The following is a 125,240-nucleotide window of genomic DNA, read 5'->3' on the forward strand; positions in this document are numbered from 1 at the left end:
CTGGTCAAGTGCTGCAACAGCAGGAGAGGTCAGAGACTCAAGAAAGCCATGCGCATCTTTGGGGGCACCTTGTCCATTCTCTCGGGGCTCCTGTGCTTGGTGCCGGTGTCCTACACGGCTCACATCACCCTGTCCAGGTTCTGGGACGACACCCTGCCCGACATCATGCCCAGAGGGGAGTTTGGCGATGCCCTCTTCTGCGGCTGGGCGGCCAGCTTTCTGCACATTGTCGCCGGCATTCTTCTGGCCTCGTCTCATTTGTGCTACGAAGACGAGTTTGATGGCAAAACGTCCGCCTCCCCGGAGATGCAAGCCATGGACGACACGTCGAGAGGCCGCAGGGAGTACGTGTGACGGGTGCAAGTGGGCGCCTTACACTTTCTTGTCTACTTTTGTTTTTGCCAAATGCACACAATCCTCGTCAATCTGAACCTTCTGTCTGCATGTGAGATACACCTGGTGCCATGAGTGACCGAACGGACTGGCGTGTCCCCAGCCAAGCCTGCAGCATGGCACACCTCAAACGGGGTGACTGTCCCAGTGCTCCTCACTCCGGGGGGAGTATCGTGGCACCAGGTGCGTATGGGAATAGAGAGACATGAGGCCGAGTGCAGGAGGGAATTCAGTTCAGCACTTTCACCCTTTTGGGGGTCTTACTTATCCAAAGATTTGAACGTTGCTCACTTGAAGGACTGGGGGTGGGCTTACCTAAAACGACGGGGAATGTCAGAGGTTAAAAGCAGGCAGACGAGCAACATGACAGCCGGCCAGCCGCTCTCTCTGCGGCTCGGCGGTTTTCCCTAAATTGCACCTTGGCTCAGTGGGCACAATCACACTCTATCATTTTCCACTTTGGCTTTGGAAGCGTCTGCTGCTGAGAAAGTTTCTTCTGTTCAGCTTTACATTGTTGCCAGACTGTGGCTTGGAAAATTACACACACCAAAAAAAAAATAATAACTAAATAAGAAGCCAAATAAATAAAAAGTCAACTCGAGACTGCTGGAGCGCGCATGAAAAAGTTCACACTGACTGCCCTGTTGGTTCCGCAGCTAAGCTGCCTTTAATGAAGGTTTTAATGAAGGAGCCTTGCGAGACACATGTGGGGGCACCAGCTGTGCCGTCGACTATGTGAGTTCGCCCGGGCCAAGAAGCGAAAACATTTCCAAAAAACCGGCAGCTCCTTTCCCTCTCGGCTGTTCTCCTTGTGCTTCCCATCCACTTCGGCGGAGGCTCCGGCACTACAGACCACCGCCCCCCCACTCCAGGCTCAAAGGTTCTTCTTGTTGTTTCTCACAAAAGCCTCTTTATTTCACGATGTGCTAATCCTTCAATCTCATTACTTCCTGTGGGTGGTGTTGTCCCCGAGCTCAATGTCACGACATGAAAACCAGCAACCCGCACCACTGACATGGAGGCGCCAAGTGCCAACTCTCGGGACGGGCAGCACGGAGGAGCCAGAGGGCAGTGCCACCGTCGTGTCGCTGTCATCTCTTGGTCATTCTTATGCAATTGAAATAAAATCTTCACGTGGAATCCATCGAGCAGTTTGGTGCAGTGCCTCTCATGTCTCCTTCTTATTTGTGCCTTTCGTTGTGTGTATTGTGATTTCCATATCTGCTCCTCATATCTCGGCGTGCTCTTGTATGTAGCGCCTTTGGTTTGTGTTTAGCTAGCTAGTTAACAGTCCGTGCCAGTCAGCTCTGCCTTGACGTCTCCACCTGTCCCGTGGAGCTCACTGTGCGGTGTGTGTGCGTCCATTTGGTTAGCGCCTCTGATTATTTATTCTGAGCCTGCCTTTGATGTCTGCTGTTTTAGGCTTTTATAGCACAGCGTTGGACGGGGTGTACGGTACAGGCTGTATAGCGCCTTTCTATCCTGAAGCACTTCTCTTTATCAAGGTAAATGTTCATTGCCTGTTGATCTGTGGTAGTGTGTGGCACTGTGTGTGTGTGTGTGTGTGTGTGTGTGCCTCGTACCCCTTTATTTACCCTCACAGCACCACTTTCACTTTGTAATATAACACGGCGTGATGTCCTGCTGTAGGTTAACCGGTGTGGTCCTTTTAAAACGTCATGTATGCCATATAGGACCCTTCACACCCTGCAGCACCTGTCATGTGTACCTCTGATATATGACATGGTGTGACGTTCTCATCTGGCACTTTTAGAAGACGTAAGATGAGCTGGGCACAGTCTACCATTACATGAGCTGGGCACACACTGCTGTCCATACGTACGTATGCTGGGTGAATCTTATATACCTTAGAGTTCATTTTCTTATTGTATAGTGTCACACGGTGTAACACACTGCTATATTTAGGATGCTTTACTTTTGTTTTAGAGCGCCTTTATGAACCTTTGCAGCCCTCTTTACATTTTATAGCGCCTTTCAGGTTTATCTCTGGTGGTTTGTCAGTGTATGCAATAACATGGCGTGATGAGCAGGGCTGTCTGTGTGAGGTACCTCATAGCAGCTGTGTATCATACAGCACCTTTATAACACCTTTCTCTAATGTCGTCTTAGGTACGGCAGTATTTAAGACCCTTTACACAGGTGTATGTATGTATGTATATATATATATATATAGCGAGTGTATAGACTGATTTATATTGTCTTGTCCCTTTTTACAGCACCTTTATAACACCTTTCTCTAATGTCGTCTTAGGTACAGTATATGATACAGCAGTATAGCACACGTGTATCTTACAGCTCATCTACGAACCTTTACACAGGCGTATGTATGTATATATACAGTATATTTAGAGTGTATAGGCTGGGCGGCACGGTGGCGCAGTGGTAGCGCTGCTGCCTCGCAGTTAGGAGACCCGTCTGGGTTCGCTTCCCAGGTTCTCCCTGTGTGGAGTTTGCATGTTCTCCTGTGTCTGCGTGGGTTTCCTCCCACAGTCCAAAGGCATGCAGGTCAGGTGGATTGGCGATTCTAAATTGGCCTTGGTGTGTGTGTGGGTGTGTGTCCTGCAGTGGGTTGGCACCCTGCCCAGGATTGGTTCCTGCCTTGTGCCCTGTGTTGGCTCCAGCAGACCCCTGTGTTCGGATTCAACGGGTTGGTAAATGGATGGATGGAGTGTATAGGCTGCTTTATGTTGTCTTATCTTGTACCTTTTTATAGCTCCTTTTAAATCTGACACCCCACTGCATGTTGATCTGTGATGTAATCCGTGTTTAGTATAAAACAGGCGCATGTCGTAGGCCTGATAGTGACTTCATATGTCGTAGCAGCTGTATAACGAGGGCCCTCTCGATGTCACATCACATTCTGTATTAGATAGATAGATGTCACCACAGTCCGTATTCTGTCCTTCAGGTCATTGATATCACAAACCTTCCTGCTCTACACGCCCTCCTTCACCATACCCCATAACTAGAAATGACAGGGTGTCAGATCATGACAGTGGTCCGCCATGACCAATCCATCAGGTGTGGTCAGGATACAAATAATCCATTAGTGTTCACGAAATTTAGACTCACCCAGTATATGAGGGGGCGTCACACTGGCACAGTAAGGAGAGCAGGGTCCACGTCTCGGGTCCTCCCTACATGGAGTCTGCAAGTTCTCCCTGTGTTTGTGCCAGTTCCCCTCCCTCCACGACCCACCACACACACACAGTCCAAAGACATGCAGGTGACGTGAACTGGCAATGCTAAATTGGCCTGTTTGTGTGTGTTTGCCCTGTAATGGACTGGCGCCCTGCCCAGGGTTGGTTCCTGCCTTGTGCCCAATGCTAGCTGGGATAGGCCTCAGACCCCTGGGGACCCTATTCTGGACTAAGTGGGTATGAACATGACCTGACAGTCTGTGTGTAATGTCTAACAGTGTGACGCACGTGTAGTAGGTGTTACAGCACCTTCATATCTTGCTGCATATTTAAGAGCCCCTCTGTGGCACGCTGCACTCTTATATTATGTATAATACAAAAAAGTGTGACACCCATAATTACATACAATGCTCTGTGGCAGCTTTATGTCTGCTAACACCTTCATATACCTTTATAGCGACTTTTAAAACTTTTGGCACTTTTTATATTTCCCTGTGATGTTCGCTGATGTTCAGGTTTGTGGGGTGTGCTTCATAAGTCGTGTGCTCCGTGACACAGTGTGACACTCGTAATTAGTGTGCTTCGTGACACAGTGTGACACTCGTAATTAGTGTGCTTTGTGACACAGTGTGACACTCGTAATTAGTGTGCTCCGTGTGAGTCCGATGTGGGAGCGTACAGTGACTTGAGCGCTGTGCTGCGACGCCATGACAGAGAGGCTAACAAGGCCAGCTCCAGTACGCTGGCACAATCGGGTGACCCTCACTGAACTGACCTCCCGCTGTGTGCATCAGAGAATAAGAAACAAACAGGTGGCTGGGAAGGTCAGAGCCACTCGTCGTTGTTCTTGTATCATTCAGGGTCCTCTGCTACAACAAGTGAGCCATTACAGGTTCAACATGGCGACGCAGTGGTCGTGCTGCTGCCCCACAACAAGGAGTCTGCGGTTCAAGACCCCAAGTGTGGAGTCTGCATTTCCTCCTGGCGTCTCCCACCATCCAAAGACATGCAGGTCTGTCTGTCCAGGGTTGTGGTCTGTCCGACATTTACTCAGACGGGTCCCTCTGCTCTACGCGAGCTGACTTCAAAAATGGGTGGGCTTATAAAAATGGCTTTAGAAAGTGTTCAGACCCCGTCACGTTTTATACATTTGTTATGTTAAAAATCATTTAAAATGACCACAGATGAAACCCCAGAATGGCAAAGCAGGAACTTTTACAAACGTATTAAAAGTAAAAGACTGACGTGACGTTGACACAGACGTCCCTCTACGCAGTGCTTAGCTGTGGCCGTCACTTCTAGGGTTTGACACCACTAGCCTGACACACCTGCATTGGGGTTTATTTCAGCCAGTCTGCTCTGTCCAGCTGGATGGTGACCACCAGTGGTCCGCAGTACTCCAGTCCCTCCAAAGCTGAGTGTCCGGGCTCTGACCGGACCACTCAAGGACACACTCAGCCACTCCTGTGTTGTCTTTGCTTTGTGACCCTTTGGCCCAGGCTGAGGTCCAGAGTGCTCTGAGCAGGTCTCCATTAAGGACGTCTCCGGACAGTTCAGTTCCCACAGCATACTGCGGAGCCCACCATGCTTCACCACTGGACTGGTGTTGTACCGGTGACGAGTGGGGACAGCTTACCTCCAGGCGTGACGCTCGCCTCGGTTTCATCTGACCAGAGACTCCTATTTCTGATGCTCTCAGGGTCCTTTGCCTTTTTCCAAATGCCAAGTGGGTGCCTTCATTTAAGACAGACTCCCGCCTGGCCGCTCTGCCATAAAGCCCAGATATGCAGAGTGTTGCCCTTCTGGAAGTTTCTCCCATCAGCACAAGGGTTCTCTGGTGCTCAGCCACAGTGACCTTCGGGGTCCTGGTCACCTCTCTTACCTCGATTGCTCACTTTCACTGGGAGGCAGGCTTCTTCTGCGTAAGAATTATGGGGGCCACTGTGCTCGACATTTTTACTGGTCCTCCTCCCTCCCCAGATCCTGTCCTGTTCTTTCGACCTCCTGCCTTGGGTTTTTGTTCACCGGTGGTCCTTCTGTAGACTGGCCTGGGCCTTTCCAAGTCACGTTGTTTAGGCAACTGTATTGATCTCCGGCGGACACCAAACGAGGTGTAGGAACATCGATGGAGTGGGGGGCACGGGAGACACGTCTCGAGTGTCATAGTGAGGGTCTTGAATCCTGGTGTCAATGTGGGATTTCAGTTTAAAAATTCTAAACTCCTGTGTTCGCTTTGTCATTCTGGGGTGTCGAGCGTCGCTCAATGAGGGAAACTACGGACTTTGGTGGTTTTCAAATAAAACTGCAAGATAAGAAAATGGAGGAAAGGTGAAGGGTCAGAAAACGTTCTGGATCCGCTGTATATAAACACACACACATATATACTGTGGACCACCAGGGGGCGCCACAACACACACTGGCAGACACACTTTGTATTTCCTTCTCTTCCCCGTCCCCACACTCACAGCACAGCCAATACAGCACCAATAAGCAAACACAGTCCCTTCTTCTTCTTCTTCTTCTTCTCTTCCTCACCACTTCCTCCCAGTTCAGGTCATTGAATGGTGGTGACTGGCTCCTGTTATAGGACCCTGCAAACGTCCAGGCGCCCCCTAGTGGAGGCCATGGGCCCAAGCAGGGTTGAACTTCCTTGCTCATAAGCCAAGGGGGCTGCGTCTGTCGGTCCGGGGGAGAAACTGTCCTGAAAATACTCTCTCCCACTGGTCCTTCCATGGTCGGGGTGTTCTGGCCGGGTACGGGCCTCGGCCGTCCACCACAATATATATATATATATATATATATATATATATATATATTTACACCAATCAGCCACCACATTCAGACCACCTGCCTAATACTGTGTAGGATGTGCTGAGCCATCAAGGTGTGAACTCCACAAGACCCCTGAAGGTGTCCAGTGCTATCTGGCCCAGTAGATCCTTCAAGTAATTGCAAGGTGGGATCACCAAGGAGTGGACTTGTTTTTCCAGCACATCCCACAGATGCTCAATCAGATTGAGGTCTGAAGAATCTGAAGGCCAAGTCAACCCCCTGAACTCTTTGTCATTCCTGAACGTGGTCCTGCTGAAAGAGGGCACTGCCATTGGGGAATCCCATTGCCATGAAGGGGTGGATGTGGCCTGCAACACTCTTTAGGCAGGTGGTCCGTGTCAAAGTAACATCCCGAGGTTGACCAGCAGGACTTTGCCCAGAGCATCCCACTGTCTCTGCTGACTTGCCTTCTTCCCATAGCACATCCTGGTGTCATCTCGTCCCCTGGTAAGTGACACACAGGCATCCATGTGATCTAAAAGAAAACAGGGTTCATCAGACCAGGCCACCATCTTCCATTGCTCCACGGTCCAGTTCTGATACTCACACTTACAGCAGTGGCCAGCGGTCAGCGTGGGCCCCCTGACTGGTCTGCAGCTCTACAGCATGAAGTCTTTCAGCCATTGGTGCTCCAGTAGCTCTTCTGTGGGATCAGACCAGACGGCACCCATGACACTGTCGCCAATCCACTGGTTGTCCTTCTTTGAACCTCTTTTGGTAGATACTGATCAGTGCACAGCAGGAACACCTCACAAGACGTGACCCAGCCGTCACAGTGTGGCATTTGTCAAAGTCGCTCAGATCCTCATGTCTGCCCAACACATCACCTTCAAGAACGGACTCTTCACTTGCTGTTGCCTGACATCCCACCCATGATAGGCGCCATTGTGAGGAGATAATCCACGTTACTTACTTCACCTGGCAGTGGTTCTAATGTTGTGGCTGATCAGTGTATGTATACGCCATATATTCGCTCACCGGCCACTTTATTAGGTACACCTGTTCACCTGCTTGTTAACGCAAATTTCTAATCAGCCAATCACATGGCAGCATTTCACCAAGTAGACCTTGTCAAGATGACCTGCTGAAGTTCAAACCGAACATCAGAATGGGGAAGAAGAAAGAGGACTGAAGTGACTTTGAACCTGGCATAGTCGTTGGTGCCAGACGGGTAGCTCTGAGGGTTTCACAAACTGCTGGGATTTTTACACACAGCCATCTCTGGGGTTTACAGAGAAGGGCCTGAAAAAGGGAAAATATCAGGTGGGCAGTAAGGCCTTGTTGATGCCAGCGGTCAGAGGAGAATGGCCAGACTGGTCTGAGCTGACAGAAAGGTGACAGGAACTCAAATATGCACTCGTTACAGCTCTGAACACACAACACGTCCAACCTTGAATCAGGTGGGGGGCTACAGCAGCAGGAGACCACACCAGGTGACACTCCTGTCAGCTGAAGAACAGCCAACTGAGGTTACAATTCACACAGGCCCACCAAAACTGGACAAGAGAAGACTGGAAAAACATCACCTGGTCTGCCGAGTCTCGATTTCTGATGTGACATTCAGGTGGTCGGGTTGACAACATGAAAGCAGGGGTCCATCCTGCCTTGTATCAATTGTTCAGACCGGTGCTGGAAGTGGTGTGATGGTGTGGTTGATATTTTCTTGTCACACTTTGTGCCCTTTAGTACCAACTGAGCATCACTTAAATGCCACAGCCTACCTGAGTGTTGTTGCTGACCGTGTCTATCCCTTTATGACTGCCATCTTCTGATGGCTCCTTCCAGCCTGATAACTCCATGTCACAAGGCTCCAGTCATCTCAAACTGGTTTCCTGAACATGATGATGAGTTCACTGGTCTCCAGTGGCCTCCACAGTCAGCAGATCTCAATCCAGTAGGGCACCTCTGAGATGTGTTGGAATGGGAGACTTGCATCATGGATGTGCAGACAGCAAATCTGCAGCAACTGTGTGATGCTCTCATGATAATGTGGACCACCATCTCTGAGGAGTGTGTCCGGTGAATCTACACCATGATGAATTAACAGCAGTTCTGAAGACACTAGGGGGCCAACCAGGCACTAGCGCGGTGTACCTAATAAAGTGGCCGGTGAGTGTGTGCATACTGCACATACACATAATATATACTGTACATTAGGTCTACTGCCTAGTGTGTGTGTGTGTGTGTGTGTGTGTGTGTGTGTGTGTCACTGACATCGTGTGTTTTATAAACTGCGCACTTTTCAGTCCATAAACAGAGCAACGAAAGCAGCGGCGGGGCCGACGGCTGGCGCGGGTTTGACGTCAGACGTTACGTAATGGCCGCTGACATCACCGAGATGAGATGCGTCCACTTGTGTGACCACAAAGAACAGACCCACTTCACACACCACCGGCTGCGGTCACCACAGACACCAAGCCCCAAGTCTGTCCATCATCCATTTGACGGCGGTGACGGGGCCGTTATTAGCGACTTGCTGCACGGGCAGACGAGCATGGAAGGCACAGCGTGGTATTTTATATTGAGCATTCAACTTTTCATATCAGAATGGAGGAATGTGAAGCATCTGATGAAGAACAAGACGTGTCAGTGATCTACACATTAATCAGAATCAAACAAATGAAACTTTTTTCCCGTAACTTCTTGAACTTCACACACCTTTTTAAAAGTACAATTCGACAGACTCTGGGGCTGCTCTGATGTGATTAAATGACGTCATCAGGTGACTCGCTGACATCTAAAACACGAACTAAGAGGAGACATCTTAGGAATGAACAGGAACAGATACGTGAGACTGTCCAGGGAAATCAAACGTCTCATAGGGACAACTCTACTCCTGAACGGGCTGGTGTGCTAAAGTCTCCCGAGTTTAAAAAGACGACATCAGACTGTCCCGTTCATCCTGAAGCAACAGCCGACATTTCTAACGTCTAGCTCTTCAAGCGACTTCAGATGGACGGGACTAAAGTACCGGAGCTTTAAGAAAAGGGCGGCAACCCGGTGAGGAAAGAGCGGCGAACATGCGAACAGCACAGACGTGAAATAAAAGTGTACGTGTGTGTGTGTGTGTGTGTTCGGGGATGGAGAGGGCAATAAGAGCAAGGGACAGGGAAAGTCAGGGCAGCACCAGTCCAGGATGAAACACCCGACAGAACGAGGGCAAAAGAGACAAACGGGAAAGGCACTATATACTGTAAAAGGGGGCAAAGGGCAGTATGGAATAGACAGATATGCAAGGCACTAAATCATAGGTACCAGGATGTGAAAGGCACTATATAAAACATAGATGTGAAAGACAGAATGTCAAGAGATATTTATGAAAGGCAATATATAATGGAGAGGAATGGTGAGATGGACAGACAAGAATGGACTTTTATAACACATACGACACTGCGTACAAGATAGCTATAAAAGACACTCATTGGAGAAAGACTATCATTGATAGATATGAAAGACACTATACAATATATGTGAAAGGCAATATGCAAACAGACATAATGTGCTACATAACAGATAGACAAGAAAGGCACTATAAAATAAACAAATGTGAACGGCAGTATGTGATATATGACAGATAGGAAAGAAACTCCATAGCTACTGTAGATAGATGGGAAAGGCCTTATAAAATACTGGATAGTTACAAAAGGCACTATATGATAGATAGATAGATAGATAGATAGATAGATAGATAGATAGATAGATATGAAAGGCACTGTACAATTTATGAAATTTAAGAAAGACATTACATAATGCATATTTTATTTAATAAAACAGGTATAAAAGGCACTACGTAATAGATCAGAAAGATGACTATAAAACTGATAAATATGAAAGACGCTCTAATCGATGTGACAGGCACTATATATTAGATAGGTAGGTACGAAAGGCACTATATAATAGATGTTTAGATATATAGATTGGAAAGTTCCTAAGTAATGTATGGACGGTTGCAGAATGCACCATGTAATAGACACTAATGAGCGGCACAGCATATCAGGCAGACAGGGCGCTATATAATACACAGGTGCATTGCACAAGGCACTATACATTTTCTGTGAAGGTGACGCCATTGAAATGAAACAAGTCGTGACCGTCCTTCATGAGAGAATCAGAAAGTGCAGAGCGCAGATCTCCGAGACCTGAGCTCAGGACGCCCTCCGCGTTGATTTTGTCCCCAAACGCCTCATTTATGTCCCCACTGGAATCAGAAGCAGGAGGCCTTGCAGGGTTCTGTTCACATTTCAGTTACTGGTCTGTTCTACTGACTCGCTGATTCAGGGTCCCGGGTTCAAATCCCAGTCCAGTTACTGCTCTCAGTGTGTCTGCTTGTTCTCCTCTAAGGGTCTCCTCCTGGCGTTATTTGCAGCTCTAAGGTGGCCATGAGATTCCCCCAGAGGCTCTGAACTGGACTAACCCAGGTCCCCATTGACCAGGCCTGACATCCCAGTACGTTCATCTGAGCACCACTTGACGAGCCACACCATTAAAGCCCACTTAGCGGTTTCCTTCTCTCGCCCCTCACCATTAATAACGGCCATACTGAGGTCACGTGGGCTCATTAAGGACCCTCCAGTGCAGCTCGTGATTACAGATGCAGCAGAGAACAATTGGCTTCATCCTTCCTCCCAGGAAACGTCACTTGCCTCGGCTTTCCGGAATAAGTTTCCTTGCGCTGATTAGCATCTCTGTGTGATGAAAGGATTTTCAGGCAACAAAATTGCAGGTTGCCAGTCATCTCAGTTCTCGTTCCTTTAAAATGGAGGGTGGGCCTCCGTCGTGTTGGTGTCAATCAGTGACCGCGCTGCGTCCTTCCACCCGGGTCCCACACTCGATTTTATTTGTGGTTCAAGTCAAGAGAAGACCAAAGGTTCAACATTTAATGTCACTCTGAGAAGCCACCTGGGCAGCACTGGTAAAGGTGGCGTCACGTCTCTGATGTTATTTCAGTGTGACATTCTGGGCGTCACATTTATGCTTATTTTGTGTTTTTGTAAAGGTGTGTCACCTTTGGTTCAATAATAAAAAGCAATGACATGTGTTAGTAGAGGACACTTTTAATCAGCACGATGTCCTAAAGCAGGAGCACATCCATGATGTGACTGAGTCTGAAAGGTGCCAAGTCATTGACGGCTGTGATGCCAGCTGAACAAATCGCAGAACATGTTGCCCATGCGGGTTTGCTGATAGGATTTTGCTGTCATACCCATCAGGACAGGACAGACCTGATAGGCTGAGAGGTCCAGTGGATCATCACAAGATTGGCATGAACCCAATCCATGTTCTGCTCACATGTGGTGCCCTGGACAGATCAGTGGGCAATGAATGCCACATTGACTGGTTTTTGGCCAGCTCTCTTCTTCCTTGGAGGTCATTTCCATGAGTATTACAGATGTTCTGAGCTGGTGTCACGAAGTGGGGTGCTGTCACCTGCTGACATCGGGCAGTCATGTTGTACATTATGTGGGGCAGGTGCCATTTCGGAGAATGCCAAAGGCTGCCCATCCTTCCTCCTCCATGAGAGAATAAGCGGAGCAGTGCCCCCCCAGGGTTCATGACTCAACATGCTACCAGATGCTTATGAGCCCATGTTGCTTGAATTGCAGACCCTGGCATTTGACCCCATTCTGATGGCTCCCTTTGATGATTGTGTCTCGTTCTGTTGATGGCTTTCCATCGGTTCCATTTGTTCAGTGTGCTGGATATCATGGACTGATGTTTCAGGGGGTCTCTTGATTTTGTGCCTTTGACACACATGGGCATTGTACCCACCATAACTTTCATGCCCTCCTCATTTATGATGTTGTCATTTCTGCCCTCTGGTGTGCCATCACCCTCAGGTCACTGCCAGGGTTTGGATTCCAGTCTCCCACGCATGCAGCTGGGCACACGGGTGACAAGTGGCCTGCTTATTCTTTCTCAAATCCTGAAAGACGAGAAGGAAGAAGGCAGGTTTACTCTGGCAAACACACCCTCATGTATGGCACCTGTTCATAGTGAGTGCCATCTCCAGGTCCCTATTGTGCCACGGCTGATTTTCCTGCAATGTGAGAGAATTTGCAGAGGGTCACCAGTGTGAAGTCCAAGTCCTTAACCAGCAGGCCACACTGCCCACAATCACCAGCAGACACCAAGATGGGGATCTTGACTTCCCTCGCTTCACTTTACCCGGCCCCAGCCTGCCAACGACAACATGGGTGACTTCCTCCAACTGATCTGCCACCTGCTTTTTCCTTCCATGTTGCTATTTCAATGTTGTTGGAATGTCTGAAACTTTTCCGGCAAATTCCTCAAGTAAACAAGCAGCTGTAAAGTGAGTTGGTGGGCTTGTCAACACCAGTGGCGTGTGTGAAGCTCTGGGCCCCCTGATTGTTTTTTAAAGGGACACTCCACCCAAAGATGATATTGTCTGTAGGGACAGCTGGGAAACGTTTGGAGAGAAAGAAGTTTATGACATAAGAGAAGCAAATTGCGATAGGTGCAGTGTGATGGCAAGAACGTCCATGTCACCTGTGTCACATGGCCCAGATGTCCGTTGTCACTCAAGACATGTAGCCTGGCTGGTAAAATAAGTCACCTCTCTCTGCCGGCACTGCTTGTATGAAGATCTCCTGTTTGTTCAAACCACCAGCCATTTCCATGAGGTGGGCTTCCTTTTCCATGACGGCTTTCCAGTAGGCCCAGCATTAGGCTTTGTCTTCTCTTCTTCATCCAGTTAAATCAACTGCCACCACCAGCAGTCTTGATGATCTGAAGGGTCTTTTAGAGGGTCTTCAGTGTGCACCACATACCCAAGGGCCTCATGTGGACCACCAGTACCAAGTCCTGCACTAAAAGGGCCCAGCAGCGACCGCTCTTTACGAGACCACTGCAGATATACGGCGTATGGTGGCTGAGAACACAGAGGTTTTCTGGGTGAATCTTCCAAACTGGGCTCCGGCCGTTTTTATATTCTGCTGCACACCCTGAGGTTACTTACTGGACCAGTTCACTGGAAACCACAGCTGTGACTCAATTCCCTAAAGCTGTGAAGACCACTGGGATGAGACTCCCAGAAATGTGACACTGATGTGACAGACTCGACCCCGATGTCCAAAAGCAGTTACTGGCCTTTGGCTTGTGCTTCGAGAAAGAGTCAGCCTTCCTAAACAGCGTGTGAGTTGGCAGAACAGACCACTTATGGAGATCTGATGTGTACCCTTCCTTCGGGGGGCCGTTACTTCATCATCTCTAATGGTCTAGTCTCCGGAGTGGTTTATCTGAAGCAGGCAGCTGACAGTTATCCCGTTAGAACTTTAGAAATATTTGGAGGAGAGCAGGCCATTCGGCCCAACATAGTTCGCCATTCCTGTCCACTTAACTCTTCTCAGAGGAGATCAAGTGGAGTTCTGAGGTCCCTAAAGTCCTCCTGTCCACCACAATACTTGGTCACTTACTCCAGGTCTCTGTGTTTGTGTGAACTTCTCCCTTCACAAGTGTCCTGCGGTGTCCCCGTCTTTCCAATGAACTCATTTTAAACTCGCTGTCTCGATCCACTGGACTCACCCCCTTCATCATTTCAAACACTTCAGTCTCAATTTTCTTTCAGATGTCCAGCCTCCATAAGAGTTTATCTGAGGTGGGCAACGGTCATCTCTCTGATTAGGTGGGAGTAGTGCCAACTCTACAACAGACTTGTCTGGTCGGGTCCTCCCTGATGGTTTGATGATGGCCACACTCGCTCCAGTGTCCAATACTTACACCACCCCAGGTTTGGACCATCTGTCGATGTCCTTTGTCTCAGGGGTCATGAGAGAAGACCCCCTGCTTCTCCCTCCAACATGTGTGGGGTTACTGCATGTAGAGAGGTTAGAACTCGCACTCTTTGAGTTAGCAAGTCCTCCATGTAAGGAGAACCTGATTCTGGGTGGAGGCCTAGTGCTCCCCTAACAGTTTGTTGGGCTCCATGACACTGGTGCAGGTTAGCGACAGATTTCTCAACTCCTAGATTCTGCTATGAGCACCACCGGGGTCATTATCTGCAGGTTAAAGGAACATGGCTCCACCATAAAGCGGCCCCACACCCTCACAACTTCTGAAGACCAGTCCACGAGCTGAGGACCATTTAGAAAGAGGCACTGGAACCCTGGAAGAAGCAGCAGCTACAGCAGTCACAGAGAAAACCACAAGCAATGTTCTCCACCACCATGTTGTCCATACATGTTCGCCCCAGGGGGCTCCATTACTGAAGAATGGACCTGTTGAAGCTCATTTGCGACACAACATCTAGAGAGGCCTGTAGATTACTGGTAGAATAAAGTTTTGGTCAAATAAGACAAAAATCCAACTCTTCGACAATAATCTGACATGAAGGAGAAATGGCTGTGCATGTGACTCTGAAAATACTCTGAATACAGTGATGTTCACGGACGGACACATCACCATGTGGAGTGCTTCTCTTCTAATAGTACCAAGGGACGATGAATGGAGCCCGGAACTGAGACATTTTTGAGAGGAATCTGTACCATCTACCAGGGCAACAAGGATGAGACGCGGGGGGACCTTCCAGAGATCCTAAATAAACTGCAAAGGAGACACTCAAGTATTTCCAGAAGAAAATAAAGGAGTTGGAATGAGCCAGTCAGCCACCAGACTAAAATAAAAAAGTGAAGATGAAGATTCACCAGCAGCCCCCCTCAGTATCTGCAGCAATTATTACAAGAACAAGAAAGTACAAACACATAACCCCAGTCCTCAAGTCCTAGCACTGGCTCCCAGTTAAGTTTAGGGCCGATTTCAAAATCCTCCTTTCAACATATAAAGCATTAAATGGCTGAGGTCCGGCTTACTGGTCTGAACTTATCATGGCTTACAAACCTGAGCGCACATTAAGATCTCAAGATGCTGGTCTGCTTAGGATTCCAAGAATTAATAAAATAACAGCGGGAGGTCGAGCTTTTAGTTACAGGACCGCTAAACTGTGGAGTGGTCTTCCTGCTTCCATAAGAGTGTATTGTATTGTATTGTGTTGTATTGACCCCCTTTTTCTTTTTGACACCCACTGCACGCCCAACCTACCTGGAAAGGGGTCTCTCTTTGAACTGCCTTTCCTGAGGTTTCCTCCATTTTTTCCATACAAGGGAGTTTTTTCTTGTCTTCTTAAAGAGTCAAGGCTGGGGGGCTGTCAAGAGGCAGGGTAAATAAAGCCCGTTGTGGCACTTGTTGTGTGATTTTGGGTTACACAAAAATAAATTGTATTGTATTGTGTTGTATAAGAGATGCCCCTTTGGTCTCAGGCTGAAGACTCACGACTTCAGTTTAGGTCACCCCGACTAGAGCTGCTGATTAACTGTACAGACTGCATCTCTGTTGTCAGTCATTAGCACTAAAACAGAAGTAATATGACTGTTCGAATTTGTTACTCACCCTCACCTGTTCTGTTTCTCTTCTCAGTACTCAAATGTGCCACTTGGTGCCACGGCCCACCTGCCAAGTTGTTCTGCCAGACTAAGGTAAATTCATCCCTGATGGAGGATCGCAGGAATCATTGGGTACAGGGGTCCTTTCATCGGATTGGCTGGCCCAGCGCTGTCTCAGCTGTGGAATGGCCAGTAGGGGGAGGCAGCTTGATGGCCGAGGTCTCCAGGACTCTAAACAAATCCAAATCATATTATGGGATATCATCTACGTTAAATTCTTCTCTGTTCTTGTAATATTTCTCTTGTATTGAGGATGACTTGTGTTCTGTTCTGTGTATTGTGTTGTATTGACCCCCCTTCTTTATGGCACCCACTGCACGCCCATCCCACCTGGTAAGGGGGTCTCACTTTCAACTGCCTTTCTTCCATTTGGTTTCTTCCATTTTTTCCCTATAAGGGTTTTCTTTTTTTGTCTTCTTAGAGAGTCCCTCAGCAGCAGGACCCTTGACTCCTTATCCTCTGTCTCCGTTTGGCCCAATGTCACAAGGGAGACGCTGTAATCACAGACTGAGTGCCCCGCCGGCTCACAAAACCAAACCTTCTATTTTTACACGTAAATGAAGGAAAAGTGGCGGGTACTGAGCTGAGACCTGGTCACCACAAGAGACAATGGGCATTTGCCAAACCCACTGTTTAGACTGGATGTGCAGCGACTTCAGCATTCCTGTCTCAGTACTGTTCACCTTCTGGGCACTGGCACAGCAACAGAACTCGGTGTCACCCCAGTGTGACTCAAATGGGCACCTCAGCCTACGAGGTAAAGCGCCGGGTGGTTTTAACAAATGAGAAATGGAAGATGAGCCTCATCTCTTTATGATAACAAGCAATCAACAATACAAGAGCTGTGCAAAGCACCAGGGGCTAAAGGTCAGGTCAGGCCAGGTCGGGGGGTTTGGGAGGGCCTGCTCTAGTACAGCGCAATGTCACACCCACCACACGACAGAACAGCTCAGGACCCCAGTTAGCAATCCTCAGGTAGACACACAATCCAGTCCCACCCTCTATCTTGCACAGTCAGGTGTTACACTGGTGACCCCTTGGCCTGGTCCATCCATTTGTACCCCCAGCAATGAGGGTCCTGTGAGCCAGACCACCCTCGGGTAATCATGCCACTTGGCCATAGTGCCGTAACTGACACTCCCTCACAATGCAGGTAATGTGCCCTCATTTGGGACTTAAACCAGCGGGACCCAAGGACCCTCTGAAGAGACACACATGAAGGAGTCCAGTCTTCATCTCAGGGCACTGGATAGCGTCCATGTCACAGCCATATGGATTGGAACAAAAGGCACTATATACAGTGGAGTGGGTTCACCTGGTCACTCGATAATCCGCCCTTGTTAGTCTTAGCCCCTTGAAGCCTCACATTTCTGTCTTTCTGGGCACTTGTGTTTTCAGGGCATCTGACTCTAATTTATTGTGCCCATTTGTGATGCACAGATGCCCTTTTCAAATGCCCTTTACAATCAGTCATCACTGCCAGCCTCCATCTCCTCAAACTCCACATGTACCCACATTCTAGCAGAAGGAGTCTGGTGGAACAAGAGCATGTCACCCAAGAACCCTGGGGTTAGTTGTACCTATGAGGTGGTTTGCCCAAGTGCCCTCCACATACACACCCATTGAACTCCTCCACATTGTCTCCAACTCTAGGTGCCAATCACACTCATGAGTGGTCAGTGCAGCAGCGGGTGGCAGTGATGGGCATATGCTTTAAAAGTCCCCAATGTCTGCCTGACTAAATGGTAATTATGGCTGAACTCGCCATACCCGATAAGCCTTCATATGGCACCAGCCCAGTCAGGCAGCTCGCTATTGGCCATCACACAAAGGGGCAACTGTGCTGGAACGTCGTGAAATGTGGCATCACACATCGTCCAGCGACGACATCAGGAAGTGCAGTTGACAAGTCTCACCTACCCTAGAAGTCTCAGACAACGGGCAGCGGCAGGACACACCCAATAAAATGCCAGTGGGCTCCTGTGTGGCTTTTTCAACAGATTGTCACGTTACGTTTGCTTTCCTTTTAGTGATGACACGCACGTGATCTACGGGCATGAATAACAATGCCATACGCGTTTGTATTGCATTTTAAACTGGCACGAAAATCGCATACCGTACTGAAAACCAGTCCTCATTGGGCTGATGGGTCTTTAAATATGAAATAATGAAAAACAAAACGGGCATTGCAAGGCGCGTATTAACACGCTGGACTGCATATCACATTAGCACAAATGCTCTTAACTAGTAGGGTGTATAATGGATGGCAGACTCCTTCGGCCTTGCCAGCAGGGTACGTGGCACTGAGTACAGCCGGCTGGGCTTCCTTTACTCGGATTACTTTTGGGAGCAGAAGACGCGTTTGTTTGCTTGTTTGTTTGTTTGTTTGTTTTATTTTCGTGCTTGGCTTTCTTTTTACCTGCCGGTGTCGCTGCATGGTGGGGCTGGCGGTGGCTTCGTGCTGCTGTCGCCGGTTTGTCCCGTGGTCACTTTGTGGTTCCTCTGGCTGGTTTGGGGCGATCACGTGTAGGCGCCAGACGGCGACTCGAGTGCACGTGTGGAGTTGCGCTGGCGGGAGCGCGCTTGGGGATCGGTAGTGGAAGGAAAAGAAAGTCGTTTGTATTCTTTTAGGTTTTATTTTTTATTTTCGGTTTTCACTCCCTAAAAGTGTTGGCAGTTCGTTAGAACCATTAAACGATGGTGATGATGATTTTGAAGATTATTTTTTGCACCGTTTTATTACGGCTAGCGCAGTGTCAGACTTGGTGAATTCCTTCGTTTATTTAATTATTAACTGCGGGTTTTTAAGGACACCACGTCACCCTTTTTACTTGATCGTGCATTTACTGTTAATGTTTTTAATTATGTATTGTCACTAGCCCATTGTCACTACCATATGTCATTAAGTCATAAGGTCCGTCTGGTATGGGGAAAGGCGCTATAACTAAAAAAAAAAAAAGTGACGCAACCAGCAGTCTGGAGTCGAGATCAGGAATCAGTAAATGACAAGGCACACTTCCTGTAGTAGCCACTAGAGGGCATGAGTGAGGGCCGCCTGCCATCTCCTTTGTGTTTCAACATGGCATCTTAGATCTTAGTGCCTCAGCTTGATGCACTACATGGCATGGCAGGCAGTAGGAGTTGCCAACCAGAGTCACACTCTCAGAGTGCCCACTCAGTGCCATAGCAGACTTCTTCCATCTCATGGGTTTTGAACCCATTATTCAATTACAGAATTCCTTAGACGTTGATCCTAGCAGAACCTGCTGTTGTGGCAGGACCAAAGCCCCTGGAGAATGTCAGTCTGTCATGATGTCCCCACTGGAGGCTACTATGAATCAGAATTAATGCCACACACACACACACACAGAAACACGGGAAGGAAACTGGGACATGAGGAGAACATTTAGACTTCATATTGGACCCGGGACTCTGGCGCTATGAGGCAGCGGCTTTGAGTTTTCTCATTTTCAGCTTTTCCTCCTCACATTGAAGTAGCACTGCCACTGGCCTCACCCATTGCATAAGCAGTTTGACAAATAAAGAGGTGGCAGTGGAGGCTCATTACAATACAATACAATACAGTTTATTTTTCTATAGACCAAAATCACACAAGAAGTGCCGCAATGGGCTTTAACAGGCCCTGACTCTTGACAGCCCCCCAGCCTTGACTCTCTGAGAAGACAAGAAGAAATAAAAAAAAAAAAAACCCTTTTAGGGAAAAAATGGAAGAAACCTCCGGAAAGGCAGTTCAAAGAGAGACCCCCTTAACAGGTAGGCTGGGTGTGTAATGGGTATCAAAAAGAAGGGGGTCAATACAATACAATACAATACACAGAAGAAATCCTCAATACAGTATAAAAATAAAAATGTTAGAAGTACATAGCAGAATTTAACAGTAGATGATATCCCATAATATGATTTGGAGTCCTGGAGACCTCGGCCATCAAGCTGCCTCCCCCATTTAGCCATTCCACAGCTGAAATAGCACTAATCTGATGAAAAGACCCCTCTATCCCCCAATTCATGCGACCCTCCATCAGAGATGACTTTACTTTAGGCAGGCAGAACAACTTGGCAGGTGGGCAGTGGGCACCAAGTGGCACATTTGAGTACCGAGAAGAGAAACAGAACAGGTGAGGGTCAGTAACAAATTCTAACTCTCATGTTACTCATGTTTTAGTGCTAATGGCTAACTACAGAGACGCAGTCTGTACAGTAAATCAGCACAATCTAGTCGGGGTGTGCTAAACTGAAGTCGTGAGTCTTGAAAACTGAAACTGCAGGGGCATCTCTTATAGTGGCAGGCAGACCACTCCACAGTTTAGGGGGTCCTGTCACTAAAAGCTCAACCTCCCACTGTTATTTTATTAATCCTTGGAATCCTCAGCAGACCGGCATCTTGAGATCTTAACGTCCTTTCAGGTTTGTAAGTCATGATAAGTTCAGACAAGTAAGCCGGACCTCGGCCATTTAATGCTTTATATGTTGAAAGGAGGATTTTGAAATCGGTCCTAAACTTAACCGGGCGGTAGTGTAAAGATTTAAGAACTGGAGTGATGTGTTCGTATTTTCTAGTTCTTGTAATAATTCTTGCAGCCGCATTTTGGATTAACTGGAGGCTGAATAAAGAACAGTTTGAACATCCAGTGAACACCACATTAGATTAGAACATTAATTTCCTAACATTTTTGAGAAACCTGATTTGGACAACTTTGTAATGTGTGTGCTTTAAATGACCTGCTAGAATCAAAGAGAACTGCTAAACTGCGGGCTGATTCAGTAAAATTAATGGGGACTCCAGCTGAGTTAAATGATGACAGAATATTGTTGTGATCAGCGTCACTCCCTCCAATAATTAACATCTCTGTCTTATCTGTGTTTAAAGACAAGTCCTTCTCATCCATCCCATCATTAGTATAAGGGGCGTGGTATCAGCTTGTTCCCGAGTCCCACCACCCCTTACATGAAGAAGTCTTGAATGCACTTCCCGTAGTCACCACTAGGTGTAAACAAGTATGCAATTCACTAGATACCTGTGTAGGGTTTCAGTGCCCCTGTGGCATTTGAAGAGCTGGATGAGGTGCCCACGTCGCCAGGCCCTTTGTCATTGGCCATGACACTCACAAACGATTGTGGTTACTATGAGGAAATAAAGAGTCAGCATGGCAGCCAATCCTGAGCAGCAGTGGGCGACATGAGGGGGCTTTATGAGGATGTCGCCCCTCAGTAACAGTTTGTGTTAAATACCCTGAAATCAAAACATGGTTGGCAAATTGAAGGCAAGTGCAGATGTGTAATGTGGCACTCACTCTGACCTCACTTATAGGCGCTCTATACACCGCCAACATCATGGCTGCTCACTATGACAGAGCTCTCTCTCCCTCTCACCAGTGACCATGACATTAGGACAGCTGGACTCAATGACATACTCACCTGTGGGCACAAGCTGTAGGCAGTGAGACGTGGGTTCAGTTGGCCAACACCAGGAGCTACTGAAAAGCTCAGGCTGATAGGGGTCAGTTGAGGTATTCTGGGTGAGGGCCTCATGAAGGGTCTGCTGGCCCTCGCCCACTAGGAGAAGACCCCAGCAAGACGCAGGGCATTGTTATCTCATCCAAAACTTGGGAATTGCCAGGAGGAGCCGGAGAATCTGCCTTGCCCAGTCCACTCAGGTGACAGCACCAACCTTATCTGGGCATCCACTGCCATCTCTGGTGTCTCCTGATGATGTTGGGGGCATTCAAGCCCTGATGTTGTTTTCATGATAATATCTGCTTTGGTGTGGTCTGGTTGGTTTGGGTTCAATACCCAGATGGGACCCCCTTCTGCAGTATGTGGAGTGTCCACACTCGCCCTGTGCCCATGTAGGCCTCTGCTCAGCTGAGCAGCACATCGCCAGGTCCATTGGCACCTCTCAGTTGACCCAGTGAGTGTGGCCACCCCATCCAGGGCTGCTTGCTGCCTTGTGCCCACTGCTTCCAGATCCTCTTTTCCCATAATGTAGAAGAGAGAGAGGTGGATGGAGGGAGAGGAACAGCTGGTCAAATGATGCCCGTGTGGTCAGACCCTCACCCTGGTGCCATGTGGTTTCCTAGCATGAATACCCAATTTTTAATTTTTGGTATCTGATTGTGTTTTTACACCATAAGGCCCACCTAAGACCCCTGGGCGAACTGCCAGGAGCCATCTTAATAAGCACAATGGCCTTTCCTTCCTCTCTCTAATGGTTTTGTTGCTGCTGACAGCTCAATAAAACAAAAAAGTCAGAAAAAATAAGAGAAAAAAACGACCAATGCGTTACACAAAGCCTGCTGCCAAACATGGCATCTGCTGGTGTGGCACAGTGAAGAGCCGGCAAGGTGCCCACCAAGCACTACTGACAGCTGGTACTCAGGTGGGTCAACGCTGGGACCCATGGCCACGAAGCCTGCTAATGCCTTCTTGAGTTTTCTTGTGACCCCTCAGTTTTATCTTCTCTTGTCTCAGGGGTTTTAAACACTGAATTATTACTGAAATGTCCATTTGCAACAGCAGGGCCTGGAGAGTCCAGCCATATGTCTGTCCAGTTCAGCGGGTGCCCATATCTTGTCAGGGACTACATCTGGATGGGATGCCACTCTGTCACAGAACATAGCCAGCCTGACTGGGAGGAAACTGAAGTACCAGGGGAAAAAGTTGCACGCCAACACAAAATGCACATAAGCAGTAAGACATGAGGCAGCGGGGCTAACCACCATGCCACCATACCATCAGTAAGAACACCTGAGCTACAGATGGGCACTGTAAGTGGCCTGACAGAAGGTTCAAGAAATGCTGGGCACCAGGTGTGACAGGAGCTTGACATGAGCCACCTGTATGCCACAGACACCCAGCCAAAAACAAGAGCAGACATTTGGACAAAATCGACTGTCCTTTAGCCACAGGGTAATGGCTGGCATCAAAGTTAAACCTGTCACTGTGGGCATGGAGCTGGCACAGCACAAATAAGGAAAGCAAGAGGTGTCAAATGCACACATGCCAACTAAATGACCATTCTTGATTATTGCGCCAAGGGCCCCCAGGCTCATGTCCTTTGAAAAGTGTGGAGAATCAGTGCCACAAGCAGTGCCCAGGCTCACATTCCAGCTGACGGACCGAAATCCCAAGTATGCAGAAAACCACACATCATCATCATCATCATCCTCCTCATCAGAATCATTGTAATTACACATTGAAGATAATTAGACGAGAGGCTTAAACGATCAGGCCGATTACACGGTGTCAAGTTTGGAAAAGTACAGAATGTGCCAGGTTTGCACGTGTAAGCACTTCTCTGGCGAGCTGACGCCCTCGCCTTGGCACACCCGCGCCGAACGAGACGCTGCTCTGGCCGGAGGGCCGGGGAGAGGAGGGGCGGGGCGGAGCGGAGCAGAAAGGAGGGCGGGGCTGCGAGACAGGCGAGATGTGTCCGAGCCCGCGCGTGCGCGTGAGGGCTGACTACATTGTCAAGCCTTCTGTTAACTAGCGCGTTGATTTAAAATGCGGCGGCTGCCACGTATTTCTTGCCCAATTTTGGTGTCCCGAGTTATATCTATAAATCCTCTCTTGTCTTGTCTTTTACACAGGACTCGTTTCTCGTTTAATTGACAGCGCAGGATGCAAGTCGTTGGTTGGGAGCTCAGCGCAAGTCTTTCTGCGCATCAAGAACCACCAATCACATCAGTTCTGTTCCAAACAGGCACACGCAGACCAATCACATTGGCTGCATTTCAGGCGCGAAGCTGACGAGCTGGCAACTGCGCATGCTGACGTGAAGGCGCCTTGTTTTGAGACGACCGCTCGTTTGCGCTCCTTTGACGGAGACCTTCAGACAGAACTGAAATCTCAGAACAAAGACGGGTTTGGGTTTCTGAATAACAAACTGATATGACCAACTAGTGAAGGTAGACGTGAGTACAAGAAAGCATAAAGACGCCAAGAAGAGGAAATGAGTGTGCCAGGTAGGCCAGGACATGAGGCAGACACAAAACTAAATACGATCCGAGTGGGCAGTGCTGTTCTCGTATGTGCAAGCGGCATCGACATGGCTGTAAATGGCGTTGTGACACAGCAGCACCCCAAGCAAGCGCGCGGCGTGTTTTTAAAAACCTTAAAGCACTTTATTAGTGTGGTTTGATTCTTTAGATTTGTCCATTGTATGTGTTTGACCAGTGGAGACTCGTCTGTGTATACAGTGCCAGTCAATGCCCATGTGGATTCCTAGGCAAGGGGCACTGCTGACACCCAACAGCAAGCTGAAATAATTGTACAAAGAACAATAGCATATTAAATAATAATCTCTATTATAAAAAAAAAATCTTTGGAAGGGAAACTAGGGAGATCGGAAGACAATTTGAAGTCCCATGTGAGACACTTCATGTGCTCCCAGCTCTAAAAAAAAAAAAAACGACAAGCAAAACACGCAGTTTGCCAGCAGCAGATGATCCGCCAGCATCTCCTTAGTGTGCGTTCAGCTGCCCCCCCTTCACAACGCGAGCAGCGTTATACGTCCTGCGAGAAAGAGATGTAACCACTCTCGGGGCTGGAAATAAAGGACAAGTATTGTTTTTACAAAAGTTATAACGTAAAAGTGAAAATAATGCATATGTAACAATTCCCATGAAAATGACAATCTCTTTAAATTGTATATCCGGTAAACCAAACCTGGGGGTGGGCGAGCGAAGCCCCCTAGTCATTTATATTTAAATAGTGCCTCACAGTACCAGTAGCAGTGTACTGTACCAGTGCTGTGCAGAGTGGAGGCCGACCCTCTGCATTTGTCCCAGTTGATTCGGGGGTCTGTCAGCGGGGTGTTCTGCTCCTACTCTCTTCAGAGCTTGCATGGGCTGGGTGTCAGGCAGGGTTGTGGGGTCCATCTGTTGGTACAGAGAGGTTCACTGATCTCGACTCCGCTGACGATGCTGTGATCTTCAATGGAGGCTCTGAGTGAGGAGTCTGAGTGTCTACACTTGTGAGGGTCCTGATTATCACCAAGAGCCAGGCCTGTAATGACCTCCTGGGCGCATCAGCAGTGTGTCTGTCTGTGGAGAGAGTGACGACCTTGTCATCGAGAGGTTTACTGACCTCGGCAGTGACATTCATGTGTCTCTTCCTATGAAGTCAGTAGGCGGATTGGGAGGGCATGGGGGGGTCATGGGGTCTCTGGAGAGACGTGTGTGACGCTCACGATATCTGAGAGTCCTGGTGCTCCCTGTTTGTGAGATATGGACGCCATCCAGTGACCTGAGATGAAGCCTGGACTCCTTCATGTGTGTCTCTTCAGAGGGTCCTTGTGTACCGCTGGTGTGACTTTGTGTTGCTCACGGGGTCCCGGTTACGGCACTACAGCCATGTGGCACGATTACCCGAGGGTGATGTGGCTTGTAGGATCCTCATTGTTGAGGGCCTGAGTGACTGGACCAGGCCAAGGGGTCACCCACATAACACCTAACGGCAGCAGACAGGGGGTCATCTCTGGGGGGTGGGACTGAACCGCGTGTCTGCCTGCTGGGGGTTGCCAATCCGGCTCCTGAGCTGTTTCGTCGTGTGGTGGGTGCTGTACCAGTGCCTGCTCCTCATCCTCACCTGACCCGTTCACATAGACAGTGGGGGGACACCAGGATGATGCAACGGCAGCCATTTGTGCGCTGCTACACTCACCACACGTTAGCTATGAGGAGGAGCAGATCTGCTGGGACTGCTAACCTACCTGGTAAGGGGGTCTCACTCTGAACTGCCTTTCCGGAGGTTTCTTCCATTTTTTGGGGGGAGTTTTTCCTTTGTCTTCTTAGAGAGTCGAGGCTGGGGGGCCGTCAAGAGGCAGGGCCTGTTAAAGCCCATTGTGGCACTCCTTGTGTGATTTTGGGCTCTACAATAATAAATGATATTACGTAATTGTATCCCATCTGTGGCATACTGGTTAAGGTTTTGGAGACCCCAGATGTGCTACTGACATTGTGTGACCCTCAACAAGTCACTCCACTGGCTTGAAAGAGCAGCAGAGACGGGACCCGCTGTGTCTTGAATGTTGTAAGGCGGCCTTGGTTGAAGGCACATAATAAAATAACAATCGCCTCATCAGAGTGGTCTGTTGCATTGGCGCGCTGTCGGACAGCTTGGTCCCCTGCTCACCACGTTTTCTCATATTTCACTTGTGGTGCGTTCATTCAGCGCAGTGTGAACGCTCATCTGTCCCATCCTCACTGACTCCACACTTCTGCGCTGCTGGGGTGGAATAAACGCGCCAGCTCTCCTGGCTGTCACCCTCGCTGGTCGTGGCACTGCCCTGTGCAAACTGCATAAGAATTCTGTACACGTGACACTGAAGGACACGCCAAACCTCCACCGGACCCACTGGGCCAACCGGACTACATTCACGGTCAGTGAGTGGCTCTCCCCGTTTGGAATATTCCACCGCTGCGAAGAGCCGTCGGGTTATGAATGACAGCTGGAGCCTGGCATTGTCTCGTGGCTAATGGGCACTCCTCTCTTTTGAGTTCTTTAGGGCTAAACGGTTGTCATGGAAAGGAACCGTTGAAGAGCAGAATGCTCTGGGAATGGCATTAGGGGGCTGGAGTGACGCCACATCGATGGGCCCCCTGATTCATTAGCAGGGCTCAGGCTGGCCACACTGCTGCTGTTGCCATCAAGCCAGTGACCCAGGAGTAGGGAATGCCCGCTTACTCAATCAGGCCAAAGCAACGAGAGCACAAGTAATGTCCAGGGCTGATTCCTGCCCAGCTCCCTGTGTCGCTGGGTTTGGCTGTTGCTTATGTGGGCTTGAGAATGGATGTTGGCATTTTGAAGATTTTTCTTATTTCGGAATTCATCTAAAGGATGCCCACCTTGTGCCCGACAGGAAAGGGTGCCAAGACACTGTGTGTGTGTGTGTGTTGTAATTTAAATCCTGGGGTGGATGGGCACCCTCCGCTGGGTGGCTTCTTGTCTTGTGCCGGGTGGCTTCATATTGGCTGTGAGAGCAGCCGCACTCCATCACCCTCTTGCACCCGGCTCTTTGGGGTCTACTCACCCGTCTGTGCCCACTCCTCACTTGGCTTCCCAGTAAGTCCACCAGTCGTGGGGGTCTCTTTGTCTGGTGGGGTCTGTAGGGCCGGACAGGAGCTCAAAACACTGAGGGGTGTGATGCCTGTCGCCCTCTCCTGTGTGTACCCGTGTCTGGGCACCGTTGAGGTTCAGAGTCTTTTCTTGTCGTTGCTGTAACCATTTCATGAAGAGCTGCCCCTCAAAGAGACGCCTTGTTGAATAGACTTCTGTCGTCTGTCCTGCCTACCTGCCCATGTCTGCCAGTCCGTAGACGGTTTGACTCTTTTATTATGTGTGTGTGTACAGGATTACATTATGCAGCTAGTGCTTCGTGATTTGCTTCGTTTGTAATGATGTCCAACTCCGCGTCTGTGTGTAAATCCCAGTCTGTACGATTTGTGCGGCTCTTTAGTTTTTAACGTTTGCACTTTATTTGTGTTCAGGCAGCTCGTATTTTTTATTCATTGTTCTTAAACAACCCTCATCACCCTCTTTCTCTTTGCTATCGATTCGTGTCTTATGGCGCTGGGAGTCGGCAGTGCAGCGGTGTGGCCAGAAATGACAATATGGAGAGGGTTGTTGATTGTTTCACTTCTCTGTGACACACGTGACACGGGCCTGAAGGAGTGCAATCCCACGGCAGACCAGGGGGTGGCACTGACTCACGCTCGCTCTCTCGCTCTCTGCAGACCACTTACAGGAAATCCCGCCTGACCCCGATGACATCACTTCCAGTTCACCCATGAAGGCACCTCTGCTGCAGCCCCACTGATGACATCACTTCCTCTTGTCTCCTTTAACGCCACCATCTTTGTGCTACCAAGTCAGTTCTGTTGTGGACTCCCATCTCCACACATCTGTACGTTATTAATGTCCATTTTGGAGCCAGGAGCAATATACGGGCGGGGGGGATACGGGGGGATGCTCTCCCAAACCTTATTGTGGCTCTTTTTGTCTTTTTTATGACATACTCTGGTGGCTCTGAGGCTACAGTTTAAATCCCATAAAACCCCCAAAGTGGCTCGACTCCGTTGGGCCCTTAACCTGCAGTTGCTCCGTCCTGAGTGTGGCGTTAATCTGCCCCCACCGATTTGTAAGGAAAACTTGGGGGTTGGTGGCACTGTCTTCAACGGGTGGTTTGCCGTGTGGTGGGCACGTCAATGTGCCGTAATCGGCGCACACTCCTCCTCGTCCTCTTTAATATCTAGCACAGTGGTAACTGGTCAGCGTCATGTCTGTTACGCATGGGTGAGGGTATAACAGGCTATGAAGTGCTGCCGTGCCATCTGTGATTGGCAGACGTGTCAGCAGCTTCGTTTTCATTGGTAGGGTCTCCACATATCAGAGGGGTGAGCAGACTGCACATCCTCAGAGGGTGGAATGTAAAGAAAGTTCAGAGCGGACGAGCAGCGAACGACTAAACAAAAGGACGCCCCCACGCCGCTGGCACGTGCGTGAAGTAAATGAGCTCCTGTATAACGTTGTAGAGTTGGCTAAAATTCAAACTCTTCACTGCACGTCGTTGGCGCTATGTGGCCGTGTTTGTGCTGCCAGCCTTTGGCTTCTCCACCCCATTATCTTTGAACTTTTCAAAGCTTTACCAGCTTGGCCTGGCACACGTTGCGACTGCTGACAGAAGGGTCTGCCTGTTGGCCATTTGTGTGAAGTCGAGTGGCCAGCTCATCATTTGAGTTTCTTCAGAGCACACGGGCACTCAACACTCAGCCCACTGTGGCACTCTTTGTGTGATTCCGGGCTACACAAAAATAAATGGTATTGTAGGTCGTAATGTCTGAAATTCAAAACTGGCAATGCCTCTGCCCTTTGGGCACCAGACCTGTGCCAGCTTTGGTTTGTGAGCTGAGCGTGAAGGCTGGAGTGCCCGTGGGTGATGTCCACCTCTGAGGCCGTGGTATGGTTTACTGTTCAGGACCCCAAATACGATTACAGGTCACTTGGAGGTCTCCCTGTTTGGTTTTCATGCCCATCGTCATTCTGTAGTTTGGACTTGTGATTTATTTTTCTAACACCGACACTCTCTTGTTAGTCTGAGTGCCTCACTGAAGACATTACAGCGGGCACTTTTTTTGACGCTGAGTTTTGTCCTTTTTGAACGGTGGTCGCTGCCCACTCGCCATTCGGGTTTTGCCAGACCCTCGGTGTGTTGGCTCGGGGTGGGCAGAGTTGGTCCTGGAAGGCCGCCGTGGCTGCTCATGAGAATGAAGCATTCTAGATAGATAGATAGATAGATAGAGTGAAAGGCACTATATAATGATAGATAGATAGATAGAGTGAAAGGCACTATATAATGATAGATAGATAGATAGAGTGAAAGGCGCTATATATATAGATAGATAGATAGTGAAAGGCACTATATAATATAGATAGATAGATAGATAGAGATAGATAGATAGGAAAGGCTATATAATGATAGATAGATAGATAGATAGAGTGAAAGGCACTATATAATGATAGACAGATAGATAGAGTGAAAGGCACTATATAGATAGATAGATGAAAGGATAGATAGATAGATAGAGTGAAAGGCACTATATAATGAGTGAAAGATAGATAGATAGAGTGAAAGGCACTATATAATGATAGATAGATAGATAGAGTGAAAGGCACTATATAATGATAGATAGATAGATAGAGTGAAAGGCACTATATAATGATAGATAGATAGATAGAGTGAAAGGCACTATATAATATATAGATAGATAGGAGTGAAAGGCACTATATAATGATAGATAGATAGATAGAGTGAAAGGCGCTATATAATATATAGATAGATAGAGTGAAAGGCACTATATAATGATAGATAGATAGATAGATAGATAGAGTGAAAGGCGCTATATAATGATAGATAGATAGATAGAGTGAAAGGCACTATATAATATATAGATAGATAGAGTGAAAGGCACTATATAATGATAGACAGATAGATAGAGTGAAAGGCACTATATAATATATAGATAGATAGAGTGAAAGGCACTATATAATGATAGATAGATAGATAGAGTGAAAGGCACTATATAATGATAGATAGATAGATGGAGTGAAAGGCACTATATAATATATAGATAGATAGATAGAGTGAAAGGCACTATATAATGATAGATAGATAGATAGATAGATAGAGTGAATGGCACTATATAATGATAGATAGGTAGATAGATAGAGTGAATGGCACTATATAATGATAGATAGATAGATAGATAGAGTGAAAGGCACTATATAATGATAGACAGATAGATAGAGTGAAAGGCACTATATAATGATAGATAGATAGATAGAGTGAAAGGCGCTATATAATAGATAGATAGATAGATACTTTATTAATCCCAAGGCGAAATTCACATAATCCAGCAGCAGTATACTGATACAAAGAAACAATATTAAATTAAATAGTAATAAAAATGAAAAAAAATTAAAATAAAATTAATGTTCGCATTTACTCCCCCGGGTTGAATTGAAGAGTCACATAGTGTGGTGGAGGAACGATCTCCTCAGTCTGTCAATGGAGCAGGACGGTGACAAAAGTCTGTCACTGAAGCTACTCCTCTGCCTGGAGATGACACTGTTCAGTGGATTCTTCATGATTGACAGGAGTTTGCTTAGTGCCCGTCGCTCTGCCACGGATGTCAAACTGTCCAGCTTTACTCCTACAATAGAGCCTGCCTTCTTAACAAGTTTGTCCAGGCGTGAGGCGTCTTTCATCTTTATGCTGCCACCCCAGCACACCACCGTGTAGAAGAGGGCACTCGCCACAACCGTCTGGAAGAACATCTGCAGCATCTTACTGCAGATGTTGAAGGATGCCAACCTTCTCAAAACGTATAGTCTGCTCTGAGCTTTGTTACACAGATCATCAGTATTGGCAGTCCAGTCCAATTTGTCATCCAGCTGCACTCCCAGATATTTAAAGGTCTGCACCCTCTGCACAGTCACCTCTGATGACCACGGGGTCCATGAGGGGTCTGGGCCTCCTAAAATCCAACAAGAAAATCATTCTTGTTGCTCTGACGCCGTTTTCACGCCTCACTTTGGTGGTCTCGCTTGCAGCCTCAGGCAGCGACTTTCACTGTTTTAATGGCTGCTTATTAACGATAAGACACAAGTGACTGAGGAGCCAGCAGGCCTGCGTCTCGCTTGTTCACGTGAGCCCCTGATGTGTTTGTCTGGTTACTAAAATATTTGGAAGGAAGCTGAAGAGTAAAAAGTGAAGGGCTGAGAATTAGTCGACTGCTTCGGGAGGAGCTGCCATGGCCGGGCGAGAACACTGGCAGGCCGTGAAGTCCAACCAGACCTTCTGCTGCCCAGGATTGGCTTTACATGAAGCAGTTGGCTTGCAACAACAACAACAACAACATTTATTTGTGTCACACATTTTCATACGCAAAGTAACTCAAAGTGCTTTACATAATGAAGAATAGAAAAATAAAAGACAAGAAATTAAAATAAGACAACATTAGTTAACATAGAATAAGAGTAAGGTGGTCCGATGGCCAGGGTGGACAGAAAAAACAAAAAAAATCTTCAGGGGGTCCAGACCATGAGACCACCCAGTCCGCTCTCAAACAAACAAACACCTCGCAGCCACTGCGGCCCTCCAGGACCACCTCGCCCAGCCCTGGTTGAGCCCGTTTGGTATGAAGTGCCGGGCCTTTTCGTGAAACACACTGACAGATGAAAGCCCGTCTGATGCCAGGGTGTATGTCTCACGAGGAGCCTTCAGGGTGAAATGTCACCTTTTTAGCTGGTATCTTGCGCTCAGTCCTTGTTTGTGTCGGCTCTGCATGTTCTCTCCAGGTCCCACAGTTTGGCTCGCTGGCAGGTCCCAACCAGACCCTTGTGAATGTGTGCATTAGTGGGCTTCATGATGGACTGGCACCAAGTCCAGCCTTGGACCCTGAGCTGCCAGGACAGGCCTCAGCCTCATGCAACTCTGACTTGGAATAAATTGCACTGAAGATGTCATGTCCTGTTATGCCACTTAGTGTCACGGTGGTGACATTCTTAGCACTGTCAACGCAGACCCGGGTTTCAAATCCCCCCTCAGTCACTGCCGGTGTCGGGTGGGCATGTTCTCCCTCTGACCAGATGATTTTTTGGCGCTCCTGCCTCCTCCTACAAACCCACAACATGCCCCTCTAAACTGTGCCAGTAGGCGAGTGTCTGAGTGGGCCCTAAACCTAAAGGCACTAGAAATGGGCAGGGTGAGCACACTGAGCCAGTTCCGAGCTGCCCGTTGGCATGTGGGAGGAAGACCAGAATTCCAGGTGGAGAACATGCAGACTGAGAATGTAGGGAACAAAAGCGTAGCAGCGACCATCACAAAGAAAAGAAACACATAATGCCCTCCTGAGGGGTCCGCGTTTCCCAGAATTCGAACACTAAGTAATGTCAAGCAGGCCCAAGCCAGCCAAAGGTGGGCTCCTCCAGCTCTGGGATCGGACAGTAAGACCCTTCACTCCCACGGCCGGCGGCTCAGAGCGCGGGGGGAGACGGAGACACGGCCAAGAAATGCAGCGCAGCCCGAGTGCGGGGGGCCGAGGCCGTGTTGGGACTTTGTTTGTCTGTTTTGTGATTTATTGCCCTGTTTTTGTATCTGCACTCCTACAAGAAGAGGGCGAGGAAGATGAAGAGTGTGGGAGGTGTGGTGGCACCCGAGCCGCAGTGTCAGCAAAAATCTGCTGCTTACCCCCTTTGTGTGTTTGTAGGTTTGACACGATGAACGGCCTCAGACCTTCAAGTGAAACGGCGTCTTTGAGGGGCTTCGTGTATCCGGCACCCCTCGGCTGTGGCAGACTCGGCGCCCCCATGTTAGGCTCAGCGGCAGTGCGGTTATCACAGCTAAGCACGTGGTGTCGCCGGCCTCAGTCCTTCATGTCGGCCATTGTTCTTCCTCTCCGGACTTGTCCACTTGCTCGTGTCCTTCAGGTCACAGACAGGTGACTGGGGGTCCTCCATGCCCCATATGAAGATTCTGCTGATGTGCTCCATCCCTGGCTTCACCCATAATGGCAAGTCTTTCCCCGACGCCCTCACTCCTTCACGTCTGCCGCTCTTGCTGTCCCAGTTTTGTACTTTGACTTGCCGGTCTAAAGGTTTGGGGTCATCGAGACCCTTTAGGACAGCAGAGACTTTCTTCCTTCCTCTTTCCCATTTTTCTTATCACTTGACCTGACCTGAGGATGGAGTTGCCTGCTGTAGTTGTAGCATCCATTGTGACTTCTTGAGTGGGTCGTCATGGTGGTCTTGTGGTGCTCCATTCAGAGGGGATGGCGCTCATTGTGCTGCTCCCTCATCTCTTCCAGTGTTCCCTTTGATGGAGGCCTTGTGTTGTGGTGCTGGTGACGTCACTGTCATGGTGAGGGTTGGTATACGGGGAGCTGGCATCGCGGAATCACAGTATCAATGAAGCTCACGCAGCTGCCTGATCGAGTAACTAAGGGGGCAGTGACCTCCTCACCCGGGTGGTACAGCTGGTCAGTAACGCTCTTCTGTGTTCCCTGGGGCTCCTTTCCTGTCAGATCACCCTGAGAGCCGTTTGCCAGTCACCTCAGTCCTGGTATTAGTGCCCAGTAGCTTGTGGTGGTTCTGCTGATCTGAATTGGCATATTCTCGCTATTTCTCGCCTCTCTGACTATCGAGTAGCCTCAGTTAGTGACCTGGCTGGCCGTGGGGGGCACACGGTTTTAAACCCTAACCCTTAACCCTCAACCTGCTGTATTGAACGACGTTTACGGTCGGCCGAGTAAAGCGTCTTCAAGCACAGAAACGCTTGACAAGAAAAGCTACGTTTAGAGAAGAGACGTTTATTCCGATGTTTTTTGCCTTTTATTCTTCGTGTGTACAAACCCTTTTCTTGATTCTTGTGTGGACTGTTTGCTTGGAATGTTCACGAGAACGAAAGATTTCTTTTGGCGTACGTTTGACCCGTGCTTGATCCTGCCTTACTCGCCAGCAGCTACCATGACATTTGGCCTAAAGATCTGACGCCTTTCATTGTGACCAGTGTCAGGAAGGGGGCAAATACTTTGTCACAGCACTGTGGCATCATAGTTTGCATGTTTCTACAATACAAGGTCTGGCAGACAGGGTGACTGGCATGGTGTGCCACTGGGTAAGGACTGAGCCTGAGCTTGTGTGGCACCTTCACCCTAAGGCAGCGTTTCCCAAAGTGCTACGGACCACCAGCGTCAAAGCCAAATCCATGGAGGACCACCTGTGGCCAACAGCCACTAATTAGCTTAAATTCCATGTGTCACAAAATGTCATAAAAGGTTTGAGGCAGCCACCCGTGTAATCCTCCCTGGCTGGTGTTTAGATAGCACCAGTGGGCACAGAACAGAGGACAGAAAAGGAAATGAAGTCATCAAAGCCGGGAGCGAAAGGGTCCTCTTCCATAGGCTGACACCTGGACGTGACATCATCAAAAGGGGCTGGAACAGGAAGTGATGTTATCAAAAGCGCTTCTCTTATGAGTTCTGCACAAGAATTGACGTCATCCAGGGGGCTGGCACAGGAAGTGACGTCATTAGAGCCCGGAAGTGGCATCATTCAGTGGCCCAGGAATTGGAAGTGACGTCATTGTGACCCGGAGGTGACATCATCCAAGGGGGTGGGGCCGGAAGTGACATCATCTAAGGGGGCGGGACCCGAAGTGACATCATCAGGGCCATTATGTTTGGTCATTTGAGGCGGATGACGGCAGACATTCAGTGATAGACGCTGAGGCCAGAGGTTATGTTAACTGCCCAGCAGTCTTTTACTAAGAACTTTCTCTGTCACCACTTGTCCAAAGATATCTCTTAACCCCACTGCGGCGCCCCCTGCTGCCTGGGAATACTACCAACCATTATTACATTTATGTCAATACATAACAAGGACCAGTGAATTTCCTGTGAATGGTTTGCAGGAGAGTGAGAGAGAGAGAGAGAGAGAGAGTTGGCACACTCTGCCACCCTCTGCCACACTCTGCCACCCTCTGGTCTGGCATGGAATTCCTTTCATTTAGCTGCCTGCCATGCATGTGTGTGACACGTTGCAACTTTAATACTTTTTTTTAAATGTATTGTAATGACCCTAAGGTGCAAAGGAGACCCCAGTCTTGAGTGGGTCGACCTGACCAGGGCTGTGCCTCATTTGCTGCCCTGCCTTTAGACGGTGGGCCAAGAAAGGGCAAGACAAGCAGCACAAAGTGAAGTCCCTCACTCGTAAAGCTCCTCGGTATATTTCTGTGTTTTAAAAGCCACCAGTCTGAGCCCTCATTGGTCTTACCGCAGGTCTGTGCCCCTCACCTGAGATCTTCTCTCAGGTCAGGGTGGCACACACTGTCTCTGTTTGAACCTCTCTGTCCTGCCCACCTGGAGGGAGGGTCTGCATTACACAGCTTAACATTCAGACGTCACTGGGTTTATATTTTAAGTCCCAATGATCCATAAAAACGATGGTGTTACGGCCCACGGACTCGCCAAGTGAATGCATCAGAGCAGCAGGCGGCGTCAGGTGGCATTAAGGGATTGCTGTTGCCAGGGCCTGCTTGGCTCCTGAGGTGGATGTCAAGGTACTCACATAGTGAAGGACGAGTTGGGTGGAAATGTCGAAAGAGAGAAGGGCACAATCACTACCACCAGGAGTGGCGCAGAAGGGCAGGGCGTTACCACCTGCCAGAAGGTCTGGCTGGGCATTCTGTGGTGGGTGACTTCATGCCAATTCTTGTGGCAAGAAAGTCCTAAGAAGGCGACTGTGGGTCAACCCACAGAGGGCACGTTGAGATCCGCTGCTCTGAAGTGATCTCCTAAATACGACGTTTTGAGACATTGGAGGTTCAAAGGGCACACTGCGGGTGACACAGCCCTGTGATGTCATTCATAATGAACACCCATACAGATGCACCCTTTTAGTACCATGCAGGGGGTCGGTGGTGGGCATCGGACCAGCAGATCTCCCCTAAGCAGTGCACTTTTGAATGGTGGCAGGTGAGGAGACCAACTCGGGTTTCCATGGCTTCTGTGTGGCAGTCCAGTGGCGTAACAAGTAAGCTCTGCGTTGGACAAGTTCTTCTACTAGCTGGTAGTGCAGCCCTGCCTGGGGGTCTTCTACTGTGGTGCCCTCACTCTTCTGCCAAGCAGCAGGGAAAGACCCCTGAGGGAGGCTCCTGGTATGTGACAAGCAGCCCAGGCCACCGTGTTTAAGGAATTGTCACCCATGGACTTGCTGGTTTTGTCCTCAGGTGTCTGATGTGATGCTGCAGTCACAAGTTCTTCTCATCTGAGGATGAAGCTTCAGGGAGACAAAAAGAAAATCTCTGCCAGCCAAAGTCTGCCATGGTGTCCTTCTGGAATATTGAAATGGTGCTGTGGATATTCTGGTCCCCCTGGCCAGGTGAGTGTTTGCAGTGTCGGGGGGCCTGAATGTGTGAGTAAGAAGAAGGTCCCTCCACTTAGTGACTGTTTGGTGGCCACTATGTGTGTGAATTCAGGGCCCCCCACTCTTCCCACGTCTTGTTTTGGTGCAGCCTCTTTCATCAAGCAACACTCGAGATCAGGACTTGAGAAACTTTAGCAAACTGAAACGTCACCCTGACACGAGCGCTCAGGGTGAGATGTTGGGCGTCCAATTCACTTAACTAAAGGTGACATCTGGAGAAGGTCCGCAGGTGAGCCAGAGACCAAACACGAGGCTGAAGACCACCGTCATTCTTCACTTCTTCTTATCTGTCTGCCTCTTCAGACAGGAGCTCAGCCTTGATGTGCCAGGCTGCGGGAGTCCCTGGCAGTGGTCTACAAAGTGGTGGGTCGCATGTTGCCATCATGGCGGGTCACAGCCTTGTCACTGCAGCACTGCCCAGATCTCTCCTTTGGATTGTCATCTCACAAATGGGAACGTCCCCTCCCAGCTCTTTAATGTTCATTCGATTAACCAAGAGAAGCCCACCGGACTCTGACATTAATGACTGATTACCGAGGAGGACCAAAACGTCCCCCCAAAGTCTGTCAAGACCACTCAGTTTGCCTGAAGACGGCCCTGAGTTGCCACGTTGTCATCTGTTCAGTTCGCCAGTCAATCACTTTGTTTGGCTTCTCATTCTCGTCCATTATGGTGAAGCTGGCACAAGGCCGGACCACTACACTCAATTCAGCGGTGGGACCGTCAAAGTTTAGAAATGCCGCCCAAGATCAGGGAGGAGAGACGGGGCTGGAGGGAGAGGAACAGCTGGAACGAGCACTTGGGGTCTACATCTGGGTGGTCTGAGCGTTAGACAGCCAGGCAGATCAACGACAACACAAACGAGTCAAGTCGAGGAGCCTGCACTGGTACAGCACGTTGGCACACCCACTACACGGCGAAACAACTCGGGATCCCAGTTGGCAACCCCCCAAGCAGACATGCGGTCCAGTCTCACCCTCCAGAAATGACCCTCCATCTGCTGCAGCCTGGTGTTATGTGGGCGACCCCTTGGCCTGGTCCAGCCACTCGGGTCCCCAACGATGAGGATCTTACGAGCCGATCACCCTCGGGTAATGGCGCCACATGGCCGTAGTGCCGTAACTGACGCTCCCTCACAATGCAGGTCATGTGCCTCATTCGCGACTCCATTAGCAACACAAAGTCACACCAGTGGGACCCAAGGACCCCCGAAGAGACACACATGAATGAGTCCAGTCTCAGGAGTCTCAGGTCCCCGGATGGCGTCCATGTCTCGCAAACAGGAAGCACCAGGGCTCTAAAGACTTGGACCTTCGTCCTTTTGCTGAGATATCAGGAGCGCCACACACCCCTTTATGACCTCGTGACCCCCCCCATACACTCCCAATCCATCTACTGTCATCATAGGAAGAGTCACCAGAGTCATGAATGTCACCACCAAATCCACAGTCTGCTCTGTCAGGAGCCCCAAGATGAACGTCGGCCGAGGGGTCCTCAACGCTCTGGCTGTGGAGGTCAGGAGTGGGAGGACGCTGAATGCCATCAGGTCAGTAGCTGTGGGGCTCCAGTGGTAGTGGGGTCTTCAAATGCCAGGGTGGGCTGACACTTTCTGTAACTATCCACTTGGATAGCTCGGGTTGCTGCTAGAAGAGGTGTTGGTGAGGCCAGCAGGTGGCGCTTAGCCTGTGGTCCTTGGGTGGACCCCAATGCCCCACTTCATGTGGTGCCGCCCTTCAGATGAGACATAAAACTGCAGTCCAGACCCTCTGTGGTCATTAAAGATCCCTGGGCATCTTTCAAAAAGAATAGGGGCTTCCCTGATGTCCTGGCTAAGCTGCCCACCATGGCATTCTGGCTCCCTAATCATCCCCTGTTCCTTATTGGCTAACTGTCTCTCTCACCCCTACACCACTTTAATAACTAATGCATGGCGAGTGTACTGGCACAGTTATGGCTGGCATCGCATCATCCAGGTGGGTGCTGAGCACAGGTGGTGGTTGAAGTGGCGCCTGCCCCCTCGTCTACGTAAAGAACTTTGAGTAGTTATAAAAGTGCCATATACATGTAATTTATTATTATGATGATCATCATCATCATCATCATCATTATTATCATTATTCCAAGTCTAATTTTTTCCTGCTCCTTTTCTAGAACTTTCCACAAAATGAACTTGCTTGGCATTTGTGCCCCCTGGCAGAGCCCTAGAAATCCTTCCTCTGTCGTGGCGAAAGATTCATCATCAGAAGGCTTTTTACCTAAAAATAAAGGCTATTAGGACTCAAGACAGACAGACAGACAGACAGACAGACAGACAGACAGACAGACAGACAGACAGAGTTTGAAGGCTTTATTGCAATAAATCAGCCAGACGGACTCCACCCAATTCGGCCGAATGAGACTGAGCCCCGAACATTACAGCCATTGAAGTTTTTGTAACAATTTCTTATCATTCTGACCTCGTCCGATTAGCTCATTCTGCACCTGCTTTTACTGTCCATTGTTCCTCTTGGTGTCTGCTCGGCTTATTCTGATTGGTCCTCTTACCATCCGTGGTAACCCTTATCACCTCCTTAATTTCCCATCACTGGCCCCCTCCTGGTATTTTTATTTTTCTATGCTGTTCCCAGTTTCTCTAACTGGCCAAGGCTTCAATTCCATACAAGGGTTTCCTGTCATCGCTTGCTCTCTTAAACTTTTTACAATAGTGACCTGAAGCTAAGAAGTGTAGTATGTGCTTTCATTTGATCATTGCTTGGCATGCTTGATTTGTCTTCATTTCTACACATTTGAGTTAATTGCTAATATACTCTTCTAGTATTTCTGTTAATGTCTGAATTCACTAAGATGTTCTCGTCATGCGTTAGGTCAGCGTGACCCTGCTTACAGTAAAAGCCTTTTGTTGCCTTCCTGCTGATTTCAGAGTCGTCTTCTCTGTGTCTTCTCCTCCTAGCCTTGAATCGCAGGTGTCCTCAAACTCTTATCTTGTCCTCAACTGGTTTCTGTGCGTCAATTTCTGTTCTTTTCTTTTACTGTAAGCCTAAGAAATAATGCAATATACTGTAGCTAATGTTTAGTTAACTATTTGCTTAACATTCTAATTTATGCGTAATCTTAATATTTTAGAAGCTTTTAATTACTTTTTATGGCTCTATATGTTCATTTGCTATTAAAAATTTTCCTTCTACACCTCCTGCAATTTGTGCAGCACAAAAATGAAGGCAAAGGTAAGCAGTGCATAATAAAAAGGTCAAATATTCCAAATATCGTATCTAACTGATATTTATATGAGGGCAGTGCCCGCCTGCCATACACACAGCTCTCCTCACTGCTGCTGGCACTCCTTTGTTTGAGGGCATTGCCTTCATCTGAGGTAGTTGGAGCCCAGACAGGTTGACTCACCTGCACAGGGTCACACCGTGAGCTCACCCAGCCACCTCAAGGTGCCCACAATGTGTGCCAGCATCGAGCCGAGTCCCAGCGCCACTCAACAAGGATTCCATTTGTACAGAAACACAGGAGAGGTGAGTTTAGGGAACATGAAGCTGTCAAATGTTCTGGAAGGATCAAAACCCTCTGCCCTGTTGTGCCACACAAGCAGCCAGTCACAGTGTGCCCCTTTGCCAGCCCTCTGGCTTCTCTACTCCCTGAGCATGCAGGCCTTTCCCACTAAAGATGGCTTTTAAATGCCACTTCTGGGTACAGGGCTAATCTCCAGAAAGCCATGAGGTTGTACCAGGGGAGTGGGCACAGGTGTGGCAGCAGAGCCCTCTGTTCTCATACGTGTTGTTATGTGACCCAGGGCATGGCTGGCTGCTGTACCTTCTGTTGGTGCGTCGTCACTGTGACATGGACAAGTTGGCAGTGCTTTGTGCCACTGTGCCCCATGGCCTTTCTCTTCTCCTCTTGTAGTTGACGGAAGCACCTGTAGTGGCAAACTGCCTAATAAGTGCCACCTCAGGCAGGGTGGAAGATTCTGACACGTCAAAACATTTGTCACACTTGTCTTTATTACTTTAATACAAAAATGAACCAAAATAACAAACCTAATTGGCAGACTCCGATTTCACAAATGGCATGAACCTGAGCTGCTTGGTTACGTGCCCAACGCCCACAAAGCTGCTGCTGTGCCACCTCCTGCTCTGTCAATCCAAATACTATAACTTTGTATTCCAAATCTTTAAATTAGTCTCTCATTGAAGCTCTGAGTTTCTATTAAAACTGCGCACATTTCTTTAAGGGCACCACGGTGGCACGGTGGTACGGTGGTGGTGCTGCTGCCTCACAGTAAGGAGACCGGGGTTTGTGTCTCGGGTCCTCCCCGTGTCTGGCAGACATGCAGGTTAGGTGAACGCTGAATTGGCTTGTGTGTGTTTGCCCTGAAGTGGACTGGCACCCTGTCCAGGGTCTGTTGCTAACCTCCGTGCCCAAGGTCTGGTTTGAGCAGGTTAGGAAGTGGCATGACAGTTCTCTAGAGATACGCTACAAATACAATTGAGTTCTCAATGTCAGCAATTCCCAATGGCTTTCACACTGCCACCTCCTATGCCCGCAGTGGGTGGCAGAGCTGTAGGGCACACTCACTGGTCCATAGGAGGTGCCAGTCCACAGATGGACACAAATTCACACAGCAGACAAGAATGGGCCACCAGCATATGACTGACACATTCACACTCACACGCCTTTAGAGGGCACCAGTCTATTAAAGGGCACATTCTTGCCCACCCCAGCCCTGCAGGGTGTGCCCTCTCCTACATTTCCTCCTAAAAGGCCCATAGCAGGCAGGACACACACACACACACCCCATCATTTTAGGGTGGGATTCCCTCATACAATCTCACACCTGGCCTGTAGGTGGCACCAGTGTACGACCATCACAAAGCACGGGGGCCTTTACATCACAAGAAGACACTTAATGCCACTGTCACTTACGTACACCAGGCCTTTTACGGGGCACCAGCACATAACTAAATGCATACACACTTGCACGCTCACAGGAGGCCTTTAGGTGGCGCCAGGTCATTGTACCACATACAAAGCCCAGACAGGAGGGTTTAGTTGGTGCCAGTCCACAAAAGGACACAGTGATGCTCTGGTGCCCGCAGCCAGGGCCACCACTTATGATCCTGAGTATCTGGTAGTTCATGGATGGATGGAGGATGGCGAAGTGCCACAGCTGCACTCCTAGGCATCAGAGGGCTGGCTCCATGGAGAAGAAACGGAATGAAGTGGCGCGGGTGAAAGAGCACAGGGGTCTGGAGGGGCTTTGGTGGAGTCAGGAGGGGTGCCACACGGGAGATCGAGGGCACATTAGGGCTCTGCGGGTACCGAAGGAGGTGACAGCGTAGTGAGAGCCACTGAGGCCACATCTGGAGGCGCCTTGCCTCTGGTGGGCATCTTAGTGCCCAGAGGAGCTGCCAAGTCCGCCAGTGAGGATCTTTGGGAGGAACGACGGACTTATTTCTGTGTTTTAGACATCTGTTGCACTTTTTTTCCAGAGCCATTTCTATGGATTATTTAGTGAAGACCCTTTTTAAATGACACTTTTTGTGACAATAAAGATGCCCTTCGTACTTTGCCCCTGAATTTGTTGCTCTGCCCTCACTTGCCCTAATCCATCCTCGGCTCACAGCTGCCCCAGCCCTGCGGGCTCCACACCCTCTCCCACATTTCCTCTGAGCAGGTCCATAGGGGACAGGAAGCATTCACGCCCCCCCCACCCGTGGCGCTAGTGCAGGTCTCAAAGCGCAGGCTCCTCCCAGACGCCTCGCCATCCCACCACCTGTAGGGGGCGCCAGTGGACTGTAAAACAGACACAGTGGCACCCACGAGGACAGTCATTGGGTGGTGGTCTTCTCTTCAGGTGCACATATAGTAAGGTCAGGCCTGAGGAGTTTCTGTCATCTTTGCACCGTCATAAGTGGTGACACGAGGCCACCGCTCACTCGCCAGTCTGTCCTGTTCAAGGCCCTCCGAGGACACGTTTGTCAGAGCTTCACTTCTGTTGGTCTTCTCCTTGCCCAGGCGACCATCACAAATGTTCGTGAGACTGAAATGCAGGATTGTCCCTCTCGTAGGCCGACGTGGCCGAGCGTCTAGCGCTGCCAGCTGATGCCAGGCTCCTCGAGTAGAAGGTGCCACTGGAGCCGACGCTGACGCAGTCCAGGCTCTCCGTACTGTGGTAGGTGGGGAAGACCTTGACCTGCCTTGTGTGTGGCAGCCTGTAGGTGAGGAAGATGATGCCGCTGAACATGAGGAGGATGGAGGAGGTGAGGCCAACGCCGATGGCAGCGCCGGGCTCTTGTGACGCCGGGCTGGCGGGCATGTAGTAACTGGCAGGAAAGGCAATGCTTTGGTTGGTGGCCACAGAGTTGAGATTCCAGCCCACGGCAACCACAACGCAGACGCTGGCAAACATGTAGAGGGTCCCGCCAAGTGAGAAGGCGATGCGGATGAGCCTGGCGTTCGTCATTCCGAAGAAGATGCTGCGAAAGGCGCATATGGACGCCGCTTTGCCAGCAGCCCCAGACATGATGGCCGCAATCATAAGAGCCTGTGCCACATAAACCTCCACAGGGACAAAGCTGTCCAGAGCGCTGAAGCTTTGGCAGAACATGACGCGGTACTCCGATGACACCAGCTGGTGGCTGAAGAAGCACACTCGCCATATGCCCACCCAGGCCACGCCAGAGGTAATGACGCTGTTGTCGGGTACGTACCACACTCGCCACTCGATGAGCCCAGTCGTGATCGCTGACAAAATCCAGCCCACCGTGCCCAGCCAGAAGGCGGCGATCTGCAGGTTAGCAGTGTCTGCCAGGTACGCCATGGCCAACTCGTGCCAGCCGCCGTCCAAAAGGCATCGCGTTGTGCAGTCGGCTGCGAGTCCCTCAGCCTCTGTCACTTGTCATCTTGTTTTGTGTCTGCTGTAACCAGGAGACCTGGCACACAAAGGACGTGGAGTCCATTTTCACGCCAGGATCAGGTTCTTCAGCGCCACAGGAGGTCTGTAAAGAGACAAAGCAGGTGGCACGAGTCAGGAGAGTCGCCCGACCAGCTTAGCCGCATTGCACTGCACGGCATGACAGCGAGTCCTTCGTCAGCGAGCGCCTCCTGTCCCGTGGGTGTCACCGCGTGTTTGTTTTCTTAGAGATGTTTATGTGACACGAGCCAGCGAGTCCCCGAGCAGCCAGCCCCGTCATTAGGAGGCCATCAGGAAACCCCGAGGGCGCAGCCTTCCTCTCTCGGACCACCCGATGCTATTGGCGCCTTCACAAAGTCAACAAGTAAACGGAGGGGCTGCCAGCGCGCTACCCGTGGGACAAAGAGATGGTGGAGGCAGCCCACCTGCTCCTCGGCCCACTCACTCCACAGGCCAGGAGGGCATCTGCAGGGCGAGGTCACTGCGATGTGTCACTGGGGTCAAAAATGTCACTGTGACATGTCCCTGAGGGGGGCATCGGGGCCAGTGAAGTAACTCTGCCACGTCATGCTGGGTATCGGGGCGGTTTGGAGGGTGACAGGGGTCAGCTGAGGCTAGCAGAGTCTCTCCAGGGGTCACTGTGATGCGTGTCCCAGCCCACATCCTGCTGACTCACTGAGCCCCCCTGTTGCCCTCCTCTGTGCCAAGGCCTGCCCACGGGGCATTGTGCCTCCTTTTGGTAACATTTGGTTTTCATTTTTTTTATTCCAATTGGTTACGTGCCATTTTTTCATAACCATCTTCAAGAATCCACTCTGCTCTGCCCCCTCTGTACCCGCGTTCATGGGACTTGTAGGGTGGCACATGGCCAGCAGCACCTTCAGTGTCCGTGCTCTACTGTACTGTATGGACCCTCTGAGAGAAAAGGGGCGCAGTGTGGGGTACAAAGGAGACCTGGAGAAAGTAAAGGCAGGCCAGGGGTTGGCAGGGCGCTATACACAAGGGCAAAGTGCGCGATGGCCGCGGGTGGCGGTCAAGGAGTGGGCGGTGGAGACAGAAGGACCACCGGAAGGGAGTGACGAGGATGACAGGCTGGCCAAGAGCCGAGTGTGACGCTAAGTGTCAAGGCGCTATATAAGAGATGAGTGTGTGATGAAGTGCCAGATGGTGACAGGCGCTATATACAGTAAGGGTTAGGTGTGAGACACATGACAGGGCAGTATGCCACCTGAGTATACTTGTTGAGCGGTGCCAGGTGCCATATCATCGGGGAGGCTGATGCCAAGATGAACGCTGAGGTGAAACGAATGGAGGAGGGCAAGACAGCTGGAAATGAAAGGAACGACAAAAAAAGGAGAGACGGGCCGACGCAGCCGAGGCGCTATATAAGAACGGTGTGGGGTGTGCAGGAAAGTGCAAGGGGACCATCAGGAGGTTCATACAAACACACACAGAGGGTCCGGGGTGCAGAGTCACGTCACCATGATTAGCGAGTCAACTGAAAGGCGCTATAAAATACACTTTGGTACGAGAGGAACGTGAAAGGCGCTATATGAGGACTGGGGAGTCTGTGAGGCGAAACAGACATGGAGGACAAGACAGAGAGGGGAAAGGCGCTATATAAAGACAAGCTCAGTGAAACGTGAGGAAGAGTGTGGTGTGGTGGCGCTTCTCGGGGGGGGGGTCACAAGGGGTCGCCTAAGTGGTCTAAATTCACTGACGATCTTCGCACCCTGGCATGATGGGCGTGTGTGACTGAGACCACCGCAGCTAAAAGGTGGGCGTATGTGGTGTGGTGGTTTAGGCTTTGGGGACTATATGACGCTGATCGAGTCACTTAGTTTGGAACACAAAAGAAATGTCACTAGGCCCTTCCTAGTGACCTGGACAGGTGGGCAGCGGTGGCACCGCATGCATTCACAGTGCTGTCCTCTCATGGGCCAAGTCTGGATACGGCTGAGACCCCCTGTGGCTTTTCTTTTGTTCATTTCCTGGGTGTGATTCTGCATTTTCAGTGTGACTGTGTGATTAGTCCGGGGGTCCGGCCTCACCTGCCTGGCGTGCTGCATGTCGTCTTGTTCATTTTTATATAGCGCCCCTCACAGAGCACCGGCTCATCCCACCTGACTTGTTAAACAGGATCACGAGCCCATCTAGCGCCTTTCATCTGGGAGGATACGGGGGGAGAGCAGACCCCAGAGCTGTTTAAACGAGGCCCCTCTGAGCAGATATAGTGAATGGAGATGAGAGACCCCCGCATGGAGGCTGAGTGGGAGCTGTGAAGTGGGCTCTGTAAGGCTTACCCATGAAGTAGGCAGGCAGGAGAGGCAAAAGGCGCTATATAAAGACACTGGTGGGCTACACGGGAGGCAGATGATTTGTCAGCATCCCTCTTGGTGGTCCCCCAGTTTAGTTTCCTGCCCACTCCCTTTGGCACACGCGCTGCCCGGACTTCTTCGGACCTGCCAGTATGGAAGTCAGTCGCCCGTCCCATTTGTGATTTGCCCCAAAAATGATAAGGACCCTCGTTACTCAAGTGGCGTGTGGTGCCCCCCGGACACCAACGCCACTCCTCCAGTTTCATTTTCACCTTCCGCTGATGTCCGGTCACTCCCTAATGTCCCCCGTGGGCCGGTGGTCCCGCAGCACCTACCTTGTGAGCAGAGCTGAGGCGACGGTGACGGGAGCTGTGCCCGCGTCCCCGAGTGATGGCAGTGCTGCGGCGACTTTCGTTAAATTAATCAGCTAAGTCAACAGAGACCTAATGATTAGAGATTGGCGCAGTTAATATTTAACTCTCGGCTGGACACACCGCCGTCGCCTGTTTACCGAGGTGTGGGCTCTCGAGAGACAAAGAGTGCCAGCCGGCGCACATTTCCCCGTCTTGGGCTGGTGGCCGACGTGCCACCTGATACATCATCCTTCAGTCATTCTGTACCCCTTGGCTGTTCCTGGTGAGGGTCACAGCGATGCCAGGCCGCCAGACTGTGGACACCCCAAGACTGACCAACGGGGAGATTCAATCCCTGGCAGCCTTAATCAGACATTTCGTCACTCGATGCCCAAACCCATCCACAAGTCCTCAGGCTGGCACCTCACCTCACTCCCATTACTCCTTCATTTCTGAATGGCCAAGTTCAGGAGAAGATGCCATGCGCCACCCTTGGACGGGTTCAGCTCACACCTGTGATCCTTTATGGCCTGTGTGTCATGCCAGGTGGGCTTCAGCCCGTCTCAAGGTCCTCTCGGTGCCGTAGCGCCGTTGGTGTCTCTTCAGACCTGTCACTTTTGTCACTTTGCTTTTCTTGTGCTAAAATCCTTTCAGTTCATTTTTTTCCCTAATCAGGTGCCACCCAAACCCGCCCAGAGTGACAAAGCGAGAAGCACTTGAGACATCTTAGTAAATTTATGAAATATTAAAAAACCGGAACGTCCCACTGTGTCGGACCCTCATCTCCCACCTCCAGCTTGGCATTTTCCTGGTTTGACCTGCCTGGATGGACATGACGGTGGTCCGCAGCTCTCTCTACAGATGTTGGTCACTTGAGGACATTCCCAGAGTTGTTTTCAAGCCTGTCTTGTAATGGCTTTGCTTTGTGACCCCTCAGCCCAGTCAGATTTTCAGTCTGGATTTGCTCCACTCAGCTGTCCCTCAGCCCTGTCTTGTCACCCTGTCCCTGACGCTGTCACCATCACGCTTCACAGTTGGACTGGCATGACAAGTGGTGCCAGGTTTCCTCCTGGTGACACTTAGAATTGAGGCCAAACAGCTCAATGTTGGCTTCCTCAGACCAGTCCATTAAGTGCCATCTTGTGAACTCCAAGTGGGCTCCCATGTGCCTGGCACTGAGGAGAAGCTCCTGCTTGGCCGCTGTGCCAGGGAGCCCACACCAGTGGAGTGTGCCAGTGGTGGTCACCCTTCAGGAAGTTTCTCCCCCTCCACATGGGTTCCTGGTCACCTCTCCCACAATGGGTGGTCATCTCCCCAGAGCTGTGGACCCCGCTGCACTCTGAGAATTTGAAGTCCTGCAGGGGGTCCCCTTGGCCCTCATGGCCACCTTTGCTGATCAGGTGGGCTCCAGCCATCTCCACGGTGACCAGTGGGATGGACTGCACTCGCCTCAGTGTGCCAGTTCCTCAGTTGCCACTTGCGGGTGTTGAGTTCTGCTTGAATTTCTGGACTTTTGAGTGGCAGCCTGAGGGTGAGGGGCTCGCTGCCACCCCCTGTGGGGACTTAGGATGAAATGCATCGGCTGCAAAGCGGCCCATACCAGTCCATCAATGAGCGGGACCCGCTGCTTTCTGGCCAGTGGCACCGCAGGCTGAGGGGGTCAAACTGCCAGGCACTAAATAAAGGGCGCTGTATTCAGTTCTGTGTATTTTATATAGCGCCTTTCACCACTTCCATAAGCAGCAGACAGACAGACGGACACCTGATGCAACTGAAATGAAGTCCAGCAACGTGTGACAAAAAGAAAAAAAAAAGTCACTCAACGGTGTCACAACGAAGAAAAGACCCTGCAAAGTCTGGGACCCCCAGGAGTTTAAATACGAGATGAAGGGAAACAAACCCTGGGGGCGTACTGGTGGTCCGTTTGGGGGGTGGTGGGGGGCAGGTCTCAGTGAGCGGGGTCACTGAGGTCACGTATGGAGGTCTGACGTCATTAAACTACACAAAAAACGCCCACGTCGGCCGCCGTCAGTCAAAGTCGGTGGTCGCTTCCTGTGCTTTGTAAACGCGTTGAGCCCCTCTTTATGTCCGACTGCTGCGGCACCTGACTGCACCACCTCAGCTCTCTTCTGGTTGGCACCTGGGTATGGGCGGGGGGGGGCGCAGGTGCTGCCAACGTAGTGACAACACCAGCAGTGCAGGGTTTGGTCACTCGTCTCTTTAGAAAGTCATCAGGCTACGCAAAGCGCGTCACGAGTGAACATCGAGAAGTGAGGAGAATTGGAAAACCGGGCGGTGACCACGATGGAGAGCAGCAGACACGACACGACGCCACATGACACGACACAATGGCTTATGTGACATCTGAACACACACACAGTGTGGCACTCCGTGTGGAGGGGTTCTGTGAGACCACCAAGCCATGAAAATACGGGAGATTGTGAGGGGTCCCCAAAGCTCGTGCACATTAGCAGACAGGAGGGAGAGGCGCTATATGAATAACGTCACCAAATATGGTAGCACCAAACGGGAAAGGCGCTATAAAGGTAAAGAGATGGACGGCAGACAGATGAAGAGTGCTGCATGGCAGACAGGCAGAGGTGAAAGGCGCTATAAACAACACCACAATCATCACTTTTTTGTGACACTTTTATCCAGCGTTTGTGACAAAGTCGGTGACATTTCTTTTTTTCCCCCCAGTTGGAGCACAGGCAGGTGACGTGACTCACTTGTGGTCACACGGTGTCAGCTGTGGCATTTGAACCCGGACCCCCAGGACTCTGCAGCCCAAAGCCTTGCCCACCACCCCCTACTGCCTGCACTGCGTAATGAAAGGCTCAGAGAGACCCCTCATCATCTGGGTGGTCACTGTCCTGGTCCCAGTCTTCCTTACCTGTGACAAAACGCCCCCCACCCCGTCACGCCACGTCGGCTCCACGAGCTTCAAGTTGCTGGCAGAGTAACAAGTGACGGGGTGTGGCGCCACCAAGTGGCCAGAGGGGGTAGTGGTGGACAACCTTTTCACAGTGAACGTCACAGGCGCCCACTCTGGCCTCTCGCCATCTCCGCATTACTGACGTCACTCAGTCGGGGTCTGTGGTGGGGGTGGCAGTCATACCCTCAGTCGAGACCCTGCCAGCCAGCCTGGACCAGCTAGCGCATCTCCGTCATGGCAGGTGAAGTAGCCCCCCTCGGAGTCACACAGTGAGGTACTGAAGTGCTTGGAGTCGGTCAGAGCAGGGGGTCTTCAAGGGTGGTCCTGGCAGGTGGCCGTGGTTTGCCCCCATTTCATCACGAGAGGCCAGAACTTGACCCCGAGTGTCATTTGGCCGTGTCTGCCTTTCACCCCCATGATTTGAATGGTCGTCTTGGGCTGCAGTTACTGTTGGACTGGACGAAGTGCCCACCAAAGTCCTCTTCATGCCAACTCTGTGACGTGAGGCTCACTGTCATCAATGCCCGTCAATCCTGGGGTGATGGCCGATGATCACTCAACGCCTGGAGATCTCAGCTGGCAGGACCACCGGCCCATGACACTGAATGAGGTTCATTAGGGTGGCACACTACCAGGTGACTGTGGGTGTTGGCATGTTCTTTTCCCCCTCATATGAGAACCTTTGGTCCCCTCGCTCAGAGTTGGCGCAGCACTTGAAGCTGTGCATCATGGGACAGCAGAGGAGACGGTGTGGCCACCTCATGGAGGTCCCCTCGATGTCATCAAGTGTGCCCCTCCCGTAGAACTTGTTTAACTAAACGTTGTGATGAGGAGTGAAGTCGGGACGCGGGTGGGTGACACCTGGGGGTCTTCAGGGAGGATGTGAGACTGGGGGACCCGACAAGTCCTCGTTCAAAGATGCCATACGAGTACAACAAGACGAGCTCACCCCCTGGCACGGTGTCTCGACAGAGCTCACTCCAAGTCAGGCCCTGGGTTCAAAGTCACACGCCACCCTCCGAGGACCACCTGGCTTCATTCAGCCTGAACCAGCTCTGGGCACTGCCACCGGAGAGGTTCTCTCACTGGGTGGCGAAGGAGAGACAGAGTCCCGGCGAGTGCCCCATCCACCCCTCGTCCCAGAGTGATGATGGTGACCCCTAGCGACACACGTGTGACAACAGGGACGGCTTAGCTAAACAAGCATGGGGTCCTGTCATTTGTCACCTTTCTTGTGGTCAACAAAGACCCCTCGAACACAATCAACCCGACTCTTTATTGAACCCAAACAAAGCAGCACAGCGGAGATGAAATCGACTTAACAAGGAAATGCAAATGGGGGGGGAGCGGGTGGCCCACTGTGACCCACCGGGGGACAACGAGGTGACACGCAGCTCCTGGCACGCGCCGGCCGCTTGGTTTGGTTTCAGACTTGATAAAAGGTGCTTCAGAGAGACAGCAGAGCAGCCCAGCGGGCATCCAGGCTGAGATGGGACGACTGGGACCCCCAAGACCCCCCACAGAATGAACTTTTTGTTCAGTTAAATAAAACAACAAAGTTGCTAGTAAGGCGGCGCCCCCCCCCCTAAAGAACCCCCTTTTGAAATGTGCAGGTCCTCGGGGGTCCCACATGCCGACTGCGCTCGCTCACAATGCCCCGCTGACCCAAACAGGGAGTAAGCGGTCAGGCTGCGTCCCCCCCAACCGGCGTTATAAAAACGAGAAAAAGGTAATGGCAGTGGTGGGATGGGGGGAGTCTGCTAAAGTGCAGTCCAAATCACGGGGGCCCGTCAGGCGGAGGGGACACTTCTGGAGCCGCTCCCGTGTCACCCCCGTCCTCCGGCCTGATGACGACGCCAGCATTGAAATGAGAGGGCGTGGAGGGGGGCCGGGGGGCAGCGAGCCTCACCCTCAACTTCTACAATAAATTACTAGCAGCGCCCACTGGCCTCGAGTGCCACCCCAATGTGCAGGAGGCTCCGGGGCGCCCTCTGCCAGTCTGCCCCTTTTCAAAAGGCCGCCAGCCCCTTCATCCTGGCCTCGGAGGTCAGGCTCTCCGTCAGACACTTGAGCTGCTCGTCCCCCAGCTTGATCTTGTCCTCCAGCTTGCGCTGCTCGATGATGAGGGCCGACTTCATCTTGACGAAGTGCTCGTAGTCCGCCAGGTCCTCCTCGCTCAGGTGGCTGCCAAGGATGTCGTAGACGGCGCGCTCCCGCCGGTCCAGGTTCTCCTTCAGCTCCTTGGCGTCCTCGTGCTGGGTGATGAGCAGCTTCCGCTTCTCAATCAGGGTGCGCTGTGGGAGACACAAGGGGACAGGTGAGAAGATGGCAGTGCCCGAGGGTCCACCCCGTGCCACAGTCACCCGGGGACGTGTCTGCGAGGCCACTCGGTGGCAGCATTTGTGTGAATATAAAGGGGGCATCAGTGTGTGTGCCGCTCCTTCCACCCTTTTGTATTCAAAGGTCACCCACAAAAACAATGCAAGGGATGGCCTGCACATGACGGGGTCACAACACTGCAGCCCGGTGACACAACTGCTACCGGTGTGGCTCTCGCCCTGAGCTCACTGGCATTAAAACAAAACAAAGGGTCACAAGTGTGGAGTGCGGACCTTCGAATGGTCGAAGAACTGCCTTTATGAAGCCCCCCAATACCTTCCCTGGCCGCTCAATCGGTGGTCCAAAACCTGGCCCGGGCTGAAGACAAAAGAAGTGGGGACTGAAGATGGCGGTGGCGGCACAGGACAACGTGAGCACTTGGTGGGCCCAGACTTGGGTGACGAGTTTAATGAGTTTGGGACCCCATCTAAGAAGTCGTCCGCCCTCCTGCAGCCCTCGACACCCCAAGCCCCTGCGCTTTGCTTCTCTTCAATCCCAGAATGCCACACTTGGACCGACGGGGTCGATGTCTGCCAGCCTGCACCGCCGCTCCCATTTCTGTGCCATTTTGAAACCTGCCCAAGATGTTGGCCTCATTTCTGACTCTCCGAGATGGAGCAAAACAACAACAACTACGCCCACTTCCGGGGGTCCGCTGGCAAAGCAGTGGACCGAGCCACCAGCCCGCATCTCAGGATTTGACCTCAAGGGGTCCCAGTGTGCAGTGAAGTGACAAATCGGCTCTGAAAGCCGCCATCTTAAAGGGTCCAGCAGTGTGCCAAACCTGCCATGACGTGCCAGTCTGTCCTCGCTACATTACATGACTAGGGCCAGAAGACTCCTCACAGACTGGCCACCTGCCTGCTGACGGCCCCCCTCAAGTTCATGGTGGTGCACATGTGTGGAGATGCCAGAGCTGGAGGTGCCCATATCAAACCTGCCATAGCTGGACTGCGCCGCTTGCCCCCCATGCTGGCCTACTATTTCTGCTTGTGTCACATTTTGTTTTGTCACAAACGCGTGTAGCAGGATGAACACGTGAAGTGCACTCAGTCCTGGTGGCCCTTGGGATGGCGAGGCTGTGCCATAACGACTTGCCATGTCCCCCTGACTCACAGCAGCTCAGCTGACCAGACCCCGTGAAAGGGGATCGTGTGAAGACGGACAGTGAAGAAGACTGCGAGACAAACGAGGGACGGCCACCATCTTGTCCTTTCACTGACCCTCAGGACACTCGGCACATCTTAATAAACTGAGTGTCACCCTAGAAGATCCCGTAGATGTCACACGTGCATTTGTGACCACCTTGAAAGGAAGCTAGTGCATGCCCACCATGCTGGGTGGTGATTCTCCACTGCCTGCCAAGGACTCGACTTGTTTCTGGCTCGTCCCTGTCCACTTTCAGGGGTGACACTCACATGCCATGGCACTCTGATGGCACACCAGGTGACATTCTGAACTTTGTGCAGACCTTAAAAGGGAGCAAAGGTGACAGCGGTGGCACTGACTCCTTCTAGACAGTTTGAATATGCCCACTACGCATTGCTGTCCCTTACTCGCGGACTCCGAAAGTCACAAAGGGCACACAAACTGAGCAGCTGAGGCTCAAGCAGCAGCCCTGGCGGTGGACGTTATCACCGAGGACCACAGAAGTCACACAGAACTCTCAAATGTTAGGCCTGTCCCCCTGCAAGTGACAGTGGGCACAAATGACCTCATTCCCTCCAACTGGTACTTGGGAGACACAAAACCCAAGAGCCAATCAGAACATAGAAGAGAGCGGCACATTGGCAGACGTCACTTGTCCACTCTGAGACCCCTGCAGTGTGACAGTACGGTCAAGTCTGTGTGTCCCTAGCCAGCTGCTCCGGGAGGCTCACATTAATGACGATGACGAGGCGTGGAGAGACAAACATCGAGCGTTTGGAGTGCGCCACCGCGGGTGATGCTGTGACGCCTAATTAGGCCACCTGCTCTGCTTGTCCTTCCCTGTGGACATCAACAGGGTTACATTAGGGATGGCACAGAGTCTCCGGTGGCAAAGCTGCACGAAGCCTCCTAAAAATGGCAAATCAAGATGACAAAGAGTGTGAGCGGCAGCCGGACCACCAGGGGGCAACAGAGAACAACAAATGAATCAGCAAAGCTGCCTATGTCACTGAAAACACCACAGGGTCCACAGGGACGCAGCTGAGGTGACAAATCTCCTAGCATGCCAAGCCGACCCGAGGGCGACTCACCTTCTCCTCGGCCGACGCCGCCTCATCCAGGTTGTTCAAAGCGTTCTCCACCCTGGCCAGCCGGCCCGACAGAGACAGCAGCAGGCTGACCACCTTGTCCAGGTCCCCGATGAACATCCTGAACTTGTCAAACTCGTTGGCTTTGCACACCCGCTTGACCTTCGCCTCCACCTCCTCGCCCAGCTCGTTGTTGGCCTGAATGTCCTCCTGGAGGCTCTCGCGGGCATCCCGCAGGACCTGCAGCTTCTTGGAGATGCTGTCGATCAGCTCGTGCTGTGGAAGACAAATGAGGCGCGTTACTCGTGACCGGGTGGGTCGCACTGTGACATGAGTGAGGGTGACGAGGACGACAGCGATGCCAGCAGTCAACCAATCGGGCACATCTGATTTGGCGGCTCCCAAAATGGCCATCTTGTGGTTCTGACTTACACCAGCTGGCGCCCTCATGATGGACGGACAGATGGACACGAAACGTGCTACAGACAGACAGCTACCTGTGGATGAAAGGCGCTATATAACAGACAGATACATACATCAATGTAAAGCAAAGGCTAGGAAGTAAACGCTAAACGAATACGAAGGCGCTATATAATGCATAGATGGGAGGGGCGCCGCACCGCAGACGGGTACGAAAGGCACACCAGACAGACTTAAAAGGTGCCAAACGACAGGCAGGCGTGAAAGGCGCTATATAAACACAGGCAGACTGGTAGACAGAAGCTATGGGTGAAAGGCGCTATATAATAAATAGATGTGAACGCACAATATGGCATACTGGTAAATGTGAAAGGCGCTATATAATACGCAGCAAACGTAGTTTAGGTTAATGTTAAAGGCGCTATATAATAACATTAAGGCACGGACTTCAGTACATAAAGTCACCATATAAGATGTGAAAGGCGCTATATAACACAGACAAAGTGAAGGACAGCAGGACTTGGTGTCACCGACAGTGTGATGTTTGATTTCTTAATTCAGAGGCTTACGGTGTCCTTATTGTCACAGAGTTCAGTGAAATTCATGGTGCCACACATCGGTGTCCTCTGGTGCCATCACAAGTGTGTGTGGCTATGCTACTGTGGAGCTTCTGCTGCATGTGACATTCCTGTACCTATTATATAGCGCCTTTCCAGTCTCTACTGAGGTGCTCCTCTCTTCTCCTTACTTGGCACTCGTCACTTTATCTGTGCCAGGTTTGTGCCTTACTCACTCCACGGTGCCATCGTCACTTTAGTTCAAGTTGTGTTTTGTTACATTTTGGATTTGTAAACAGTGGGATGCCACATGAAGTGAATTTGAGACAATTAAAGCTGGCAACCACTAAATAACAGAACACGGGTGGCGGGTCTTGTTCATGCTCAACTAGCCAGACGAGTTCAACATTTAGGGAGAAGGATGTCATTTTATATTTTCATTGGGGCCAGCAGAGGGCGCTGCCACTCCAACTTGTGCCCAGGCAGCAGTACATCACCAGCTGCAAAGTAAACCCTAAAGATGGCATCAGCACCACAACGGACTGTCACTAAACCCATTCATCCATCCACATTCTAGCCCACTAAACCAGCTAACCTTCACCCCCCCATCTTACCCCTTGAATTTTCTACCTTGCTGTGTTGGCACACGCCGAGGTCGATTCCCAGGCTTATAAATTAATTGCCATAACGGGACCAACTGGTTAGTTGGCAGGACCAGCTGTATCACATACAGCAGGTCAGGCTGAGCTGGGGGGGCGGACTGTACCTCATTACGGGGGGACACAAGATGGATGTTATGTCAGGTGAGTTGTGTCGTGAACGTGAAGGCGGACTGCGTGGCGGGGTGTCGGACCACCGGCTTCATGTGTGTGTTCTGCTGCCCACCTGACTCTTTTAGACAATCCAAAGACAGGTGACAGCTAGAAGTGACAGTGGCTGGTGCCCGATGTCACCTGAAGCCACCACAGCATCGCTCACCTTTTTCTCCGACAGGTCGTGGTCCAGTTCTTCCTCAGAGTCTTCCTCCTCGTTCTGCTCCTGCATGTCCTTCATCTTAATCAGGAGCTCCGCCTTGGGGGCGGATGTGTTGTAGTAGGAGGAGCTTGTCGTCAGGGCAGCCGCAGACGGAGACGCCTCTTCAGATCTCCTGTGTGGAGCAGACGGCGGTCGTTAGTGGGAGACGGACGGACGGACAAGGGAGAGCACATGGAGACCCCCGTCCTACTCCTGATATGGCACCACAAAAACAAAGGGGCACCAAAGCCCTCACGAGGGAAGAAGAGGATGAGCGGCAACTCCACGCCGCAGAGCTAAGTGGCATCGCCCACCATCATGCCCAGGCTGCTCTCTATGCCCACCCTTATCCCATAGTGACAGGACTAAGTGGCTGGCTGGCTGGCTGGCTGACTTGGCGTGCTGTAATAGGCCCACAACAGGGATATGGGTCGAGGTAGGGCTCAGTAAGGTCCACCATGGCACCAGGAGATGCCAGCCATGCCAGCAGCTGACAGCCTTCTGTTGTTTCACAGGACGTGGCTGTCGATTTTTATCTCAACACCGTGGAGCCCAAAATGAGCCCAAAGGTATTTGGGTGGTCTCCTCAGGCTGGAATCCCGTAACCACAGGGTTACTGGGTGGGGATCTGGGTGGAAGGGTAACGGGATGGCATTTTGTTCCTGAGCTCACTTGTGACAATCAATTCTGTCCCCTTGTAAACAAATGCCCCACGGTTTGTAACTGTGGGTCCGTGGTGGTCCACTACCTGAACATAAATGGAACTAAAAAATGAATGCCAAGTGACTGCGGTTCTCAACTCGGCCATCAGTGCAGGAGTGCAAAGCCCACCCAGAAGGCACAGCTCCCACCCCGACTCCCGATAACCGGACAAACAAGAATGACAGTGACAATGAGGCCCACCTCTCTGAAGGCTTCGGGGACTGCGGCTTCGGGGGGACCCTTCGGCGTTGCTGGGCCTCTTCCAGCAGCTGCTCGTCTTTGGGAAAGATGCCTTCCATCAGGTCCATCGTGGTCTTCATTTTCGTGTTGGGGTCTAAAATGTCGGCCAGCGACTTGTCCTTCCCCACAATCTCCCTGGCGAGCTCCTCCGTCTTCAAGTCGTCCGCCGTCCTGGCGTCACTCGGGTGCTCAGCCCTCCTTCTGGGCTCGTCATCTTGTGCCCGCTGCTCCTGGTCGGCGCCCTGCCTCGTGTAGGCACAGAAGCGCGAGTACGACTGCTCCATGGAGGTCAGCGTCTTGATCTGGTCTTTGTCGTTGTCTCCTGGCACTGAGGTGGGCTCAGGCCTCTGGACGAGGTACGGCCGGCTCTCCTTCTCTGCATGGCTTTCGGAGTGGACGATCTTGATTGGCACCATCTTGACGGTGGTGTTGTTGTCCATCACCTTCTCAATCCTGTTAGTTTGGGGGTGGGGTTGTGATGAAATCAATCAACATTAAATCAACTGAGCCCACTGATCCCACCGTGCCATCTCACCCACTGCAAAGCACAACCATCTTGGCCCACTAGTTTTGACGCCCACTTAAAACTGAAAAATAAAAATACGAGTGAACACAATAAAAAGTGCAGCATCGTTGGTGCCCCCTGAACTCTACACCAGGGGCACACAGGCCAGCACCACCCACCTCGTGTCTCGTGGTATTTACTGGAGTAAAGAAACATCAGGATTTACGTGAACGCTGGACATTCACACCCCACTGGCACAGCCTTGTAGACAACTTGGGCACCAAAGACTCGGCCGGTCCAAGCAGGGCATGAAGGGTTTAAAAGGCCCAAGTGCCTGACAAGGAGCCTTGTGGCCACCTCACTGGTCACCAAGTCATGGACGAGGGGCAGCCCATCAAGATGCCACACAACCCATGACAGCAAACCCAAAGCCAACTACCAACACATAATGAGCGACCTGTGAAAGTCACCATAGGCCAGCTACTCAGTGCCACCTACCAGTCACCATATTGAGGACAAGTCAAATAATCAGGACATAAGCCAGTCGTGCCAGGCTCTCCTGCAGTGCCCGACTCCAATGGGCAGCTATATCAGGAAGACACCAACTCAAGCATCACACTTCAGATTTACTGTGTGCCCAGCAGGTGGCGCTTGGTCCTGTCACCCCAACCCTTTGTCAGGCGGGCTGCTCCAGCCAGAGGGGCTCAGTGTTAGAAGCCAAGTGTTTCTCTGGCGCCACCTACTGTCCCTGCTATTATCGACTTCAGTTTATGGCAGACATGAAGTGGGGGCTCATTTTAGAATCGGGGTGCAGCACAAACTCACTTGGGCCAGACAGCTGCTGCCCACCCAAATTATAGCGGGGGGGCTAACCAGCAGTACCACAAACTTGACTCCAGGAGGCTGCCAGCCGTTTAGCCTGCCACAGGCAGTGTGGCATAGTGGTTGCGAGATCAAATTCTGCTACTAACACTGTGTGACCCTGAGCAGGTCACTTCACTTGGTGGTGGCTCCAAAAACAAGTCACCAAACCCTAACCCCAGATGTATGCCAAATCATGCCAATCACCTTGGGGGACGGCATCAGTCAAATAAGTAAATGTCTTTCACGTCGCACCGCAGCTTAACAAGCCCACCCTGTCTTTATGTCTCAATATCAGATGCCAGTCCTTCATACCCACTCTTCCTGGCACGCTGATAGCCCCGTTAAGTCTTTAAAGGGGAACTTAGCCGACTGCTTATGCCATAGGTGCCCGTCGCTGCCAGGGTAAGGCTGCCAGCTCTCTCTGTGCCTGCCTGTCCTTATAATCAAGCCCCAAAGATTGACTGGCATGACTGAGTGGGACCCCATTCTGAACTGGCAAATGATGGCTACTTAATGCCCATAATGGAAACCCACATTGGCTACCCAGATTCATCCTTCCCTTTATCCACCCTGGCACCACAAAGAGCCACTTTATTGGCATCAGTGTGCAGTCAGCAGTGTCCTTCACATTACATGTCACCCACCACCTCTGGCATAGCTGAGGGGGGATTCAAGTTTGCCATTTGAACCCTCACCCCCTGTAAATACTGAATTGATTCCTGGCTACGCCCCTGACCACCAGCAGGCACTTTAAAGTGCTGACCACACGCAAAGCTAAGCCTGGCAGGGCATCAGTGGGGGGGCTTGCAGTTCACCCCCTTCATCAGCAGGCCACACAGCCGCTTCTCACCATGTAGTTTACTTCAGGATGGCAGTCAGTAGGCAGGGCGCTATATAACAAGACCCCTGATTCAGAGTCCTGCCATCCACGGACTTTCTCATTGCCCAAAATCAATTTCAGGCTGCCACCCGCCCACCACCATACGCACATAGGGCATGACAGGTGGCAGGGCGGCTCCTCTGCACAGACCCCCCCTTAACTTGTGAAGACGGCCAGTAGGTGGGCGCTATATAAGCGGCTCTTTGCTGGAGCTTGTCAGCTGCTGCCCTGCCCGTTGTTCTTTTGGGAGGATGCCAGGGCCAGTCCCAGATATCAAACAACTCGCAATTCAAATTCTAATAAATGTGCAAATATTGACGGGTATCACGTGTCTGCCTGCTGCCTGTGCCCGCCTGGCTTCGATGGGCACACACTTCCTAACACCCCTTTCTGTCTCCCACTGCTGCCCCATTAACTCGCCCACCACAAGCCCGTTCGTTACCTCGATGGAGCCTCCTCGTTCACTGAGACGGGGGGCTTATCCGTGAGCCTCTGTGGAGAGAACTGTGGTGAGGGGGACCTCGACGCCTCCATGGATGACTTGAGATGAAGATGGCACCGGGTGGCGTTGGCGGGCAGCCCCTTCTCGCTGGCGTCCTGCTTGCCCTCGTCGCTCTTCACATCTCCTAGAGACACTCTGGACAGGGCTGCAGCAAGGGCGTCCGAGCTGGGGGTACTGGACTGGCGCGCCCCACCGCTCTCTTGGCAGTCGGTCGTCGAGAAGCCGCCCTCTTGCCGCTTGTACTTGTCGAGTTTGGGCGGCGGAGGTCTCTGTGGTGCGGCCCCCTTTTTCTTCTGCTTTACACCCAAAGCCGGGGTCTCTGGAAGTGTGCCAGCCCCACTGTCGATCAGTGGGGGCGCAAGCGGTGGGGGTTCTGCGATGCGAGCTCGGGCCGCCGCCTCGTCGCCCTCCTTGTATCTGTAGTCATTAGGCAGGGTGACAGAGCGCCCCCTGTTGTCTGGCAGACCCCAAAGCGGCTCCGGCTGAGATGGTTTGTGTCTGCCCTCTGCGGCGAGCTGCTTGTCTTGAGGGGGCCGTGCCCTGGACGACGACTCAGAGAGCCTAAAACAGAAAGAGAAGACGGTCAGCCATCAAGGGAGCCAAGTGGGCGCACCACGAACAACCCACGTGGACAACTGGGGGGCAAAGCCAAACGAGAAAGGAGGGGGGGCTCTGATTTAGGCAAACACAGTCAAGGCCACCAAGTGAGATCGGGTGACAAACACGAAGAGCCACCCACGTGGGAGCAAAAAGGGGGCACTCTTATGCAGTATAGGACACGATTGGGGGGGTAGAACATGCCGGAAAAGTGTCACTGGGAATCGGAGCTGCGCATGTGACCAGCGGCAGGCAGGTCACACAGTGAGGTGGGCACAGAACCAGTAGCAGTCCGGCTCCTCGGACACATTCAGACATGCGTCCTGCCAACTATGTGAGGGTGTCACCCATGAGCTCTGGTGCAATGCACTGTGGGCACCAACAGGCAGATCAGCAGGGTGGTCAACATCTGGACATGCAACGTGTTGGGAAATAAAGATGTGACAAGGGACCTCAGTGTGACAACAAATGTAATGACCTCATGAATGGCACTGCAACATGACCAGAAGGAGCAGGGCACAGGGGGCACTGGCCAGACAGAAGTGAACGAGTGTCCAATGGCACCCTGGCACAGCCTCTGCCACTAAGACGCCAGCACACACGTCACGATGGCCACAAAGGGACTTCCATTCAGTTCGCAGTCTGACTTTCAGTGTGCCTTAGCGGCAGGCCAGCATGCGTAAAGTGAGGACAGGGCTGTGAAAAAGTAAGTGCCCCCTGGCTGATATCCTTTAGCAGTGGTCATCACACCTCAACACCTCCTGTCCTCTGACGTTGCTGCTTTACTTCAGACACGGTGGTCCGTTTGTCATGTCGGTTACTCTACGGGGGTCAAGTCAGGACTCTAAAACCTGTCAACTTGCTTTTGTGGTTTGGCCCATTGACCTTCTCCTAAAGGCACCGGTGGTCAATTCCTGCCTCTGCTCCATCACGCCAGCCACCCCTCGTCTTATTGCAGGCCTGCCTCGTGCCATCCAGAGCTCTGTCTTTGGCTCATCATCATCAGGGGTTTCAGTCCATTGATGTTCCTCTTGATGTCGGAGGGCTTTCCACCCACCCTGCTCCTCTCCCGGTTCTTTGGATGTCCTTCTGAGATCCACTGGAACTTCACAAAGGAGTCACTGCTGTGTCCTTGGCATCATTTTGGGTGGTCCTCCATTTGGCATGGTGCCTCGGAATCAGGTTTGCCACCCTTTCCTGATTGGTCAGTTTTAACAACTCATCTGCATCTCGTCGTGTTGCTGTCATGGTGGCCGTCACCATATGGTGAGGTTAAGATTAACAGCCAACCGAGTTTGAGGGAGTAACTAAGGGGGCAATTACCTTCTCAGACGGGCAGTGCAGCCATCGGATGACCTTGTGACTTAAATACGCTAATTTAGAAACGCCGTTCCGTGTGTCCTCCGATTCTCTTTATCCAATTTTACTTTGTTTAGAGACCCAAAGCCATTCGGGGGGCACATACTTTTGCACAGCACTGTACATGAACACTCTGGCTGTGTGTGTGGCGCGGCTCTCAGGGGCTTTGCAAGACGCCTGCACAAACTGACCTTGAGCAGATTTCCAAAAAGGGAAGGCTGAGCTCACCACGTCACACCGGCAACGCCAGTGTCGGACCCCCATGACTGGACAGGTCACGGCATTCAAGCAGGCCATGCAGACGACGAGATCCCCCGTCAGGGAAACACAAACGTGCAGTCGGGTGACCAGCAAGAAATGAAACAAGGCAGTGACATGGGGACACATGCTCAGGACATGCAGAGGGGCTTACTGTGACTCCGCCAAGTGTCAGTGACAGCCGAAAAAGAAGAGGAGGAGAAGGAGATGATGAAGAAGAAGAAGAAGAAGGAGGAGGAAGAAAGCTTCAAGCCCCCAGAAGAGAGAGAGACCTGCAAAGCGTCAAACGTCACACGTCAGTCTTTGTCAAGGAGAGCAGAGTGACAGGGACACACTAGGCTTTGGGGGGCACTCGGTCATCAGATCCAAGACCTCCAGCCCAAGGCCCCTCTCAGCTGTCTTCTCGCTACTTCACACAAACAGGAAACTTTACTGAGGGGGCCATTCTGATAACGGTAACCAGGCGGATCGTCAGGAACTCCACTTCCCTCCAGCGTTTGATGTCAAGAAGACCACAAGCCAGAAATAAAGGAGAAACGTGTGGACCCCGCGCCACACTTGTCACCGGCCCCCAACCTCACCCAATGCCAACAAACAGCTGAGGGGACTTGGCGGTGCCATCATGACGCCAGCGGCCAATGAGTGGCTCCATCGGCACTTTCAAGTCCAAGGCCACGTGCGCCCAAAGCCCACGCTGGTGTAATGAGGTGCCAGGCTGAGACCGTGAGGGGATGAAGGGCGTCAACCAGGTGAGGGTCTAAATGAGGGGATCGAGCTACCAAAGCAAAGCAGAGATGTGGACCACAAAGTCCGAGTCAATGCCAAAAAGAGAACCCACCTGGAAGGAAGTGGGCACCGAAGCTCACACACTCAATTGGACTCGTCGCTCTGAAGGACTCGCGCCACGGCAGGCTCTGGTGACCCGCATGATGAAAACACAAGTCACAGTGGCCCAGGAGCACATGGCACACCTCGCAGTTGGGAGGACATGGCAAGTCCACGGAGATGGCACCAAGCATGCATTATTGGTTTTCAGACCCTTTACAAAACCCCCCAGTCCTCAGTGCCAAAGTTGACTGCCCAGACATCTGCCTGCCACACAACCGTGACAAGTGCTGCACCAAACTGCCACCCATTTAGGTGCAGAGCATGGAGACTCCAGTCCAACAAGATGGACTCCAACTTCAACGGGCCCACCATGTTGTGGGGATTGCTGGGCTTTTGATCAACTGAAGGTCAGCGAGTCTTTAGGGACACCGTGGCCGGCCTTCATGTGACACGTCACCACGAGAAATGGGAGCGGACATCCAGTTCATGTCGTATTATGATGTTGTGGTGCCCTTTGTATTTCTTATATAGCGCTCTTCATGTTTATCAATCACTACCACACACACAGATCCATTATATAGCGCCTTTCACATCTCTTTATAGTCATCGGGATCAATGCTAAGTGCCTGCCTATCGTTAATATAGTGCCTTTATGTCTATTATATAGCGCCTTTCACATCCAGGACAGTGCTTTTCATATTTTGTATTATACAGTGCCTTCCCTGCTCATCTGTTGGTCATCACTGTCGTGCCTTTCATACCAACTCTCACATTTATTTCATCATACTCACATTTTTCTGTCTCCTACACTGAGCCTCCTCTGATATGGTGTCTTTCCTTTTCATCAGTTATGAATGATGGCCGTGCCATTCGTATTTATTACAGTATATAGCGCCTGTCACCTATTTGATTGTGCTCTTATTTTTCTATCGACACTGAAATCCTTACCAACACTGCGCATAGCTGCATACAGAAATGAAAGGCACTATATAATAAAAAGAGAGACCCCAAGGCATACAGTACATTATAGTTAGAGACCCCAAGGCACTGCATTATATAACAGAGAGACCCCAAGGCACTACAGTACATTATAGTTATGAAAGGCACTATATAATACAGCAAAGAGACCCCAAGGCACTCTACAACAGACACAGGGGTCTTGCCCCGCGTTCACAGTCCAGTACTCTCGGTGCCCACACTGCGACGTGCCGATATTCTGAAGCTCATTTACTATTATATAGCGCCTTTCCTATTTCTCTTTTCGTATTTTTCCATCCAACTCACAGTAGTAGCAGCCATCACTTTGTCATAAGCACAGTGCCATTCTTCCTTGCCCTTCATCCCTGTGCCACACCCTGCCACTCTCTGAACTCAAACCTGCTCCACTCCGCTCACCTGATGCCCTCCTCGTGTTGCTTGTGATCTTCCCGTGCCGAGTGGTAAATTCCCCAGAATGGCGCAGGTCTTGCCCCGGGCACGGTTGGCTCACGGTCACCGTGCCTCCTTTCCTCACAGACACCCGTAAGACAACAGCTCACGTCTCAAAATGCAAGATGAGCAAAACAGGCAGCAGCTGCTGCTCTACACTGGCAGCACACAATAAGACGAGGCCCCTCAAATGCCAGTCGGCCCGCTGCGGGGACAAGAAAGTGTCTGTTGTTCTCCCGGCCGGCTGAGGGCGACGACACAATGGCTTGACAGAGCGAGTGCCAGGCCGGCTGTAGGTGTTTTGGCCCCGGCAGCTCGAGACCCTCTTAGAGTTTCATTCATTGACGTGAATACTTGGGCCACCACCCCCGCTCGAGTTGGGTCATTCACATCTGGGCTCCGCCCCCTTCCTAAACCCCCCTCAGTGTCCACTAGGTGGAGTCCATTCTGCCGAGTCAGCTTTCCTGAGGACCACCTCTGTGGCCAGCGCCCTAAGGTGCTAATGAAAGTGCTGCCCTGTGGTCAGGGTGACACCAACAATACAAGTGGCTGTCGTGCCCATCAGTCACTTTATGACAAGGCAGACCAGCTGGCTTTCAATGCATCAGGATGTCCAGGAGTCAACTAAACCCCATCATGACATCTGCTGCCACTGGCACCATGTGGGCAACTCGGTCACTGAGAATGGGGGAAAAGCAGCCTGGCGCATACAAGGAGAGTGAAAAGGACAGTAAAGGGCCAGTGGCTCACATGCCAAAGTGCGGGCCTCTCAGCTGACAAGTGCCAATGATGACTTGGCATGAGCCGCATCCATAAACAACAAGCCCACCAACCACAAACCGGACAAAAGTGACAACCTGACTTGAACCCAAGCTTTAGACCAAAAGGGTGGGTGTTCACATCCCAGGAGCCCACCGAGGATGACCTGTGTGGGTGGGCTGACAGAGGACAGCAAACCCGGTGACACGTCCTACTAGTCGTCACTTCCAGCCCAGGGGCCAAACCCAATGCCACTAAGCCACAGTCCACTTGGATGAGCTGCCACCACTTTGACCTTGTAGACCCCTTGGCGTTCAGGACCGGCTGCCCACCCGATGTGCCAAACGAGACTCATGTGAACGCGGATCACAGCCAGCAGCCTTCTCATTACTCTTGTTGTGCGTGTGGAGCCTGGGAGGGCAGGGCCACCTGATGCCACCAGAGGTCCCGCCCCACGGGTATCTAAAAGAGACGCATTGGCACTGCACCTGCTTGGGACTGTCATTCGTGATTGCACTGGCATCGCCCTGCTGTCGTTTTGGGGTCCTGTTACTGATTCTGCTCTTAACTGGGCCCTTTTTGGTTTTCCTGTTTCACAAATATTGAGATTTCTTCTCGCCAACTGAATATTTGGGACCTTCAAAGCCCCGGGGCTCCTTTGTGGGCCTGTTTAGGCCTTATGAGTGTGGCGCTGGGCACACCATTACAGACAGACAGATAGAGAAAGGCACTATATAACAGTGACGTATGTGATACCACTACTAGGTGGGCACTATATAAACAACAGAGGGAGATGGACAGGGCACTATATAAAAACGTCTAACCAGCTTGGCAGATGGGAACGTTGTGATAGAAGAGACACGGAGCGATAAACAACATCACACAAGGAGGGCCGCAGCCCCCCGAAGAGGAAACTCCCAAAATAAAACCCTTGTTAGGGAGAAACCTCAGGAAAGGCAATTCAGAGGCAGACCCCCTTTCAGGTAGGCTGGGCGTGAAATGCCAGCCAAAAATAAGGCCAACTCATGCCTGCCTCCATGTGGCACCAGCATTGGGACATTCTGGTGCAACAGACAGCAGCCTCTCTGATGTCACCGTCACCAGCTGGTGTGACAAATTATGCAGATGAGAGGCCAGCACTCTTTGCTGGTCTACAATCCCATGATGTCTTGTGCCACACTGCCATGTGCTAAAGTGACTTGTTTCATGTCCCAACAAATACGGGTGATGACTAAGACAAGCTCCCCTGCCCATCCACACCGTAGGTGGGTCTGCCAACAGAGGGGGAGACTCATGGAAAGACACCTGCAGCAAGCCAGGCCTCTGGCACCATTCTGGGTCACACTGGTCCCTGGCACCACAGCCATTTGAATGATTTCTATGCCAGCCCCTTTGCTGGGCAGAGTCCCTAAAACAAAGAAAAGAGCGGCAACTCCCACAGGCACCTCAGCGGCCCATGAGCCATACGTTTACACGCAGTCACAGTGACACACGGGACACCTGGACTGGTGCCATGCATGTCCAGAAGTAACACACAGGCTTCCTATTATTGAGGACACCTGCCAAGAGGTCCAAGCTGACCCCCACACTGTCCTTTATGCCACTTAAGCTGCTTCAGTAGGTGACCACATGTCACAAGTTCAGTCCCCTTGTTGCCCACTTTTAAGCTCAGCAGCAGACAGATGTGACGCCAGCGGGCGGTGGTGGCCACAGCAGCGAGTCGACCCCCCCCACATGTCAAAGCCAGGGACTTACCTCACCGAGCTGGCATCCGTGTCGGCACCGGGTGCTCCAGGACGACTGCCATTCACCGGGGTGTCCTCAGGCCTCTTCTTCGTTGCTGGCACAAGAACATTCTGGAGAGAAGAGCAGACGTTTCATGGCAGGCAAAGAGAAGCGCGTAAAAACAACGAAGTGTAAAAGAAAAAAAAAAAAGGGCGGTGCAGACAGAGCAGGCAGAGCGGGCAGAGCAGGCCGCGCGCCGGGAACAGGAATGTTATCAGTCTGTGGAGCGCTTATCACGCCGCCTCCCCTCCCCCGCTGCCGCCTCACCTGTTCTGCCACGTCTGGGCGTGGCGTGGATTAGCGTGTCACCGGGCCTGAGCAAACACGCGCCACTGAGCCACCCTGGGCCTCTGTGATGACGCCTGCGCCCTCGACACGGGACCACCTCAGCCACCCGCTGCTGCATGAGGCCCTGAGTCGCTTTTCTCTTCATTTGCAGGGTCACATGGGGTCAATTCTGAGAAACTCTTAGGGGGCTGCGCGTGTGGGCCAGACTGGCAAGGGGGGGCACCGACTACACCTGACTAGCTGGGAAGTTCTGTTGAACCCGGGGCCGAGTACATCAGGAGCTGCAGTATCACATCTTCACGGTGGTCTTTGACTTCACTGATCTGTCACAGACATGCAATGCGGTGGTCTGTCTCAAATACAGCAGATGTCCCTGCGAGTTCAAATATGGGGACTATAAACTGGTCCCAGTGTGAAGGGGATCCTGTATGTGCCTCCCGCTATATAACGCCCGAGGGTCACCAGCATGGGCCAGATTGGCATGGAGGGCACTGACCTTACATGTGACACGGTCAATGTGCTTGAGGCTGAGCCACGGGACTGTAGAGGAAGCTGCGTGGTCCTTCTGGAAAGTTCTGAGCCAAAGCCCTTTGAACCTGGGGCCGAGACCACCATACGCTGCCACTTTAAAATTCAGAGGACAACCCCATGTTATTGAAAAATGGCAGTGCCCCTTTGTTGCCTGGTGACAGACATAAAGAACTGCCCAGTAGTGCACACATCGATGTTGAATGTGTCACACCAACGGATTCAGATCTGGACCAGTGGGGACAGGGTGGACAATCCAGCTGGCATCAGTATTCGAGCAAGCACCCTGATGGTCAGCATAGTGTGCCACTGCTGTGCCACCACTTTTTCACGTGCTGATGTGTGCCATTGTGTCCATGCAACCAGACAGGCTGTGGATACCACTGCTGACACAGGGACCACCATAATGAAAAGACAATGAAGAAGAGATAGAGCTGAGGTGGCGACAGCATTTCCATCACCTGGGGGTACCACAGCATCCCAGAATGCCTGATGGTGCAGCATAAATGGACAACAATTGTAGGGGGTCTTAGTGTCCTTGAGTCATAATGCCACACCGAGTCTGGCCTGTAATTGTGATGTGAAAGTTTCATAGCGTAACGACTCATGCACAGGCAGTGACACTAAAGGTGACCAGGTGTGACATGTGACTGTCACAATGAGCCTCACAAGGTGGTCAGCTTGTGCAGAATCTGAAAGTCTCCACGTCGTGAAGTACTGGACAGACGCCTGCCCACTCCATCAATGACAATAAAAGCCACCTGACCAAAGGTACAAATAGGAAATGGTGGCCTAAGAAGTCACACGGGCGTTGAGTTCTTCACTTGGGCTTTGCATATTCAGCTTGTGACGCACATTCAAATTCCAACAGACACCCAGCGGCCACGTTTGACTGGTTTGAGCACAGGCCGTCTGCAGCCACACCAGCAGGACTGGTACCATTACCTCTGGACATGGTGGCCAGCGCCCATCCTCTGTTGGCATTTTGTTCATTACTGGGTGTCAAGGGACTACACGACGTGTCACCACTCAGGTAATGGACCTCTTAAACGGAAATCTTAGAAGAGGGTGACAAGGCGTTAAGAAGTGGCGCACAACCGTGCTGTGTAACGTTCCTGTGCCAGCGCAATGACCCAGCGTCCCATCCAGAGATGGTGGCTGCTGTTCAAACTGCTTGGCATTAATCGAGGTGAAGCCCATGATATGAAAACTGTCTCACATTTCAAAGTGCAGGTTATGCCAACATAAACAGGAAATGAGAGGGCACTGCTGGCATAAACAGGAAATACAGAAAAGGGTGATTCTTTACCACATGGGGGAGTTGGGCCTATTGTGGATTAAATTAAAATGGGCTCTGCCCATCTAGAGTGGGCAGTAAAAGGATGGACACTGTGGAAGAGACAACGCCAGTGGGCCTTCTTGTGTGTGTGTGACTGGACCGCAGTAATGATGATGTGACGGATCAATTAAGTCCAGTGTCAGCGGAGAGAGCGGCCCAAGAGACGAGAGTATAAAACACGGGCTACACAAACTGAAGCAGCGACAGGCCACCTGCACAACCACAACTGGCACCGTCTGCCCCAAGGGTATGTCCTGTGGGCGGTCTCTTCATCTGACCCTGTATGTGATGGAGGGTGAACTCTTCATTTGTGTTTAGTGCCACCGTGGACCCCCCACCATACAAATGTTGATTTCCCTTTGCTGATGCTGCTGGGTTTTTGTTTTTCTCTCCTCTGTGGTCACCTGACCAAATCTCAATGACACCAACACGAAGACTAAAGTCAACATCAAGGGGCAGAAGGCTAAACTTCAGCAGACATTACCTGGCACGTGCTGTTCAATTTTACCCACTAGAGGGCCGCCAAGAAGGTGAGAGTGGTGGAGTCCCGCGTATGTCTAGTATTCATTTCCCTTGTGGCCCAGCATCACGTCTTTGTCTACAGAAGTCCCTGGCAGGTGACGTTTCAAGGTTTTTCGTGACGTTTAGCTCTCCAGCTGCCGGTCAACACCTAGCCTTCTACTCCTCGATGTTGACTCCCACCTACTTCTACTTGTCGACTTTTGTTGATGTTCAGCCCAGGTGGCCTGGTGCTCCAGTGGCACCTTTACGAGGACGACACTGGGGTTTGGTGGCCACTCTCTGATGTCAGAGACACCTCAGCCAGCTCGCCCTCACTAACATGTCATCGTGTGTCATTTCAACACTTGCCTTTCTAGCTCCTGCACCGTCACATTTTGCCGATCACACTCACCTGTCCATAAAAATCGGCCGACGGAGACGACCTCGACCTTTCGTGTACACACTGCGGTTTCCCGATCTCTTCTGCCCCGGAGTCGAGTATGTTATCCGCCGAGTGATAGCGCCCAGAGCTCCGGACTTCTGATGGCTTCCTCTGCTCGTTCCACGTGGCCTCGTACTCTGCAAACGTCCCGAGCCTCTGCTGTTCAAGGGGTCCGCTTCGCTCGCCGTTTCTTCTGTCGACATTCGCAGGAATCTCCCCGTCTTCCTCTAGAGAACGCAGCGAGCGCTCAAAGCCAAACGAGGCGGCTCGTGTTCTTCTCTCCTGCCAGGCCCCCTCAGCTTCAGTCAGGTGGGATTTCCGCAGGCTGTGCCCCCCGAGGGAGCTTCGTTGTGCTTGTCTGGCCGCCGGTTTAAGGAAAGTCGGTTTACTGCTGGCCTCAAAAAATTTACGCCGGTCAGCAAAACTCGTGGGATTGTCGGACTGACGGAACTGGCCCCCTTCTGCCCCGCCAGTGCCCACCTCATTGATCTTGTCCGGTTCCGAATAGGACCGGACCTTCTGCTCTGCAGAAAACCGTTTTCGCCCCCCGATGCGAGCAACAGGGGGGTTGAGTTTGCTTTGAGATGCTTCAGTGAAGACGCATTGACTGCTGCTGTCTTTCAGGGGCAGGGACGCTGGGTGGCCCAGAAGGTTTTCAGGCACGTCGGGTGGGTACTCGAGCAGCACAGGCTCCAGATCTCGTCTTCTAAAGGACGTCGCCCTAAGGACTCTGGCCTGAGCTTCCTTGAGGTGGTCCTTGTAGGAGTGCGAGAAGGAGCCATCTGAGGTGGACGTCGGGGTCTCCACGGGGTCGGCCTTCCAGCTTTCCTGGTCCTCCTCGGCCTCACTCGGATCGCTCAGAGCGGCCGTACTTTTGCTCTTCTGCAGTTTTGCCCTTCTCATCTGAATCTCATTCCGTAATGTGGTCGCAAATCGATCGCTGCGCCGCTGCTGCCTATTGGCCGGGTGGTCCACAACATCCTGCCTACCAGGTTTGTTGCATTTTTCGGGGAAGTGGAAGGTCTCCTGAGCTAAGGAGTGTAACATTGGGGTTTTCTGTGGACAAATCTTGGCATCCTCACCCCTGCACTGCCCCCTCGGTGGGGCACCACCGGCGTCTGGAAGGTCATCTGGCTGCTGATGGGCATCGGCCAAGTGATGAGGCAGGAATCCGTTACCCCTTTTCTGGCCTCCCCATTCGTCCCCATCGGGACTGAGCCCCTGTGTCCCCCCTTCCTTGTCTTCTGGCCAGTAATGCCCTCGGTCAGCTGCAGTTTCAAGATAGGACTGCTGCTGCGGAGGAGGAGGAGGAGGGGGAGGAGGAGGAAGTGTGTGCTTCGGCCAGGGGTTCTTCTCACTGGCATCCTGGCCCAAGTCTGTCCCCGTGCTGCCCTTCCAGTTTTCAACTTTAACCAGCGATGCCTGAGAGACCGACTGGGCTGGCTGTCTGGCAGTCACACAGTAATATCGCGGGTGTCCGGTGCTGTCCCCGGTGGTCCTGACCTGAGATTCATTGTAGTACTGGCTCAAGTTGTCCGTCGGTAGCTCCTGCATGCTGCTGTAATAGCCGCCCATGCCCTGAGGCTTTGGTGCCACGGCAGACGGCCTGGCGAAGCTGTATAAAGTGCTTTCATCACTGTACTGGCGCTGGTGCTGGGCGGTCTGGCCGACCCGGATGTCGATGCTGGACAGCGAGTGCAGCCTGTTGCCGGTCACCTGGTTGTTGTTATAGCTGTCCACAGACACAAAAGGAGGCACCACCTGGTTATGGCTGCGTCTAGCCACCCTCTGCTGGGGGTCACAGGATTCTGCTGATGTGCAGTTGGCCATCCAGAGCGGGGACTTATGGAAAGGTGTGCCCTCGGAATAGGGTGGCATCAGACTCTTCTCATGAACTTTGGTGGCCGCAAAACTGTCACTTCGGACCGGAGGGGGAGGAGGTGGGGGAGAAGACGCGTTCCTCTTCTTCTCTGGGATGTGCCACACCGGGCCAAAACTGGACCTCCCTGAACCCGACTGCCTGTTGCCCGGCTGCTCGACGCTCCGCGGGCTTTCTCGGTCGCCATTTCCAGAAGGCAGAAGTAGGCAGCTCTGCTTCTCATCCAGCCGGCTGTTTTCATTCAGGTTCTGGCTTTGCCGCTGGTTGCCCATTCTCCCCCCATCCCAAGGACCCACCTTGGACAGCATATTCTCGGTGGAGGCGGCATTGCTCTTGGACAGTGTGTGGTCAGGGGTACTGGAGCTGGTGGAGAAAGAACTGTAGGCCGAGTCCCTCTTATTACCGCTGCCACCGCCGCTGCCCCCTCCCAGGTGGTCAATGCTGTTGTTGGACTTGGCCGGCGACAGACGTCCGCGCTCATAGGGCTGGGACGAATGGTCCAGGCTGTCCATGCTGCCAAGCGAGCTGAACTGGTCGGAAACTCGGCGCAGGTTCGTTTGATCCCAGGAGCTGGACAGGTCATGTGACGATGAGCTAATAAAAAAAAAAAGAACAGACAAGACGGTCACTGGTGTCATGAAATGCAGAGTGAGCCTCAAAGTGACAAAGACGTAAAGGGGAAAGCTACGATACAGTGGGGCGCACGCTGATGTTTAGGCCATCGGGTAGCACCTGAGCTAAACGGTCAATAAAATCGTTAAGACAGTCCAACACGGAGGGGAAAAAATTAAACCGGGAGGAAGACCCCTGGCTGCCAGCCCTCCTGAAATCAGCCCAGTAACTGTCAGGGTCCAACGCTAAATTCTGTATCCTTCACGGACTTTAAACTGAAACAGCTCGGGTACAAAGAGGGTGTCCTGGGCACATGTAGAACATCAGGGGCCACTCACCACCAGGGGGCCGCAGTCACACAGCTGTAGTATGAAAAGACTGAAGCCGCACAGATATAATGAAAGAGGTGGACAGCGGGCACTTGTGGGCATTCACAATTCCACTTGATGTTAGTTTGGCCTGGCGAGCTGCTGAGGCTCAATGGCCCGTCCTCATCCAGAGAAGACGAGCCAACAGGGCGGTGGCAGTTCTGCCATTAAAGCCCAGCCAGTCTGCTCACGAGTGGAACTAAAAGGGTAGGAAAAAAAAAAAAAAACAGGCATATCTCAGGAGACCCCGCAGGTCCAGAAACTCCTGGCACCTCACTTCCAATCAAACCCTCCTCCGCCACCACGTGAGGATGGGAGGTGCAGGACCGCCATACTATAGTAGTGGTCTGTTTATCAGAAGCTGTTGGCTGTCTGGTGTGGACGTATCTGTGGCACTGGCCAGCCTCACTGGGCAGCCCTGGAAGAGCACTGGCCTCTTTGGTGAGGTGCCACACCAGCCATCTGCTTAAAAAAAAGACAAAACAGTAAAACGCAAATGGAACAAAACATACAGGCCACTGTCCCCTTGGGATTCTACTGCTGGGCACGCTCTGGCATATTTTTAAATGTGGTCTACAACCTGTGCCAATGTGGTGCCTGTCTTTGGGGTGTTTCTTATTTCTGGTCAGCATGCCCGAGACCTCAGTGCCATTTTAGAATGCATGGCGTCTCGCATGCCCACTTTGTGGCGTTCACATTCATTTTTGTGCCATAAAATGCAATAGGGCCCCCTGCCCCCCCCACCCAAATTACCGGCCTGAGTTTGGCACCATGTGAGCTCTCGACTGGATACCCGACGTGTGGATTCTGTCACACGACTCCTTTGACCCTCAGATCCTTTCATTTGTTTGCTGTCATTCAGGCGGAGTCACCATTAAAGATGCCTCATGACAAGGCAGCCCCTCCTGGGCTCCCGAAAACTAAAGGCCATCAGGTCTCTGGACATCAGATGACCTTCAGGGATCTCCACGCAGTTTCTTAGGAGCTTCACTGCCCACCTCACTGGCGCCCCCTGTGATCTCCTTCTTTAATTTGCTTTTCTTTTCATTTGTTTGATTTTTAGAAAAGTGCACTTGGGGATTAGGGGACCCTCAGCCACTCTCTCTCATGGCCTTGCTTCCTATTACTGCCATGAAATAAAAAGTAGACACAGTAAATAGAGAAATGTTAAAGGCGGGCACAATATAAAGTGAATCCCTTAACATTTATTGGGCGCTCTTCTAGATATTCAGAGTGCTTTACACTGGCAGTGCAGAGACCCTTCAGCCACCACCTCGATGACAGCCATTTTGTGACTGTACACTTACCACGCATTAGCTATTAGGCGGTGAAGGGGTGAGAGAGATAGACAAGGGGCGATTAGGGGGCCGGAATGGACACGGCTGTGATGGGCAATTTAGCCAGGACATCGGGAGGCACCACAGAGAGTCAGGACATGTGGTTTGTGTCTCATCTGAAGAACATCACTGATTGTTTAGCCACTACACTGGGGCACTGGATCTAAACACAGTCCACAGGGTGAGCGCCCCCCGCTGGCCTCACCAACACCTCTTCCAGCAGCAGCCCAAACTTTTCTGCTTGGTCTTCAATCCAAGTTCTGGCTGTGCCCAAACATGCTGAGCGTCAGGCAGATGACCTGCATGGCCTGCTGTGGTGAACTTTGTCAAATTCCTTCAAAACAACTCTAGGTGAGCTAACTAAACAGCAAGGTCAGCGAAAAGGAAGACTGGGGCACGGCCACTGCAGCAGTCCTAAAAAACCAACAACTGGTGTTTGTCACAAACTGTGCCTTTTGTCAGTCGCCATGGGGTAGATGGGACATTTCACATCCCCACCCTATGAAATGGCAGCTCCTATGGGGACAAGCGAATGCCATTTGAATTAGCAGAGCTGGGACTTAATGGTCACCTGTCCCCTTGTTTTATTACACCAAAGAGAATGAGAACAGCGCTCAAGTGACACTGCAATGGCTTTGTCATGGTCACAGTTTCTTCAACAAGGTGGTACGCTCTTTGTGTGTTTAGTTGGCCTTTCATTGTCACACAAACCAAGCAGCAAAGCCACAGAGAGCCCAGAACCTCATCCAGGAGCGTACAGAAACACCACAAGCAGGGAAGTGACAGGGCACACGTGCACAAAGTGACATTTTCAATTGGCACTCACCTGCCATCATACCGGCTGTGCCACACTGCGCTGGGGGCTAAAGCAGTTTTGGTGGCGTCGGTCTGGCCCTCTGTGTATTTAGTCGAGTGCCATGAGTGAGGTCTGCTCACAGGTTCATTCCGCCTGGAAAAGAGGAAAGAAAGGAGGCAGAATTAAAAAAAAACGGGTATAAAAAGGGCAAGGAGCTCAACTCGGCCAGTAACAGCAAAGGAAAACGATGACAAAACAAAGACGCAGAAGACATGACGGCCCGTGTGAGCGAGCGAGCGCCCGCCTGCGGTATGGGGGGCTCACACTCCCCTGAACCTGCTCACACATAACGTGCAGCTCACTAAATCGACAAACTGAAACTTGTCTCATTCTGCATCAAGACAGGACACGAGATGCAGAGTTACGTTTATATAGCGCCTTCACATGCTGCTCAAAACACTTTACGTGGGCAATGGCGGGCGGGCGGGCGATCGGGCCACCACACGGATGATGTGAAAGCGGCCATTACTGACTCACCATACATTAACTCTTAGGAGGTGAAGAGTGATTGGGGTGGAATTACCAGCTCACGGTGGGCAATTTAAACAGGGCACGGGGGTCACCCAACTCTTTTTGAAGGATGCCCGTGTATCTTTTATGGCCACAGAGAGCCAGTATGTCACTAATCGTTTTACGGCACAGTGTCCCCATCACCACACCGAGACACTGGGATCCACACACAGACCAGAGGGTCCCACTGGCCTCACCAGCAGATCCTCCAGCAGGAACGCAAGCTTTTATGATGGTCTCCCATCCAAGTACTGGCCGGGCCTCAACGGGCTGAGCTTCAGGTGGGTGACCTCTGCTGACGGGCGGGTGGTGTGGCCGATGGCGGTCTGCCTGGGCTTTTAGCAGGGCAGCCCTCTTTAGAAGAAGAAGAAGTTCAAAACGAGTCCCCACCCTGCTGAGAATTCACGAGGGGAGCCCCCTCGAGCGGCTTGGCCCGATTCACTGCTGTACCCGGGTACTGATGGACATCCTCTTGGTGTTTTGCTCCATTTTAACCAAATCAATAACCAAATGGGGACGCCCCATTGTCAGACTCTTCTTCCTGATTGGCCAATCAGATGAGTCACGCCATCAGAGTACCACCACACAGCCGGCCTACTGTGCCAGTCTGCATTTACGCTTACGCAGGATGGCACCTATCACAGGAGAACACCATAAACAACTACCGGGCCACTGATCCAATCACGTCCACTGAGCGCCCACCCTGTACCCGCTCCTTTAGCTGCCTTGGCTCATCAAAGTCCTCACATGGCCCTCCTCTACAGACGTCTAACCCTCAGATCTTCAACCTCGCTGCCCCCTTTGATGCCAAAGCCACACATGTGACCGTCTCTCAAGAGTCTCCCATGAGAATCTGACCTGCTTGACCAACACATCCACTAAATGCCTACAACTGGGCCCAGCAAACTTAAATCCATCGGCGGGCGCATGGTGGCAGTGCCACGTCAGACATACCCTTTCAGGCGACTCCTTCTGTTTTGCATGTTTTAAAGAAAAGAAGAAAAAAAAATAAAAAAGGGGGTGAGTAACATTTTCCCACTTTGCTCTGTGCCCATTGTGAGTACTAAAATCAAACACTGCACCTGATGCCCCCTCAGGAAGTGCCCATTTTGACTTTGAGGGTGTGTCCCACAGACATCTGACCCTTCAGGACTGTTGATCAGTCACGCCAGGTCACTTACCCACTGTTGCTTTCTTCTGTTCAGGATTGGCACTGCTGGTGGCGCACCCATTGTCAGCAGCTCTGGATTGTGCCCTTGGTGTTGAGGAGGGGGCTTAAGTGCCACAGGGCCATTTATGGCCACCTCATTAGGAGCCTTGTCAACCTGGTGTACATGTGCCTACCCCTGTGGATGGTGCTTTCAGTGTCTGGGGTTAAGTCAAGATCATAGCTGAATGTACCCGCTGGACTCTGCCAGTCTTGTCTCGTGTTTGTGATTCAACGGGGGACAGCCGAGATGTGGAGGGGGAAGACATTGGAAAAAGAGGATTGTAGCTGACTTGGCTTTGCCAAAGCGATGCCCGACACAGGCTAAATGGCTCACAGCTGATTTGGCACCTCTATATCTCAGCTCATGGTGCCCTGAGGAAAACAAGTGGGCAGGTGTGAGAAAAGCCCCCAAAAAGGAGGAGCTCAGTATCGAGGGGTCTTGTCAACGACAGGGAGACTATGAGACCTCTGAGCAGATGGTGTGGTGAAGCAGGTGCAAGAATGAGCATTGCCAGTGCCACTTATCAAATGGGCATTGACTGTCAACAAAGACAGGCCCCAGGATGCCATTCTTACAAGGCCAGTCCCTTGGCACCACCAGTGCCACTTGTCACGATTGAGCAGCGTGTCTCGACTGTGTCAGCAAGCAGCAGATGTCGGCTCTGTCATCAGACTTGAGGGCCTCACTCAGGTGACCAACCTGACAACACGAGAGCGGCGTCCCCAGATCAGCCAATTAACAGCGAGGACGTCTAAGGGGGACACACTGGACAAGCTGGCCGGGGGGTTCTGAAAGAGCCCCTTCTGTCCCTCAAGATTGTCACCAACACGGGAAGTGAGATAAAGCTTTGGGAATCGCGAGCACAAATATCAGGAGCAGCGGCTTTACGGTGAGCTGCCATCCGTGTGACACTTGACCAGCTTTGGGGTTCCATCAAAAATGTCCACCCACAGTCCAAGACCCTTCGACTGTCTGCGTCATGACAGTGAGAAGTTTTCATGATGGGTCAGACAACAAAACAGAACGAGGACATCGATGTCTCCCCAGAGGAGATCAGAACAGGCCAATCAGGCGCACCCAGCTCACCAATCCCAGCCACCTCACTTCTCCAAAATGACACCACATTGACTTCAGAAGGTCCCTCAAGTCCTCCTGTCCCACACGCACCTCCGCGTCTCTCTTTGAGAAGAAAAGCTTTCTTTCTAACATTCCATAATGAATGGCCTCAAGGAGGAAAGCGGATGCTGTCATCAGAAGCCATTCGGGTCACATTGGCACACATCTCATACCTTGTAGGTGGCAACTTTTTTTTTGTGATTTTGAGGACCAGTCAGAAGCTCACAGTTTGGGTCGAGTTTACAGAAGCCCACCAGGCCAATAGTGACTACGGTCCCTGGAGAAACTCTAGAAGTTTCCGTGGCTCACCAGCCGTCAAGGAGGAAGGTCAGGACCACATCTGCCACCCCACTGCAGGAAGGAAACAAAGTCAGTGGTCTATAAGACTGTCTGTGAAGCTACTTTCTGAAATTATTTTTAAAGCACTGCATCAGTGCCACCACCACTGCGTTCTTACTACCAACAAAGGAGACCACCACACTAATCGCCACCAAGACCGAGGCCGAGGTCTGCAGAACCAACTGGACAGGCAGGCCATAGCATGAGAAGGCCTCAAGGTCTGCCTAAAAACAGGCTCAAGCTGGGGGGACGGTGCCAAGTGGCACTTCACCTTTGACACCAGTCTGTCACAACACAAACTCAGACCTGAGCTTTCCAGCTGAAAAATGAAGACACTTCCTAAAAATGGGGGATGCAGAGAAATGAATTCCTGCTGGTAGGACTGGCGTCTCAAATTGGGTTTTACTTCTCCAGGAGGGTCTGCCCTGCAACTCGCTGCCTCTACAGACCCTCTGCAGTCAGGGGGTCCTTATTCTTCACTTCTCACTGGGCACCACACCCGACTACTCCCTGCAGCTGGCAGTCCGTTCTCATTCCACCGACACCTAACCCCAGTCCTGGGGACGTCACACTGGCTTCCAGTTACATTTAGAGCCAAACTCCAGCTCCTCCTTCCTACTTTCATGTCAAGTTTCAAACGGCCTTCCCTTTTGGTTTAACGGCTCCATGTCTTGTTGACGACCGCCGATGGCGGGTCTGCTCCTCTCCACTTTGTCACTTTCTGCCAGAGCCCTGGATTGTTAAAATGAGGAGGACAGCCAGTCATACGCTGAGGAGATGCGGTCCTGCAGTCTGCTGGGAGCACCGAGTCGCACACAGACCTGCCCTTCCAGTTTCTCCTTCCCACTGCGATGCGTCCGCCCGACTTTTGCGATTTTAGAGGGAGACGTAAGGTCGCAGCTTATTTACTTCTTGGTCCACACAACAAAGATCAGCTGGCACACTGCAGGCGTTTAGCGTTTCACGTCACTTCGCCCACAGCCCAGGCGCGGTTTTATTTATTTATTTATTGATCTTTGAATCGTTCCACTTCACAAGACATTTCCGCCTGAGACTCCAAGATTCCCTGTGTGCCCAACAGCACTTGAGCAGGGGACAGCAGAGGACATTAAGGTGACAGAGGTGCTCACCTGTCAAAGGGCACAGACCGTGCCCACATTAAGACACGATGGCCGCGTGAGGCTCGTATCACAGGTCAGCTCTTTACGAAACGCAGCGCTGGTGTCACAAGGTGACGTGTCCCCTCAAGATGACGGAGGGCCGCACGGTTTACTGCACTAATGTCTCGATGTATGCGACTGCCAAGCGGTCCTCGTCCACTGAAGCCCCTTTGGACCACCCCGGCCTATTCAACCTGTCAGATTCTGTAAATCACAAGAAGGACACACAGCACAAATGAAGTGACAGCACAACACAGAAATGGGAGGGACAGAGAGACGCACAGACGGGCGCTGATGGGGGTGACACGGGGGGGACGGTACGATACCTCATAGAGCTTCTCAAAATCTTCGTAAGGAAGCTCCTGGCCACATGAACGTCACTTTCTGACGGCATTTTCTGTGCTACAATGTCCACCATTTTCATCGTCCTGTGTGACGAGAAGTGGGGGAGAAAGAAAAACGGGAAGAGGAGGAGGAGGAGGAAGACACTGAAATTCAGTCAAGGCTAACAGAGTTTAGAAGACATAAACAGTGCTTGATGCATCGATGACCGTGGGGACCACCTGCCACTTGTGACATAAGGGGGCTGTGCTTTACACATCTGAGGAAAACCTGGAAAAGCAAAATCGTCCGGCAAAGTCTTCCTTTATAGCGCCTTTCCAAACGCTTAACATAGTCAATTCCAGAATTATGGTGCCACCAAAGAGGATTATGGTGGGAATTGCGGTATGCCACGTTAACCACTAGGGTGCTCTATCAGTAAACCTACGACTCCTACGGGCATCGGCGTCTGATGGGGTCCACGTGCTTCAGGACTAGCGGGCCATCAAGACACAGCGGACTGGACATCGGTAACCGCCTGCACTGGTCTGTTTTGGATCCCACCAGACTGACCCTCAACTACCTGAACGTTCAACTCTTAAATGAATTTTTAGACGTCAGTCACCACAGCGCAGAAACGGTACTCACCACAGCGCAGAAACGGTCCTAGACAGACACTATGGCCTTACAATGACCTCTGACTGGCACCAACAGGCACGAGTGGCACCGTTCAGTGCCAGGGGCACGGATTCACCTCAGTGTCGATGCCCAGACGTGAGCGGCAGACAGCTGGGCAGTAACAAATGAAAATGCCACACTCACTATAAGCAAGAGTAGGTCACTACTTCACAAAGACGTTTCATACCCTCGCAGGACTGATGACGTATGTGGGCGCATTGGCACATAAGAATATCGAGCATCCAAGAGACAAGAGCTGAACAGGCGTTATAACCATCCATCCACCGATATTCCTAACCCGCTTGTCTAGGGTGGGTCACGCTAGAAGATGCCCTGTGTCTGATGCTTGCCAGTCCCAGCAAGCCTTGAGCGCCTGGTCAGGGCGCCAGTCCATCTCAGGGTGAACACTAGTGCCAACTTAGTAATGCCAGTCCACCTAACCGGCATGTGACTGAACATGCAGACTCCACCTGGGAGATGAATGCCAGTCTCCTTGTCTGCGAGGAGGCCCAACAATAAGAATTATAAGAGCCATTACTGCCACCCTCCATGTCTTCTATCTGCGAGTCCCTGTTGCATATTTTTCGCCACTACGGGCACAATAATAACATTAATAACAATTCGTCCATCTGCCTAATGCAGGAGGCATCATCTGTGACATACATATGCAGGTCAGCAATCATGGGGCACATCATCATCATCAATCTCCTCAGTATCTCCTATCAATTCAGATTTTTTTTTGCTGCCACGTGGCATCTGGAGAGGAACCCAGCAAGCACTGGGCACAAGGCAGAAATACCACCTGGACAGGGCGCCAGTCCACTGCAGGGTGAACACACCCACGTGGACCACTCCAGTAACGCCACCTCCCCCAGGTGTAATCAGGCCTTTTCATCCAGAGCTGTCACAGTGCCAGGGTCTACCTGTGTGGAGTTGGCATGTCCTCCCATGTGGGAATGATTGCCATACAATCAGCAGGAGTGACGCCTGGTGCATTAAAATGCAGTAATTGGTTTGCGCCCCTTCTATCACGCTCTGCCGTCGGGCACACAATACGCCAGCCAAGACAGATGCTGCCATGCACCCTGAACGAGGACCTGTGCTCAAATGCGTCATTGCCAGTTTAAGTCTGTTGTCACAAGCAGGCTTGGGGACGCCAGTACCCACTGGCTCGGTTATAAAAAGCGTTTGTTATTTTTTAAAAATGTGTCAAAGAAATCTTCCATTTACCACAACTGTGCAGTAATAACCTGGCGACTGGAAAATACCAACCGTACCCTCAAACAAATTCAACGAGTGGAGCTGCCGTTTGCCAACTTGCCCACAAGAGGGCGTCACCCTCAACATGCCCATTCCTAGGGGTTTCTCATGTGTTATTAAAACGCCGTGCATTTGTCATTCCAACAGGGGGCGCACACCACCCAAAAGCACATACTAACAAAGGAAGCTTTAAAGAGAACGCGCTAATCCCATTTCTAGTCCCACTGGTGGTCTCAGACTCTTTACAGCTGTTAATGCCGTTTGTTCGTGATTTCCACCGGTTATTCCTGCCCTCACCAACAAGCAGAGTGCCCACTGGACTCCCTCCGTCCGTCTTTTTATTTCCTTTGTTAAGTTCTCGTGTCACTTGCTCTGCTGCCTCATCTTGCTAACGGATTCTCAGCAGCACTGCTCATGGTTATCATGCGCCATCTGTTGGAATGAAATATGCCATTCTGTGCACTACCCAATACATCCCCACAGATGGCGCCGAACGTGCCAACGGAGTGTGGCTGCCAGGCAGAAGCCTGTCAGTTTCTATGCCAGGCTGTATTTTTGCAGATTGACGGGAGCCGAGACAAAATGGCGAAGCAAGGCAGAACTTGAAGTACTGAGGGTCACACACAGAAACTCTCTGGGGCTTTCTTAATTTTACAATTGGCAAAAGAAAGAAAACCAAAACAAAAAACAACACAACAGACCGTGTCATGGTAAAAAAAAAAACACACACACACACACTTGGCATGTGCCACCACCTATCCGTCCCTTTAGCCAGTCTGCCAGCAGACACAGCTCTTATGAGGGTCGCCCTGGTAGAGACAGGTGGGTTTGCCCTTTTGTTTGTGAGGGGTGCCCGTCCAACAGCACTGCCTCATGCCCAACTCCACGGCCTTGACCTGACAGATGCATTTTCAAACTCGGCAGGAGTAGCAGGAGCTCCCCACACGGGCACAGGAAAACTCTAAAGACGACGACGATAGCAATGACAACGACGTGGCCTTACCCTGTGATCATCTCAAAAATAAACTCCAGGCTCCACACTGAGGCGAGGTGCCCATGTGCCACCTAGACCACCGAAACAGAATGCCGGTGCCTCCATGTTGACAGTGCGCTGCCAGCCATTCCCGGTCGCGGCTGGGAAAGAGGGATGAGGGGAGGGGGAGGGGAGGGATCAAGGCTGCCAAGCTGCGCTGCCATGGCAACAAGTAACCTTCCAGCAATGATTAGGAGAGGCTTAGTGTAAAAGGAGGGGGGAAGGGCACCGATTTGCCAATCAGTGTCGCCTTTGCATTCGTCAGCAGGGCCACTGATGAGCCACAGTGTGTGAGGGGCACAATGTGCTTTAAATTCCCTTCTTGCCTACAGACCCCACAACTCCAGCAGGAAAAGAAGCCCACACCATGCCTGCAAGGCATACGCCAAACAGTGCCAGGAAAGGGCCGGCCGGGGTTTGGGGGCAGCGAGGTTAGTAAGTGCGCTGCTCTGCACTGGCCTCCCAGCCGGGGACACTCCTGCCCTGAGCCCTCGGGCCCTGCTGCATCACTGGCGGGCACTGAAGGCTTTAGGGGCACTCCGGCCTTTAAACTGGGGCTTTGTTAAATGCCAGCAAGCTGGCACAGGGGCACGTCTTCAGCTGGGGTATCACCAACAAGGCTGGGTCTGCACGTCACACGGTACAGACAGACACCCACCACCCACTGAGCGCCTTGCGCACGGGAAAGGCGCTATATAAATAACATGTACTATTATTACTATTACTAGACAGTGCCCATGTGATGTGGTTGGCAGTGTCGCTCTAGCATTAACCTTTCCTGTTTGGCTGCCTGTGATATAGCGCCTTGACCTACAATGTTAACGGTGCCTTTCCCATCAGTCTTCTCTCATATAATAAGTTCAGTGCCCTTCTTACCCACAGTCACTTTAGCGAAGGTCTTCCTCACCTGGGGCCCCTCCGCTCGTCTCCCTCTTACACAGTGCAGTCCTCGTTGATGTTAATTAGTAAAACACGAATATCAGACAGCGCCTATTATATAGCGCCTTGGACAGGTACAGTCCGCACATCAAACAGAGCCACACCAACATTATATAGCGCCTTTAAATCTATAACAGCAACAGCCCCCTCTATGTGTCCGTCTGCTATATTGCGCCTTCATCTACTGTATAAGGTCAGCTCGTACCTTTCCCATCTGCCAATTACATAGTATAGCGCCTTTCGTCCTTGTCATCGCGCAGGTCTCACCTGTCTGTGTCACTAATTGTACATAAGCAAGGACTCCTGGAACAATTGTAACGAGAGCCTGTCTTAGACGTCAGTCTAGACATCATAGAACAATACAACTCGATAAACTTTATTAACCCATTGGGGTAACGCAGCGCCTTTCCGGTCTCTCCATATAAAGTGCCCACCCTTAACATTCCAGAAACGTGAAGGGAGGCCGGAAACCCCAGAGAACAGGAATGAGGCGTCCCTCACGCTCGGGGTCTACCACACACACGTCTGTTTTTTAAATCTGTGGGCAGATGGAGTCGACCCCCGTACCACTTCACGTCAGCCCACCACCTCGGACCAAATACTTTATGAAGGGCAGACGAAGGCGGGAGCGGAAGGCACAAACCAGGCGCTCTGCTCTACTCGGCGGCCACAAAGAGCTGCCAACTCCCATGATGCCCCAGTAAGACACTCGGCACATTTCAGGCAAGCAGAGAGCTGAAGCCACTCACTTCCCACACGTCGCCACTAGATGGCAGTGTCCCACAATGAATAGGACCAGTCAGCCATCTCGCCGCCGCGCTGCCGCCTCCTCCTCATTTCACAAGTGAACAGGGTGGCGGATGGTGTGTGGTCTGGGGGTTTAGGCATCACAAGTCGGGCATTGGGGGCTGCAGAAGGCCCTTCAATGACGACGACAGGACAGTCTCAGGGCCAGACACCACGACAAGGCCTGATGACGCCCCAGGTGTCATCTCCTCTACTCAGAGAAGCAGCTCAAGACACACGGGAGCTGATGACAGGGACAAAGTCCACCCGGGCTCTGACGGACTAACAGACCTGCAGGAAGAGGTCCATCCAGGCTGGTACTCAGGTCCACCCGAGGTCCACATGCAGGATGAGGTCCTCCCTCATCTTACTGATGTACAGAATCAGGACCATCCAAGCACCCCTGAAGCCACCATCGCTGCACAGATTGAGGTTCACCTGGACTCTTACAGACAAGCAGGACGAGGTCCATGCAGGACTACCAAAGGTCCTATCAGTGTCTGAGTGGACTCTTCATCAGTGTGCAGGATGAGGTCCACTCTGGCTCGTACCCATGTGTCCCTTCACGGCTCCTGGCTGGTCACTCCCGCTCTGTCTCGTTTCTCCTTGGACTCTCCTGTTTGCCGCTGCCACTGTTTCCCTTAGGAAGTCCCCTCATGAAGGTCCTGATCTTTATGGTGGGCTCTGTCTGCCTCTTGCCAAGTGAGCGATCTTCTTGGCAGCAGACCATTTCATCCAATGTCAGCTGCGCCAGCTTTCAGACCACCTTTCAAAGCCCTCCTAAAGCCAGTTCTTGGTTGGTGACCACCATAGTTAAAGGCTGACCATCAAGTGACTCACTTTAGGCACGAGGTAGTCAGCTGTGTGAGGTGACCAGCACAGCCCGAGCCTCCTCAAGGTGGCATCGCAGTGCCAAGCCAGGCAAGTGCCCACGTGTAGCGTCCAGTTCAGGCCGGTGGGGTCACTGCAGCAGTGGGGGAGGGCCGGCTGTCAGGAGCTCCCGGAGTGTTCGACTTTTTCATGCAAAACACGCGGCGGCCTACTTTACTGGCCTCGTTAGCCGTGAAGTCGTAACCTGGAAACGGCCGTCGCCATCCCAAATATCCGCTGTCTCCACGGCTGCACTCTCAATGCAAATGAGGCTGCGCTGCTGGGTTTGGTCACGTGGGCTCCTGCTAAACTGACAACAGCGGCTGGCAGGCGGGGAGACCCCCTCAAAGCGCCGGGTGGGCACTATAAAGGACTTTTACAGATCACCCCCTGACGTCTCCCATTTCCCACTTTTGTTTTCCTTTCTTCAGCTTTGCTGTGTCCTTGAACCCGAGTCACTCGACGCCCCTCACTGAATACACGATGGCCTGCTGCCTTTCCTCCTCCTCATCCATTTCTACAAACACAAAGCGACTCTGCTGGTCACCCACCGTACCGCATGCCCTTTTCACTTTTATAGTGATGCCAGCAGGGGGCGCTTGCACCCCAAAGCCGCCACCATTCAAACATCCATCACTCTGTCTTCCTAACCCACTTATATGGGGCAGCTGAGCTGTGACTGGGGGGCAGTAGCACTTGGTCAGGACACCAGTCCACCGCAGGGCACACACACACCAGGGGTCAGTAAGGGGGGTTAAATAAAGGAAAATATACAAAGTCGAGGGGCTCGGCAGTCCTCTGTACCCATGATGGCCGACGGAGCCGCCTCAGAATAAGAGCAGGCCATTCGACCTGGCAAGCTCGTCACCCACCTCCTTTCCCACTAACATCAAGTCGACTTCTGGGGGTTCCTAACGTCCCGCTCTCTGCCACTCTACTTACTCGGTGGTCCTTTCTAACATTTCAGCAGAATCAAGCTGCCCTCAGGTTTCCGGCTGTGTGGCCCTGTTATGTCACCTTACGAGACTTGCGGTCGTAGCCTTCATTTAGGTAATCTTAGCCAGTCGGGGTGCCCCACCATAACCTGGCATACCCAGTGACTCCGTCCGACTAGTACGCAACTGGTTGGATTTGGTCTTTAGCCGTAGGGGGGCTCTGTGCGCTTGACAGCTGACCAACAACAATGAGGTGTAATTAGGGCCGGACCCCGGTAACATTGCGGACGTTTCTGCCACCCACGTCCTACGCTTTACAAGGCCAAGGAGTGCGTGAGTAACACTTTGTATATGGATAGAGAGATATACTGTATATACATGGGTATAGTGCCCTGCTACCACAGAGACCAGCCCATCACAGGGCACACACAAACACACACAGGATGGCTTTAGCTGTCATATTGGCAGCGCACACAGTCCTGCCCATCCATTGCAGGGCCCCGCCCACCCCAGACACACACACACACACACACACTTGCTCGCTCTCACCTTTTCACCACCAGCGTCAGGGTCTTGTGGGAGCTCTTCACCAGGCAGATGGCTTCTTGCCGGTACCCGGTCAGCGAGACCTCGTTGATGCTGACGATTTCATCTCCAGCCTGGAGTCGACCAGCCGCCTTGCTGCCTTCCTCAATCTGTTAAGGCAAAAAAGAACAGAATGAGCGTTCAGTGGTGCACGGGCACAAGTGGGCACCAGACATCACGGACAACACCGGACTCCTCGTCTCACTTGGGCTTCAGCGACACCAGACACCGTGACACTCATCCTCTTCTGACTTCGATTTAAGTGATCAAGTCTCACTGGGTGACGCCATCCTAGAGATTTCAATTAAATCAAAGTCGCCTGGCATCCCTGGCTATTCGTTCTCATGTACCCACCTATTATACCAGCTCAGGCTCACAGACCAACTCATCACGAGTCCCCACTTTGTCAAACTCAGGGTCTCCGGTCCCTCTCAGGACCACTAAGCACAGCCAGAGGAGACAAAGTAACACAGGCAGCAAGAGGCTTGTGCCAAATATCCTGGAGGGCACAACGCCAAGCACTGTGCCAGCATGCCACCCCAGGAGACTATTGTAACAGCGGCCATTCCACTCTCTGGTCCAGGAGTCACCTGGGGGCTTTCTGTGATCGGAATCGTCCTGTGAGCCCTTCAGGTTAAGAAGCTCCGATACAGAAGTTGGCATGGGTGCTGAAGGGCAGTGGGCAGAGTGGCAGGACAGGCTACCCTGACCACCTTGAAACTGGGCACAGAGTGTGTTGGTTCAAGGCAGCTTGTCAGTTGAGCCTGGAGTCCACAGTGCCTTGTGTCACACATCTCATGTCAAGTTACCTCAACTATTCTGCAACTGGCAGCTCTGATCGTTCTAAACCCGGGCACACACTTGTGTTGTGTTGTCTCCCTCACACTATACCAGCTTGGTCCAAACTGTCAGCCGAGGACTCCCAGGACTGACATGTCACTCAAGTATTCATTTGGACCCTGGGCACACAGGGCACTGTGTCACGTCACTCAAGCCCCTTACTGTTTCTCCCACCCTCCCTGAGGATCACTGCATTGGCAATAATTTCAATTGCCTCCTGTGGTTGTGACAGGATGGAGTCACGTCCCTGGCATCATTTGGGCACACACACATGCAGCTCCCAGTGTGACCAGCTGGGTGAGACGTCGGAGCTCCTAAGTGTGCGACACTGAGCGGTCTGCAGGTCACTCTGACTTCTCCCAACGCCCGGCTGGCAGCCTGCCCGGTATGTGTTGGCACGCTACTGATCTTCTTCAAGGCTCTTCTGCTTTTCCATGTCGACTTCCCCTTCCACAGATGCGTTATCAATTGTGTTGTGTCAACACGCACCGCGCCCGAGCCTGGAGTGCCAGCGCGACACGTTAGGTGCTACAGCTGCCAGGGTGGCTCTCTCCAAATGTACACGGCTCAGTCTGGCATTTGGATTGGGCTGGTGGCAAATTCAAAGACCCCTAAACCTAACCCTAACTCAGTTTGCCACGCCATCCATGCTGCTGGGCGGCCTGACGTGACCTGAATTGTGGCCCTCCTTGTGAAAAAGCAAAGGGCACCGCAGGCTTGTGTCGTGTGAGGTCTGAGGACTTCTCGCTCGACTCCTGGCAGTGCCAGTCCCAGTGACTTCACTTTGATGTTCCTCTCTAAAGTTGTACACAAATGGAGAAGCAAATCCCCCCCCCCAACAGGGCCCAGGTAGGTGAAGTGACATGCTCAGGGTCACACAGTGGGGACGGCACTAACCACAATGCCACCCTGCCTGCCTTTGCTTCCTGGCAGACGGTAAGGCAGAGATGACCCACTCGGTGTCCCCAATATAGCGCCATTCACACGTTCATGACGGAGCGCAGAGACTTCTAGCTTGTCATGGGGTCTTTAAAGCCTCCCACATGACCGTTGAACCCTAGTGGGGTGCAAACGACTGGGGCATCAAGTGCATTCATTAAAGAAGCCCACCGGTCACCGCAGCTTAAGGTCAGGGGGTCTTGCCTGTGGCTAGCGTGAGGTACCCCACTGCTCACTAAACTGAGCGGCTCAGCAGTCGCCGGTCACCGGGCAGAGCGCCTTTCATCGTCACTTCGCTCAACTCGGAGCTGCAGCTCTCACACGTGCACAGGCCCCGCCCCTTCCAACGACCTCCGTGACGTCAATCACCTGCTGGACACAAAGGCCGCCGGACGGAGGGATTGCTTCCGACAAGGACGGCGCGCGGATGATGGACGTCAACGCCACAGCTGATAGTGAGCTCCGGTGGCAGCGGCCGGGGGGGGGCCCACGTTGTTTGTCTTTCCTCCGCCGCTTTAAAAATAGCGCAGAGCCGCCGGCCACAGGAATACAAAGGGATGGGCGGGAAACAGCTGGGGCTGGCGGATCTGACCGCAGGGCGGCCACACTGCCGGCTCGCCAACTTATCTCGGGGCAGTACAGACACATGAGCTGTCGTGTAACTGAGCAGACGGGCACCGTGATAAATGCCACCCAGGCGACACTGGCACAGATGGCACTTGTGGCTCGAGTCACTCCTCTACAACGCAGGCCCCACACACCCGAGGGGTCCATGTATTAGAGGGCACCTCCACGTGTTCTGAAGCTGTTGGCGCCGGACGCTCCACTTTCTTTATTCAGGTTTGGTTTTATAATGGCGGCAGGCCTGCGTAGCCCCTCACTCTGACGGGGGCTTCCCTTTTAGTGCTTCTCTGTGCTGATCTTTGTATTCGTTTGTTTAAAGGGCCGAATGTCCTCCTGCTGAGAAATGAACTTCAATCAATCGAAGGCTTTGGACTGCAAACCCTGAGGCTGGGGGTTCAAATCCCTGAGCAGGTCACTTCAGCTGTCTGTGACAAAGCCACGCTGCACGAATATTTACTGGGCCGTGTGGGCTTGTTGGCTCAACACGGTCCCCGGAGCGTGCCACACGGCCACTCACCACGGTATTATTTGATTATTTTTATTGTGCGGGTCTTGACTTGCTGGCCTAAAAACAACAAAACTCAAAATCGCGACTTTAGATCTCCACGTATGAACGATAAACCTGGAGATGAGACACCAGCCAGGCGCCCACCGCCGGGTTTAGATTTTGACTAACTTGGCACATTTTGGGCAGTATGTGATGCCACTTGTCCACTGACTAAGGGCCTTCTTGCACATTTTGTGCCCCCGATCTCTACGAAGCCCCTTGGGCTGTGGGGGGCGGGTCTGGGCCTCTGTCACCTGTGTGTCACCTCACGGACTGACCCGTCCACTGTCTCAGCTCAGACTCTGCTCTTAGGGTTTTGTGGGCTGGACGTGGCCAGTGACAATGCTCAGTGGGTACTAAAGGGTACAAAGTGTGACAAGAAAATTTCAACCACACCATCACATCATCACCACCAGCAGCCTGAACCACTGATACAAGGCAGGAGGGACCCCCGCTTTCATGTCATTGACCCCACCATTGGAATTGAGACTCGTCAGACCAGGTGACGTTATTCCACTCTTCTATTGCCCACTTTTGATGAGCCCCACGTGAATTGTGGCCTCAGTTGGCTGTTCTCAGCTGACAGGAGTGTCACCTGAGGTGGTCTCCTGCTGCTGTGGCCCCCCATCTGCTTCACGGTTTGCTGTGTTGTGTTCAGAGCTGTAACGAGTGCTGATTGGAGTTCCAGTCTGGCCATTCTCCTCTGACCGCTGGCATCACCAAGGCCCACAGACCTGCCACTTACTGGATGTTTCCCCCTTTTTCCGGACCCTTCTCTGTAACCCCATAGAGATGGCCGGTTGTGAAAATCCTAGCAGATCAGCAGTTTGTGAAACCTGCCTGGCACCGATAGCCATGTCACTCTCAACGCCACTTCAGTCCCCTTTCTTCCCCATTCTGACGCTTGTGGCCTGGACGACGTCTACTTGGTGAAATGCTGCCCTGTGATTGGCTGGTCATATATCACTGTATTAGCATAGTCATGGCAGCACGCAGTTCACTTGGCTGATCATGTCTTGACCAGGTGTACCTAATAAAGTGGCCGCTGGGTGTAAAGACACACACACACACACACACACGTTCCTACAATTAAGGGGGAGTTTTCCTGTGAATTGCCGTCCTGCAGAGACAGGCTCATCTAAACCCCGCCCCCCGTTATCAATGCCAGCCAAGTCAATACATGCTGAGCCTTGCAGCAGCTCCGCCCACTCCTCCAGGAGCTCGTGTGGGATTGGTCAGCAGTCAGAGTGGTGTGGGATTGATGGCCTTCTTGACCCGCCCAATTCACAGCTCGTCTGACTCGAGTGAGTTTCCGTGTCACAGTCGCCATTTGTAATGGCAGCTCTCAGAGCACCAAGCTACGGGCAGAGACTCGGGTAAACGGGGCGCAGGGCGAGACTTTGCCCAGACTTGAATTTGTCGGCTGTTTAACTCGTTACTTCTGTTTTTCTGGGCTTGTAACTGAAACTGCGCCTGCTTATTCGGTTTCAGCAAATGAAGCCGCCTGTCCATAGCAGAGCACAGCGCCCTTTACAGGTTTAGAGCGCCAGCCAGCCATCCATTCCACCCATCGTGTCGACCTGCTCACCCAGGGCTGTGCCAGGTGCAGCTGGAGAAGACCCGAGGAGGGACAGGGCGGACGCCCCACGCTGGCATTGTGTCCTGCGAGAGATTTACAGAATCCGCGTATGTTGACGTGGCACTCGGTGCCAAGCTGTTCTCCTGGGAGCCTTGGAATCATCAGATTGTCATCCGATTGGACGGCCAGCTCAGACTCGATGACTGAACGAGGTCCCAGGACTGGCGTGTTGGGGTCTCCTCCGGCCAACTGGCCACAGCTCATTCATTATTATCTACGGGATGGACGTGCTTGGTTTCCATTTACGGCCTTTGTGTTTTAACAAATAGACATTTTCATGAGTCCCAGTTGTGTACGTCTTAATCTGTGTAACCTGCACTGGTACGAGAGCCGGCCCCCGGTGAAAGGCGCTATATAAAGAGAAGTTTTATTGTACTGTGCAGGCGGTCAGTTAGTTCAACTTTAATAAAGAGGACATTCGCAGAGGTCTTCACGAGCACAACTGCTCAATCAACGAGCCTTACCCTGTCCGTCTGGATCTCAGGAGGTGCCCGTCCTTTGCAGATGGCATACAAATACTCACGGGCGGCGTCATCTGAAACATTTCTGTTGACCAGCGCGTCAAGCTCATTTACTGGGCCAGCTGGAAAATGTACGCGCGTTTAAGTTCTGTAAGTCGGGGTACATACGGTAAGTGCAGCTCTAGAAACGTCAGCTCGGCACCTCAGCCCGCACACCCACGTACGTCCCTGTCGTCATCCCTGGGCTGTCCCTCCATCCGATACCAAAAGGAGGGCACACCGCAAACCCTCACGAGGGGCGCACTTCACACAGAGAAGCAGCTCAGGCCCACGGGATACGTGACAAGCAGCCTGAAGGACTTTAGGAGAAGTGAAGTGGACAGTGGCTGCTGAGCGTCCTGCTCTCGTCCAGACTGTCACACTTGCCGGACGGACGGGCGTCAGTTTAAATGACTGTCAATCACTGGCCGTGTCGGCCTCCACCCTCATCGTCACAGAGCTGCCGTCACACGAAGGGTTAACAGCTGCGGCGAGTAAAGCACGAGATGTCAGACAGACGAGCTTCTCTCCTCTTTGGGCGGTGCAAGACTCTCCAGACGAGCATTCATTGGTTGTCAGCTCTCACGTGCCCCGCCCCAACTCCTAAGGGCAAGGGGCGAGTCGCAGACCAGTCAGAGTGAGTCACTGGGGATGCCACACTACACGACTGTGCCATGGGGGGGGTGCCACTGACTGCCTCCGACTCGCTAAGATTACGGAAATGAGGGCCAAGGCGGAAAATCACCTCACGTGACGTGGCCTTTAGTTTTCGGGGGAAAACCTTGTAACCCCAGAGGAGACCCTCAGTAGGGTCATTCGCTGGCCTGTCCTCGTCACCCATTCAGATACTCTACTTGACAAACAAAATGACAAGCAGTAAACAAAGAGGACAGGCTGACCGCCCAGGTGTGACATGAGGGGAGCCCACCAAATGGGCGTCAGGGTCTCCTAACCTGATATTGCAGTTCAAGGATTTAAGTGAACGGCGCATTGACATTCATGTGAGATGCAAAACACCAGCAGGATGGTGTCAAAGGGGGAAGTCATTTTGTTTGTTTGTTTTGATGCTGCGTGGCAGTGGCTGTCATCGGCACGTCAGCAGGAGCGACAAAGGCAAATTATGAAACAAAGATGTGACGGCCACACACAAGTGCCCAGTGGGCCTCCTGGATGGAATCTGCACATGAAAACAGAGTTTAAAAGGTGCCATCCACTCATTTCATTGAGCCCACTTAATCAAGCATAAGGACCACTGAGGGTCAAAAGAGGAGCCCACCAGTCCATCACAGCACAAGCACCCAGCGGGCCAGTTCAGCTGGTGACCTTACTGTCCAGTGTCACAGGGGGCCATCAGGCGTCATGAGAAGCGAGAACTGCTTGACCTGTGTTTAGTATCACATAGTGCCACTCGCTTTGCGACCAGCAGGGGGCATTTCAAAGCCCCCAACTCCAGACACAAGTCCCTGGTGCAAGTGACTGCTGATGAGTACCCCACACCAGGCAGAACCTCCACCGACACGCCAGCCTCCTGCCAAGCAAGACCCCCACCCCATCAGGTCCGCCCCTCTGGGGGGTCAAAGAGGGAAATGGAATAAGGAAGGACCGCCACAAGGGGGCGCCACACACAGCAAACGGAGAGGCTGGCATTTCCATGTCTCATTATGACAAGAACGGCCAAACCTGAGGACACATCTTGAGTTTGGCAGTCAAAGGTCATCAGCTGTGCTCTCTGTGCCCGTGGTGAAGACACAGACTGGCCGGGTGGCGGTCAGCGGCATCGTGGCGCACTTCAAGTGTAAGCCTTAAGGACTAAACACTTGGGCAGAGCCCCTCAGAGCCACCAAGCGAGGCCTAAAAGCGGCACACACACAGTAGAGCGAAGTCGACATGAGGAAAGAGAAACGGATGAGCCAGGCAGAAATCTCCAGGCTGGCACAGCCCCCAGAGGGTGAGGAGGTGGTAACCGATGGTACCCGTTTGTATGGACTTGTATTCACAGATAACTGTCTGAATAGGGACATCTCAGTCACTTGAGGGCATGCGAGTGGCCCACCCAGATCTGGGATTCACAGACAGCTCATCACTGCTGCCACACATTTCTGGATGCCATTACCCGAGGACCTGAGGTGACAGCATCAAATGGCCGCCTGTTCGGCTCAGCCATTCACGTTACAGCTAGGCAATCTGTGAAAGAAACACAAAGGAATTGCAGTCCAGGTTTGGCACCAGTCCAAATGGGCACCCTGCTGCAAATATGTGTGTGACTGTGCCCTATGATGAAGTGGCACCTACCTACCTACCCGCTGCCACGATAGGCCTCAGCCTTCATGATCCTATGAAGCGGACACACAAGATAAATGAACGGCGCTATATAAGGTGTCACAATTGCCAGGTACGCCAACGCTCTTTAAAAAGCTGCCGCTCTGGCCCCGTGACCTCACTGCTGGCACCTCGCTCAGGCATTTTGAATATTTGTGGTTTTCCACACAAAGCCAGCAGCTTCTTTCAAATTCGCCCCACCCTGCGGACTGAGCCAAGTGTGGCTTTGGGGGCCGAGAACGAAGCCAACCAGCGCGGTCAACTGCAGTGACACAAACAAGAGCAAGAAAATGGCCAGCAGTGGACACGGAGAGTCCTCATCCAAAAGAGGGCAAACACAGAGAAACAAGGGGTACACCGGGCGACTGGAAAGGAGGAGGGCACCGTATGTGGGGGCACCAGCAGCTTGACCCAAGAAAGAGTTCTCCAGTTCTGTGACTGCTGCCCCCTCAAGGTGGGGGTGTGAAACAGAAAAAAGTCATGTGCCCATGTTCACCAAGCATCTCAGAGTAAGAAAACAGCCATAACTGGTTCAGAAATGCCACGGTGACACAGATTTAATAATTTAGGGCACAACACCAAACTTCACCGGGATGTGGTCAGACCTCAACTCGCTAGGCACTGCCAGAAGATGGCATCCTGGGAAAGGGCGGACAACAAAGAACCGGCACAAAGGGATTGATGTGACAGCCAGGGGACACTCGTGACAAGTCCTGCAGGTCACGTGATCACTCCAGCTACAGTGCGCTGCTGGCCCACATCAAGGCTCTGAATTAGGTAGGGCACAGCCAGGCATCGCTTGAATTTGAGCGCCCGTACAACTCGTGAGGGAAGACGCCGATTCACAGATGTCCACACCACGCTATGCGGCAAAAAAAATAAAGCAAATACTGTCACTGGGTACCGATGGGTCAGAGTGGCGGACCCCGTCAAGTTGGTGTGGAAAGGTGCGTCTCCCCTTTTTGTGATGTCACACCACACGCGTGTGTCACGAGGCCGACAAACACATTCTGTCCTGCAAGCTCGCTTGAAATAAGAAGACCCTCAGGTCCTCCCAGTGATGCTGCAGATTGTTCTACTTAACCTGGACATTTACATCCAGCGGCCACTTTATTAGGCACAACTGCTTGTTAATACAAATCAGCCAATCGCAGGGCAGCATTTCAGCCTGTAGACAAGACGTCCTGCTCGAGTCCAACCTGAGCATCAGAATGGGGACAAAGGGGACGGAAGTGACTTGGAAGGTGACGTGGCAATTGGTGCCAGGCAGGCTGCTCGGAGGATTTTCACACACAGCCATCTCTGGAGTTTACAGAGAAGGGTCCGGAAAAAGGAAAAACATCAGTGGGCAGCAGGTCTCTGGGCAGCGAGGCCTTGTTGATGCCAGCGGTCAGACTGATCTGAGCTGACAGAAAGGTGACAGGAACTCAAGTGAGGTGGGGGGCTACAGCAGCAGGAGACCACCTCGGGTGACACTCCCGTCAGCTGAGAACAGTCAAGTGAGGTTACAATTCACAGGGTCCATTCTGCCTTGTATCAATGGCTCAGACTGCTGGTGTGGTTGATATTTTCTTGGCACACTTTGTGCCCTTTAGTACCAACTGAGCATCGTTAAAATGCCACAGCCTACTGGAGTATTGTCACTGACTGTGTCCCCATCTTCTGTCACAAAGCTCAGATCATCTCGCATTGGCTTCTTGAACATGACGATGAGCTCACTGGACTCAAATGGCCTCCACGGCCAGCAGATCTCAATCCAGTAGGGCATCTCTGGGATGTGGTGGAGCAGGAGACTCGCATCAGGGATGTGCAGACAGCAAATCTGCAGCGACCGCAGGATGCTCTCATGTCAATGTGGACCACCATCCCTGAGGAAGGTACGCCACGAAGAATGAGAGCAGTTCTGAAGACAAAAGGGGGTCCAATGCGCTGTACCTAATAAAGTGGCCGGTGTGTGTGACAGTATGGGCTGCACTCCCACACATCTCTGTCCCCACCTTTGTGTTTATTTATTAATCAATGGCTGTGCCACCCCTCTAAGACGCCTTGAAAACTAAGGAATCGATGGAGTCGTCAGGGTTAAAGCTTGCAGTGCATCATCTGTCGGAGTGTATTTTGGAACACATCTTGTAACACAATGCCTTGCAGATGGCATTCCAACAGATGGTGCATCACAAACAGTACCCACTGCCAAATGGCATCAGACGCACAGTTCATCACAAAACATTGTAATGCGCCATCTGTTGGAATGCCAACTGCAATGCACAGGTCTCTGTTATGCCATTTGGTATGGGGTTGATAAAAGCAGCGTTAATGTTTGTTATGTGGAAAGACAGGGCAATGGGACGGACACACAGACCTTCCATTCCGTGGTAGTGCCCACTATGAACGGCGCTCTCGTGCACATCTGTCTCTGTTTGTTTTCAATTTCATTTTATTGTCCCAGCAGGGAAGTTTGGCTCATCAGCAGGCTTTCCAGAGGGACCACAACATCACATTAAGAAGACATCAGCATTGGGCAGCGCCGTCAAACACAAATCAATATGAGCTGGCAGATCATACAAATGCCATGTTAAACAACTTTCTAGCACACTGGGGTGGTGACATGTCTTCTTTTTTGTTTTATGCCCCCCTATTGGAGCACAAGTGACTCAGTGGTGTCACAATTGGGATTTGAACCCCCAGCCTCAGGGTTTGAAGTCCACACCACCGCACTGCCATTTCATTTACTCTTTAAGCCGACTGGCTACCAAAATGACCGTCTCACTTAAGGAGAGGAAAATGCTGAAATAAGCTGCGCCCAGTAGGGGGCGCTGGCACCCCCCTGAGTGGGGATCAATGGACGGATTGAAACGTGGAGGGCCTTTGGGAACAAAATCAACAAGAAGAGCAGAAAACGCGTTAAGGATGCGTTAAAAAAATGGCACGTCTTTGTGGCGGGCACACCTCGCGTGTATTTGATTTACATTCAAGATTGATGGGTGGGCATTTCTTGTAACACAGTAAGGAAGTGGCACTCTTCACATTAGTGACTTATTTATTCAAGTGACTGCCCCCTTGAGTCCAGGGTGGGTGCGTCTGGAGATCCCATGGTGGATGGGCGTCCAGTCCAGGGTGGGAGTCCTGCCTTTAGAATGGAACAAACTGGAAGGCAAGCCAAAGCAGGGTGACAGAAGAGCCTTGTATAGCGCCTTTCCTGCCACGCAGCACTCACATTTCCTCTTTTTTCCTAAACAATGAGCTGTCAGAAGTGAAGTGTAACTCGCTACGTTTGCTAATTAGACCCCCCCTCCCCCATTGCTGCTCTAAGGAGACACTCCGCTCACATTCCAGACGGGAACGTCGGTAATCCGGCCTAAATTCAACACAGGTGGCCGAGCGCAGCGCTGTGCCATTCCAGGGGGCTCCAGGATGTTAAAGAAACAAAAAACACAGAAGCAGCACTTTGACAAACTCCGGCATTCCTTCATGGCTCCTGGCACCAAGAGTCACGGGGCTCCCGTCGGACCCCCGCCCCCCAAAGACACGAAGAGCAATGAAAATTTATTGGAGTGCGGATGCAATAAATTGGCTGGGGCTCTGGAATGCAGGGCGAACATTCCAGGCGAGGATTGCAGGAGGAGCCACCGATCCTTGAAGAGCAACGCCTGGCCAGTCGGGGGAATTACAGATGGCACTGATGACCCCAAAAGTATTTCAAGAGGGTCTGGACTGCAAGTTGGAAAAAGAAAAAGACGCAATGAAAAGCCGAGCGAGGCGGCTCTCCAACACACACTCCGCTCACCTGGAGCCCCCCTGAGTGCACCAGTGTGCCAAGGTGACCTGCCAAGTGCAGACATGAGCGTCACATCTTGGGGGGCTGCTCAGGTTCTCCTTGTGTCGTCCGACTAAGTGATGGCACGTGTGTGCCCGCGCCTGGCAACACATTGGCACAGCAGCTTAAGATTCACATTGTACCCAATCCTGTCTCTTCAGGCACCAACCTACTGGAATTCAAACTGCCACCCCGAGTGGACAGGAGGCAGTGGAGTCACCAGTGCCAGGTTTGCCATCTGCCTTCCAACTCTCGGACCCAAGTTGCCAATCCTGCCGCCAAGGGCCCTCGGGTTTAACCCTTTCTGGGTGCCCTGGACTCTTCCCTTCTTTGCTTCCAGTCCATTTAGGGGCTCAGACTATTCAGTAAGAGTCCCAGTTATGGGATGGCACGGCAGCGCACTGGTGGGACATTTTCTTCTTTGTGGGAGTGTTGGTGGCGGCGGTGGCTGCTGCTGGCATATTTCTTGAGCGTCTGTAAAAAGCTAAATTCCCCATTTGGATAAACGAAGTCCTGTCTTAGTTATGGCGTGTCTGCCCTCTCGGCTGTTATATAGCGCCTTCTACTCTGTCGACTGATGCCACTGTCTCACATTAGGCCTTTCCTGTCAATCTCTCTGTCTACCATAAAGTGCCATTCAGTGTCGCATAAACCTACTGGCCCGGGTTCAAATCACCTTCTCCCTCATCCCAGAGGTGCAGATTAGCGGACTTGGACCTGCCAAGGTGGGCTTGTGGTGGACTGGCATCCTGTCCAGGGCCGCCCGTGACCCTGAATTGCATTAGGAGACCTAGAGGACAACACAGCTGAGCGTCACACTCCACGGGGGCTCAAGGTACCCGTCCTCAAACGGTCCTTTATATAGCGCCATGTCAATCAGGAGGTCTACTGATAACTGACCCAAAAGTCACGTCAAGTCAACAGCATTTACTTCAAGGGCGCATCATCATACCAACAGGGGGGCTCAACGTCTGACAGAAGAGAAAGTTACAGGACAAGAAAAACAAGCGAGATTAGACACAATATTATAATATATTATTTAATATTAAAGGATAAGAACAAAATAATAAAACTGCAGTTTAACTGGAGAAAAATCAAATAAAATCTGCAGGGGCTCCACGGGCAAAAAGACCACCCAGCCCCCAGTGGGCATTCTACCCAACATAAATGTTTTTAACTAATAATATGTCCTCTGTTTTCAGGCTGCACCCACCTACACACCACACCCTGAAGTGCCACTTCTTTTAGTTTGATGCCCACCCACCCTCTCACGTGGCACCTCATCAAATGCTTCCTGAACGTCCACATCAATCATCTCATCTGCGTATCCTTTTGTTGTCTCCTCATAGAATTCCAGCCTGTTAGTAAAACACGACCTCCCTCTTCTGACCCCACGCTGACTGTCCTGTCCTGTCCTTGCCAGGTGTTGCGCCATCTTCTCCTTAATAATTCCTTCCATTAATTTTCCTGTGATGCCCGTTAAGCTTACTGGCCGACAGTTACTTGGATCTGCCCGGTCGCCCTTTCTATATTATTTCCCAGCTCTCCTCAGTGTGCAGTGACTTCCTAAAAGTATGCGTCAAGGGGTCACATCTGTACTTTTGTCCTCCTTAAGAACTCGAGGGCTGCTGGGATTTGCAGTCCACTTAGGCAGCACTACAACAGCGCCCTCTCCGGTTTTCAATTACCGATGACAAGCCAGTGAGTTGCTGGATCAGCGAATCGCAAACCCACAAATCACCAGGGTCCACATACCCTCATATACAATTAGTAGCCAAGGATCGCTGCAAGAGACCCCCCAGCTCAAAGGTTCTTTCCTGGCACAGACCCCAGGGCTGAATCCAGCACTTGAACGGGTGTCTAGTTTCACAGAATCCGATCGGTGAAGTCAACTGCGAAGGCCATCATTAGTGGGGACAACAAGGACTTGACATGGAGGCCCAAGTCACCGTGTGTTTGTCTCACTCTAGGTGGCAATCCTTCTGGTGTGGGACCTTTCCAGAAAGCGCGGCCAATTTTGTGTGTGACTTTGGTCACAAGTGTGCGATGGCAGGACTGTGACGATATTTAGAGGACTTCACGAGACTGGATGGACACGTGCACGGCCCCCCCGACGAACGGCACAATGGAGCGCATGAGGCCGCCTGCAGCAAAGCCCCTTAGAATATAGTGACACTGGGGGGTCAAGAGGGCAGAAAATAAACAGACAGGGCACCAAGCCAACGGGCACGTCGGCCGCCCCGTCCCAGGACTCTCTCAGCTTCATTAGGCACATCGAGAGACAAAGTGCACTTTCACGGAGCGCTCGTGATCTCACCCAAAACCAGCCGGGACCCGCGTCTGAGGAGCGCCCCGGGCACAGAGCTGACAGAAACGGCGCTTAGACGAGCGCGCCAGGCATTGTCAGGGAAACACCTCGGGACAGGTTGGCTTCACCTTCGTTAATTCATTCCAACACAATTTATGAGCTTCTAATTAAACAAGAAGCTTTGATTTACGGGCCACCTGAGAGCCAGGAAGGCAACCCGGTAAAGGAAACATGGCAGCCCTGGCACTTCTTGGGTACGAGTTTTCTTGTCACCTTGCATGTCTTTCTTGTTGTTCTATTTTAATATAAGAAATCAGAGAAATGCCATCAGATCTGCCTTAAGCCAGACACTCAGGTGCCCACACGTTCTGTTTTTTGTAAGGGGGCCAGTAAGGCGTGGGATTACATTACAGGAGGACCATAAAAGTGGTATGTGGGTGCAAAAGAAAAGACCTGCTGCCTCTCAATGCCACCCTATCACTTTACACCTGGCACATAGGGACAAAGTGCAGAGCAGCTGTGACTGTGCCAGCACCACGACCCATCTCAAGTCACCGAATACGACAACACTGCGCTTGGAATGGCTGACCGAGGAGATGTGCCAACACACAGGACAATGCTGCTCAGCCCTGAGATTCTGTACACGGGCACACAGTCAGATTGGTGGCACACTGATGTGCAGACCTTTCTACAGACTCACAACAGAACAGAGGGAGAGGGCACTTGTGTGGCACGATGGTCTGACTCAAAGTGGATTTTGTTCTGCCACAGACAGGAAAAGCAGGCAAGCAGGTAGGCAGACTGTCCAGTGGGGTCTGGGTGGGGATTTGGCACCCACCCTGAACCCCTGACCTTAGCATTGCACTATGGATATTTAAGGACCCCACCTCTCCTAATTATACACCCCTGCCTTGTGCCCTGTGCTTGCTGGGAGAGGCTCCATCACCCCCCGTGACCCCCAGTCTGGATTAAGCAGGTTCAAAACTGACATGACTTGTTATTTATTTACTTCTTCCTCAGAGGGTGAGGGCACTTGTGTGGCACGATGGTCCGACTCAAAGTGGATTTTGTTCTACCAAACCGCAGAGGAGAAAGCGAAGCGAAGGTCCAAAACGCAACAACATGACAAGACTGAGACATGTCCATGCCAGGGGGTGGGGGTCAACGACAAAACGGCCACTGCTCCGAGAGACCCTTCACTGTGTCACATCCTGGCAGGCGGCTCACTGAAATTCACTTCTTCACATCAATCGACATCCCGAAACAACAAAGCACACGCCGAGCCTCCTCAAAATGTCTAAACTGAAATATCCCATGGAGACCCCCAGTCAGGAGAGGCGCCCACCTGGGTAAACGGAGACAGACCACTTTGATGCCAGCGCCCAAGCCTTTGCCTCCTTGTGTAAGTGAAGCTCAGAGACGTGCAGGCCGCGAAACCCTTAACTTTAACCCAATTAGGGGTCTCCATGGCCACACAGCCCGGTTACCCACAGATGACAAATCTACCACTCACAGATCAATATGCCCGCATGGCCAACCACAACAAGGGTCTACAAGGCATTTACTGAATTATCAAAGTGTATGTAAACGCAGTCGCCGTCGATCAACTGGGGCAGCAAGGAGAAGATTCTGGAACCCTCACTGCTTCTTGGTGTCCAATAACTTGTGCCCATCAGCCAAGCAGTCTTTTGGTGCCGCCTCCACTGTCACCCACCATGAGGCTCAATGAAGTGACACTACAGAGAGAAACGCAGAGCAAGGCGGGCACAGCAGGGCAGGTGAGAATGTGGCACCATGACACTCACATCACCTCATAGGCCAAAGCAAAGTCTAGCTGGCCGACTGGGATGGCAGAACGGGTGGCAGATTAAAGATTCACAGGCTGGGATATTTCTGGACACACTCTGTCAACCAAGAAGAGGCAAGCCAGACACACCCCGGGGACGTCTGGGACGGAGCCTTTAAGGACTGGCATTTGAAAATGACACCGCGCTCTGCACTCCGGGGAGAGCCACATCTGAGAAGACACATCCGCTGGCAGGGCACACGTCGGGCCTCCGTCTGCTTAAATTAGAGAAACCGGAAAGGGACGGGCATGCGACTCCAGTGAAGTGCATCAACACGTGGGCGTCAGCGGGCAAAGATCAAACTGACCAAGATGGACACCTGCCGGCTGCAGGCGGCTACTGTGACCGTGTCTGCAAACGATGGGGTACACAGGTCGACATCACCACAGACGCAATCGGACCACCACCCTGCCTGCCATGGAGTGCATGCGCTTGAGGTGGGTGGGTGGTTGGCATTTACTCTAACATGTCTACAAGGCCAATGTATTTCAATTCTGCTGCGGCACAACTCCCAAGTACCCTCCGTTATATGGCGCCTCTCCTGTCCATCGATCCGGGTCCTCCTGCCACTCCAGGGCCTTCTTGATCACGGACTGAACTGACAAAGGTGACCCGTCTGCCATTTTCAGCATGTCACACGTATAAAGCAGTGAGGCGCTATAAAATGACACGAGCGTGTCTGTGTGTGAGCCAATGAGCAGCGGCCATCAAGAAGTGAGTGCACACGGCCTCACGCGATTGGCAGGTGTCGACTGCGCTCGTTTTGACTTCTTCTTGTAAATCAGGCCGCTAATCTCATGTCCTTACAGGTCGGCCTAATGCCATCTTTAAGAACGCCAGTCCCTACCGACCAATGCACGAGTGTGGGAGACGTGCCCCAATGTCGCGTACTTTCCAGGGATGGTTCATGTGGCCGTATGATGGGGCACCGGACATGGATGAGGTCCCGTGGCCACCACTCAGGTGGCCTTGATTAGGTGCAGCGTAAAGGTCAGTCATAAAAGGCACTCTAACAATGGCAGGGGATGTGAAAGGCACTATAGGGTAGGTGGGCTCCTTACGTACAGGGCACAGAGCTCAGCAACACGTCGCCACTCTGCCACGCCACTCCCTTAGCCAAGCAGACAGACAGGCAGGCAGGCAGGCAGTATAAAGCTCAGAGTTCTTGTGAAATCGAGTCCAGTGAAGTTCCACCATGGTGGTGCTAATCCCATTGCCACCCTCTGGTGCCATCACGAGCAAGTCCATCCACCCGACCTTGAAACTTCACCCCCGAGATCACCTCACAAATCTCAGCACACCCACAATGCACCGCACTTCATTCAGGTCGCCCAACATGCAGTCAGCGTTGCCACAAAAGCAAAGCTGGCACTCAGCTTGGGAAGAAGTGCCAGATGTGCCCCAAAGACACACTCGGCGAGTTCCTGGATGGGCGGCCGCCGAGCCCGGGAGACGGCAGACTCGAGGAAGGAAATGGCGGTCAGCCAAACTCGCTCTGGCACAATGACGCCTGTGGGGCAGCGGAGGAAACGTGTCGAGTCGAGTACAAAGGAGGCTCTCGGGGGCGACTACACTGCAGCTGCTGGGCACATCCAGACTGCACTTGTGCTGCTCCGAGGCACCCGGATTGGGCCGACAGCCACCCTCGCCAAGTAGGCGCACTGGGAATCTGCTAGTGGTAACCCCCCGCTAAGGTGTCAGAATAGGAGCGCTTCAAGGGGCATAACGATGCCATGTTGAACTGTGCTGCCAGTGCAGCGTCAGCTGCTTATGTCGACTGGAGAGGCACCGCCTCGGGTCAACAGCCGCAAAAGATAAGGCAGCCACTCTCAGTGGAGACTAAAGCAGCCAATGGCCGCTCTGTGAAGATGACGAGGAACAAGCCACACTTGGGGGGCATCTGGACCTCACAAACAAACGAGGGGCTCCAGTGTCTGATGCCACCAAAGGATGGAAAAAACGAAAAAGGGCGGATACTGCAGCTGAACTCGGCTCCATCAGACAGCACGCTATTGGCTGTCAGAAAAAAGGGGCGTGGAAACGGTACTTTAGATACTGGGACTCGTCACGCCGTCAGGTAATTTGTAGTCACGGAAAGTGACGTCCTCAGGCAATGGGATCAGCGGCTGCTGTTGTCATGTCTGACGTGCCCCCCGACTGGGTGTCCAATTCTCGAAACTCACTGGGGGTTATGGTGGGACTGGAAAGGCACCCAAACTTAAAAATGGCAGCACTTGGGGACCTTCAGTACCCGACATCAATATCAGCTTCTCTGTCAACCCCCCCATACATTCCAATTGGTCACTCAAGGTACATAAACTACGAGCCACCAGGACTCCTCGGGGACTTTGGGGCCCCAATGCCACCCCCCCACCAACACGACCAGGTCTTCATGGAGTTCTGTCCGGGTCTCGATTTCGAGGTGCGACAGCTGCTGGCACTGAGAAAAACTTCAGTAACTTTAAGGGCAACACAAAGGACACACCGATCACTAGACAGACTGATTGATTGATTGATTGATTGATTGATTGATTACATCAAAGAGTCTAAGCACTCCACCTGGGAGGTTGCGAGGATGCACTCAATTGTCAAGCAAGCAGATTAGACCCCCGGGGGGGCCGAGCCGGTGGTGTTAATGATCTGCTGTTTAATTGGGCGGCGCTTTCCTCAATAAGCCAATAGCGCGTGACGTGGAGCCTCCATGTGCTGCAGAGGTTCACCAATCTGACCAATCACTGGACTAACTCTACCACAGAACTCAGACATCCCCTCAAGTTGCCATGGCTTGAGACCACCCTGGTACACACAGGGCGTATATATTTGGGTGTCCATCGTGCAACACGCCATCCTCACGAGTGTGGCTGTGCACTGCCCTGCTGGGTTGAGTGCCGTCTCCCAGCCCAACGTGGGGTTCACAAAGCCCCTCATCCTCAGGCTGGCACGTCACGGGCTGTGTCTGTTCATTGGAGGCACCGCGTCAGGCAGTCACAGAATTTTCCGGCATTAAGAGGCATCATGTGATACGCTAACCTCGACGCTAAAGAATCTGAAAAATGTGAAGTCAGCGGGGGGGCAATCGGCGAAAACCGTGAAGAGACGCCACGGCTAGCAAGGTGGGGGGGCGCGACAGAGAGCCCTGAGTCCGGCGGGCATGACATCATCACCACATCAATGAGCCTATGGCAATGGGGCCCACTGGCAGTCAAGTGTGTGGCACCAGGCGCAGATACGGGGAAGTTAAAAGAAAGAGACATGAAATACGATAAAAAAAAAAAATAAAATGATGAGATGACGACAAACGACACGAAGGGGGGCCGGTGACGAGTGCTGCTCTATACCCTCAAAGAGTAAGGACCCACCCAACTCAATTTAGGGTGGCAGGTGCTGGAACACCAGCACACAATTCACAACTAGCGACGTAAACCAAAAATCAAGTCAGGAGGTGCCAACGCAACTGAGGGGTCCAAATGCACAGTAAAGCCCACCCCGGGGGTCCCTGCTGCGACTGCCCACTCACTGCCCCTTTGATCAGCTCACCTTCTCTTCACTTCTCAGATTTCTCAAAGATTCCCATTTTTTTTAGCCCACGGGGTCCTTACTGCCCACAGAGCTGTAGAAACCTTGATAAGGCGGAGTACCCGCAATCCGAAATGTGGGCAACATGACCCCAAAAGTGGAAAACTGCACCTCCAACCAATGTGCCCCCTGCTGTTCTTACTGACGTGCACACCACATGAAGTGGTCCACAACGGGGCACCCACACCTGGACAATGAGTTTGGGTAGGAGCTGTGGGTGCATTGATGTGCTTGATGCCAGTCTGGGGTGAGCGGCGTGATTCAAGAGTGCTGCGTGGCACAGCTTAGAAGGAGGCACTTTGATACCAGCCATCATCACACACCTTACTCTCGCCTGCCATTGTTTGACCGCTGACACGGGCATCATGGGGACACGGAGACAACACGATTCCGAATGCCCATCAGGTGGTGTGGGTGGGTGGGTGTGTGTGTGAGGAGCAGAGGGAGCGCAGAAATCTCTAAAACACTTCTGGTCCCTGGCACTTCGAACCGTAAAAAGAACAAACAAAAAGGGGGCAAACAACACAGACGCAGGGCATCACACCCACTGTGACAAAGCTGCAGCCGCTGATGCCCTGGGGACATTCAAGCCTAGTGTCTGGACTCGGGCACAGTCTGGCGAGGCCCCCCACACCTATAGCTCCAGCTCAGTCTTACTGGCCCCCCTGTAAGGACCCGGGTGGGCTCAAGGACTGTTAGCACGCCACCTACCTTTAAGGTAAAAGAGCCCAGAGAAGCTGCCAACACACAGGGTGGTCTGTCAGCCTCCTGCCGGCCCACTCATTAAGACAAACAAGTGACACGAAAATGACTGAAAGTGGCACAACAGCCAGCGTGTGCCATTCTAACTGACTTTTAATAAGGGCCTGTGAAGATTTGCCGTTTCAATGTGCCTCTTCTCGGGGGTCCGCACACCTCCTGAGTCACAACGAGCAGCGCTTGCCGCTACTCACCCACCCAGACTTGCCCTTTCACAGTAAAGCTGCCAGTCCAGCTGAAAGGGGCTATAAAAGCAGGTTGGCAGCTCTCAACACTCCGGCCTCTCTGCCCGGCCTTTGCCCCCCATCGAGGTTTGTTTTGATCTCTCGTGGAACTGCCCTCTCTTCCCCTGCCACCAGGGGTCCACCCTTGGATTTCTCTTAACCTTGTCTGCCCACTGCATGCCAGCCTCTGCCCTTTATGCCACCCTGCACCCTAAAAACCCGTATCACTATGTCCTTGCATCTTTCTCTCTTTCACCCTGGCACATGTAAAAAAAAAAAATCTCCTGCCATCCAGCCAAGGTCGCCCTTTTAAATTTGCCATTGGCTTATAGCGCTGGACCCCAGGACTGGCCACTGAGCCCACTTGACGCTCCACATTAACCAACGTGGCCAGGCTGGCACTGCATAGAAGGCACCTCTGCCCAGGTGAACAAGGACCATCTGTAAGCAACACAGTGACGGCACGATGAATATATGGATACCTGGTGCCCCAAACCTAAAGAAAGGTGGGCATACCGGCGTGCAAGCTATGCAGGAGGGCTTGGAATGGCACTGCTGACCAAAAGGCAGAGCCCAAAGTCGTGGCATTAGAACAACGATGACGAGGACAGGCCGGTCGGCCCAACAAACTCCTCCGTCCAATTAACCAAAATAACATCCCACTGAGCTGTGGAGGTGCCAAAGGCCAACAGACCACCAAACTAGGTTAGCTAACTGGAGATGCCCAGATGGAGTGGACAGGAAATAAAGAGAAGTCAAGGACCAGAGGGCTCTGGAGCGGGCACTGCCCATGCCCCAATAATAAAAAAACAAAATTAGAAATGATACCTCTGAGCCTCAAGACTGACCTACAGACTGGCACAGCAGCAAAGTGGGCTCAGATCAGCAACCAGATGAAGAGGCTCCTGATTCATCACAAGGCCTGGCATGAAGGATACGGGCAGAGGAGCTCCAGACCCCCCCGACAACTGGTGGGCTCACTCTAGGCCGAGTTACTCCAATGACTCTGGGTTCATTGTCGTCATGTGATTGTGACATCACGGGTGTGACACTCCTGTCCTCAAGGTTACAGGCTGAGCAGGGCAGATCCGTTTGTGACCACGAGCTCTGATATTCTGGACTGTTGGCACTGGCGGTTTCAGCTAAGAAGTGGCATTTCATTTCAATTCCATCTCTGGATTCTTAAGAGGATGCCTACTGTGGGGGGCACAGGCGGAGCTCGGGACCGCCCCAATTTGAAGTGAATGGAGTTCACGCACACGTCTGGCATGTGTCACTGCCAGCTGCTCGCTCTTTTATTTCTGCTAGAAGAGCAACATGATGGCAGATAAAGCGACTTAACGAAACAGCAAACCACTCCATGAAATTAAAGAGTCGCACAGCCCAGCATAGGAAAGACGCCGGTCAGAAAACCCTCTCGTGCCATGACAAGGAGACCCCTCTGTGCTGGCACCAAATGACACTAAAATCAGGACAGAAGCTCCAAGTGTCCTTATTGTCCTACAATATAAACCTGGCGAGGAATAATGAAGGTGTCTGGGCCTGGAGCTGCCATCGTCATTTGGCACATGTGGTGGCACACAGGACACACACCGAGTGGCTCACCTGAACTCTCAACATCCCCTAATTAAAGACAACGACTCAGCAGACGACACACACGCCTGGAACATAACGGCCACCGACTGAACTGGCGAGTCACCAGCTTCACCACTTAACTTTAACAGGAGACGTTTGGGGTCTGGGCGACCCGTTGAATTAGTCAGCAGGTTAGGCTGGCATCACACCACGCGACTTTCAGTCAGTGGGCACATCCATCTGCACCAACAGATCTGGGCACCTTGAGGATGTCAGGTTACACAACTAGGGATAGCAAGGCAAAGGATGACGAATTACGATCGATGCGCCACCTTTGCAAGTGCTGTGCTGGTATGATGCCACTCAAGATGCCAGACAGATGAGATGCCCTTTGGCGTGTGTAGCCCAGCACCCTGCACACCTTCTTTCCTTGTGGCCAATCAGTGCCTGCATTGTATTTCTGGCTGAGCACCCACTGGCTGCCAACTCTTGCGCACACATGATACCCACCCACCCCCACCCATTCTCGAGAGCGCTGTGTCAGGGCCATTATGACTGCCAGTCACTGACGTGTGCCACATGTGTTCTACTGCTTTACACAAAGAAGCACAACAGGCAGGACCACCTAAAAAGAGTGCAGACCCCCCTCAAGGTGATGATAAAGATGGCATCGGCTTGGACAGCCATCTGCAGCGTGTGGGCAGGAAATAAGGCAGGGCGCCACGTGGAAGAACAGAGAAAAGATCAGTGTGCCAATGGTCAAGTCATTGGAGCCCACTGAAAAGGGGCACACACACTGGCACAGAGAGATTATCTGTGTGACATTCGGACCTGCCAACGGCCTCCACGGCTGAGATGCCCAATGAGACCCAGGGTGGGCTGAGGGAGAAGAAAGGGGACCTGCTGCTGGACCAACCTGGTGCCAGTGCCCCCCTTGGTTCAAACACTTGAATGCCTTCTAATACAGTGGGCTGTGAAAGTACGGAGACCCCCTGAATGTTGTGCCCACTTTAGTGTGTTTGCAGATTTCACCGGGCATACAAATAAAGTGAGAACAGAAAGGCATCACAGACTAAAGCCCCTCAGGCCCATCCTGAACCCACTGGACATCACTTAGAGAGGCACACGTGGACCTGCCAAGTCATGAAGTCCAAGGAACTCCCAGCAGACCTCCATGATCACACTGGGACCACAGCCATGGGATCAAACCCGTCCTAAAGCGCCGAGTGTTCCCAGGAGCAGCGGGACACCAAGAATCGTGAAATGGAAGACTTGTGGCACCACTAGGAGTCTTCACGGAGTTGGCAGGCCACACTAACAGGACTTCAGAGGTCCTCTGGACAGACGCGGACCACCATCCCAGCAGCACACCATCAGCCAGCCCACCTGGGGGGTCTGAGAGCCCGAAACAAGAGATGACGATGTGACAACACCTCAACTCTCTGGACACAACTCCGAGCGAGCGCCATGTCTGGTGAAGAGCAGGCACCCCTGGGGTGACAGCATCATGCTATGGGGACAGGGGGGCTGATCAGAACTGAGGGGCAAACAATTGGCACCAAATCCAGAGAGGTCCGCAAACAAAACCTGCCACAGACGGGGGCAACGTTCACCTGTGGACATGACGATGTCCCAAAGCACACAGCCAAGGTAACGGCAGAGTGACGCTGGGACAGGTTCTAGTGCGCCAGGCGTGTGGAGATACCCGCAGATGGCACTTCACAGACGCCTACCAGCCCGCGTAATGGAGCGCGAGGGGGTCTGCCAGGAAGAATGGTATAAACAGCCCAAGTGCAGGCCAGGTGTACCCAAGATGGCTTAAAGCTGGAATTGTTGGCAAAGGGTCTTGTAGAAGGGCGGCACGGTGGCACAGTGGGTAGCGCTGCTGCCTCGCAGTTAGGAGACTCGGATTCACTTCCCGTGTCCTCCCTGCGTGGAGTTTGCATGTTCTCCCCGTGTCTGCGTGGGTTTCCTCCGACAGTCCAAAGACATGCAGGTCAGGTGGATCCTAAATTGTGCTTGGTGTGTGTGTGTGTGTGTGTGCCCTGCGGTGGTCTGGCATCCTGCCCTGGGTTTGTTCCTGCCTTACGCCCTGTGTTGGCTGGGTTTGGCTCCAGCAGACCCCCAGTGACCCTGTGTTCGGATTCAACAGGTTGGAGGATGGATGGGGGGTGGATGGATGGGTGGGTCTACTAGAACGCCCAGAATGAAGGGTCAGGTCGGGGGATTTCAGTTTGACCACCTGAAGGTCACGTGCTTGGAAGTCGCCCCTTGCCAGCTGCTGCAGTCTACGGTATACCGAGTGCCAGGGTTTTAATAAAACTGCAAACCTTTCTAAAACAAATGTGCTCCTTTTGTCATTATGGGACATTGAGAGGGGTCTTACGGCCACCCACGTCAAGCGTACCCGCTTCCAATTAGGTCTACAACAGGGTGAAGACCCCTGATGGCTCCCCGATTTGTGACGCGTCAGCAGAGCTGGCCGATTTGAGGTGAAGACCACCGCATGCCAGCACTGGACTGACTCTGAAGTAAAGGGCGCTGCTGCCAAATGCCAGTAATAAGCTGGCGCAGCGTGAAGTGCTTTAGAGACCACCCAACACAGCGGGTTGATGTGCTAAAAACACAATTGGGCCCGAGGAGGAGTGAAGGAGCCTTGGGGTTCTGAAGACGTCTCAGAAGAAGCTTTACGTGTGGCGAGTGGGCCAGGAGCTCCTCGGGGGGCCGCCAGAGCAGAACACCACTGGGACCAAGAACAGCTCTGCCACCTTCCGTGTTTACAACTCTCCGCTCCTTAGTCTTTGGTTGGTCAGTCCTGCCCTCTCATCCTGGTGCCACAGGGTAGCCGAGTGTGACGAGTTGAGGGAGTGGAGGGCTTCACTGGGGCCCTTACTGTCACACACACCAGTCACATGGCACCTCTGAGTGGCACAGGCCACTCCAGAACGTCACAGGAGGGCCACCGAGGGGCACACAGCGCAAGTCTACGACTGAGCATCGCCCTAAAAGAGGGTTCGGGTGACAGTGGAGGGGACGTCCTACTTACTGAAATGACCCCCCCACTCGCCGTCAGACACACCCACCGCTCATGAACTTGATGAGAAGAAAAACAAAAAAAAACTTTTACGTATCATCGTCACCAAATTGAAAAGTTGCTTTGTAACTAAAATGTGACTTTTGTGAGGGTACATCTGCCACTTTGTGACAGAGCAGCAGAAAATGTGCGGACCCCCAGCCTGCAGTGCTTGGTCATAACAATTTCACTAAAAAAAAAAAAAATCACAGGAAAGCCCCCCAGACAGCACGGTGCCCATTTGGTGTCATGTGCTGCCAGCCTGGCCCTGCATCTCCGTCTTTAATTATTAAAATCACAGGGGGGTGTCAAGCCCCCCACCGGCAGGGCGTCGTTTCCAAGCCCACCTCGGCCTCACCTTCCAACTGCACACACCATCACAGACGGGTGGGCCGCCCCCGGATACACACACAAACCGGCCAGGTGTGTGTCTCGGCTCACAGAGGGGGAGGAGCATCACTAGCCAGAAAGGGGGAGGAGGCCCAAGAGCCACAAGGGGGAGGAGCCCCACAAGGCACAAAGGGGGAGGAGCCCCACAAGGCACAAAGGGGGAGGAGCCAGAAATGGGAGGAGCCCCATAAGCCACAAGGGGAGGAGCCCCACGAGCCACAAAGGCCTGCTGTGCTGGGGGTCCACAGCAGAATCACAAACTCAAAACACAAAGAGTCTGCCAGTGGGACCCTCCGACTCCCCAGCCGACCGCCATGCCACGGCCCGAGGGTCACACGTGATGGCGCCACAGGCCACATTGGCCGGATGCCTAAATCTCCTGACCAATGAATTGGGGCAGAGGCGGGTCTTCAGGTCATAAAGTCCGCCCCCCGTGACCCGCCTTTCCAGGTTCCAGTTATTTTGAAGTAACTGAGCGGTAAAGGCAGGTGTGACGGCCATGTGTGGTGACACATGGAGTGAGTGACACGACCTAACGTGAGATTTCTGCTCCCTTTATTTTCCGTGGACGTTCATCGCTCGCCGTCGTCGGCTTCTATTCCATCTGTCCGGTCGGCACACCTTAAACATTTTTCTTGGCCGCCACTACTAACTACGTGGGGTTAGTAACAGGTGGGGTATTCCTTCTAGAAGCCCACTGAACGCGCCCGCAGTCTAATCAGGGGGCTCATCCCGCCACCCTCAAACGCCATAATGATGCAATTAAAAGACGAGGGGGAACAAAAGGGGAACATCTGACATATCTTTAAAAGGACAAATGATGGGCTCACAGCGAAGACCCCAGGCCTGTCCAGGATGCAAAGTGGCAGGAGGGCCACTTGTGGGCACAGTGGCAGCGCGGCCTGCTCTACCACTGGAGAAACGGGCGCAAAGACGAGTGTGACGGGCAGCTCAAGCACCTGGGAAAGGAGCTGTAAAGTAGGGCATCGGCACGTCCACCTGCTCACCGTGCAAGGCGCTATATGGGCTGCATTTAGGTGGAACAGCAGGATAGCCCACCCTGCTCTGGCAGTGCCCCATGGGCTCCATGCTGTGGGTTTAGCTATATATCGTGTCAGTTACAGGCTCACCTGACCACTTTGGCGCTGGACAGGGCGGCCGTCCACTCAGCACCCTCGATTTTGAAATGGCCAACCACACACACGCGCTAGTGAGTCAGATAACCCGGACAGGGAGACGACGGGCCCACCCGCAGGACCCCCGCTTCACCCGATGCCAATCAGCCTCACTGCTCAAGGGTTCAAATGTCTGTGCCCCAAAGCTCTGCGCCTCACGGTGACCCGCCCAGTGTGAGGGTACCCTGCCAGGCACTGGCATCCCCGCCCAGGATGGCACCAGAGACTGAACTGAGCAGACTGCCAATGGCTGACCTGCGTCGCCTCTCGTTCAGATGAAGCAGACGGAGCGGCGACTTCTGGGCTGACCGATGAAATGTGAATGGGACGCTTCGGTGACCAGCGGCCTTCAGGTTCAAGAAAAACTTCATTAAAATGGCCGGCTGTGAGAAATGGGCACACAGGTGGGCATAAGTGGGGCAACGCTGCCATGTTAGATTAGGTATTAACAGCTGTTTAAGGAGAAGGGCAGGAAAACGGCAAACAAACACGAGAAAGCCGAAGTTGAGGGGTCTGCGAGGAGTCCAGTGGAGGGGCTGAAAGGCGCTATATGGCCTGACGACACATTCATACGCAGGTGACGTTTCTACCGGACGTCCGGTGAGGAATCATAAACACGCCGGCCAGTCACAACCCCGGGAGGCCGACTATGAAAGGCGCTATACATCCTCGGCCGAGTCTCCCCTCACAATCCACAGTCCGCTAGAGGGATGGACCGCCAAAGACTTTACCAGAAATGTTCTTTGGCCCCTCCACAGTGAAACACACTAAAAGGCGCTATACTCACACGCAGATGGCACGCTCTCCATATTGCTGCCTGCCCATATCGAAAGGCGCTATATAAAAAAAAGGACCCCGTGCATCCCAACGAGTCCTTGAGCGGAAAAAAACAGGCGAGCGTCCCCCCCCCACGGGCTTACCTTGGTAATGAGCAGCGGCTCTCGATGTTCCAGACCCCCCTTGAGGGTGAAGCCCCAGGGTGCGCCGCCGATCAGCGTCACTTCCACCAGCGCGACCCCGTCGACGAGTCCTCGCGCCTCTGGCTCCGGCACACCTGGCCTCCCGAGCCCGCGTCCAGTCCTGTGATCCACGGCGTCCATGGCACACACGGGCGGGCTCCGGCAAGCTTGCGGCGGCGTGGAGGCGTCTCTTCGACCGCCCGGGGACAACAATAGGGACCGGTGCGGGTGCAGAGTTAAAGCCGCTCTCGAGCCGGGGGCAGCATCCCGGGAAAAGTTAGGAGAAAGCTCGGGAAAAGATACGCCGAACTCGGCGGAAAACAGCAGGCCTCGTGGCCAAAGCAGGCGAGTCGACGCCACCTCGGTCTACAGCCCGAGCGCCGGAATCTCGCGGCAGCTCGCCATGTCGGCTTGTCGGTGCCGCCGAGTGCCGTCTGTTTCTGCACGCACCGCACCTCTCAGCTCCTCTCTGGTCCTGCGCCGGCCGGTAGGACACTCCTTTCTTGCGGTGTCTCCCCCTCTTTCCACTCCTCTCCGGTCCTTCTCCTCTCCTGCTCCTCGCTCCGCTCTCTCTTCTCGACGCAGGGCAAACTGCGTCCTTCTCGCCGAGGAGCCCAAAGTGCCCACTTGCAGTTTGGACACAAACGCTTCAGTGCGCCACTTTAACAGAAGAACGGCGAATGACCGAGCTCGTCTGCTCCATGTTATCGTGGGAAGGGGGAAAAAGGAAAAAAAAAACAACGGAACAAATAACTTCACAAGGACAACGAAACGACCGGGAATACCGCGAGCGTCAGTTACCTGATGCGCCCAGCAGAGGCGCGGCTCGCAACGCCTACTACCTGCGCGGCGGGCCAATCGCGCGTCTCGTGGAGCGCCCCCGTGCCGACGCCTCGGGGAACTGCAGGCGCCAAATTAAACCCCCAATCGAAATATAAACATAAATATAATTAGAAATACAGCGCGCCCGCTGCAAGGGCACAGTCACACCTGACAACTGAATGTCGCCGGTTATGTCATTGAAATGTGAATCCAGAGAGAGAAACTGTTATATAGCATCTATCTATCTATTATATAGTGCCTTTCGTATCTATCTATCTATCTATCTATCTATCTATCTATCTATCTATCTATCTATCTATCTATCTATCTATTATATAGTGCCTTTCACATCTATCTATCTATCTATCTATCTATTATATAGTGCCTTTCTTATCTATCTATCTATCTATCTATCTATCTATCTATCTATCTATCTATCTATCTATCTATCTGTCTATCTATCTATTATATAGTGCCTTTCTTATCTATCTATCTATCTATCTATTATATAGTGCCTTTCTTATCTATCTATCTATCTATTATATAGTGCCTTTCACTCTATCTATCTTAGAGTTCCTTTCATCTATTATATAGTACCTTTAACATTTATCTGCAGTACTTTATAGCTGTTTTCATGTTTTACTCTATAATTACAACATTTTTATATTCATAAGAGTTCAAATACTGGGAAAGGTGCTATATAAATAAAATGATGATGATGAGTATTATTATATTAAACATTGTAATAAAATAAAAGCCCTATGTATGCATAAATACTTTGTGGTGTCCTCGGTCACTTGCTCAGTCTGTCACTGAGGCTCCAGAAGGTGCCGAGTGCCTCTTCACCTAATACCTGCGGACCAGTGGCCCTGAGGTCCCACATCTCTGTTCTTTGAGACCATCCAGCCATCCCTGTTAAGGGGTCAACTCAGGGTGGCACAGGTGGGTGAGCCAAAGTTTGTCATGTCACTTGTAGAATTTCTCAGATGATTCTGCACTTATGGTGGATAAGACAGAGGAGAGCAGTCATGGGACGAAGTTTTGAGAATCATCTGCAACTTGACATCAGAAAAACCAGGGAACTGCTTATTGACTTTGGCCACACCAAAAGTCCAGTCTCTACTCAGAGGCTACTCACTGCTACAAGTACTTGGGGGACCACATCAGTGACAGGTTGGAGTGGTCTCAGTGCAGACCCCAGTGCAGTGATGAGGACACTGTGCTGTAAAAATGGCGCTGTCCTTCAGATGAGATGTCAAACTGAGATCCTGACGCTCTGGGAATCCTTTCATAAAGAGCAGGGGGCATCTCCATTGCCCACCATGGCCTAGTCATTCTGGCCCCCTAATTATTAGCTAACTGTCTCTCTCTACCTAATAGCTAATGTATGGTGAGTGTACTGGTGTAAAAGGGGCACCAGGTGGATGCCACACATTAGTAGCAGTTGAGGTGGCTGCCCACTCACTATGTTTAGCACTTTGAGTAGTGAGGAATGCGCCATAGAAATATAAACAATTCTTCCTCTTCCTCTTCTTCTTGTTCTTCTTCTTATTATGAGACGTGTCTGTGAGCTGCCATCTTCAGGTCTCTCCATGCAAGTCCTATGAGGTGTAAGCCTGAGCCTTGGCCGCGCCACTCCAGGACACTCAGATGTGTCCCAAAGCCACTTGATTGTCACCTTGGCTGTATGCTTCAAGTCACTGGACCTTCCTCTTGGTCTGAGGTGGCCTGCGCTCCAGAGCAGATGTTCCTCGATGGCCTTTCAGTTCTGACCAGTCTCCCTGTCCCCTCATCATGATGCTGCCACCACAGGGCTGGCACTAGGCAGGTGATGAGCAGTTGGCTTGTCATCAGCACACATTCTGCTCAGAGTTCTGTCCAAAGAGTTCCGTTTTTGCCTCATCAGACGAGATCCCCCCCACCGACCTCTTGTGCTCTCAGGGGTCTTCAAATACTGTTTGATCCTAAACGCCTGACTGATGGAGTGCTGCTGAGATGGCCGTCCTTCCAACAGGTCCTCCTATCTCAGCTCTGTTAGAGTGACCATTGCATTCTGGGCCACTCCTCTGACCAAGACCACTCAATTGGGCTGAATGACAACCTCTAGAAAGAGTCCTGGTGTTTCCAGACGTCTTCCATTTCACATTTCTCGAGAACACTCAGAGCTTTAGAGAGGGTTTGGCCCCCTTGCCCTGACCTTCACCACACCACCATTTGATCACGGAGGTCTACTGAGGGTCCCTTGGATTTCATGGCTTGACTGTTGTCCTGCTGTGCAGTGTGACTTGTGGGACCTTCTCTTGATTCAGTTGGCCACCGGTGGCCTCCAGTGAAGCTCTAGAAACAACTCCAGGAGGATTAAAGCAGACAGGAGGCACCTTTGACGGCCACAGCAGAGGCTCTGGACACTTCTAGGAAGGAGACGTTTCAGTTTATGGATTGTTAATACAATTGCTGACCTTTCTAGTCACATGTTGTTGTCTCTTTGTCATGATGGGTTATTGAGGGACAAAAAAGTCAAACGTCTCCATTACAAGTGAAATGTACAACACAACAAAGTGCGCAGAACGTGATGGGGTTTCGGTATCAGGACCATCTTAACACGTGGGCATGCTGGGCAGGTGCCACGGGGCCCCACGCCAGTCTCTGTACATTGGGACTTGCTGAGTGGTTGTGTAGGTAGGGGTCCCAGTTTACTGCTTTGCCCGGGGGTCTATAATGCTGTTAAGACGGCCCTGCTCGGTGCACACTAAACCCACCGCTGAAGCTGTGACATCCCAGACCCCCAATCAAGTTTCTTATTCAGAGTTGTAGTTCCAGTGGGCCAGATAACCCGGGCAGAGAGGCAGGGAGACGGCGGGAGGACCCCCGCTTCACCCGATGCTAATCAGCCTCACTGCTCAAGGGTTCAAATGTCTGTGCCCCAAAGCTCTGCGCCTCATGGTGACCCGCCCAGTGTGAGGCATCCCCATCCAGGATGGCACCAGAAACTGAACTGAGCAGACCGCCAATGGCCGACCTGCGCCGCCTTTCGTTCAGACGAAGCAGGCAGAGCGGCGACTTCTGGGCTGACCGATGAAATGTGAATGGGACACTTTGGTGACCAGCGGTTATGACGGCCCTGCTCGGTGCACACTAAACCCCCCGCTGAAGCTGTGACATCCCAGACCCCCAATCAAGTTTCTTATTCAGAGTTGTAGTTCCAGAAAATCGGCAGCAGACGCCAGGCCCATGGTGAACTTCAGCCCACTAAAGACTTGAGTGGCGGCCCCCAGACCCAAGGGGGGACATCGGCCCGTGCGGCCTTCTCCGTCTGTAAGTCAACTGATTAAATCTGAAGTGTGTGGACTTCTGCAGTAAAACAGAACCCGTCACACGAAGGAATCGCAGTCCGTAAATGACGACTTGCTCTGAGTTACACTTTTAAATAACGTGACCAGTCAAGCATTTCCTTCTAGCACTGCGTCGGTCTGCAAGTTCATTCCAAGTTTTGTCTTTCCTAAAATGGGTGCTTTACCCTTCCTATTGCTCTGTAGCCCTGTGGACGGGCAGGTGCTTTTAGGCCAGCCGTGCCCATCGCGCCCACTGGCACTTAGGGCAGCAGCAGAGCACATCAAAGCTGCCCTCGGATGGTCCGTCGTTTACAAACAGACATTTTCCCCTCACGAGTGTTTTATATGGAACGGGCCGATGTCACAAGCCTGCAAGTAGTTTGAGACCGACTGGCACCGGGAGTTGATGAGTCAAAAGCAGAGAGGTGGGATAAAAATAAAACAGATAGGGTTTATTACATCAGGCTCTTAAAAGTAAATCCGATGCAGGAATAGCGAGAGTGCACATACACAAAAAACAGAAAAAAAGTCATAATAATCCACCAGCTTCTTCATGTGGACAAGTCATTCAAAAAAAATACATAAATACAATAAAGTGAAGAAAAACAAAATACCCAAAAACTGGGCTTTATCCCCCAAAGACTTCTTCTTCTTCTTTCGGCTGCTCCCGTTAGGGGTCGCCACAGTGGATCATCTTCTTCCATCTCTTCCTGTCCTCATCATCTTGTTCTGTCACCCCCATCACCTGCATGTCCTCTCTCACCACATTCATAAACCTTCTCTTAGTCCTTCCTCCTCTCCTCCTCCTCCCTGACAGCTCTATCCTTAGCATCCTTCTCCCAATATACCCCTCATCTCTCCAAACCAACACAATCTCACCTCTCTGACTTTGTCTCCCAACTGTCCAACTTGAGCTGACCCTCTAAAGGCGGTGATCAGCATGAGCTCAAGGAGAAGGAGAAGGAACTCCGAGACCAGCTCAGGGTGGCAAAGGAGCAGTACGGGAGAAAGCTGGAGCAGAAATTGCAGAACAACAGCATGAAGGAAGTGTGGGATGGGATGAAGATCATCACTGGCTGCAGCTCGAAGCAGGGTGCCACCATCGAGAGAGACATAGAGAGCAAACCAGATGAACAACTTCTTCAACAGGTTTGACCACCCTAACCCACTCTCGCCTCGGAGTACTGCACCCTCCACCCATCCTTCTGTTGATACCAGCATAGGAGAGCCATCTCCACCCACAATTACAGCAGCCCAGGTGAGCAGAGAGCTGAGGAGACTTCATGCCAGCAAAGCAGTGGGTCCAGATGGTGTATCGCCACGACTGCTGAAGGCCTGTGCGCTGGAACTGAGGAGAGTCCTGAGGCTTTGGAAGACATCTTGTATCACCCCAGTCCCAAAGGTATCACATCCTAGTGAGCTGAGCGACTTCCAGCCTGTTACTCTGACGTCACATGTGATGAAGACCATGGAGCGGCTGCTGCTTCACCACCTGAGGCCACAGGTCCGCCACGCCCTCGACCCTCTGCAGTTCACATACCAGGAGAAGGTGGGAGCGGAGGATGCCATCATCTATATGTCACACCGATCCCTCTATCACTTGGACAGAGGCAGTGGTGCTGTAAGAATTATGTTTCTGGACGTCTCTAGCGCCTTCAACATCATCCAACCTCTGCTCCTTAGAGACAAGATGACAGAGATGGCAGTAGACTCACACCTGGTGCAATGGATCGTGGACTATCTGACAGACAGACCTCAGTATGTGCGTCTCGTGAACTGCCGGTCTGACATTGTGGTCAGCAGCACAGGAGCGGCACAGCGGACTGGACTTTCTCCGGTCCTGTTCAGCCAACATACATCAGACTTCCAATACACCTCGGAGTCCTGCCACGTGACAACACTGCTATGGTGGGCTGCATCAGGAGTGGGCAGGAGGAGGAGTATAGGAACCTAATCAAGGACTTTGTTAAATGGTGCGACTCAAACCACCTACACCTGAACACCAGCAAAACCAAGGAGCTGGTGGTGGATTGTAGGAGGACCAGGCCCCTCATGGACCCCGTGATCATCAGAGGTGACTGTGCAGAGGGTGCAGACCTATAAATACCTGGGAGTGCAGCTGGATGACAAATTGGACTGGACTGTCAATACTGAAGCTCTGTGTAAGAAAGGACAGAGATGACGATACTTCATTAGGAGGCTGGCATCCTTCAACATCTGCAATAAGATGCTGCAGATGTTCTATCAGACAGTTGTGGTGAGCGCCCTCTTCTACGCGGTGGTTTTCTGGGAGGCAACATAAAGAAGAGGGACAAACTGGTGAGGAAGACAGGCTCTATTGTAGGCACAGAGCTGGACAGTTTGACATCGGTGGCAGAGCGACGGGCGCTGAGCAGACTCCTGTCAATCATGGAGAATCCACTGCATCCACTGAACAGGATCATCTCCAGACAGAGGAGCAGCTTCAGCGACAGACTGCTGTCACCATCCTGCTCCACTGACAGACTGAGGAGACCCCACACTATGCGACTCGGGGGGGTAAACGTTAACATTCTACAAAGTTATTGTCTATCTGTTATACTTTCATTGTTATCACTCTTTAATTTAATATTTTTTTTTTATCAGTATGCTGCTGCTGGAGTATGGGAATCCTCACCATTCCACTGCCCTCCCTCTCATTCACACACATGTATTCTGTCCTGGTGGTCCTACTGATCTTCATTCCTCTCCTCTCATATCTCCACCTCTCCAGGGTCTCCTCAACCTGCAGATCACAATGTCATCAGCAAACATCACAGTCCACAGGGACTCCTGTCTAATCACGTCTGTCAGCCTGTCCATCACCATTGCCAATAAGAAAGGGCTCAGAGCCGATTCCTGATGTAACCCCACCTCCGTCACTCCTACCACAGACCTCGCCACGGTCACACTTCCCTCGTTCATATCCTGTACAACTCTTATGTACTTCTCTGCCACTCCCGACTTCCTCATACAATACCACCGCTCCTCTCTTGTCACCCTGTCATATTCTTTCTTCAGGTCCACAAAGACGCAATGCAACTCCTTCTGGCCTTCTCTAAACGTATCCAGCAAGACCCTCAGAGCAAACATCTCATCTGTGGTGCTCTTTCTTGGCATGAAACCATCCTGCTGCTCACTAATCATCACCTCACTTCTTAACCTTATCCCCCAAAGGTAATTTTCCCAGTTTTAAAAATAAGGCTCTGAAACAGTCGGAAACAATTCAGCCCCTTAAACTGGAGCTGCGCTGACTGACAGGAGTCTGTTAGTGTCCCGCGAAGCACTGAGCCACTGTGTCCCCACCGAAGGCTCCCATAAACACTACGAGAGCTCACTTTGGAGTTCAGTCAAGCGCCCTCTAGCGGACGATGGCTCTAACCTTAGAAAGGCGATGCCGCTTCCCTCTCGGAGTACCCGGCTGTAGGACGAAACCAACTGCACTCACTTAAAGGGGGAAACGACAAGTAGGACTCCAAACCCACCTGACCTGACACCACCTAATACAAACAATAAGAACAAAAATAATTGTACCTGTATATAGCTGAAGTCGATAATGAAAACTAAAAAAAAAAAAACGTTAAACCAACATAAACTCAATAGCCTTCAAAAGACCTCCCGCTGTCTTTTTCAGGTTCCTGAGCACTGCACGTGCGCCCGACCAAAGCGCCCCGTTTAAAACGGCGCACGCGTCTTTATTTGCAAGGAGATGGCCGGAGAAGAAGGAGCTACGATGGTAAAACCCAAACACACACACATCCCTTTCATGTGCAGTTGAACGACGGAAAGCCGTTTTCTTTCAATTCCTTCATTCTTTGCTTTTCCCTTTTACTGGCCCTGCGCTCTTTAAATGCCTCGTTGTGCGCTCACTCGGAGTCGCGCCAGTTTCAGCTGCATGTTACTATGGGGACGCGTCACAGTCCAAGTACCCAGCATGGCCCGGGTGTCCGTCCAATCAGCGTCTGTCTGTATCAACGTGATTGCTGCGTCGCTGTCATTCCAGCAGATGGCACAGCACACACATTAGCAGTGCTTTTACAAATGCCATACCAAATGACAGATGACAGAGACGTGTGCGTTGCATGCTGCCTTTTAAACGTTAACACTGAGGACTGCTTGGATTTCCCAGACGGGTAGCACAGCTAGGATCGGTAGAACGAATGCAAAGGTTTCTGCGTTTTTGTCATGGTCACCCTGTCTCATTTGTCATCCACCCCACCTCTCTGTCAGGGTTTTAAGAATTTGCAAGTGACACCAGAGGTGTGCTGGCTGTCAATCATCCGGTCTGCAGAGGGAGAAAAGTGTTAAGACACAGCGCCATCTCCTGGTGTGGTGGTGGAGTCACAGTCACTTGAGCCCACCAGCTGTCCCCTGTGCGCGTGCGTGTGACAATAGACAGGTAATGTGTAATGTTTTATTTCGAAATATAGTAATCCCTTGCAGTTCACGGGGGTTAGGGGCACAGGACCCCCATCCATCCATCCATTTTCCAACCCGTTGAATCCAAACACAGGGTCACTGGGGTCTGCTGGAGCCAATCCCAGCCAACACAGGGCACAAGGCAGGGACCAATCCCGGGCAGGGCGCCAACCCACTGCTGGACACACACAAACACACCCACCCACACACCAAGCACACACTAGGGACAATTTAGAATCGCCAATCCAGCTAACCTGCATGTCTTTGAACAGTGGGAGGAAACCCACGCAGACACGGGGAGAACACGCAAACTCCATGCAGGGAGGACCTGGGAAGCCTCCTAACTGCGAGGCAGCAGTGCTACCACTGCGCCACCGTGCCGCCCACAGGACCCACACAAATGCAGCAATCCACAGATATGGTTTGGGCCCACACGTCACATTTGTCACACAAGTGCGAGTCGGAGTCAACCAATGGGCTCAAGAGAAGGTAACGTCATGCCAAACCAGGGGGTGGCAGTGTGTATTAACCCTTTCTCTCGCTCTCCTGCAGACCACCCGAGGGAAATCCTGCCTGAGCCTATCAACATCACTTCCTGTTCCGTGCCCAGTGACGTCACTTCCTCCGACCCTCCTATAAAGACGCCGTCGTGTTCCTCTTGAACTCAGGCTGTAATGACCTTTGGATTGCTGATTTTGCATCTGTGGCCTCCCAGACCTCGTATTGTCTCCCTGTTATCCTTTCACTCTGCGTATTCTAAATTTATCGCACTAATTAAACGCTGAGAGGAATGCTGGGAAGAGCGATCACCGCAATGCTGGGAAGTCACATGTGTGAGGCTGGCTGCCAAGTTCAGCACTTCGTAGTAAACTGTAAGCATCTACAAAGTCTCACTTATTATGATAAAGATATGTGCGTGTTTATGGCACGAATACTACGGATACAAAAGAAATCCACAAAAAACACTCGGCACAAACTGCTGAACCCTCTCGATGCCGTCCAGCTGTGCTGATGACAGGAAGTGAAACCCCCCATGAACGGCCAGATACACCGTAAGTGCAGGTGTCCAGAAGTTGGGGGCCCTCAGGGAGAGTCACGCGAACAGAGCATCAGTCCAGAGGGAGAGAACTGGAATCCAAGGTGCAATTAGAACTGGAAAGTGCGCAGTGGAAGCCGTGCAACAAAAAGATGCCAGCGACTGCGATTCCGATGTTCCTCACAATCCTGAATTCGCCCCCTTCATCTTGTTTCAGCCAGCAGGCCTCACGGCAACCGCCGAACAAAGCCGCCCAATGACGCAATACTCCCAGGGGCTGCTGGGATTTGCAGTCCATTGACATTGTGACGGGCGGCCATGGCCATTACCTGGCCGGGACACCAATGGAATGGAAGGACTGGGGGAGAGAGAGGATCACTGAGACCATACCTCCTTGGGACACCACAGATTCCTGCAGGGCACGTTGGGAGATGGAGTTTGGTGCAGCCATGTTGGATTCGGTGGAGGTCGCCGGGGGAGTTGCAGATCCCAATAATGGACTTCCACCACACCTGGGAGTGAGTCCAGGTAATCCTGGTGAGCCACCTGGTGCACTCCCAGGACTTGAATAAAAGGAGTCGCCTCACTCCATTCAGGGAGCCAAAGTCGGAAGGTGGAGGACAAAACATGTTGGGAGAGGAGCGGAGGTGGCAGAGAAAGAGAGAAGAAAGAAGACAAAGAAAGAAGAAGCACTGCTGCTGCTTTGGTGCCGTTCTGCCCACAAGAAATTCGCGTGTGTCACCTTGGACTTGTGTCTCTGTGCCATTCTGGGGCTCTATGGCCCCCCGGTATTCCACAACGTGGTGCTGCTTCAGCGTCGCCTGCGGTTTCCTGCAACGGGTCACAAAACTCGCCAAATGATTTCTGTTTATTTATCGAAGACAAGCCTGCGACTCACAAGGGCCGACCTGTAAATCTGTTCAGTCAGGACATTTGGGTGGTTACACGCTTACTCAGTTCGGAAAGTTCTTGTTTTAAGTTTCATAGAATTTTTATCTGCTTCTTTTCCGAAGCTGATGGGGTCGATGGCGTCATTAAGGTTTAGACGAGGTCTCCCAGCCCTTCCTGATGCCAACTGCTCTCTAGTTGTGCAAAGTGCCACACGTGGGGCAAAAGGAGCTCCAGTTATAACTACGAGATGGGAGACGCTGAGCTGCAGGAAGAGACCTCTGGAAAGAACTTTGGGGTTTATGTTGACGTCTGACTTCCATCGACTCAGCGATTATAAAATGTGAGGGTGCATCATAAACGCCGTTGAATTTAAGTCAAGGGACCCTCTGCTCAGACCATATGAAGCACTGGGGAGACCACATCTGGAGTGACGTGTGCAGTTCTGGACACCACAGCACATGAAGCCGTCATGAGGACAGCAACCAGGTGCATCATGGGACTGACTCAGAGAATTAGACCTGTTCAGTCTGAGGAGAGGAGATGGGTGGGGACCTCATGCAGGTCTTCAAAATCCTCAAAGGCATCGATAAAGGAGTCGTTCAGCTTAGGGGTGAATCGTGAATGAGGACACCTAGTGGAGATGAAGGACAGAAGCCAGGAAGCTCAGAGAGACGCGGAGTGCAAGCAGAAACCTCGACAACCTTTAAGAAGATTCTGGAGGAGATGTTGGGACATCTGAGCTCTCAGCTTGATGGACTGAATGCTCTCCTCTTATCTTCTGTTTATCTGGAACAGAGCCAAGCTGGGCTGGTTTGCCCCCTGGTGGCATAAAGCAAACAGCGCCAAGGACAAAGTGATGGAGATGAAAAGACGAAGAGCTTAAGAACAGTTTTGTGGAGAAAGTATGAAATGAAGTGCAGACATTTGAGAGTGTGGAGGAATGGTGGGAGCAGAAAAGCAACGTTGTATTAAGAGCAGGTGAAGAGGACAGGAAGGAGCCCACCTGGGGACACGGCGGTGGAACAGAGAGGAGCAGAATCTGACGAAGGCTAAGAAGGAGACAAAGAAGACATCTCAGATAGAGAAATGTTTAGGTAGACAAACACGGAGGCAACGAGGGCAGTGTGAAGAGCCAAGGGACGAGCGCTGGAGGACATGTGTGTGAAAACAGAGAGAGAGAGAAGAGTGAAGGCCAGGAAGAGAACTGGGGAGGACTTTAGTCCAATAAAGCAGGTGAAAGACGAGTGAGGTGTGGTCTCAAGTGAGAAGACATAGAAAAGGAACTTTGAAAAGCTGTTGAAAGGAGAAAATCCAAGGGGGGCATTTGGGGGATGGAGTCGTAAATGAAGGGCGAGTACCAAGAATAAGGAGGGAGGAAGTGAAGGAGCCACTGAAAGGGAGGAAGAATGGAAAGGCAACGGGAACGGATGAACTACCAGCAGATGTGTGGAAGAGTTTAGGAGAAGAGGGAGGAGAGGTGTGGCCGGATCTCATGAAGAAGATCTATGAACAGGAGAGACGTCCAGAGGAGTGGAGGAA

At 51.9% G+C, this 125,240-nt stretch overlaps 3 protein-coding genes across 8 annotated transcripts in view; 1 reads left to right on the top strand and 2 right to left on the bottom strand.

Moving 5' to 3' along the window:
* LOC120524104 (putative claudin-24) overlaps window positions 1-1,541 on the top strand; it is a 2,194-nt gene extending 653 nt beyond the window's left edge. Inside the window, exon 1 of the mRNA XM_039745975.1 lies at window positions 1-1,541. This exon is cut by the window's left edge and continues 653 nt beyond it. Within this exon, the coding sequence (XP_039601909.1) occupies window positions 1-354 (354 nt within the window). The 3' untranslated portion in view covers window positions 355-1,541.
* Window positions 1,542-40,672: 39,131 nt separating this feature from the next.
* On the bottom strand, window positions 40,673-47,740 carry cldn34a (claudin 34a). The gene has a single exon (XM_039745976.1). It carries the CDS (start codon window positions 43,167-43,169, stop codon window positions 42,372-42,374), a length of 798 nt encoding a protein of 265 aa, XP_039601910.1. The 5' UTR covers window positions 43,170-47,740; the 3' UTR covers window positions 40,673-42,371.
* Window positions 47,741-50,125: 2,385 nt separating this feature from the next.
* shroom2a (shroom family member 2a) lies at window positions 50,126-114,133 on the bottom strand. 6 transcript variants are annotated; one of them, XM_039745977.1, is made up of 12 exons: window positions 113,145-114,133; window positions 86,040-86,185; window positions 78,995-79,096; window positions 75,797-75,814; window positions 74,303-74,425; window positions 69,251-71,753; window positions 66,153-66,253; window positions 59,109-59,729; window positions 56,379-56,870; window positions 55,440-55,608; window positions 53,488-53,760; window positions 50,126-51,162 (listed from the first exon to the last, which is right to left on the bottom strand). In XM_039745977.1, exons 1-12 carry the CDS (start codon window positions 113,322-113,324, stop codon window positions 50,878-50,880), a joined length of 5,013 nt encoding a protein of 1,670 aa, XP_039601911.1. In that variant the 5' UTR covers window positions 113,325-114,133; the 3' UTR covers window positions 50,126-50,877. The 6 variants fall into 6 exon arrangements, with proteins under 6 accessions (XP_039601911.1, XP_039601912.1, XP_039601914.1 ...); XM_039745978.1 differs by lacking the exon at window positions 75,797-75,814; XM_039745980.1 differs by lacking the exons at window positions 86,040-86,185; window positions 113,145-114,133 and adding an exon at window positions 83,977-84,044.
* Window positions 114,134-125,240: the final 11,107 nt, after the last annotated feature.

Source organism: Polypterus senegalus, chromosome 2, assembly GCF_016835505.1.
Source record: "Polypterus senegalus isolate Bchr_013 chromosome 2, ASM1683550v1, whole genome shotgun sequence".
Lineage (NCBI taxonomy): Eukaryota > Metazoa > Chordata > Cladistia > Polypteriformes > Polypteridae > Polypterus > Polypterus senegalus.

Excerpts from the sequence above, each read along its gene's own strand:
- cldn34a (XM_039745976.1), bottom strand. The coding sequence starts at position 43,169 with ATGGCGTACCTGGCAGACACTGCTAACCTGCAGATCGCCGCCTTCTGG.
- shroom2a (XM_039745977.1), bottom strand. The coding sequence starts at position 113,324 with ATGGACGCCGTGGATCACAGGACTGGACGCGGGCTCGGGAGGCCAGGT. Across the intron at positions 55,609-56,378 it reads TCCCCGAAGCCTTCAGAGAG|GAGATCTGAAGAGGCGTCTC; the intron begins GTGGGCCTCATT and ends TGCTCCACACAG. Across the intron at positions 51,163-53,487 it reads CGGCGTCGGCCGAGGAGAAG|CGCACCCTGATTGAGAAGCG; the intron begins GTGAGTCGCCCT and ends TGTCTCCCACAG.